General features: G+C 36.3%; 1 protein-coding gene across 1 annotated transcript; it reads left to right on the top strand.

Moving 5' to 3' along the window:
* Window positions 1-12946: 12946 nt before the first annotated feature.
* LOC106064253 (cerebral peptide 1-like) lies at window positions 12947-100659 on the top strand. The gene is made up of 3 exons (XM_056045008.1): window positions 12947-13719; window positions 50603-50711; window positions 100500-100659. Exons 1-2 carry the CDS (start codon window positions 13144-13146, stop codon window positions 50666-50668), a joined length of 642 nt encoding a protein of 213 aa, XP_055900983.1. The 5' UTR covers window positions 12947-13143; the 3' UTR covers window positions 50669-50711; window positions 100500-100659.
* The last annotated feature ends 659 nt before the right edge of the window (window positions 100660-101318 follow it).

The following is a 101318-nucleotide window of genomic DNA, read 5'->3' as shown; positions in this document are numbered from 1 at the left end:
TCAATTGTTACTCCTGAAAAATTTCGTATGAATTCTAAATTTTCCAAAGCAAAGTCTTTCTTTAAAAAAATTATGATAAATTTATGTGAAATTACATAAACTTTGTCGCCATATTAGGCTATTTTGTTTTAAAACATCATGTTTTCGTCTGGAAAGGGGAGGGGCGGTAGAATGAAAACGATTAATCCTCGCTCCTTTTTATAATTTCTGTTAATGATTTCATTTTGCATTAAAGATTAGGGGTTGTGCGACTCGATATAAGAATTTATTTTATAGCACATATAAAGTATATCAGTGACAGATTTTTCTAATAATTTTGTAATTTCTTAAGTATAATTCAAAAAGAAAAAGCGTTGGATTGTCCTATGGGCGGAAGGCGATCGCATGTATCGCCCCTTCCACCTAGTACAACCCTTTTTCATTTTATATTTACTAATGATAAAATTTGAGATTAGAGTGTGTGTACGACATAATATACAAATGGGTTCACATATCAATACGTAGCTTATATTATATAGATATTCAACTAATTTTGTTTACAAACTATGATTTCCCCATAAACGTAGGACCGCCCCCCCCCCCACTCAAAGGGTTTAGGTGGGAATGGCAGTAGATGTATTCGCCCCCTCCCCACCCAATCGGAAAACAGGGGAACGATATAATATAAAGATCGGTTAAAACACCAATAACACGTTTTAATCATATAGATATTTAATTGATTCTGTTAACAAGCTGTGATTTCTACAAATTTATTGGACCAAAATGCCTGAGGGGGGGGGCGAAATAATCTAAAAATAGGTTGAAATATAAATAATTAGCATATATTATTAACATAAGTAATAAATTCGTATACAAACTGTGTGAATTCTATACTAAAATTCGTCCGCCGAGTGGGGGCGGGGCGATCTATCCTACCGCCCCCCCCTCCTGGATCCGCCAGTGGTTTATTGTGTGTGTTGAAATGGGAACTATGTGTTTGAAATAAGAACTATACTTCTGTTTATTGTGTGTGTTTGAAATAGGAACTATGTGTTTGAAAAAAGAACTATACTTCTGTTTATTGTGTATGTTTGAAATAGGAACTATGTGTTTGAAATAAGAACTATACTTCTGTTTATTGTGTGTGTTTGAAATGGGAACTATGTGTTTGAAATAAGAATTATACTTCTGTTTATTGTGTATGTTTGAAATGGGAACTATGTGTTTGAAATAAGAACTATACTTCTGTTTATTGTGTGTGTTTGAAATGGGAACTATGTGTTTGAAATAAGAACTATACTTCTGTTTATTGTGTGTGTTTGAAATAGGAACTATGTGTTTGAAATAAGAACTATAATTCTGTTTATTGTGTGTGTTTGAAATAGGAACTATGTGTTTGAAATAAGAATTATACTTCTGTTTATTGTGTATGTCTGAAATAGGAACTATGTGTGTGAAATAAGAACTATACTTCTGTTTATTGTGTGTGTTTGAAATGGGAACTATGTGTTTGAAATAAGAACTATACTTCTGTTTATTGTGTGTGTTTGAAATAGGAACTATGTGTTTGAAATAAGAACTATACTTCTGTTTATTGTGTGTGTTTGAAATAGGAACTATGTGTTTGAAATAAGAACTATACTTCTGTTTATTGTATGTGTTTGAAATAAGAACTATACTTCTGTTTATTGTGTGTGTTTGAAATAGGAACTATGTGTTTGAAATGATAACTACACTTCTGATGACTTTCTTTACTGCTTTTGCTTATATCACCAGGCTATCATCGTCTGAATGTTGAAACTTGGATACGAAATGATTACACACAATTTTAGTGTTCATTAATGGTGAAAAGAGAAATAACCAAAACAAAACAAAAAACATGCCCCCCCCCCTGTCTCGAGATGTGTGACAGAAATGTGTTTTCCTGCACGCTATTCCCTGTTAGAAACTATCTCAAAACACTTTGTGCCTGGGATGTCTGAGTCTCTAAGTGAAACAGATGCATAACGAGGTGACAGAATCCTTGCCTAATGTAAGAACGTTAACTCAAGTGAAGGCTACAGTTTTACTGCCAGGCGTGTCATTGCTGATTGAGCAAGGTTTTAAAGAGATCATTAGAACTGGTTTTTATTTTATTAGACGTCGTCGACTGGAAGCTTCCTTGGACAGGATGCAGCTAAAGAAATCTGAATCATTAGAAGGGGAAATACAATCAGCACCTCCATCTTTCGACCTGTCGTCTGCTTGTATGCGACTGTTTGGACAACGATGAGAGACGCAACAAATTCCAGGAGTTATGGTCACGAAATCTTGCATAAACTCTCATGGTGAATCTTTTAAAAAATCTTCTTGGAAATCTAACAAAAAAATACATAAATCGATAAGTTCTAGAATCAATGAGTTAATTTATGTGATCATGAGTGAAAACGATCAACAGCTTACTTATCTTATTTTATTTTATATAATACAGACGTTACTTCAAAAAAGAAGATGATTACGTCCTACGCGTCATGCATTCAGTCATGCATATTAACCAATGACTTAAATTCTGCCAAGTCACTGGTTTTTCTAGCTAGCTCAGGCAACCCATTCCATGCTCTAATAGCACTAGGGAAGAAGGAGCATTTGTACAAATTTGTCCTAGCATATGGAACAGGGAATGTGACTTTATCTTTGTGTCTTTCTGAGTATTTTATTAAATTTTGTTTTTGTATTTGAAGATTATGGTTCAGTGTTTTATGTATAATTGCTACTTTACTTTTGAGTCTTCTATCGTGAAGGCTTTCTAAATTTAGTGATTTTACTAAAGGTGTTACTCTAGTCAAATGTGAATTTTCGTTTGTTATGAATCTTACGGCTCTATTTTGTGTCTGTTCCAGTTTCTTAATGTTTTCTTGAGTTGAGGGGTCCCAAACAGAGGATGCATATTCTATTATTGGCCTAACCAAGGTAAAATAACATTTTAGTTATATGTTCCTATTTGATTTATATAAATTTCTTTTAATAAACCCTAATGCTTGGTTTTAAATTTTTTATAGTTTTATCTATATGTGGATTCCATGACAGTTTTTCATTTATTATAACACCTAGGTATTCTGCGTTTTTAGTCTGTGTTACTGGTTTACCATGAATAAGATAAGTGGAATTAATTTGTTTTAGTTTTTTTGTTACTCTTAATAACTGACATTTTTCTGGGTGGAAAGACATGCTCCAATTTGATTCCCATTTCTGTAATTCATCTTTGGATCTTAATTCTCTTTCTAAAATATCTGTGTCTTGTGTTGTTTTTATTGTTCTATATATTATGCAATCATCTGCGAACAATCTGACTTTTGTTCCTGAACTAATGCAATTTGGTAAATTGTTTATGTAAATTAAAAATAGTAGTGGACCTAAGACTGAGTTTACTGTTATTGGTGTTGATTTAGAGCCATTTATTATTACAGTTTGTTCTCTCCCTATAAGAAAATCTTTAATCCATTGATGCAATGGACCATCAATGACCAATACAGTGAACAATGTCGTTCTATAAAAGTATTTTTTGCAAAAAAAAGCTTATAGCAACTCAATCGCTCTGCCTGTCTGGTAAAAAAGTTTGTACACGTTATTTCTCCGACACCTAATCTCGGATCATGCTGAAATTTTGCACACTTTATTTATTTACCTGACAACACAAGAATCAATAAAAAAAATTACCAATTGGTTAATTAAGTATTGGTTATTAATTATTTTGTTTGGTATCTCAAACACAAAAAAGAAATAATACTTGACTGAAGTAGTGGTATAAGCTGAATTTGTCCCCTTTCTAGAAACAATAGATAACTATACAATCTTCCATGTTCATACACTCTTCGCTAGCAGAGTGGTTACAGTGTTGGCTTGAGAAGTCTGAGAAGGCTTTAGCCCACGAGATCGAATTCAAGTCGTTCACTTTTTTTTTTATAAATACATTTAAAAAGCGATCACCCACATACCCCGTTCTTGCTTAATGTTTCCGGGTTTGAACAGTGCCCGCCACCATACTCCGTCGTCCTGTTGGAGTTTTGGACTGGAATCTAATCATCTTGAAATCTGAAAGAACATCCAAAACCTGCATAGCAAAGAAAGTGATGTATGTATGTGTTGTTTTTTTTTTGTAAATTCAATGTGTTTGTATGTGCTTCTGTTCATGTGGACTATGTGCTGTGTATGTGTGTTGGTGTGTTCGTGTGCACCCGTGTGTGTATATTTGTGTGTTGCTTGTTTTAGGATCTCAAGTAAAACGAGGTCAAAAAAATGTATCTTGAAACTGAAAAAAAAAAAAAGTAATTGAAATCGATTGTATAGAATTATGAGAACATTTTTTTTTGTTTCAAAAATCTACTGTTAATATTTCCATTAACTCCTTCTCTGTCATAAAATAATATGATCTAATTAAACTTTTTTTTCTTCATGTAATCTAAGTGGTGTTGTTTTCTATGGTTTGAATATCTCGTTAAAGTTTGCTTTTTCTGTTTACTTTACAATGCCGCGTCATTTTGTGATCATAATGTTCAGATAATTTAATGTTAACTCTTTTCACTGATATCTATCTATCTATCTATCTATCTATCTATCTATCTATCTATCTATCTATCTATCTATCTATCTATCTATCTATCTATCTATCTATTTATCTATTTATCTATCTATCTATCAAATTTATTTATTTATTAATTCATATCTATATGCAAGATATATGTGGAATGTAATATTATTTTTAAGACGTGTAATATATGAGAAAGAAGTTATTAATTAAATTGGCTAACAGATTAAAAAAAAAAGTTACAAAATTAAAAAAAAAAAAAAAGATCTACATGACTGAAAATAAACAAGTAGCTTTCAAAACAGCATTTTATTTTATAGTGCAATAAGAGCTGTTTTACATTTAACTTTGAGTACAAGCAACATTATTAGCAAACACACTATATACTATGAGATATACGTCTCTATAACTATACATGAGATATACGTCTCTATAACTATACATGAGATATACGTCTCTATAACTATACATGAGATATACGTCAATATAACTATACATGGGATATACGTCTCTATAACTATACATGAAATATACGTCTCTATAACTATACATGAAATATACGTCTATGACTATACATTGAATGTTCTTTAATTACTAAGCATCGGTAGTATATCTATATGTGTGCGTCAAATATACGTCTATAACTAAGCATTGAATATACGTTATTACTGCGTATAGAAAATACATCAAATATACGTCCCTTGTTAGTTGTTATTTATAAACAATGGGTGGCGAGTAACTTTTGTTATCACTAGACAAGAATCGATGTAAATGCCACGATTTATGAATACATTCTGAAATGCTTATCCCCCTTTGCCTTAACGTAAAAAGCTATGGAAATCGTTTCCCTTTTTTTTTTTTAAATTTTCCCAATGCAATGCTCAAGTTATGTCTGCACGAATTGGATGACATTTAGAACAGATTGACTTGCTCTATTCTAAATTTGAGTCTTGTCCTTCGATAGAGTAAAAAAATATCTTCTAATAAACAGATAGACAGATATTGTCAATGTTATTGTGGTTTTTAATAATATAAATAAATAAAAGTGAAAAAGATTAAAAAGAATTATTATTTATTTTATTTTACTATTATTACTTGCATTTAAAAAAAAAAACATTTTAGAGAATGCTAGATTGCCAAGACTACATTTTTTTTTTATTTGGCTAAAATTCATCTGATAATAAATCCAACATTGTCAATGGTGTACATTATACCAATACAAAATCCGATTTAAAAGTCCTAATTGATAGGTTCCTGTACCATATGAACACACATCCAACACACTTCTGTCTTTCTCTGACATGTGACACACGCAAAATTAAACGAATGTCAAGCCGAGTAGAAATAATAATCATAAATTAGAAGTACATTAGAAGTATAATAATTTAGCGGCATTAAATACGTCATCAGTTTTCTTTGTCGTCTGCTAACTGACCTAAATAAACATCAACAACAAATGATCGCACTGATACAGACACTTTATCAACTCTTGCTGCACAGAGTATCAACTCTAGGTGTACACAGTATCAACTCTAGTTTTACACAGTATCAAATCTAGTTGTACACATTATCCACTCTAGTTGTACACAGTGTCAACTCTAGTTGTACACAGTATCAACTCTTGTTATTGTCAAGCGCCGCTGAGAACAGGCCTCCTTGTCGTGCGCCTCTGGGATTGGGGTGTCTGTAATTAAAATCAATTAATTATTAAAATTATTTTGTTTTGCTATCGTTAGTTCTAGGGATTCTAAGGACACCATAGACCAGCGTGCATTACAGGTTGGGAAACAGAACACATAGGTAGCAATCAATCAAGATAAGAACAGAACACATAGGTAGCATACAATCAAGATAAGAACAGAACACATAGGTAGCATACAATCAAGATAAGAACAGAACACATAGGTAGCCATAAAATAAAGATAAGAACAGAACACATAGGTAGCCATACAATAAAGATAAGAACAGAACACATAGGTAGCCATACAATCAAGATAAGAACAGAACACATAGGTAGCATACAATCAAGATAAGAATAGAACACATAGGTAGCATACAATCAAGATAAGAACAGAACACATAGGTAGCATACAATCAAGATAAGAACAGAACACAAAAGGTAGCCATAAAATAAAGATAAGAACAGAACACATAGGTAGCCATACAATAAAGATAAGAACAGAACACATAGGTAGCCATACAATCAAGATAAGAACAGAACACATAGGTAGCATACAATCAAGATAAGAATAGAACACATAGGTAGCATACAATCAAGATAAGAACAGAACACATAGGTAGCATACAATCAAGATAAGAATAGAACACATAGGTAGCATACAATCAAGATAAAAATAGAACACATAGGTAGCATACAATCAAGATAAGAACAGAACACATAGGTAGCCATACAATCAAGATAAGAATTACTTTAGTTTGAAACGACGAAAGGAACATATTTAATGTAATACAATATAAAAAGAGAAGGGGTAACAATGGTGGGAGTACAATGATACAACCTAAAGCAACCTATCTACAAATAAGAAAAGAAGAAAAAATAAATTCATCCTATTGACTGTTGATGGTACAAATATGAGTGTACCTATTGTTTATAAATTAATTAACCTGTGTTCAGGTGTAGTCATCTCAGAAGTTTAGTCCTCTGCCTTGCTGCTGTAGACTGTTCCGGTCCGTTAGCGTGACTATTCCAGTTGAGATGTGCATGTCTCGGCCGTATGTCCTCAAAGTGTGAGGGGCGCAGCGGAGGTGGGGCAAACTAGGCAGGCTGCGGGGGCTGAGAATTGAGATGGTAAAGTTTCCTTCCTCCAGTCACAGCGTTAAGGATGGATTCAGTCGCAGGAATGTGAAAGGATCGCAAACAGGAATAGGAGCAAGGACGCTAACAGGAATTCAGATCCAGTAGCAGACAGGAACCAGTCGGTGTCTCTAGCGCAATCAGGCTGAAATAAAAACACCGAGCTAAATATATTCGTTATATAAAAGGGCATAGCCGTCAATCAGAGAATCACAAATCACAATTTCAATTGACACCTACAAACAATGGTAGATCAGTAAGATCAGATCAATACAAGGGGAATGATCATAATCTATCTATATATATATATAATTCTCTTTATGGCTCAAGAGTTTGAACACCACGTAAGGGAAGGATCACTCTTTTATTTCTGCAAGTCGGACTAGAGTTACCCCACGTTACTTTAGCAACGAAACAAAAAGAGGGGAGTAATCTACTCTGTATTCACCCGGCACTAAATAGTAGGGCCGGACTCAAACGTTGTGGGGCTCTATGTGAAACGGATTTGGCAGGGCCAAGTTTGAGTAGGGATACGGATAATAAGTGAAAATTAAGAATTTGTATTAGAAAATAAATTCGTCTTTGAATTTTAATCATTCTTTACTTCCTACAGAATTACGAGCCTTGCGTGTAGCGAAGCCATACAGTATATCTTAAAAGTTCTATTTCCTACATAGATCACGCTCAATAGCAAGAACAACCAAATGTTTCAATCTATCTTCGAGAAATGTTGACCTCAAGTAATTCTTCATTAGTTTGAGGCGCGAAAAGCTTCTTTCACCAGATTCCACAATTACGGGTATTGCATAATGCCGTTTTTTTTTTCATCGCGCGTAGGATTGTCGTTTTCCATTTCATTTTGAATGACACCCCAAAATGACAATTTTTTTCTATATTTTTCAGGAGATTTTTTTTTAGTTTTCAAAAGATTTTAATAATTTCCGGAGATTTCCAGGAATTTTTCGTATATTTTGTACTTTCAGGAGATTTTAAGGAGCTCCTGGTAAATCAGGAGGCTACGGGAATTCTGTTATAAGCTATAAAATGGTTTAATTTATTATTTTACACCTAGAATTAGCGCGGGTCCTTTGAAAGTGCGGGGCCCACTGCGGTGGCATAGGCTGCATTGGCCTAAGGCCGCCCTGCAAAATAACGGCGTATGCTACGCCGTAGGTCTGTGACACGTCAAAAGCTTGCTGTCAGAGTTACTCATACTTATCACAGCATTAACTATTATTTATCATTATTTACTATTATTTAGTTATTTTATTTTAATTATTTCCCTGTCCTATCCCCACTTTCTTCACCCGCCCCACCTTTACCTCTTCGAGCTAGACATAACATTTATATTCCCTTGACCGGGGTAAAGATAAACACAGTCTCTTTGATCTTACCCGCCGGATGTCTGACAGCCGCAGTTGACACCACCTTGGGAGGAATACAACCAATTTTTCTTCCCCCCCCCTTCTCTCACGTCTCTCCTTGATCTAGGAGATCACTCGAACCAACACGCCTATTGACCTTTCCAAGGTGCGACTCTTGTAGGACTTCACCCACGTGTAAGACAATTCTTAGCCTAGGACATTTCCTGTTTCCGCCCACATTTTCCAGGCCTATATATAAGCTAGATTAAATCAAGCCAGACCCTCTCATTTCTCTATCGCTGTCAATCGAGTCTGGACTATATCATTTATTCTTACTCCTAGAGGAATACCTGGTGGTAAGCCGAACTTAATCACAAGTTCCACTTAATTACTTTGTGCATATTTTTCACTGGATATTATCATGTGTATTTTATTATTTCACTTATGTTTAATTAGTGCATTGTGTATTTCTCACTGTCGTAAGTAGAAAACATAAACATGGCATATGTATATATTTATGTATTGCATTAATCTATTAATGCTACGTTGCTCAATTGATCGTTGGTGCAACCATGTATATCTTATTTTATTTCCTTTATCTCGGCTGACCGCCTTGATAATTTTCCTAGCGCACCAATACTGCGCTTAGAGAAGATATATGAATTATCTCCCCCCTTTACTCATTTTACTTGAACGAGAGTTGCGCCCCTTGAATGGACACCCTCTCCATTCAAGCGCGCTCCATTGTTCTCGGCCGACGGTCGTATGTATACAAACCGTCATGGTCGCTGACCACCGCCCATTCCCCCCCCCCTTTTTCTCTTCCAACTTGTGTTGTTAATTTGAGATTATTATTTCCCCTTTTTATGGACATTTTTATATTGCTACTATCAGCCTTCTGTTTTCCAAATCCCATTGGTCATCATCTCCCCTTTGTGCTCTAAAGCAATTTTACCAATCTGACGAATGCACCTCAGTCGAGAGCATCGATAAGATGCATGAGAGACATGTCCTAACTTGTCTTTATTTATCCGCAGCCTCCCTCAGGTGTCTGCCTATTCATTTGGCATTATCTGCCTATTCATCGGATCACTTGCCACTTGCTATTGAGTATCATCTACTGCCTACGTGCATCTACTCAACTCTACTACTTGGCGCTATCGGATCTATTTGCCCGCCTATTCGACAGCCCACCTGTCAACTTATTAGGTGCGACGTCCCTATAGACCCAGATCTGTGCGAGACGTCATAGCTACGCCAAACCCTCTGCGACTCACTGGACTTATCCTGTCAACTACGCTGCTCACGGCAGATCAGCTCTGCCCGCCCTACTGTGCCCACTACAGATATCAGAACTTTGGGTTGAGACTCCACAAGAACTATATCACCGGCGTCCCTCTACCCGCTAGAGCGCCACCTCCAGCTGCAGAACCTCAAGCCAGGATCACAGCCAGCTGCGACATCAACAGGAAAACCAGCTAAGTTCAGAAGACAAAGTGACATACTCTCTTATTCAGTGCAAGAGTGATGATTATTCATAGTATTCACTAGAGATAGATGCAAACCCTCCCCCTTTTTATTCTTATATGTAAATATTTATGTAAATAAATATTCAATCATTTTTAACTTTGTATCTTTCTTTCACTGCTTGTTTCGTTGCGTGCCTGCTCCCGATTTATATGCTGACGGGTTGGTGTGTGATAGTTTCAAAAATAATCATCCCCTAGACATTAAACACGTCACTTCCCCCAACCTGTCACCGAGTCGACTAGTGCATTATATCAACTCTTGTTGTACACAGCATCTTATTGTCATAGAATAAATACTTTTAACAGTTTAAATCATAGATATTATTTCTTTGGTGAAATTCGCTCACGTCCTGTTTTTGTTTATATTAAATTGTTTCGCCTCTGTTTTATAGTCCATGTTTTTGAAATGAATATTTTCATTATGGTACAACTTCTCATGAAAATGGATCTCGAACAAAAGAAAATATATTTCCGATTTTTTTAAAAATAGTTATTCAGAAATTGAAAAACCCAGAAAGTCATTTGTAACGAATTTCTATAAGCCGAATCTATGAAACTGAAATATCCGTAACTTTATTGTGACAGAAGCATCCAAGCTTTACCGAAAATGATACACTCACTTTTAGACGGTTTCAACGAGGCGTTTCTCTATTGCAAACCTCTGGAAACGATGACTACAACATGAGATATATGCGTCTGAGATAAAGTTGGTCCATTTTTGGAAAAGGTTAAAAGTTTCTCGTTCTCATTAACAGTGAGGCAGCACACACACAATAAAAAAAGATTTCTCTTCAATGTCAGTGTCACAATTTTTGATCTATTTCAGTCTGAATTGTGCCTTTTTCTTCCAATTCCAATAACATATTTTTGCTAAACAAAGTGTTCCAGTCTGTTAGTTTTCAAGTCTAAATACAGAAGTCGAATTGATGAAGAAGAAGACATTCGTTTTGAAACGGAAAAGAAACGTTGTCTTGTATACACTGGACCATCGCATTGTAGCAATGTAGTTTACTATCTTTCTGCCATGCTTTTCAAATAGTTACACAAGTATTATTATTATTATAGCTTTTATATAGCGCTACTTTCATGTATTATAGCATGCTTAGAGCGCTTTGGTCCAATCTCATTTGTGGACCAGTGGGGGGGGGGGGGTATCTAGAAGTTGGTTTTCCGTGCTGCCCGAGTCGGGTGTCGAACCTCGAGCCCCCTTCTAGGTAGCCAAGTTCAAGCGCACTTAGCCTCTCGACCACGCTTCCCGTGTACTACATGACTGTGGGGTAAGCGCAATAGAAAATAAAAAAAAATGTAATTAAATTTTGTAAAAAAAAATAATTTTTTAAAATTAAATTATAAAGCAGAAATTTATTTTAGACAAATTATAATTTCGTATTATTTCCTAATGAAACACAACTATTGGGCAATGCTTTTCATTATGATCACTGTATTTATAACATTATCCAAAGCGCAGTTACTTTAGAATATTATTTTACGGTTTGGGTCGCTGCATGGTGGAAAATAGTGAAAAGGGGTCGCCGAGCTAAAATGTTTGAGAACGGTTGATATATAGCCTGGGCAGGGCCGGTCTTAGGGCACTGCAACCTATGCGGCCGGAGTGGGTCCCGCACTTTCATAGGCCCCGCGCTAACTCTAGTTGTAAAATATTAAATTAAACCATTTTAACTTATAACAAGGTTTTCGCGGTCTCCTGATTTTCCAGGAGCTCCTGGAAATCTCCTGAAATTGCAAAGTATACGAAAAAAGTCATGAAAATCTCCTGAAATTAATAAAATATCCTGAAAACTCAAAACGTGTTCTGAAAAATAGACAAAACTGTAATTTTGGTGTGTCATTCAATATGAAAAACACCAATCCTACTCGCAATTAAAAAAAACGGCATTGTCAGCTTTCATTTAATAAAAATACACAGGAAGCAATTAACCAAAGAAGTAGGTTCCAATACTTAATTTACTGTAATAGTCAATGTCATTCAAATATAGATCTAAATCTATCTCGACCTCTTAAAAAAATCAAAAGCAATATTTTGCTAGTCGATAGTAAAAATCTAAAAGGCAGATCTGAATGTTTATCGGCTTTATGTTGGAAATCTACCTTCTATTGTAGATGGCTTGTAAAGTCAATTTGATCTTGATTTTGCACTTAGTAAAGAAGGAATAAAATGCAAAGATGAATTTATTTTCTAGCAAAAAATCTTAATTTTCACTTATTATATTTATCCCTACCCACATTAGGCCTCGCGCAATCTGTTTCGCATAGGGCCCCGCAATCTGTAGGACCGGCCCTGAGCCTGGGAACATATCAACGTGTATACCAGTATACTTATGTGGCTACATTAAACAAGGATAGAACTTCTGAACAATATGCGGCATTTAAACTAGATTATATTGAATTTTTTTTTAAGACAATGAAGTTTTTTAAAAATATTTTTTCATTATATTTTGATCAAACTGTTCAATTCGACTAGAATTGCATGGACGGCCATCCAATCAAACTCGCGCGCGACTGCGTCCAAGTTCTCCGCGTGGCCTCTCACACGCCGCTACCAGCCAGCGCGCTTTTGCAGACCAAAACCACGTGTCAATGGTTATCCCTATTCTTTTTTTTTAAGACGAGGTGACGATAAAATTTGAGGGGGGGGGGAGGGAAACTATAAAGCCAGTTAATATATAAAGTAATTCGCGCAGGTCCTGAGTTCAGTGTTTGATTGAGGGAACAGTTGCTAGGTTACATGTCGAGCAAGCATTATCTCCCGTGCTAAGAGTTTTATTTTTATTTTCGTAGTTCCACAAGGGAGAGAGTAATAAGTCTTTTCGCATTTTAACTTTATAATTAAAATAAACAGCCTAGCTACCAAGACATAAAAACATTAGCAACATGCGTGCCCACAGTGTGTCATTTTCTTCTGTTCTGCTTGCGCAGATAGTACTATTAGCGGCATCGTTACTGGTCGAATTGGTCAATTCAGCAGAGTCCAGTATAGACACAGCCGCACAAACATCGTCTTCCTCAGAAAGTGTACACACACCAGCCAGTAGGTATAAACGCGCCCCAGGTTGGGGCAAGAGAAACGGCTTTAGCGAAGAACTGTTGGAAGACAATGAAAACACACAAGAGCTCATGGCGAGACTCGCCGAGTACAAAAGGGCGCCCGGATGGGGCAAGCGCACCTCAAGCTTGGATATAGAAAACGCCTTGTCGGCTGATAAAAAGGCCCCAGGCTGGGGCAAACGAAACGCGGAGTCTGCATTTGAGGACGACGCCGTCGATCTGGACAAAAGAGCACCAGGATGGGGCAAAAGAGCGCCTGGATGGGGCAAAAGAGCGCCAGGATGGGGCAAAAGAGCACCAGGATGGGGCAAAAGAGCACCAGGATGGGGCAAGCGATCAGTAGACGACTATTGCCAAACGTTAGATCAAATAATGGATGAGTACATACATAAAGCCTTAGAGGTAAGATGGTTTTCTAATATTTTTACACTGACTCAAATGTTTATTTATGCAAGTCTTGTGTTTATTTGTTTTGATTTCACATTGGCATTTCGAATTCCCGACACATGGAAAAATAAATTTGTTGTTGATATTATTGTTGAGAAAATAAACAAATATTAATTTCCTAACACTGCTAGGATTGAGAATCGTAAGAGGTCTTTCATTTTGGCGAAGTCCTATTGAAGTACTTAATAAGCGCTATCATTTCTGTGGATCAGTTTGGGAAAATGATCAGTAATTGAGTTGAACTGATCGACTTTCTTTCGTTTCGGCACAAAATGTACAAGTTTGTTTTTCAAGAGTGTCCCACTTTAGCTGTCCATGTCTCTTTCATGTGCTATTTGAATTTGATTCTTATAGTACTTCATGCTATAATGAATCGTTGCCTGCCAAAGGCTAAGTGAAACAAATAGGAAACAAAAATTCCCTTGCGGCTATTTGAAAGAAACAACTGTTATATGAATTGGCCGAAGCATTTGAAGGTAGATATGAAGTATTCATTTCAGTCAAACTATTTATAGCAGTAAATTTATAAGGAAATTGTATTTTTAAAATTTTGTATATAATGACTTTTTATTTCTTTTATTTAAAAGATTAGTCTTAAATTAAAGTTGGTCATTTTGAATAGAAGTTATGAAGCCATGTATTTATAAATTAGGGACACCTTAAAAAAACACTTGAAGCATGTGTAATTTTTTATTGCTAAAAAAGGTGACCGGTCATTTCATCCCCGGTCACTTCATCCCGGGTCATTTAGTCCCCTGGTCACTTCATCCCCCGGTCACTTCATCCCCGGTCATTTCATCCCCAATTAAATATTTTATATATAAATATGATTATGTAGAACGCTTTTTGACATTTCATGACATGTTACTAATACGTTTATAGTGTTTCCTCTTCCACTTTGTATTCTTAATGAGAAATCTAATATTATATTGTAAATCTGGGTGTGTACTTAGCTCTAGCGCTTCTATTGGATGTGGGGGATGTAGTATTATAATATTATCCTGATCAAAGTGCGATTAGAATAATTATAATCATGCCGCTGATAACTTATCATCAAAGGCCATGGTTTGGTGAAAGTATGACCATGTTTCACTTTATTTTATTTTTCAATCGCTCTTTCTTGAAAATGCGCGCGTCATTTTTAGCCTTGATATAAGGTTTTTTTTTTTTTTCTAATAAAGGCGGAGTTCACCCATCCTCGTGATATCATGTCGCCTGTATAAGTTTTGCTTTAATTCCTTTTAAACATTAATGTGTTACTATTTTGTCATTGAAATAAAAAATGAATACATTAAATATTGCTCATTTCATGATTTTTAAAATTACAATTTGTTAGATAAAAATGATCAGATGATGAAAATATCAGGGGATGAAATGACCGAGGATGAAGTGACCAGGGATGAAGTGATCGGGGATGAAATGACCGGGGATGAAGTGATCGGGGATGAAGTGACCAGGAACCCTAAAAAACTATCGTTGGACACAAAGAATAAGGTTTAAACAGTCGATTACACAGCTACTACACTATTTCATACAGGTTGTGTCTTGAACTAGGAAACGAGTTGTTTCGTTTTGGAGTCTCCGAATTTTCTTTTAGAAGTTTTATTTCCTATTGAGTTGTAGGTGTGTAGTGTAGTGTCTCTTTCAAATAACGCTTAGAAATGTTATTACATCTTATAGCATCATCCGATTAAGACTGCCGTGTAAATATGGGTTTAAAAAATTGGAAATCCGAGGGCGTGTAGCTGCATTGGGTAAGAATGGCAGAGGTGGGGTAAAGGTTGTTTCGCCACGTTAACGAGTGGCGGCGTCAGAAGTGGGGGCAACCGCCCCAGTCCCAGTGTCTCGGGGGAGGGGGCGCGATAAAGAGACTTTTTTGTCACTGTCATCACATCGAACAAATATTCGTGACCCTGATATGACCCCATCCCGAGGAGCGGCGCTCTGCCGCCTGTGACGTTTACAGCAATATTCAAAAGTAGACGCAGATAAATCTGAAACTACTTAATTTCTAGAGTGCACTTACCATACAAGAAAGGCAAACTTAGAAACAAGAGACATATGGTTTTGATTTGTTAAATTGTTATAGAAAATTAAGGAGCCGCTTTTTCTATTCGTATTATTTTAGAATGTAGACAGTAGTTCCTAGTATTATAGGCCTACTATAAACATTCACAGTTCTACACTTTAAAACAAGTATGTACTGAAACAATAACTTACTGTGGAACTTTGTCGTGTTTTTTTTTTGACAGGTGAATAAATCAAGTCAATAATGAAAAAAAACAAAAAAAAACAACAATAAACCTAAAAGAAAGAACCGCACGATTACTGTCATATCTAAACACTGCAAGATTCATTACCACTATAATTATTTAAATATTTTGTTTTATAGATACATGTGTTATCAAAGAAAAGAAATAACTGTGCAAAGTTTCAACTTGATCCAAGAATTGGGAGTGGGAGAAATAACGTGCTCAATGTTTGCGAAGCTTTGTAAAAAATTGGGAAGCGTAACCTTTATCTTTCGTTTAACAATCGTACATGTGTGGATATTAGAAGTTAGGAAGTACTAAATAGCAGTTAGAAAAATCCTGTCTTGATTATAGAAAGAAAGTGTTCTTTTAAAACATGATTGCTAGCTATCACACATTCACAATGTTTTGATTGTTGCCTGTCTTTAATAACACACAGCAATGCCTACTAAATCTTTTTCATGTGGTCGACTGGTAGGCGCATTGGACTGTCGTCCCGGTGGCCCGTCGCCGTCCCGAGAGTCCTTCGGGAGTCCTCGGCGAGGGTGTGAACACTTCAATTCTGAAGTTACACCCGAAACCTGTTCAACTAAAGCTCTAATCATTCACACAGTGCTGGCTTGACACAGAAACAAAACGACAATGGCGTCTAGGTGGATTTTATTTTTATTACGGACTAAAGACACAAAGTGATACAAATGACATTTTGAAGTGGTGAAACATTGATCTGGTCACGTGCAGCGAAGAGGGATTCTGGGAAACGGCGATAATTACGTTTTATACCTTTTATGTCCCGTCATTCTAAGGTCATTTTGGGGTAAAGGTCGAACGAAACTTTCTATTTAGCCTACATATTAATTAGTTACTTTAAAAAGCAGACATAATAATTATTTTACCCCTCACTTTTAATGTACAGAAATACACCTTACAATCTATGGGGCAGGCGGTGTGTGTAAAAGTCATCTGTTTCTGTGGCCCACGGTTAACGAGAGTGTCACGTGGTCAGCACAAATGCCATCCTTCTTTACTTTCTCCAATTAATCTCAGGTGTCAGAGTTAAGTGGACTCTGGGGCGTTCTAAAAATCCCGAAATTTGAAATCCTAGTTTTTACCGGAATTAAATCCGAAAAACCGTCGGTTTGGAAATCAGCCCACGATTAAATTATTGGCACATAGATAATTATTACATGACAAAACTGCTTCTATAATTAATTTGAATCCTAACCCCCTTTACTTTTCCCAACTAATGTCAGGTACTAATAGAAGACTCCTCGGTTTGGAAGCCAAGCGCTTTACCACTCAGCTAAAAAACCCATGATTAAATTCTTAGCACATATAAGTATTATAGGAAAAAAAATGTTTTTAATTGAACACAAAAGTTCGTTGTCAGAAGACCAAAAGTAGCCTTTGTACATATGTATAGGCTGCCACAAAATATGGAGAGCTATAGATCTAGAATTTTCTAGATGTATGAGAGAAACGGAAGGACGGACATAAAACTAAAAGCGGCTATTCACTTTCGTTCCCACAAATATAATATTTTTAAAAGTGTTAGTTAATATTGCGTGGTGTTAGTTTCATTTTGAAACATAAATATGCTTAAAACACAGAAATCATGTGTTAAATTAAGTTTGCTTAAAGCAATATGAAATAATTCCATTTATCGTCATAGTAACTTTTTAAATCTAAGTAACATCCATTCGATTTAAGGGCCCCGTAGCACACATTCTATTAATCAAATTATCCAGTAAGACAGAATTTGGGTCAGTTCTGTGGACATAAAGTTAGCGACGATCTTCTTTCTTGTTTAGTGCGTGTCAGGACGTTTTACGTGGATGATCCCTTAAGTGGCTTTTAGAGCAGTAGATATGGTTGCTAGAACACATCGCCTACCCTTTTCTCTCTCCCTTCATATCGTCTGTTGTAACACTTGATTTCCATTGGGAAATATCCCCCCTCCCTCCCAGCATTAAAGAATGACAGTAACCAAAGCACGCGGTTAAATAATAGTCACAATGGTTTCCCAAGCTAATTAGTCATAAATAGGTATAAATAAATAATGAACTTATGATACTGGAGGCCACTTAAATGTCAGTTGACCCTTCCCTTCTGGGGCTTTGAGATAGGTTATTGTGTTTGCTTTGAAATGGAAATTATGCCAGCTTGGATTTTAGTATGGGTTTCTTCTTTTGTTTTTACGTATCAATGTTTTTGAATGTCTCCAATCACTATCTGGACGGCTGGAATGAAAGGCGTTTAGTTTACTCAATCAGTTACAGTTATTATCGCGAGAACTCGCACAATTTACTATTTAATACATTAAGGTCAGATGTGTAAAATTAGTTATTCGAAATGATTCAAAACTGCTCTACACTATTGACCTCCGTAAAGTTGTCCATGCCGGAAGTGGTAATGGAATAAGTACTATCTGAACAGCGCCTAATTAATTCTTCCGAAAGGAAGCATCTGAAATAGTCTCGGACAAATAGTTTAACTCCTGGCCTTCACGTGTGGCTCAGATATTGAGTACGGCGGAACTGTTATCACTAACCAGAGAAGGGTAAAGGTGAGTAACTGACACCTAAACCAGTTAGCTTTGAGCAGGAGGGACTTGTTAGTTTTAGTTGGCTATCCACCTAGAAGAAAGAAAAACTCAATTTAAACCTCTGCTGTCTTGCTGCTATACCCAAACATGGAAAGGCTTTTGGAGTCAACCCTTAGGAAAAATCAGGAGCAAGCGACTCGTAGGCAGTTTTCAGCACACAGTGCTACAATGACGCTGACCCCAAACTGTAGTGGCACTTGCTGTTCCTTCGGATAGATCAGCTGCACGACCATAGCTAATGCCCAGGTATTCGTCTCATTTCCTTGAGATGATTCATAGTCGTTAGAGTCCATCGAGTTTTTGACGAAGCATTGTTTTCATTCAAGTTACCACACAATGCTAGGAGAGATCTTACAAGAGCTTTTTTCTGTATTGTTGCCAATAGACTTAAAGTTTCAAGTTTAAACACAGAAACACAAAGTCGATGTCAAAATATACTTCCAACTCCGTAAACATTTCACGCCGTGATTTGGATAAACTCTTTTTGGCAGCAATAATTTGGAAATATTTATGTAAGAGATTTTAGCGGATACAGCTTCTCTATTGTTCAAGTGAGTTGCCAGAAAGAGACCTGCTTTCCAGGATTTCTTAGAATTTTTAAAATAGAACTTTTAAAGAATTAGATCCTCCCGCGCTGTTCGGAGCATTGGGCTACAAGCTTTCTCCCTAATGATTTGTCACTGGCAATGAAGGCTCTTCCTACCTGGAGTCCACTGCTCTGGGGTCCTCCACAAAAATGTGACGCTTTCCTCGTACTGACCTCGATGTCAACGCAACTCTTCGTTTTGCGTAATTCATTCAGTCGGAGGACATGTCCCGCAAACCTATTACGACGCTCGGTCACAACCTCTTTAAGTTGTCGATTTCCAGTTCGGCATAATATTTCTTTGTTAGAGAGTCCATCTTTGTAAATGACTCGAAAAATCCGTCTTAGTCATTTTTGCTGAGCCACATTTAGTCTTTTCTCGATTTCGGTAGATGACTTTCATTTCTCGCATTCATACGTTGCTATTGGGATGACGATTGCGTTAAGTAGGTCCATGTTTGTCTCAAGTACAAAAGCTTGTCTTGTCCAAATAGGCCGCAGCCTTTGAAAAATGGTCCCTGCCTTTCCCACTTGGCATGCTACGTAATGGTAGGCATCCCCATCCCTTTGCTTTGAGTAAACGTATCCAGATCTTCAAGCTCTGACTTGCCAAGTTGGACAGGACACCCTTTGCTTTGAGTAAACGTATCCAGATCTTCAAGCTCTGACTTGCCAAGTTGGACAGGACACCCTTTGCTTTGAGTAAACGTATCCAGATATTCAAGCTCTGACTTGCCAAGTTGGACAGGACACCCTTTGCTTTGAGTAAACGTATCCAGATCTTCAAGCTCTGACTTGCCAAGTTGGACAGGACACCCTTTGCTTTGAGTAAACGTATCCAGATCTTCAAGCTCTGACTTGCCAAGTTGGACAGGACACCCTTTGCTTTGAGTAAACGTATCCAGATCTTCAAGCTCTGACTTGCCAAGTTGGACAGGACACCCTTTGCTTTGAGTAAACGTATCCAGATCTTCAAGCTCTGACTTGCCAAGTTGGACGGGGCACCATTTGCTTTGAGTAAACGTATCCAGATCTTCAAGCTCTGACTTGCCAAGTTGGACGGGGCACCATTTGCTTTGAGTAAACGTATCCAGATCTTCAAGCTCTGACTTGCCAAGTTGGACGGGGCACCATTTGCTTTGAGTAAACGTATCCAGATCTTCAAGCTCTGACTTGCCAAGTTGGACGGGGCACCATTTGCTTTGAGTAAACGTATCCAGATCTTCAAGCTCTGACTTGCCAAGTTGGACGGGGCACCATTTGCTTTGAGTAAACGTATCCAGATCTTCAAGCTCTGACTTGCCAAGTTGGACAGGACACCCTTTGCTTTGAGTAAACGTATCCGGATCTTCAAGCTCTGACTTGCCAAGTTGGACAGGACACCCTTTGCTTTGAGTAAACGTATCCAGATCTTCAAGCTCTGACTTGCCAAGTTGGACAGGACACCCTTTGCTTTGAGTAAACGTATCCAGATCTTCAAGCTCTGACTTGCCAAGTTGGACAGGACACCCTTTGCTTTATATTTTACTCGCACAGTTTCAATTGTATTCAAGTTTATGCGGAGGCCAATTTTGGTCATTTCTTGTATACATTTACTTGTAGACCCGAGTAGTGCAACGTCGTCAGCGAAGTCCGTCATTCGACTCAGTTCACGCCATGGAATACCGAAGGCAGTCTGATTCATTGCTCTCCTCTCTTTATGTATTTGATGGCTAGGAGGAAGAGGAAGGGAGATAACAAAACAATATTCAAAACAAATTTAATTAAAATTGTTGGAGATTTATGACTAGATTTTATTTTCATCATTGATAATTATGTTGATGAACTTTTCGACTTCTTAAAATGACATCTGCCATTGCTTAATATAAACCATCGCCAACTGAAATGTGGTTTGTTGCAAGAGAAACAGAAAAATTAATTTTTAAATTAATGTGTTTGTCAAAATTTAGTTTAAACTTTCTTCGAATGTTAACCATGTATTTAATTTTTCTTTATTATTGCAAGACCAAATCTTTCAATAATGGACGGAAATAATTTTTGCCCTTCTGTAAGAAAGAGTTATCAATTTTAGTAAAACAGTTTGGAAGGAATATTGATGATTTCCCTTGTCACGCTCCACAACACATAAGAAAAAGTTATTTCCAAAACATGCTTTGTTTTCTGTCTGGATACACACGGAACTAGTCAGTTTACTTTCTGTTTTGTTGTTTTCTGTCTAGGACAGGGCCGGCCTTAGGCCAATTTTACTGATTGCTCATAATTGGGCCTCGCTCCTGACAGGCGCCCCTCAATTTACATATATCATATCACTATCAGTTATGGCTCTTTTCACAGGCTTTTAAAGATGTAGGTTTAACATATTTAGTGTATCGTATGATTGACGTAACTTAATAAACCCACTGACGCCTATTGCATGAGTTGCTTCCCATGCTTGCTGTATAAGAAATGTTGATATAATCATCTAATATATAGTAATAGTTGTTATTCTAAAAAAAATATAAGAAGAGGGGGCTTGCATGAATATATAACATTGGGCCACGCAGTTTGTAAGGCCGGCCCTGGTCACGGAACACACAGAACTAGTTGATTTGATTTATATTTTGTTGTCTTGTCTGGGAACACACAGAACTAGTTGATTTGCTTTACATTTTGTTGTTTTGTCTGGGAACACACAGAACTAGTTGATTTGCTTTACATTTTGTTGTTTTGTCTGGGAACACACAGAACTAGTATATATTTTTCACAGTGATAACAAAGTCATTGCCAGGTTTTTGTGAAATCTCAGTCCATCTCTATGGTAATGAATGAATTTTTCTTTCGGCTCTATCTAGACTGATTTTTTAAAATCCTTTGCTTATTTTGAATATATTTGCACCCCGATGGGTTGAATCACGAGTTTCTTGTGCAATTCCAATGGCCTGTGGCGCTTCCGTATATAATTGTTCTATCTGTATTGCTTCAGTGTCTTTAGTTTTTCACTATTTATTTCAAATAGAAGCTACAGCATAAATTTTCCTGATATCCAGACGTTTAATAACAGAGTGATGATTATATGGTAAAAAATGATAAGAACAATATCAATGTGGAACATGAGAAATAGAGTTCAATCGTACACTTCCGTGAAAGCTTCAACTCAGTGTCTAATATCAACATGGACACGCTGACTTTTCACAGCCTATTGTTGTTCTGTTATTTTCCCTCTAAGTTTGTTTTCAAATGGTCAATATATCTTGCATGTACGTACTGTAGTAGACACTCTATAACCTTCAAGAAGTGATAACAATAGAAAAAAAAACTGAACACGCGTAACGTTAGGCCATGTCACCGTATAGTATAGGTCAGCTATTCGTGAGTTTAGTTCTTATTGAATCAAATAGAAAGACTTCGAACTTGGCTGAGAACTTAGCAAGGACAAGTTTGGCTTCTACAGTTGGTCACGTTCAGAACTTACACGTTAGAGTGTTCACTGTATGGAAGATTAGGCTAATACAATGAGCGGTGGGGCGTGGTTGGGCGTGGTGGCTGCGAGGTAAGGCACTTGGCATCCAAACTGAGGGCTCTCGGATTCGAATCCGGGTGAAGACTAGTATTTTGAACTTTAAGACTAATAGGGTGTCCTCTCTAATGGGTACTTGTTTGGTTGGTCGTTGTGCTTGCCATATCACACTCTCGTTAACCTTGGGCCGCAGAAACAAATCTCTACATCATCGCCCTATAGTATAGATGAAAGCAAGGTTGAAAAGGGCTATTACCTTCTATGAAACGAATCCTTCGTCTCACTCACTGTTCAGTCTTTGTTGAAATAAGAAAATCTGGAAGTGGAAATATGAACAGCTTTGAAGTGGCTAGACGTAAATGTAGTTAGTTCTTTAGCACTGTAATAAATGTCATTGCTCACTCCTCTCTTGCTGTTTTGGGTAGTGCATGCATGGCATACAGGTCCTGAATTTTTGGTTTCCCAGACCTGTCGAGATGGAGATCAGCAAATCTGGGGCAGCCAAAAAGAATATTAGACACGGTTCTTCAAAATTTGGTCATAGCCGTGAGAAATATGAGTCAGCAGGACAGTGGCCTGTCCAGCACTGTGCTATCATAGTTTGCTTAGGCCTGGACAGTCTTCACCATGGGGAAGTGCGGTCAAAGCGCCTCATGCGCCCCCAGATCAAAGGGCATTTTGAGATTTGTCCCAGCACTCAGACGACTTTTCCATTTCTATTTGTTTAATTATAGCCAGAGCACAAACTATGGTATAGACCTGAACAGTAACAATAATCATTTTATAGTAGATTCCTAGTTTGTTTACGATTGTGTGCCATATATTTTTCACTTTTTATATTTAGAGACAAAGATTATGATTCTTTTTTTTTCTGGTCGGAAAGTGACTGAAGCTACACATCATATTTCTTAATGTTTGCATTTAGTTTGCCAACACCCTCATTTAACCTGCTTAACACGCTATTTTTGACCTGTGATTTAGATATCTGCTTCATCATGCAATGTAGGGGTAGAGTTATTTTCCAGGGTCGACTACTTTAAAAAAATCAATATCAATTATTGTGTTATTGCATTAAATAATTAAATAGAAGGATGTAGAGTACATTCACAAGTCTGATTCGAAAAGACGCATTTCTGTTCAACAATTAGGTGTTTGCATCTTTAAATATTTTTAAACGTGATCAAAAAAAAATGCTTATGCTCCTCTGTTCTTTAAGAATACCACAAACATGTAAACACAAGAATTAATTTACATTACCTGTATATCAAACAATAGTGCTTTGAACTAAAGGGAGTATCCACATGCTTAAGATGTGCAGGAAAAAGTATATCATGACACACAGTTTTCTGTAATACAGTTTTGATCTAATCGGCCGCATGACCAAGATCAAGAAGGGCAGAGGCGGACTGGGTATTAAAATCGGCCAGGGCATTACCATATAACCCGGTCCACAAATAACCTATCATATTATATGTGTATAATATATGTAGATAAAGTTTGATAATGCATCAGATACTGGGTGTATGCTTGCGTAGGATTACATACTGTATTTTATTTATACATGTATGTAGTCTGAAAACTATTAACAGTACAATAGCAGTCTTAATAAGTTTGAAATGACTATATTGTTATATCTCTGCTCCTACATTGAAGCGTATGATGCGCACCAGGGCACTGTTAAAGACGAGTGAGTGGGTAGAAACAAGATGGTGGACTGTTGATTCCAGCCAAGTAGATAGAGAGACAGAATAGAGATAGGTTAGAAGCTTAGAACCGCCTGAGTTGTAGAAGGGATCATTGCCAGTGTGGTCAGCGGGTCAGAAGCAGTGTAGTTTGTCTGGTCAGGAAGAAGTGTTGTGAGGAAACTGGAAAGGGTCATTCCTGTTAGTGTATGTATACTATTGTTCCTGAGACACGTAATGTAACCTATGTTAGTGTTGGAACGTTAAGACAGGCGGCAGCAGTGAACGGTGTATGTTAGTGGAAGGCATAGGCGGAGACAGTGAACCCTGCAGGCCAGAGCAGCTAAATGAACTCCCTAAGACTTTTATGTTGTGATCGTTTAATATCTTGTAAAAAAAATATCTCTTCACCTTTATCTTTCGTGGAGTGTTTGCCCTCGGTTACCATGTAACTTACAATAGTATTAAACGTTACGTTATGATATTACTTATAGATGACAGATGTTACTTTAAAAAAAAGAAGATAATTGCGTCCTAGGCATTTCATGTGTCATGCCACTACGTGTCTGATAAGTCGTTGGTTTTCCTGGTTGACTCAAACAACCTATTCCATTTAAAGATTAGAGTAAGCAGAACGGTTAGAGGGGAACTTAATGTAAAAAATCTCTTGCTTCGTCTTAGTACATTCTCAAAAAACGCGAATTTTATAAGAATGTACCATGACCCATTATTTATAGGGCCTGATTTAAGTATGTGGGGACCCCGGGGCAGGGTTTTTGTAGAGGCCCCCTACAGTTTTTCAAAAGGTTTCATGAAATTCCACAAGTTTTAAAGTCTTAGCGTTAAAAATGAAAAAAAAAATTGATAATTAAAAGTTTTAGAGACGTCGAAATACCGATATATATATTTCCTCGTGGATGTAGCCCCGCCTGCCCTCCCTCAAATCCGGCCCTGATTATTTAAACTATAAATCTCCTTTCATTAAATATTGGATGTAACAGCGCTATATAAAACCAGTTCATTACTATAAGAATTTACGTCTTTAATGACTTCAAACTAAGCAGAAGTCTGTACATGCCAACCAGCAAAATGATCAGGCCAAACACAACCTCGAAGACATCAAAGCAGTGCTGAAGTCCATGGCCCTAGTACATAACAAAACATTACGGTCTGACGTTTTGCAAATGATAATAAGTATAGTGAAAAGTTTTTGATATTCTGGTTGAATTTTAAACAAAATTAATTGTCCAAAAAAAAAACTTGAACATCTCTTTGTTGCTGCTGTCACTTTTTTAAAAAGTTGTCTTAATTGAAAAAAAAAAAATATCTACAGCTCATTATTTATTAGTGGGGTTCGGGGCGCAGCCCCGACGCCAAAAGCGTTTTCCTGCATTTTTCACTGCAGAAACGCATATGCCTGACATCTACAGCTCATTATTTATTAGTAGGGTTCGTTGCGAAGCCCCGACGCCAAAAGCGTTTTCTTGCATTTTTCACAGCTGAAACGCATTCTCCTGACATCTACAGCTTATTATTCATCAGTGAGGTTCGGGGCGAAGCCTCGACGCTAAAAGCGTATTCTGGCATTCTTCACTGCAGTAAGGCATTCTCCTGACCTACAGCTCATTATTCATTCTATTATAAAGGACCTTTTGAATAATGTGGAAAAATATTCTAATATGAATTTATAGTCCCTTAATACATTGCAAATACAACCGATTTGTTCTTTGAAAAGATAAGATACCGCACATATTTAGATTAAGGCTTTGAGGATCGCAGCCGAAAAAAAAATTCGATTAATAATATTCAATAAAATTCAAGCATAAATTTATTTAAAGAAAAATATGAGATAGAGTAAAGGTTGGGAAAAGGCGACTAGGAAAAGATTATCTGGCTTGTGAACTCATCTCAACCGTGACTGTTATATTGAAAAATTTCGTTTGAATTATAACTTTTCCAAAGCAAAGTCTTTCTTAAAATAGTTATGATAAATTCATGTCAAATTACATAAACTCTGTCTAGAAAGGGGAAGGGCGGTAAAATGAAAACGATTAATCCTCGCTCCTTTTTATAATTTCTGCTAATGATTGCATTTTGCATTAAAGAATAGAGGTTGGGCGACTCGATATAAGAATTTACTTTATAGCATATATAAATTATATTAATGATGTCTATTTTTAATTTTGTAATTTCTTACTATAATACAAAAAGAAAAAGTATTGGTTTTTCAGATGGGGGGGGGGGGGGAAGGTGATTGCATGTATCGCACTTCCACCTGTTTATATTATATAGATATTCGACTAATTTTGTTCACATACTATGATTTCTCCATAAAAGTAGGACCCCCCCACACTCAAAGGGTTTAGATGGGAAGGGCAGTAGAGGTATTCGCTCCTCCCCTTCCAATCGGCCAACAGGTGAACGACATAATATAAAGACCGGTTAAAATACCAATAACAAGTTTTAATCATATAGATATTTAATTGATTCTGTTAGCAAGTTGTGATTTCTACGAATTAATAGGACCACCCCACCCTCGAAAGTTTATGGTGGGGGGGGGGGCGGATTGATGCCATCGCCCCCTCCCGACCCTACCAAATCGGCCAAACTACTAGAAGGGGGGGGGGCGAAATAATCTAAAAATAGGTTGAAATATAAATAATTAGTATATATTATTAACATAAGTAATAAATTCGTATACAAATTGTGTGAATTCTATACTAAAATTCATCCGCACCCCCCCCTTCGGGGGGGGGGGCGGCCGAGTGGGGGGGGGATCCGCCAGTGCCCTGAAGTTGAGTACTGTAAATGGTATTATCGAGAGGATAGTCTGAGCACCACACGACCAGCTAACCATTCTTAAAAATATATTTCTTTTTAACAAACTTTGAGTCGAGGCACTAATATTCGATTTTTTTTTATATATGTTATTTTTAAAAATATTTGTATAGAGTGAATAGTGAACTCGGGGTTTCTGTTTTATCAGTAAAAATAAAATGAAAATGACAGAACCAACCACGATGACTCGATATCTCTTTACTTATTTAAATCCAAACTCTAAATTTCGACCTACATTTCTCACACCGTATAGTCCTGATAGAAAAATCCCCAAAGTAATTAGGTCACCCTCAGCTTAGGAATACCTCCATTTTCTTGTCATGATATGGCTTTTTCTCCGAATATATCAATATCATCAATCCATTAATCCAACAATCAACTGGTCATCTTTCATACAATCATATCCGGTATTGTGGGCAAGATTTTAACCAACAGAGGTTATTGCTCAAACAGTGATCTTATTTGAAGTATTGATGCATAGATCGTTTCAAGTTGGGGCAGATTTGTGGGAGGGCAGGCCGGGCTACTGTCCAGTGCCTTCACTACAGAGAGGTCCACACAGTTCAGGTTTTTAAAAATATACGAATTTCGAAAAGTCAACAACTTTTACGTCTTCCATGCATGAGATTTGTTTTTCGCATTTTTATCCACACAACTTTAAATCTCACAGTTGGCAATACTGTCGCGGTTAAGATGTGTCTTCTTGTAGCGTGCTCAGAATATACAAATGCAGCCCCGAATCTGCGTCAATCCAGGGCCTTTCCCTCCATAAACTCAAAAATAATATTTTTGTCTTTACTAAAATATACATACATAATATTTTTGTTGAAAAAAAAGGAAAATGACGTTAAATGTACATGTACTCTAGATATTTCCATTATTCATAATATTGCATGTCTATATGCATTATGAGTAGATTTTATTCAAGTTTTCCAAAACCATAAATCATGCCCAGGGCTTCACTGCCCTCCATCTACTTGAATCCGACCCTGATTGTAAGATACCAATATCTTTTCTAGGGGACATAATGTATATACATGCTATCCAGACACAAAGACGGAGATTTACTTTTTTTTTCAAGAATTCTGTTTAGTTTTTGCATTTCAATGAAGAAATGTAAAAATATATGGTCCTTCTTAGTATATTATGGGTTTAATTACCGTTCTTGGCATATTGCGCGTTTTAAGGAGAAACTATTTTTTAGTTAGAGATTTTATAACTTGTTTTTTTTTTTATTTTATTTTAAAGAGAATAGAATTAGCTTTCATTGTACAGGATATGAAGCTGAAAGTAGAGAGAAACATTTTCTTTTCAACATTTAATACTACTTATTATTAAAACCAACCAGCGATGAGACATTTCTATTAGAACATTGTGACATGGCATTGTTCGTTTCGTACAAGTTCATTCCAAAGCTTACATTAACTCACTCCGTCTGTCTGTCTGGTACACATAACATTAACTCTCTCCGTCTGTCTGTCTGGTACACATAACATTAACTCACTCCGTCTGTCTGTCTGGTACACATTGTATACTAGTTAGTTCTCCCAATTTCCATTCTCGGATAAATTTAAAACTTTGCGCAATTACTTCTTGTACCTATGAAAACACGAATCAATCCAAAAGTTTACCAATTAATTAATTAATAAGTGGTAATTAATTATGTTTTTGTTTGATTTAGAAAAGGGGAAATAAATTTTACAGCATTGAGATGTGCGGCTGTAAATGCCCTTGTTCTTTCCCTTATTAATTTTTTTTAAAAAGTATTGTAATGTCTTGTGCTAGTTTTATGTTTTGTAACAACAGTTCTTGTCCTACAGTAGAAAATGTATTCCTGGTGATAAATCAAAACAAGAAACAAAAACTCATGACAATATAAACTAGAACAGACACAAAATAGAGCCGTGGGGTTTATAACAACTGAGAATTCACTTTTTTTAAAATAGGAGTTACACCATTAGAAAAATCACTTAAAGTTAGTGACACGTCAGGACAGTAAAGTATCAATAATACATAAAACCATGAACTGTAACTTCAATAACAAAAGCAAAACCTAATACAGAACTCAACACAAAGACACATTACTTATTCTATATACTTGGACAACTTCGTACAAGTATTCTTTCTTCTCTAGTGCAATTAAAGCATGGAATTGGTTGCCTGATTCAGCCAGTAAAACTAACGAGTTAGCAGAGTTTAAGTCTCTAACGTACACGCACGACTTGATGAACCTATGGATACGTGTAATGCGTTATTAACATCTCTTTTGAAGGAACGTCTGTAGTTTATAGTGGCCAAACATTTGATGTGTCAAACATTAAGTGAAACACAAAACAAATTCAAATCTTCTCATCAGATCGTATTGAGGACATTCGCTTGGGTCATGTTACAGTCAGCGTAGATTAATTCCTGTCTTAGTTTCTCTATTATACGAAACACCCAGAACTCGTGGATGTCCAAATCTTTAGTTTATTTACAGTAAAAAAGGGAAAACATAAAAATACTTTAAAAAAAAACTTATACAAAGGTAATAGGGTTTGTTGGACTAGTCCGTTTCGTTTCTTTGATTACAAAGTATTGGGCTAGAAGTCGCTTTTTTATTTATTTATTTTATGAGTATTTTACCCAAGATCTGTGTTGTTTTTTTAGGACTAGCTTATTTCATGTACCCGGCATTTTCCGATACACAATTTAATACACAAAGTAATTGTTGAAAAAAATTGTAGTGATTTTAAACTTTAAATGATTACTTAAAAGGGTGTTACTCTAATCAATTTGAATATTATTTTGTTATGAATGTCACTGTTTATTTTGTGTCTGTTCTAGTTTCTTAATTTTTTCTTGAGTAAAGGGGTCGTTTTTCTCCTAATGGGTATACCTGATTTCTCCAAGCAGCCTTTGTAAAATATTGGTCCTAAATAATGCTATGTTTATAAACGAAAAATCGCATGGCTGCATTATGATGAATGTACGTGTTAGTTCAATATATTTTATATTACTAGGTAACTATAAATAACCGCATAAATAGATGTAAGTTTAATTTTTTTTTTCTGTTAGATAAAGTCATATGACAAATTTTTGTTTATATCCTAATTCTAAAAAGGAATAATAATAGAATTATACAGTAAAAATAATCACTAAGTTTTTCTTTTAATAGTTTTGAAAGTCTAACTGAGTTTGTGTTTTTGCAGATGTACACAAGCTACACTATGAGTCAGTCCATCTCTTCTGACTATTTAGAAATGAGAGTAAAAATGTAGGCTTCGATATTTTTAGTCTGAATTTAAGAAGTTACAATCTTCAAACAATTAATATATTGCCTCTTCCATAAAACTTTGTACTTAAAAAATAGGCCTATTATTATAAAAAAATAATCAGTCATTATAGACATCATTCGCAATTTTATTCTTAGGTCTAGGCATTGAAAAGTAAATCTATTAATAAACTAAAATCTAAGTCTAAGTACTAACTTTTTAAATAAGTCATTATAAGTAGAAGTATTATAATGAATATTGTATAGATCTAGATTGACTATATTATAGATAGATCTATAGATCTCTAGTTTAGTAGATTAAGTATAGAGTATAGTAAACGTATTACAGTATTATTAGATCTATGTCTTATGTCTATGTCTATATCTAATTAAAAATTCTAATAATCTAATAATTAAAAAACTTTAGTCTTTATTAATATCTAGACTTTTTTCTTATAAAAATTGACTATAGGCATAGCATAGGCTAGACTCGGCAATCTAGTCTCAAGATAGAATCTATACTATTACTAGATCTATTCGATTTTTATATATAGATCTAGACTAGAATTAGATTATAGATCAAAATATACTAATGGATAGATGATATGAGGTGTTAGCTAATAGCGTTGCTCAAGAAACAAACCTGGGTTTTTCTAAACTCTAATACTTGGTATGTAATAGTAAAGCAGCACCTACCTAAATAAATCGTAACTAGCAATTAAAAACCTATATTTATTGTAGTATATATAGGTCTGTGGTTGTATTTTATATAGCCTTCGTAACTTCTTCTATAGAGAAATGACTTTTTGTAATTTCTTTTACTGAAAATTGGGCTATTCGCGTCTGACACATATATAAATTTTATGTTCAGCAACAAACCCCATTGTAGGCCTATTAATTAATTTGGATCTTTCATGCAATTAAATTTGTAATAGATCTAGAACAACACCAATAAATCTGTGCGATTTGATATACTTTTACCCATTGTTTTGTAGTGCTATTTCTTGCGTTTAAGGTAAAAGAAATAATTGTTCAAATTTCAGTTTGATCCAAGATTTGGTGTCGCAGAAATAACTCTTACAGACTTTTTTAACAGAAAGAGTGAGTTGATATAAGCTTTGTAAAATCAACATTTCACTATAGATGTTAGTTTAGACATGCGAGTTTATGTTCCAAAGTGACTTATCGAGTAAAGAGATCACACTAGATTCAAGTCTTGAATAAGAGTTTCACTTCTTGAAGGACATAAGTCAAGTTCCTATTTACTGTAATGAAATCATGTGACCAGGAAGATATGATCAAAGTGAAGTTTTAGGTCTACATCCCCTGCACCTGTCTTTGACTGTGTTCCGTTGATCCGATTATAACTTACTCAATGACTTCTGGTCATGCTAAGAAGTAGTTCAAAGGTTGAGTGTGGGGGAAAGGGCCGAGGAGGGGAGATTAAACAGGAGGAACAAACAAATAGTGCGAAAGTAAAGGAATCAACAATGAAATTGTTTACAGAACAATTAAAGTAAAGGAATCAACAATGAAATTGTTTACAGAACAATTAAAGTAAAGGAATCAACAATGAAATTGTTTACAGAACAAGTAAAGTAAAGGAATCAACAATGAAATTGTTTACAGAACAAGTAAAGTAAAGGAATCAACAATGTAATCAATTTACAGAACAATTAAAGTAAAGGAATCAACAATGAAATTGTTTACAGAACAATTAAAGTAAAGGAATCAACAATGAAATTGTTTACAGAACAAGTAAAGTAAAGGAATCAACAATGAAATTGTTTACAGAACAAGTAAAGTAAAGGAATCAACAATGAAATTGTTTACAGAACAATTAAAGTAAAGGAATCAACAATGAAATTGTTTACAGAACAATTAAAGTAAAGGAATCAACAATGAAATTGTTTACAGAACAAGTAAAGTAAAGGAATTAACAATGAAATTGTTTACAGAACAATTAAAGTAAAGGAATCAACAATGTAATTGTTTACAGAACAAGTAAAGTAAAGGAATCAACAATGAAATTGTTTACAGAACAAGTAAAGTAAAGGAATCAACAATGTAATTGTTTACAGAACAAGTAAAGTAATGGAATCAACAATGTAATCAATTTACAGAACAAGTAAAGTAAAGGAATCAACAATGTAATCAATGAAAGAGTTAACAGAACAAGTAAAGTAAAGGAATCAACAATGTAATCAATGAAAGAGTTAACAGAACAAGTAAAGTAAAGGAATCAACAATGTAATCAATGAAAGAGTGAAAGGAACAAGAACAAAAAAGAGTCAACATTGTAATCAAGGTGAAAGGAACCAAATATAAGTTTTTGAGTTAACAATGTAATCAGTGTAAGAGTGAAAGTGTTTCGATTGATACAAATAAAATGAAACATGATCTTATGCAAGACACACACACACACAATTTTTGAATAAATATTGAATGAATGAAGCAAGCATAACATTTATAATCATAAATATAAATAGTACGTAATAAAGGGACATTTAATAATTGTAAACTGTCTGGCCCGCTCAACACTTGGAACTTCGTATTGCCTTGCTTTCTATTACCCATAAAGTTCATTTTAATTTAGCAACACTTCTTTTTAACTGTGTTAGTGTGCTCATTTCTGTTGTGTAATATGTTACAATTTGACTGTGTTAGTGTGCTCATTTCTGTTGTGTAATATGTTTCATTTTGACTGTGTTTGTGTACTCATTTCTGTTGTGTAATATGTTTCATTTTGTTTCTGTTAGTGTGCTCATTTCTGTTGTGAAATTTGTATCATTTTGACCGTGTTAGTGTGCTCATTTCTGTTGTGTAATATGTTTCATTTTGTTTCTGTTAGTGTGCTCATTTCTGTTGTGAAATTTGTTTCATTTTGACCGTGTTAGTGTGCTCATTTCTGTTGTGTAATTTGTTTCATTTTGACTGTGTTAGTGTGCTCATTTCTGTTGTGAAATATGTTTCATTTTGTCTCTGTTAGTGTGCTCATTTCTGTTGTGTAATTTGTTTCATTTTGACTGTGTTAGTGTGCTCATTTCTGTTGTGTAATTTGTTTCATTTTGACTGTGTTAGTGTGCTCATTTCTGTTGTGTAATATGTTTCATTTTGACTGTGTTAGTGTGCTCATTCCCAATGTTGTTTGGTTTTATTTCTAGTGTACAATGAACCTGACGGAAACATTATTATCAAACAGATAATGCTTGGGAAGGGGGGGGGGGGAGTGAACATGATATTTACCTGGGGAGAAATAAAACTAGCTGGTGATTTGGTTTTCTATCTGTATTCATTTCTCACACCTTTACTCATTTTCACTCATTTCCCTCCACCCCCACCTCTCTCTCTCTCTTCTCTCTCTCTCTCTCTCTTTCTCTCTCTCTCTCTCTCTCTCTCTGTTTTACTATTTGTCCCTTCTCACCCCTTGTCCTGTCTGGTATTGCAGCTGATCTCAAATTGCGGAACACACATCCCATCCATTTTGACAAGACATTCACGGCGTTAAATTATCCCACGTACCCCAAAAAATATAATTTTGGCCTAGTAGTTATAGATCCCTGTTTTAATGTTAACCAAGTCAAAATTGCATTATTACCAATGTTTCAAAACTGTAAATTAATGTATGTAGGTGATTTAGTTTCGACTTCGAAGTCAAAGCGTTTTAGAATGTAGAACGTGTTCACGAGATGTCTTTGCATAAAAAGGAGGGGTCGCAGATACAATTTGTGGAACACCGTTGTTTGTGTGTGTGTGTGTGTGAAACAGTGTATTGCCTATAATTTATAAAACCATGGCCTCCTGTGGGCTACTGCAAGTGGTGGGGGATGGAACAATGTTAGATGAATCTTTAGGACAAATTAACTACAACGATCTCTCTGGAATTTAATGGCAGTTGTTACAAAATCAAAGGCGATACATTGTAGGAATGTTAAGTGATCCTTCGTGATACTCAGCTTACGGCCTCGAGTCTAAAGGTTAAACTAGACGATGCCGAAATAGTCGACTACCCTTAACGTCTGCTTTCAAAGAATTTTCCAAATGAGGGGAGCACACACCTTGACAGTCATAGCTGGTCAGTGGTCTAAGGCTTTCCATTGGTCTACAAGGCTTTCGATTGGTCTATAAGGCTTTCCATTGGTCTATAAGGTTTTCCATTGGTCTATAAGGCTTTCCATTGGTCTATAAGGCTTTCCATTGGTCTAAGTCGAATCATTGCTGGCCAGTGGTCTAAGGCTTTCCATTGGTCTAAGTCGAATCATTGCTGGCCAGTGGTCTAAGTATTTCCATTGGTCTAAGTCGAATCAAGACTTTCTTGGACCCTTTACTGATCACTCTAAAACGGTTACAAAGTCGCCGAGAGCTAGATGTGGCTACAGAAATTAGATACCAGACAGAGGTGGCTTGACTAGGGTGAATGTTGTGTCCAAAGCGAAATGAATTGTTTGTTGATGATTGAAGACTTGACTAGGGTGAATGTTGTGTCCAAAGCGAAATGAATTGTTTGTTGATGATTGAAGACTTGACTAGGGTGAATGTTGTGTCCAAAGCGAAATGAATTGTTTGTTGATGATTGAAGACTTGACTAGGGTGAATGTTGTGTCCAAAGCGAAATGAATTGTTTGTTGATGATTGAAGACTTGACTAGGGTGAATGTTGTGTCCAAAGCGAAATGAATTGTTTGTTGATGATTGAAGACTTGACTAGGGTGAATGTTGTGTCCAAAGCGAAATGAATTGTTTGTTGATGATTGAAGACTTGACTAGGGTGAATGTTGTGTCCAAAGCGAAATGAATTGTTTGTTGATGATTGAAGACTTGACTAGGGTGAATGTTGTGTCCAAAGCGAAATGAATTGTTTGTTGATGATTGAAGACTTGACTAGGGTGAATGTTGTGTCCAAAGCGAAATGAATTGTTTGTTGATGATTGAAGACTTGACTAGGGTGAATGTTGTGTCCAAAGCGAAATGAATTGTTTGTTGATGATTGAAGACTTGACTAGGGTGAATGTTGTGTCCAAAGCGAAATGAATTGTTTGTTGATGATTGAAGACTTGACTAGGGTGAATGTTGTGTCCAAAGCGAAATGAATTGTTTGTTGATGATTGAAGACTTGACTAGGGTGAATGTTGTGTCCAAAGCGAAATGAATTGTTTGTTGATGATTGAAGACTTGACTAGGGTGAATGTTGTGTCCAAAGCGAAATGAATTGTTTGTTGATGATTGAAGACTTGACTAGGGTGAATGTTGTGTCCAAAGCGAAATGAATTGTTTGTTGATGATTGAAGACTTGACTAGGGTGAATGTTGTGTCCAAAGCGAAATGAATTGTTTGTTGATGATTGAAGACTTGACTAGGGTGAATGTTGTGTCCAAAGCGAAATGAATTGTTTGTTGATGATTGAAGACTTGACTAGGGTGAATGTTGTGTCCAAAGCGAAATGAATTGTTTGTTGATGATTGAAGACTTGACTAGGGTGAATGTTGTGTCCAAAGCGAAATGAATTGTTTGTTGATGATTGAAGACTTGACTAGGGTGAATGTTGTGTCCAAAGCGAAATGAATTGTTTGTTGATGATTGAAGACTTGACTAGGGTGAATGTTGTGTCCAAAGCGAAATGAATTGTTTGTTGATGATTGAAGACTTGACTAGGGTGAATGTTGTGTCCAAAGCGAAATGAATTGTTTGTTGATGATTGAAGACTTGACTAGGGTGAATGTTGTGTCCAAAGCGAAATGAATTGTTTGTTGATGATTGAAGACTTGACTAGGGTGAATGTTGTGTCCAAAGCGAAATGAATTGTTTGTTGATGATTGAAGACTTGACTAGGGTGAATGTTGTGTCCAAAGCGAAATGAATTGTTTGTTGATGATTGAAGACTTGACTAGGGTGAATGTTGTGTCCAAAGCGAAATGAATTGTTTGTTGATGATTGAAGACTTGACTAGGGTGAATGTTGTGTCCAAAGCTAAATGAATTGTTTGTTGATGATTGAAGACTTGACTAGGGTGAATGTTGTGTCCAAAGCGAAATGAATTGTTTGTTGATGATTGAAGACTTGACTAGGGTGAATGTTGTGTCCAAAGCGAAATGAATTGTTTGTTGATGATTGAAGACTTGACTAGGGTGAATGTTGTGTCCAAAGCGAAATGAATTGTTTGTTGATGATTGAAGACTTGACTAGGGTGAATGTTGTGTCCAAAGCGAAATGAATTGTTTGTTGATGATTGAAGACTTGACTAGGGTGAATGTTGTGTCCAAAGCGAAATGAATTGTTTGTTGATGATTGAAGACTTGACTAGGGTGAATGTTGTGTCCAAAGCGAAATGAATTGTTTGTTGATGATTGAAGACTTGACTAGGGTGAATGTTGTGTCCAAAGCGAAATGAATTGTTTGTTGATGATTGAAGACTTGACTAGGGTGAATGTTGTGTCCAAAGCGAAATGAATTGTTTGTTGATGATTGAAGACTTGACTAGGGTGAATGTTGTGTCCAAAGCGAAATGAATTGTTTGTTGATGATTGAAGACTTGACTAGGGTGAATGTTGTGTCCAAAGCGAAATGAATTGTTTGTTGATGATTGAAGACTTGACTAGGGTGAATGTTGTGTCCAAAGCGAAATGAATTGTTTGTTGATGATTGAAGACTTGACTAGGGTGAATGTTGTGTCCAAAGCGAAATGAATTGTTTGTTGATGATTGAAGACTTGACTAGGGTGAATGTTGTGTCCAAAGCGAAATGAATTGTTTGTTGATGATTGAAGACTTGACTAGGGTGAATGTTGTGTCCAAAGCGAAATGAATTGTTTGTTGATGATTGAAGACTTGACTAGGGTGAATGTTGTGTCCAAAGCGAAATGAATTGTTTGTTGATGATTGAAGACTTGACTAGGGTGAATGTTGTGTCCAAAGCGAAATGAATTGTTTGTTGATGATTGAAGACTTGACTAGGGTGAATGTTGTGTCCAAAGCGAAATGAATTGTTTGTTGATGATTGAAGACTTGACTAGGGTGAATGTTGTGTCCAAAGCGAAATGAATTGTTTGTTGATGATTGAAGACTTGACTAGGGTGAATGTTGTGTCCAAAGCGAAATGAATTGTTTGTTGATGATTGAAGACTTGACTAGGGTGAATGTTGTGTCCAAAGCGAAATGAATTGTTTGTTGATGATTGAAGACTTGACTAGGGTGAATGTTGTGTCCAAAGCGAAATGAATTGTTTGTTGATGATTGAAGACTTGACTAGGGTGAATGTTGTGTCCAAAGCTAAATGAATTGTTTGTTGATGATTGAAGACATTTGTTTCTGTAAATGGAACTAGTCGGAACATTAGATGATTTCAAACGCCAATGTCCAGGCAGACAAGGAAATAATTAAATTGGAATGAAATGGTACCAATTAGTGAAAGATTATAGGCACGAGTAATGATTCTTTAAAATGGAGATTTTTTTTTTTTTACGAACTCATTCACACACACTCACTCACATACACACACACACAAAGAAATAATAATGAATAAGACTATCAAGAATTTGTTTTATAGCAAAAAAAAAACCATTTAAAAAAAGACAACACCTTCTTTCTACAACTTGTAGAGCGATTGTTTTTCTCTTAATAACTCATGAATGTTAGATTTAAACAACAAATGATGGAGCATTTTGGAAGATCGGGGTGAACAGACAGACGAAAACTACAAATGAATAGTGATTGTTTCTCTTCTAGTATCTGTAACATAATAAAATCATTTTGTGTTATATTCCCTCTAACCATTTATGGAAAAAAAAATTTATTTTGTTTCATTTCTGGTGCGAGTCCTATTTGGCGTAACATGATAAGGTAGAGAAAGCGAGGCTTATTGCCAAGCTGGTGTTAGCCAGATTTCATTAAATGTTAAAACCAAACGGATGTAGTTCTACCTTCTCAGCCCCCACCTCTCACTTCCGCTAATACCCCAAAATATATATATAAATATAAAGTTCCCACCAGATCAGCTGTTAATCAATACTAATCTTATCTACAATATAGGGTGTGTGTTGTGCCTCTCTGTTGGGTGATGGTGTGTGCAGTTCAATGACTCAAAGAGAGTCAAGGGGGCTATCATTAAAGTTATAGTTGTCAAGCCATACCATACTTATAGATCTAGAAACTAGTTGCAATACATATCAAATGTACGTAAAAAAGTATTAATAAAGCTTTGATATTATTTCAATAAACGTGAAGCAGCTTTACATTTATTCAGTTGTCGCATAATTTCGGTACACTACGGCTGACTACGCCATGTTCTTATTTTGTTATTATTGAATAATTCCAATGATAGGCCTTTAAATCTCATAAGACGGTGTGCACAATTTTCCTGAACATTCATTTATTAAACTCTTGAATCTATAAAGCCTTACATTCAGAAATGCCCGAACGCGATCGTCCTTTCAAAATCGATGTTGGATCTAGACCTTAGTTTCTAGCCAAATTTACATTAATTTATTTTTTGAAAATTTATAACTGTCAAACTAGAGTTTTCCCTATCTGGCCAACGAGTACTTCTTTTCTCAGCAAAATACATCAATGGTTAAATTTCTATGAAAATCGTTAGAGCCATTTTTGAGATCAGCGTCCACCCACCCAGGTTTCTCCATGAAGGAGTGATTTGAATAGAGGTATCGTAGAAATGGAAATATAGTTAAATATAATTAAAATGTTTGGTTTTTATAATCACACCTGGCTATTTTATCGAGGGCCGTATCTTGATGTGATGTGATATACAGGCCATCACTGGTATATCTGGCCATCACTGGTATATCTGGCCATCACTGGTATATCTGACCATCACTGGTATATCAGTTCAATTACGAGATGAAAACAAAACTTTTGGTTAGCTGATATCATCCGAGAGGGCTTGAACACTGAAGTTCGACGTCGCAATCTTTGAGCAGTTTAGACCGATAGCTCGTTGCCACGTAACATCTCGTGTCGTGTCGTGTCGTCAGCCCTTTGAGCGGTAGCGGATCCAGAACTTTGGAGTGAGGGGGCGATTTTTTTTCCAAGGGAGGAGTAGGGAGGGCAGTAGAAGCAATCGCCCCCCCCCTCACCGATACCAGAAGTGTAGCGATATAATATAAAAATCGCCCCCCCCCCCCCATCGGCTAACAGGAGAACGACATAATATAAAGAAATATATCTTTACCTTTATCTCTGACTAGAGATACGAAGTGTAAATAACTTTTAATCTACTTGTTATTTTAACTACACCATCTATAAATATTGGTCTTGATAGGAGTGATACTAAAAGTAGGAACCAATAGTTACATTGAAATGTTGTTGTAAAGACGAAACTACAGGAGAGCAAATAGATAAGAAGAAACGAAATCAAGAACAAACAACTAAAGGATATTGTTCAGATTTGTGTAATTGCAGAGACACTGTTGTCTCTCTTTGGTCTTTCCCCTTTCTCTCTCAATCATCTCTCTCCAGGTACACACACTATATCAAGAGCTCTACTTACAAACAGTACACTCCATACAAAACTAACGAACAGTACACTCCATACAAAACTAAAGTAGTGTTTATATTAATCATTGATTGAAATAGTAACTTAGAAAACTAGAAATTATTTGAATATGTTCGTCTCCTATCACCGCGTACACAATTACAGAGTATGGAGTTGCACACTAAGTCCATACAGCCCACAACCTATGCATTATTTATAGTTCACAATCAAAATGAAGAAAATAAAAGCACAATAAAATGCTTAAAAGAGTTCACGCACAAATGCGTAGGCGGCCCCAGCGGGTCTCTAGTATCCACACAATAAAGTGTTAACAAAACTCACATCTACTTGGTATAAACGATAGTAAGCTTGAAGTAAGCGTTATCTCGACAGACATCTCAGTATCAAAATGATGTCCTTATAACTCTTTTTATAAATTTGTTGGAGTTGCGGATAATCCAGACTTCTTTAAAGATGGTTTATGCGTAAGTTTATAAAGTATGCTTACCTAATTTATTTATTTTTTTATAAAAGGGCAGGCTTTCGAAAAACAATAGGTGAACATTGCAGCTAGAGCATATTTTACACACAATGAAGGCGAAGTGAAATCAAATCTTTAAATATGACGTCTGCAAGAGAGATCAGACCTTGCATAACACGCACAGCTTTTTTTCTATCGAGTTTTAAATTTGGTTTATATGTAGGTGTATAAAAATAAACACATATAATTTTACAAACAAAAGTGTACGAGTTAAGAGAACGCAACTTTCAAATGCATAACAAAGAGGATTAAACGGCAGTGGCGTAGCAACCATGGCACGAATGGGTGGATTATTCCGGGCACACGACCAATAAGGGCCGAAATGGGCTATTGTGCGATTAGAAATATCTTTATCAATTGTTTTTGTTTAGCGCAGTTTCTTGCTTTTAGCTTTCTCAATTCGCTATGACTATATCAACAATCGGGCAAGGGATGGGAGGAGAAAGCGGCTGTTATCTTGTTAATGTTACCGTGATCGCTTTCTAAATGCATTTATTTAAAAAAGAAAGTTAAAGGACCTGAATTTAAACTGAAGGACTCAAGTCTCCTCAAGCCAACACACCAACTACTAAGTCAGCGAAGTGCTAATGAAAATTGAAGGTTTTATAGTTATATATTGTTAAAGCGGCGACCTTTTTTGTATCTACAACGTATAAAGGAGACATTAATTATTTTGAACCAATCATTAATTTATGGTCCAATCACTTTTGTGGACCAGTTGTTGGGGAGGGGATGGGTGTGGAAGGAGGATGTATTTTTGGAGCAGGTTTCCCTGCTGCCTTTTCAAAAGCTCTTTTTATTTAAAGTTGCTTATGTCTGACTTTGAACTAGAGGTCTCGATACTCTATGATGGAAGTCAGGCGCGTTAGCCACTGAGCTATTAAAGTACTTACTATTATAGACATTTTTATAGTCTAAAAAGTTTATAGCTTAAATTTTGTAGCGAACGACCTAATTCTCTACTTAAGACTTATTTCTTCATAGCTTAGCACATTTCTATATAAAACAAAATAAATCAAGTACAACTCATTGATTAATTAATTGGTTCATATTTTGAATGGTTCATGTTTTGTTAGTGACAATAAATTATTGTTCAAAGTTTCAACTTGATTTGAGAATGGGAACTGGGAGACATAACATGTACAAGATTCCACACAGACTGAAAATTTGATTTGATATAAGCTTTGTAAAAAAAAAATCGAGTTACTTTTTCCTACTAGGGCTGCTAAAAAAGACCAACCGGATTATTTTGTTGTGCTATATTTATAAGCAACAAAGGACAAATAAATATTTGTCAAAGCAGCGAGACAAAAAAATGAGCTTACTTATTGACAACTATTTTACCAGAAAGTCGAATTCAGTTTGGAAACGGTAGAAAAGTTTGATGTCAAGGACAAAATGCTCATTTCAATTTCACAACCCAACGAAACAGCGATATGGGGGGAAAAAGATTTTCTTTCTTTCAAGATGATTGCACAATTTTTTTTTCTGCTTTCTGCATTAGAGATATTTTTGTGTGTGTATGACGTTTGATGATGTAAATAGATAAATGATTCAAGTTAGTAGATCATATATATGTAGATAGATAGATAGATAGATAGATAGATAGATAGATAGATAGATAGATAGATAGATAGATAGATAGAAAGATATATATATAGATAGATAGATAGATAGATAGATAGATAGATAGATAGATAGATAGATAGATAGATAGATAGATTGATTGATTGATTGATTGATTGATTGATTGATTGAGATATACAGAGAGAGAGAGAGAGAGAGAGAGAGGAGAGAGAGACAATGTTAATAATTATAAGGATAATACTTTAAAATATTTCAACTCAACTCTCACTAGTTTCTCTAAGCTCACAAACATTTTTGTCAATTTCAAACGCCAGGAAACACAAAAATGTAAAGCGCGCGGATAATTTTGAAAAACAAAATTTCATACCCGCAAACCACGCACTTCCGGTCAACACATATTTTTTTAATGTATCCGCCATATTTTTTCTGGAAGTTTAAGGACGATGTTAATGACCCTTTCTTTTAATTCTAGTTGCGATAGTTGTTGTTGTAGTTGTAATCCGTTTGTGTTACAGCTCTACTGCCTGTTGTTATATTGTAGGAGAAGTTGTTGTTTTTGTTGTAGTCTTTCTTGTTTATTTGCAGTTATTGTTTTATTGTAGTTGGATTTGTGTCGAATCAGTTGCTGTATTTTTAAATTTGTTGTAAACGTAGTTACTGTTGTAGTTGTTAAATTGCTGCTGAGGTTGTTAAATTGTTGTAGCTGTTGAGTTGTTCTTGTGGTTGTTTTGCTGTGGTTGTTGGGTTGTTGTTGTAGTTGTTAAGTTGTTGTAGCTGTTAAGTTGTTGTTCTAGTTGTTAGGTTGTTGTTCTAGTTGCATTAGTAGTAGTCGTTGTTGTTGTAATTGCGACTTTTGTTGTATTGTTTTTGTTATTGCAACTTGTGTTGTAGTTATAATTACACTTGCTCTAACCCAAAAGATAGTCCTCCAATGTTCCCTTCATTAGCTCCTTATAGTATGGAAAGTCAAAGACTGGAGATATGATAGTTCAATGCTCAACAGGCTCCAACTTACTACTGGAGTTTTAAGTACATACAAAGGTAGAGAGACGTATGTTTTTGATTAAAGATTGGACTTATGGAAGTTAGAGACTGATTTGTTACCAGATCAGATGAGTTTTGTATACATGTCAATCAACATTTCCTACTTAGACTAATTGCGACAGGTGCTTTTTAAAATGCCGAATTTCGAACTTTGCCATCAACATATATAGACAGGAACATTCTGAAATGTTTGATTCCATCATTAACAAGAAACACGAAAGGTCTCTAAAACTTATGAGTAAGTATGATGAAACAACCAACTGAAGGAGGAAGGAGGGGGCGGTGGAATATAATCGAGGGGATGCAGACACGTTGAGACCACCGAGCAGTATACCTGGGTGACGACTCTGTCCCTGCTAAAGCAGACGCCAAGTTTACTTAACGTCTGCCCAGTGTTTGCTATCAGTCAGGTTGTCCTAATCCTCGACACGGAAATAGAATTAGAGTTCTAATTAGCTTGAATTTGTAGGAACAAACTGATTGATTCCACATTTTTTATTTTCCTCTCTTCATTTTGGTTCGTTAAAACTCAACTCTGGAATCTACACGCCTTCAGAGTGGATAGGGCGGGATAGGGCAAGGTGGTTACTTAAAATAGCTCATTCCAATGTGCCCTTTGCCTTTGACCTCATTATAGTCAAGGGTTATTCTACAATATTAGCCTCTTAGGTTTGCACCCTTTATGCTTTGTCATATGTGACTGAACAACTTGCAATTACATTTTTTTGTCATGCTCATATTTCATCATGTAATATCTTCTTATAACCCCAGACAAAAATAAAATGGACATAATTATCAATTAGCCCATTCCTTTCCTTTTAGCTCATGTCCACTTAAGGGCATTCTTAATTAAAGTTTTTACCCTCTATTTCTCCATCTCATTTTTAAAGAAAAAATCTTTGTTTCTGGAATGATCTTTGTGTTGGCGCTTTGTTAAAGTTATGGTTCATGAGCACACGTAGACATCCACCAGGAGACACACAAACACTCACACTCACACATTGACATTCATCAACATACACACACATACATATTTTGATTTAAAAAAAAAAAGATGTAAGGTTAGGTTGATCTTATGGACTAGACAAAACTGGTGTGTGTGTGTGGGGGGGGGGGGGAATGGAAGGGGGGTAGGGATACATCAGGACAAAGGGAAGTAAAACGCTACGATTATTGGAATATTTTTTTTTTGTTTGGAGAGCGGAGCCTTGTAAAAACTCAGCCAAAGATACAATTAGCACGGACCAAATCCAATGATTGTCCTCTCCACACGCATGCTCAGAACTGCTGGAAAGTTGAGATGTGAACGGGAAAAAATACAATCCACCTCCCCCCCCGCCCCCATCCCAAAAAAAGAAAAAAAAAACAGCTTTGTTTCAACAAGACAATAAGAATATTAATCCAATTGAGAAGTTTTTTTTTGTTTCAATCCAGGAGAGTCATTTTTTTTTCTAAAATCTAGACAGTTCCAAACAAATGATTATTTTTGTACATTAAAAGTTGTTTCTATAGTAGTTTTGTTTTTGTTTGGGTAGCGAGTCTACTCCTGTCCGAAACGTTAGGGTAAAGGTTTGGGTATGTATAAGATGGGGCAAAGGTTAAGGCTAGAGTTAAGGGGGTTAAGGGTTAAGGGGTTAAGGGCTAGGGGTTAAGGGCTAGAGTTACTAGAATGGTAACTTTAATTCACTAGGTACATCAACTTCCCTGATTCAAACATTTCTTTTCTAACCAATGTTTAATTTTTTTATGTTTTATCATTCTGGATTTCATTCAAAACTAAGGAGACTTTTTAAAAAAAAAAATAAAGCTTGTACAACTATTCACTAAGTGAAGTCCTAGCAGAGAGGATATAAACACTTCACGTATATGGGAGAAAACAAGCTCAATATGTTTCCATTAGTCATTGCGATTCCGTTAAGCGTATCTCAAATATTTTGCAATGTGTCATTTGAACCTCACATTTAATCATTACACTAACAGAAACTCCAGAAAGTTTAATTAACTTAATTTACACATTTAAAAAATCATTTAATTATATATTTATACCACTAAAACATAGCTATATTACAAAATCATTTAATTATATTTTATATCACTAAAACAGCTACATTACAAGATTATCTAGAGTATCCTCTCTTAATTATTATTAACGATAGAAAACAGATAATTACTATACTACAGTTTTCTCTATACAGTAAGTTTTCTAATGAAACTAATCAGATTGGATTCGTTGATACCATTATTACAATCAGACTATTCAGTAATTATTCAGACTTTCTTGTTTAACTTTTCAATATCTAAACGTACAGCCAGACTCTGTGTGAATGCAGAGTTTTACTTGTGGTTTTGACACAATAGATGACATGTCAGAGAGCTGCTGAAAATAAACGACCTGTTGTATGACAGAGAATCGTGTCTACATCTCAAATAAAATATTAACACAAAAGTCTTTCATCGTCTATTCTGTCCCGAGTCTTAAACAAATCAAAAATATAGAGAGCATACATATACAACAGCTAGTTAGATTTTGTTCAATGATTTCATTGCCAAAGGAACAAAAGTCTTCATGTGTCCATTTGTTTTCGGTGTCTTGTTTCTCCTTTTTGATGGCGACATGTTGAAATCATGAACCATAATGTGTTTTTTAATGTTTAAGATCTTGGCAATGTTTTTTTCTTATATAGAAATACAAGTTGCGTTTATTTGGTTGATCTCACCAGCGGTATTCGGGATTCTATAAAATTGAGTAAATATATCAGGACAAAACTAAAGCCCAAAAGAGCTGTTTTTTTGTATGAATTTTAAAAGTTAGTAAGATGTGAATGAGTCAGTGGTACAATGGTTGTCGTGATCTGGTCCGGGAATATCTAATGACAAAGGCATGACCCAAGCCTTGTTTGCAAAGTCAACGAAAGGACAGAACCAGCGCGTTGTTGGTGTGGGTGAGGCTTTAGGGTTAGACTGGGAACATCATTTTAAAGATGGCCTCCTATTTTGGACAATAAATACCACGATAAAAATATTTTTAAGCTTACAAAAATCAGGGAATTTTTACCTACTGTACATTCAACTGCTAGTTAGCTTGGTGGTCGAGTAGAAAACTGCTTCCGAATCTAAGGGTCTTGACTTTGAATCCCGGTATGGACTGGGATTTCGGTTTTCTTAGGACGTCCATCCAACTGTAATTGGGATCTAGCAAACGTTTGGGAAATCAATGGGTGGTCGTTGTGCTGGCCACATGGGCCAAAGAAACAGATTAGCTGTATCTCGTCTGACTCTACCTTATCTTACCCTCGGCTCCATTAAAAATGCTGAATTCTGAAGACTTTCTTTTGATTGCGTTGTGGAGAAATGAACATACCATTTGACTCGATGAGAGTTTACAAAATTAAGTCTTTGTCTAGAATAAATCAGGACCAGCACTCCTTCTCCATAGCTCTACCATACATTCTATATGATTCTGAAGTCTTGGTTCTATATGGAACGCACTGAACTAGAAAGACTCCACCAAAAGTGCTTGCGATCCAATAAGAGACTAAAATGTAAGCCTAACACAACAATGGTTTTGATCACATGACAGTAAAAGGGGCAATGCTTATCCTACGTTATGTGGGGCAACTATTTCCTAAGAGATTTTTGGAAGTGGGATGATCACATGACAGTAGAGGGGCAATGCTTATCCTACGTTATGTGGGGGCAACTATTTCCTAAGAGATTCGGGAAGTGGGATGATCACATGCCAACGGCAATCAAATATGAGGAATGGACCACATGGGCGTTCCCCAGACTCACTTCAAAAACCAGATCAGGCATTAGCTTGCTTCTGCTGACATAGCTGATTTAAGAAAGAGAAAAAGAAAGGGATTGAGATTGATAGGAAGAGAGAGAGACATTACCAAGTGGTTTAGAAGTTACACACTCAAAGTTGGCAACTCTGTAATGATTCCTAGTGACCAGGTCACTGTTTTTTTTCAATCCTGTTTCTGTACTTTAAGATTGTACTACTGTCCTACATATTTTTTTTTAGTTTACACTCAATCAAAGCATTAGTCCAGTGATGCTCAACCTAATTCGACCTGCGGGCCATTTTATTGCAGACACTCGTATCGCGGGCAATATCGAGAAGATAGAGAAACAAATAAAATTGATTTAAAACTAATTTTATGAGAAACGCGTGTATCTAGTACTTTTATTAATTATTGGGATATTTGAAGCTTATCTTATTTTTTCACTCGTAGTAAAAGGGCTTCATTCCTTTACTTAAAATGTGCAACATGTAACTAGATTTACCTCAGGACTCATTTTCTTATCTCATTTTGCTAGATTCTAAATATTCCTATCAATGCTGTCATATTTGGTTCATAATGCCGTGTTTTTATTTTCAAACAGCTACACTTTCTTTACAAAACCAATATGTAGGCTTATTATCATCTTCCACACAAAGTAAAAGATCCGTTCACTTTTCCTGGTAGATTTTATACTTAAGTGTTAAAGGTCATGGTACCAATCCGCCAAAGTATTGATCCGTTTACTTTTCCTGGTAGATTTTACATTTAAGTGTTAAAGGTCATGGTACCAATCCGCCAAAGTATTGATCCGTTTACTTTTCCTGGTAGATTTTACATTTAAGTGTTAAAGGTCATGGTACCAATCCGCCAAAGTATTGATCCGTTTACTTTTCCTGGTAGATTTTACATTTAAGTGTTAAAGGTCATGGTACCAATCCGCCAAAGTATTGATCCGTTTACTTTTCCTGGTAGATTTTACATTTAAGTGTTAAAGGTCATGGTACCAATCCGCCAAAGTATTGATCCGTTTACTTTTCCTGGTAGATTTTACATTTAAGTGTTAAAGGTCATGGTACCTATCCGCCAAAGTATTGATCCGTTTACTTTTCCTGGTAGATTTTACATTTAAGTGTTAAAGGTCATGGTACCAATCCGCCAAAGTATTGATCCGTTTACTTTTCCTGGTAGATTTTACATTTAAGTGTTAAAGGTCATGGTACCAATCCGCCAAAGTATTGATCCGTTTACTTTTCCTGGTAGATTTTACATTTAAGTGTTAAAGGTCATGGTACCAATCCGCCAAAGTATTGATCCGTTTACTTTTCCTGGTAGATTTTACATTTAAGTGTTAAAGGTCATGGTACCAATCCTCCAAAGTATTGATCCGTTTACTTTTCCTGGTAGATTTTACATTTAAGTGTTAAAGGTCATGGTACCAATCCGCCAAAGTATTGATCCGTTTACTTTTCCTGGTAGATTTTACATTTAAGTGTTAAAGGTCATGGTACCAATCCGCCAAAGTATTGATCCGTTTACTTTTCCTGGTAGATTTTACATTTAAGTGTTAAAGGTCATGGTACCAATCCGCCAAAGTATTGATCCGTTTACTTTTCCTGGTAGATTTTACATTTAAGTGTTAAAGGTCATGGTACCAATCCGCCAAAGTATTGATCCGTTTACTTTTCCTGGTAGATTTTACATTTAAGTGTTAAAGGTCATGGTACCAATCCGCCAAAGTATTGATCCGTTTACTTTTCCTGGTAGATTTTACATTTAAGTGTTAAAGGTCATGGTACCAATCCGCCAAAGTATTGATCCGTTTACTTTTCCTGGTAGATTTTACATTTAAGTGTTAAAGGTCATGGTACCAATCCGCCAAAGTATTGATCCGTTTACTTTTCCTGGTAGATTTTACATTTAAGTGTTAAAGGTCATGGTACCAATCCGCCAAAGTATTGATCCGTTTACTTTTCCTGGTAGATTTTACATTTAAGTGTTAAAGGTCATGGTACCAATCCGCCAAAGTATTGATCCGTTTACTTTTCCTGGTAGATTTTACATTTAAGTGTTAAAGGTCATGGTACCAATCCGCCAAAGTATTGATCCGTTTACTTTTCCTGGTAGATTTTACATTTAAGTGTTAAAGGTCATGGTACCAATCCGCCAAAGAAAAACGTAAATAATAATATACAAATAAATTTCTAAACCTTTTTATTTGGGGGTGGGGGGATTTTCTACACTTTGTGCCAACATATCGGCGGGCCTGATGAAACCACGCAGCGGTCCATATGTGGACTGCGGGCCGTAATTTGGGCATCGCTGCTTTAGTCTATTAGTCTACTGGACTTTTGATGGAGTGAAATTGAAAACAACATTTAGAGAAAAAAAAAAGATAATTATTTCAACAGTGACAGATAAATAACAAAAGGTTTATGTTGTAATATATAATGACATGCTATTTAGAAACTTATTTTCTTTGATGATTTTATTGACTTCAAATTGTCGATTTTAAGTTGAAACAATAAAAATAAAAGATTTTCTTTTTTTTTAAAAAGTATTTCATTATAACTTCAATTTGGCTTTTTTTCCCCAATAATTGACAGAATGAATAGAATGGCAACAATATTTGGTTCTTTGGAAATTAAAAAAAACTATTCATCGTCTATTTTTTTTTTTCAATTTTGTCGGCGACTTTTGCTGCTTAGAGTTACATGATAAGACTTGCGGTAACAGTAAGCCATGACCCATTATAGTGCGCTTTAATTAGAGGTGGACTTTTTGACTCTCACTTTTAGCCCATATTGACACAAGTAATGTCTAAAACATATCTATGTCAGTGCTGCGTTTCTTTATTTTAATTAAGATTTTGATCATATTAATGTGAAGAGTGGCAGACATCTTTTAAAACATACAAAATTAGATAATGACAATGTAAAATTGAAATGTTTAAAACCTCTGGAAAGTATGTATCTAGATCTAGACCTGGCTTTAATGTAATTAGGTCTGGCTCTGATGCTACTAGGTCTGCCTCTAATATAGCTAGGCCTTTTTCGAGAGTGTAACTAGGCCTGGTTCAAAAGTAATTAAGCCTAGTTCGAACCTACTTATCTCAGGGTTTAAGAATCAAGGCTTGATACCAGTGTATTATTTTTTTATTTATGATTGAAGACTAAAGTCTTTTCTTTAACTCAAGCAAAGTGATTGAACTTAGTTCACATCATTCATTTCATATTATACATATAATATATATATATATATATATATATATATATATATATATATATATATATATATATATATATATATATATATATATATATATATATATATATATATATATATTATTTATATTATACATACAAAAAATAGCATGACACCGTGGAGTGTAGCATTTGTTTTTACTGAGGCCCTATGTTCCATGAGGAACGCAAAGGAAAGATGGTGATGATGATATTATGTTATATTTAAATGTGATCATTTGACTTAAATTAGTCTACATAAAAAGTTATATGTTAAATCTAATATGCTTGATTTAACATCGCATTTCGTGTAGATCTACGAGGTATTAGGCTACTTAGAGTTGGTCATTGCATATTTTCTTGACTGTAGTATGATGTCTCTGTAAGTTTCGTATTCAAACATACATTTGGTCAAAGATGGTCATTCCATGCATTCTGCCCGCAGGTGAAAGGCAAAAAAATGGCTGAGTGCGGAAGCACAGATGAAACTAATGAGCCACTCCGGAAGTGAGAGCAAGCGGTCAGTCCATCCCCTGGTGGAGAAACCATTGGAGGTAAGAGCAGCAATGACAACTGGCTATCCCCTTTTAATTGGTGGACACAACTAACTACACTGACAAGCAGTCTCGCAAAAGACCGCAATCCTGGTGTGAGCGTGTATGTGTGTGTTTGTGTGTGATATTTTAGAAATGTCCTCGGTAGTGTGTCTGTGTGTATGATATTTTAGAAAAGTCCACCACAAAAAGACCTAGATAAAACTAAAATCTCGTATAAACTCAGACGAGACGAGAGTTAGAGCAGAATTAGCCAATAGGATTCAGTTTAATAAGTTGGGTAAAAAAAAGTAGTTCAACCTTTTTTTGTTGTTGCTTCTCGTTCGATTTAAAGTTGGCAACAGTGAATTTCTAATTCCTATATTGAAATATATACTTATTATGTAATGTTGCAATCATTTTGCTCAATATTACAATTATAATGATTATAATACTCAGATGACACTCAGAATATTTCGCAACCAATAGTGCAAATATCGTGATGGCAAGATAAGGTTAAAACATACCGCTGAGATTTTCGCAATGAATAGTTCTGGATTCATATGGTGAAAGTCTCATGGCCGTATTTTTTTTTTGTGTGATCTAGATGGCCATTTAGATGGACTGACAATTGTAAAGGCGATATTATTGATTCGCTTTTAATGCTTTACACAACACTTGGTGTTTTATCTTTTCATTTCATTCTTTAAAAAAAATATCAATAGTCAAGGCCAGTTCTAGGAAAATTTCAAAAGCCTTTGTTGCATTTTTATTATGGGTTACACTTTTCCAATAACATCCTGTCATTTCCAAATATGTCTATAGAAAATGTGAATAGCGTCTAAATGTTCACATAGTGTGTCTTCCATCTTCTTTAGTATGTTTGTATGTTTTACATGTTTCCGACGTGTCTTCAGAGTTGAAGATAATCTACTTCCTAGTCCAAACCTCCCGCAGGGGGATGGCAGCGGGCAGGGTTTGAACCCGGGACCATCGAGAAGACCGATCGACAGTGCAGCGCGCATACAGCACAACCAGGCAGCCATCCTTTAGTAGTAGAAGTAGAGAAAGTCAATGCCCCTTTCCAGACCTTGCGATCTATAAGGCAGATGATATTAAGGTCATCTGTTTCCTTGGCCAACAGTTTACGAGCAGGTTGTCATGCGGCCAACACAACGACCAACCGCGTTTACTTTCCGAAATAAGTCAGGTACCCATTAAAGGTGGGTGAGCTCAGAGACGCCCTAAAAATTCAGAAATTCAAAACCCCGGTCTTCACCGAAATTCGAACCCAGGACCCTTAATTCAGAAGCCAAGCCATTAACCACTCAGCCACCGCGCCCCCAAAGAAAGTTTCACTTTAATTTAAAAAAAAAAGAATGAAAGAAAGCATTGTACGTACACTATGTGCTAGTTATTTTATTGAGTTTCATCTGACTTTGAATGCCATTGACTCCATCATTAAACCCAGATAAAAAAAATAAAACACTAGACGAATGTTTTGTCAAGACAAACGTTCTAACGTTGACAAAGATATCCCCTAATTCCTTGAACTCATCGCGCCTCTTGTGTTTGTGGGTGCCGCCTTCACTAGTCCTGCACAAACGTTCAAGTGATCCTCCAATCTACTCAGCCATCAGAAAAGTTGGAACTGCTGGATCATTCCTAGCGCCCCCACTGTTTACATTTCAGAGGGTAATGGAATCATTGCCGCTACTTGAGTTTCTTAATGAAATATTCATGTTTCTTTATCGTCTGCCCAGTCTCAATGACCATTTGAACTGTTTTGTCTGGACATTTGGAAAAGTCCATCTTCTTATTACAATGAAGATCAAACAAAATTTAGTTTAAAACAAAAGTAACCATGCATCTTCGTGTTGACCATACATAAAGTTAATTCTCATAGTTTAAGTTTAGTTTTTTTTTATTCCTGTTTCGTTTCACACGGAAGGACAATGAATCATAAGATGAAGAAAGAGTGCAATGTTTCACGTGAAGTCAAAGACCCATCTGCGACCTGCATATTTCTTAATAGGTCACGCAGATGAAGACGTTGTACTCCATAATGACTATTTGACCTAGGAACACGAGTAGGACGTAATCATCTTTATTTTTAAATAACGTCTGTAGTTCATAAGATTTGAGTGGAACACACTTTAAAATAATGTTTCTCGGTTTAAACACATACTATTACTATTCAATCAAACCTTGGATTGACTTACCAATTGTGTGAAGCAAATAACTTAGAAAACTGGGGGCCTCGCACGGGACTCAAAAACTAATTTTAGATAAAAAATTGCGAAACTCGGATCAAATCTCAAACCTAGCAGAACTCTATGACTCGTCTTCTAGACTAGTTCTAAGTCTCTAATTTGATTCATGATACCATACGGAACGCTACGGGAATAGCCCTATATCATTTAATTTTATTTGTTGATTTAGATGTAGATGCAAGCAGGTTTTAATTCATTGGGTCATTATATATTTTGTCTTTTTATTTTCTATTTCATTTGTTGCCACTGCCTGGGGCCTTCAATTACCTTAGGCCGGCCCTTGTCAGAGGTTCATTAACGAAGTAACTATTTGTATATACACTAAAATATGCCAATAAGTCACTATACGAAGCGGATTTCTGTGACCCACCCTCTTAAAAAGAACACAATTGGGGCTGAGCTATTTACACTATGGAAACGTATATAAGACATAAAGAAATAAAGACAAAAAATAGTGAACACTGAGAGATGGAGAGGGTCAGAAGAATTTGGAGAAAGGATGCTGAACAAACGTTAGAGAGGAAATGTATTTATTCTTCCTGGTTCAGATTGATTGAACCAATCAAACGAATGTAGCAAAATGTTTTCTGTTCATGTAAGCATGCACGCAACCTTAAATGTGGGAGTTTAATTTAACAAAGGATATGCATAGATCAGACGTAGTGAGACTTTAAAGTAGACAAATTGTATTTGTTTCTAATTGTATTACTTGTTTCAAAGAGTCGATGTGATATTTGCCTAAGCGCATAGTCAAAGTTGGACTTGACCAATGCTTTAACTATTTCAGTCTTGTAAGAATTTAAATGTAAATGTATATTTACAAAGCTTTCATCAACTCACTCTGTCGATCTGTGGTACAATTATTGTACACATTATTTCTCCCACACCCATTTTCGGATCAAGTTGAAACTTTACACAATTATTTGCTGCATCTAACAAAACATGAATCCATAAGAAAAGTAAACAATTGCTTAATTAATTATTAGAAATTAAATATTTTGTTTAGTAAAGATACATTTTTCAAAGTCGATGACACTGACATTACACGAATCAATACAGAAATTAACCGGTTAGTAAGTTTATTAGTGACATTTAATTATTTTTGTTTTATTTAGAAAAAGGGCGCTTATTCCTATAGTATTGAGATATATCGAAGTGATTTAGATAAGCTTTGTTAAAAAATATTTTGTTTATTTTGCTTGTTTACTTTATTTTACAAATATTAGTAGAAGAGAGAACCTATAACATTTTATATTGATGATATAACATCTGTCAGATCGTGACATTTTCTTAATTTATATATATTTTGTTTTGTTAAACGTTCACGGTACTTTAGATCTTAGATGTCTATATTACTTTAGATTTTAGACGTCACCCGCAGAACTTTAGATCTTAGATGTCCACGTCCCACAATGTATTACAGGAATACATTCACTGCCTGCTTTTAGAATCTTCAAAAATATATTTAAAAAACACACACACACTAGTTTTAGTTTTCTGACCTGCCGGTTTTGTAAAGCAATGAGAAGCCACCACCCACTCTGTCCAATGGGATTTACTCTTGATCCTGTTGCTCTGTCCTTGTATTGCCAGGAAAGCGCATTACCGCTCTTCTCGTGTAGAGATTGTGTTGGTTTAAAAATCACACAACACGTGACTTACAAATATATGTGAATGAGTTTGCGTCCATGACATCATATTGACACCAATACACAATGGCGTGTATACATGGCATTCTTCAGTTTCATAAATACAGATTTAGTTACCTGACATTACCTTGGAGTCGTTTAATATTTAGCCTTGGTGTAGAGAAATCCAATCTCATTTTTGTTCATCCGTTTTAAAAAAATTCCATGTTTCAAATATACCATTCATTAGTTAATAAGAGCAAAATAATTGCTCTTACAAAGGTTAGTCAGCTGTTTAAAGGAGGAATAGTCCTTTTAATTTGATAATTTATACTTTTTTCTTTACGTAGCATTAATGACGTTTTAGGTTTGTATACAGATCTGTAGTTTTGTTCACACTAGTTTATAAAACTGTCAGCATGACGCAGGCCCGTTGAAACAGTAATTGATTTTAAGGGTCCTTCTGGGGAAACTATCTCAACAGAAGACGTGTTTGTAATGTGTGTAGTCTCTAGTCGCACTGTCTGAACTTATTTCTTGCAAGTGATCTAATCTAACTAAGATATAGGATCAAAGAGTAGCTAAAAGTCAGATATAAGATCAAAGCGTTTACTTAAAATTAGATATAGGATCAAAGAATTTAGCATTGGTCAGTTATGTGGATACACAGTAATAATGTAGAATGATAAGGTACATGTAGATGAATGATGTTAGGCGTATTAATCTCTAAAAGCAGAACTTGTCACAACACTTGAAGAAACTTCATTCACAAAGATGAACATAACGTTTTGGACAATGTATTTATATTCAGCTTGTAAGTGAAAAAAAAGTGAAATATTCTCTTGAACAATTTCAACTAAATATAAACTCACTCTAAAAAAAAAAAGAAAAATAACTCGTCTATCTGTCGCTGGTCTCTCTCTTGTCTCCCTTATTCCACTTTCACTACCCCATGGGCGTAGCCAGAATTTTTTTTCCTGCCCCCCTTCCCCGGCCACGTTTATTGTACCCTAGAATAGGTTCTTCCTGGAGTTAGTGAAAAGACTGTAGATACCCCACCCCTTGTCAGCTAGGGTGTCTGGGGGAGCGCTGAGAGCTCCCCTAGCGGGGTTCGGGGCGGAGCCAATCACTATTTCCGGTATTTAAAACCAAAAAAAAATATGCATATTCTGAGGTATATATGGTGCATTATCCTACTATTAAAAAATTTAAACACAAAAACTAAATCTGCTATTTGCTGCAATTTTTTAATGGAGCCCAGCGACTGGTATAAATTTATAACCCCTCTTGGCTACGCTCATAGAATTAGAATACTATAGTTTGCTTTAGATTTTATATCGAAAAGGGCAGTTTTATCGTCAATACGATCTTTTTTCAACTAAAAAAACAGAATGTCTAGGGATTTGAAAAAAAAAATCAAAACCTTAGCTACGCTCTTAGAATTACGTGATTATAGTTTGCTTAAAAATAATATTGAAAATAGGGGTTTTAAACCCCAAAGCTATCTGTAGGGGGGTTTAAACCCCAAAGCTATCTGTAGGGGGTTTTGACCTCAAAACCACCTGGAGGGGGTTCTAAACTTAAAGCCTTCTGGGAGGGGGGTAAACACTTGGCTAAGCTCATAGAATTTTGTGTGTATAATTTGCTTTAATTTTATATCTAAGAGGTGATTTTTAGCTTCAAACCCCGCTGAAGGAGGTTTTAAATTCAAAACTATCTGGAGGGGGTTTTAACTTAAGGCTCTCTGGTGGATGGGGGTTTTTAAACACAAAACTGTTGTATGATTTTTTTTTCTATTGAAGAGGGGGTTTTATCATTTACAAAAATTCGGAGGGGGTTTAAAACTCAAAATCCCCCTTGGCTACCTCTCCCCGGCTACTAACCTAACTAACCTATTTATAACCTATATCAGACTTTCTCGTGGTTACATCAGAATCTTTTGAGTGGAGAGAAAAAAATTATCCGCCATCTTGGTTCCAAAACATTCATACTAAATAATAAGGTATATGGCCAAATATTTTAACTTATGCTAGATATATGTGATTAAAGTATTTAGCACGAGTCAGGTTTATGGCCAATGTATTTAGCATAAGTCTTGTTTCTGACCAAAGTATTTAGCATTAGTCAGGTATATGGCCAAAGCATTTAAAAAAAGCCAGGTATATGGCCAAAGTATTTAGCATAAGCCAGGTATATGGCCAAAGTAATTAGCATAAGCCAGATGTATGGTCAAAGAGTTTAACTTATGCTAGATATATGTGATCAAAGTATTTAGCATAAGTCAGGTTTATGGCCAAAGAGTTTGACTTATGCTAAATATATGTGATCAAAGTATTTAGCATAAGCCAGGTATAAGGCCAAAGAGTTTAACTTATACTAAATATATGTGATCAAAGTATTTAGCATAAGCCAGGTATAAGGCCAAAGAGTTTAACTTATACTAAATATATGTGATCAAAGTATTTAGCATAAGCCAGGTATAAGGCCAAAGAGTTTAACTTATACTAAATATATGTGATCAAAGTATTTAGCATAAGCCAGGTATAAGGCCAAAGAGTTTAACTTATGCTAAATATATGTGATCAAAGTATTTAGCATAAGCCAGGTATATGGCAAAAAAAGTTTGACTTATGCTAAATATATGTGATCAAAGTATTTAGCATAAATCGGGTGTATGGCCAAAAGTTTGGTATTTCTTGTACTGGTGTATGTACATCCGGTCTACTAAAATGTCAATGAAAAAAAAAAGAAGACTTGTAGTATTTCAAAGTGCACTTGGTATGAATATATTATGAACCATTGTCCAAGGTACAAGTGCACATTCCTGGCAATACGGTGATACGTAGTGGTGATAGTGAACTGATTAGGGAACATCCAGACTCTGGGTGAATACATGCGATCGATGTACAGACGGCGGGGAGCGACATGGAATCCTGATAATTAAATGTAATAACTAGATGTCTGCCAGGCAAATTCCACATTTCTTTTGGGTGTGTTTTTGTTGTTAGCTTTTTTTCCCTTCTGTTTAATTCTGTTTTTGTTTCTTGGTATTCGTTATTAATTTCCATGATTGTGATACAAGTTATAACTGGTTAGTTTTCTTAGACTTGGATGGTAGGGTGCCCACGGATCCAAAGAGGCAATAGCTATTTGAACAAGGGCTCCTTCTTCCCTAGTGCCTTAAGAGTATGAAACGGGTTGCCTAAATGAGCAAGGAATTACAATGACTTAGCAAAGTTTAAATCTGTAATTAATATGCACAACTAGATTAAGACATAAATACGTGTAGGACGTAATAATCATATATAATTTATAAGATAAGATAGTCTCTCTTTCATTTGGAGGGATTACCTTCTTTTTTTTTTTTTGTATGTGTGTTTGTTTTATAAGTTGTTCGTGCGGAATTAATTAAATCAAACTCCTCGTCGTGGGTGGACGACGCGCAGGGTTCAAATCTTAACGATAACGACAGCCCATGCAACTCGTCCAGGCAGTCATCGCGCGCTTGTAAGAGCAGACGTGAACAGGAATCTTTCTTCTCATTACGGACGATTATTTACGATCGGATAAAACGTAGATATTCAGCACGAGAGCGTTGGTTCATAAAGTCTGTTCAAACGTTGTCATGAGACGGTGTCGAAAACGCCCAGAGAATCTCAATTTATTGAAGTTTGCCGCTCGGTTAATGTGCAAATGCATTAGACTTCAAGATGATTTTAAATAAGATGTTAGAATAATATATAAACGACAGTGTATCATCTTGGACATAAAGAAGTCGTTTAAACATCATTTAAGAAATGTGTCTCTAAGGCCTAGAGTTATCAATCTGTGGCAGTTCTTCTGGAATTTATGTGTTGTTGTTTATGGAATCCGATAACAGATTTTTTAAAGGTGACAACAAAATGTATATTTATAACTTGATCCTCACCACCGGTCCTTAACAAAAACAATAAATACGCCTACAAAATGTTGGCTTATTTCTTTTGGGCTAAAACAAATCTAACAAAGGTTCTATATAAGATTAATTATCTTGAGCTATAGTAGAATTGTAGTGACGTTATCGATCCCCCTCAAAAGGACGTTTTATCTACAATCAAACAATGACCTCACCATTTAGACATTTTAAAATCTCATAGCACTTTTTTTTTCTGGTCCCTAAACTTCTTGGATTATTTTTCATTTGAGCAAAAAGTTCTAACTAGCAACTACAACTGGCAACTAGCTCTTCGATGGTGTCCTGCCCTTTTTATTATATTTTCCAATTTAATTTGTCAATATTCTGCAGTTATGAACATCTACAGTTAGAACTGATAGGTCTTCGTTGTCCACCTAATATTTTTCTTACTATTTAATAGGTCTACCTGCTAATAAGTCTACTTGTTGATAGGTCTACTTGCTGATAGGTCTACTTGCTGATAGTGTCTACTTGCTGATAGGTCAACTTACTGATAGGTCACGGTACGGCGTACCGGCACCTTTTTGAAAAACAAATATTACTTTTCTTGTATTTTAACGTATATTATTAATTTTCAGTAGTTAAAAGCTAGACACTCAACTACGGAGTACCGGCACCTAATCACTGAGTACCGGCATCTAATCACTGAGTACAGGCACGGTGCACCTATTTATTTTTTACAAAAGAGCACTGGTTCTACATATAAATAGGTCTACCTCGTGATAGGTCTACATACTTATTATTTGAACGATTAGAAAGTCTATTTAAACCTCTCAAATTGTGTGTGTGTTTTTTAATTGTGTAGTTCTGACCGACTTACTGTGTGTCTATGTGTCACCTAAAAATACAGCATATTCTGTTGTGTCAGCGGAAATCTTGTTGTGTCACAGACGTTCATCTCATCACTGTGCCCGGAGCCTTAACAAACAGAACACCAGGCGAGAGCCGGCACTGTTCCATTCATTGGACTTGGCCGCTCCGTAGGGAACGGTTTATGATGACTCTGGTGTGGTGATGGTGTGGTGATTGTTGTGGTTGTGGCGAAGCATGTCTTTTATTTTATAAATTTCTCCTCTTTTTTCAATCTTCATTTGTATGCCCGTGTTTCTTCTCTACATGTTTTTTTATTCTGTTGTCTTTCTTGCTACCTCATTTAAATACTACCTCTCTATTTGTGAGGATCTGATAAGGTTTAATGATAAAAGTTAGATTAAATACCATGTGTAAGTTGTGTTTACAGCATGGTCTAACTGGAGTCAATTTTCTTTCATTTAAGTCAAACTTGGTGTGTGTGTCTACGGAGGTCATGATTACGTGAAAATGTGTGTGTATGAATGCATGTGTGTGTTTACGTGTAAATTGTTTTAAAAGTTCAATCGTTTATACATGTTCATGTCAAATTTGGAGTTGAAAAATTTGAACCCTCCCCCCCCCAAAAAAAAAAAACACACCTAAAATAGAAAAAGCAAGGTTACAAAGACAGTTTGTGTGGAAACACAAACTTAAAATCGGCCCCCAAAGTGGTCCACCCAGGCAAGTAAAAAGGCAGGTATCAATACTTTCAGAAAGAACATCAGAATTAAATTCTATCAAATCAAAGACAAATGACAGAGAAGAATGGAAACAGAAGATTGAGTAATCTTGTGTGGTGCCCCAGCGGTCCAGCAAACCAGAGGATAGGTGAAAGTGAATGTGAAGTTAAATGTGAACCTGGCCTAACTGATGTCTTATAATGAATATCTAATTGATCTGATTGTTTTGTAAAGGGTAAATCTCTTATTCAAATTCTCAAAAACAGAAAAAAAAATTTCCATTAAAAAAAAATTCCTTTAGTTAGGTTTTTCGGGAGCTTAGTGCGGCACTGCAGTTCACGTGATAATATGAAAAACTACTTATTAATTGTTGTTTTAAATTATGTCCAACTTATATGCATACTAAATAGATTTTTTCTCTTAAAAAAAAGTAAACATTATTTTTGAGTAAATGTAGTAGTTAGCAGGGCAGAACTTACATAACGTAGCAATACAAATGTAAAAATAAAAAAATCTAAAATCATTTGCATAAATGTGTTAAAAATATATCAAATGGTTATCTCCCCTACTAATGAGCCTTCAGGCCTTCACGTGTGGCTCAGATATTGAGTCCGGCGGAACTGTTCTCACTAACAGGAGAAGGGGCAAAGGCGAGTAACAGGCGCATTAAGGGGAGGATTACCTTTGAAAATAGTCATTTTGGACCCAAAAATGGATTTTTAGATTTAAACGTATTTAGATAGCTTATCCATTTATTTACTAGAATAGAATGTTCAATTTTCTGAAATATTGCTTTAAATTATACTTTTTTTCATTTTTAGGGTGCTTATTAATCAAGATTTGATTGAAAAACGTAAAAATCCCCCATAGTTACGCCTATAATAACTCTTTTGCATAGCAAATACTCTGGTCATATTTGGTATCAAATTGTTCGGCTTCAAAAGCACTTTTAAAATTTGGCAACACTTCCTAATCTATTATAAGAAGTTTTTAGCTAAATTTAGAAACTTGCGTACTCTATTTGGTAAGTTTTTCGTATAATTATAGCCCACTCATAAATACTGAACGCTGATTGGTTGCTTACCGGAATACCCCTAGTGACTGTGTATACGTCAGCTTATCGAAAATAGAAAAACAAACATGCTGCCGTTTTCTCGTTGCAAACAAAACAGTTTCAGTATCATAAAATAAACGTTTTTGTATGTTTTATTCTTGCTATTCGGAAATCTTCATCATGTGAGTATAATAAATAGGATTTCGTGATTCTAGATCTACGAGTCTTGTCTACATTACTCTAGATCTACACTAACTAGTGGTCATATATTGAATCCAGCCAGGTCTAGATCTAGATCCACTACTAAATATAGATCTAGATCATTATCTAGGACTAGATCTACTAGATGCATAGATTATTCTGTGCCAAGATGAAGATAAAAGAAAGGAACAGCGTATTGAAGCTCATATAAACACTAGATCTAATTCTAGATTAGTAGATCTAGACGTCTAGAAGATATAATTCAAATCATGTCAATGTAAATAGTAATAGTAAATAGACTCCTCCTACTCAAACACTTCAATTTTAAACAGCTTTCAATGTTAGATGTAGATGTATGTATTGAATAGATAGTGTCTGAGTGTGCAACCTAGTTTTGACATGGACTTTATACTATTATAAGATTCAAATCTATATTAATGATAATCCAACTGACTGTAAGTAGACATGACATTTTGCTTTTTTATTAACATGGAACCTAGATCTAGACATCAGAAGCTACTAATTAATGACAATATTTGTTACCTGTGCCCTATATATTCTATAAAATTGATTATCACCTAATATCAATCTTTTGTCAGGTTTGAAGTACTACTGGTAGCAGAATGAAATCCCTGCCTCCAACATAATACAAAGATTGGTTTGAATCTCACCAAGTTAATTGTGATATCAACTAGATCTATTCTATAAAGGTTAGTTTTTTTGTTTCTTGTTTTAAAACCTTATTTATTTAGAATAATTATGTTGTTGCCACTTGATGTTTACTTAATTATTTTTCTTATACTTTTTTGTTCTCTATTTTTTAGGATTCAAGCAATGGTGGCGACGCATTCCGCTGAAATATTCTGGAAGATATTCATCAACGAGTTTAACTGCAATACACCACAGTGTTATCCAAATCTTTTAACAGAGTGTGTGGGATTTAACCTTTTGAAGATATAAAAGTAACTTAAGAACAGTGCTACTCAATTTACCAAAGGCTATCAGAACAAGCAAATTATACAACGATGTAAATTTGGGGAAACTCAAAATACGATTACGTCGATTCGCTCATGAACTAGAAACTTTTGGACCAAAATCTAGATTTACTAATCCAGAAAAAGAAAACTGTTCTATTTTAGCTGCTGTGGGACAACTTAATGTAAATTTTTCTTTTGTCAGTGTAATTAAAACTTTTTTTCAATTATTAGGCCAGCAAGAAAAACCATCCACTTAGATTATCAAGCTTTCAGAAAATCTTAAGAAATGCAATTTTAAAAAGTTATAAAAAGATTACTGTTGTTGAGAAAAGATGCTAAAGCACACATAGAATTTCAGTTGATAGAAGCAAAAGGAGTTTGTTAATATTCTGGAAAGTTTTAAATCCATTGTTTACATTTTGAATTTTTAGCTATTTTTCTCATATTGCTATCGACTTATATGATCATCTTAAAAGTACTATAACTTAAAAACTTATTGATGAAATGATGTCAAATTTTTTACATTATAAGACTATATTTAGTTATCAAAGTGTGCAGTGTTATTTATTCAAATATAGTGATTTTACATAGTTTGACAAATAAATTTTAGTTTTAAATCAATTTTTCTTAGATTCTTATTTTTCCAAAAATACCAAAACTAAAATTGCTATTACTTTGCAACCATTTAAGATATTTGCATAAAATTTGAAACACTTAAAGATATATGTTAGTACTTTAACGTGACATCCAGCGTTTTTTTTTTAAATTCATGATGTTCATTTTATTATCTTTGACATCTCTAAAAAAAAGTTTTTTTTGTAAAAAACTATACCACTTATTTTACTTCTAAATCTTGTGAAAACAAATAGAATTGTAATAAAAATTGAGATGTCACATTATAGAGTCATGTTTCCTTCTTCAAAATAAAAAAGTTTGAGTCTTTTTTATTGATTATTAAGAAAGGAAAAGCATTTTAAAAATCATATACAAAAAACAAGATGGCGGCCGTTACCATGGCAACCACAAAAGTGACACACAATTTTCTAAGGTTTTTTTTATCAGGGTGAGTTACTGTACCAACCAACCAGTTTTGATAAGTTTCTGATCAATATTAAAGAAAATAATTTTTTTAGGTGTACCTCCCCTTAACCTGAAATGAACTCCAATTGGTGACAAGGCAGGGAGACCTAGGTCTCCCGTAGTGCCCTGGTAAGGAACTCTGCTGTTTGGCGTAGTGCCTCGCAGCTTCCATACAAACATAGTGAACCACTAGATACGTCTTCCCGCAGCTCGCGGAGCTGCGGACACTCTTGAAAGACGTGCGCCACCGTCTCTTCTGATTCCCCACAGTGTCGGTAACTGGCATCAAAATTTGGCCGGAACAGGGCGAAGTACGCACCTATGGGGCAGTGTCCCGTACGCCACTGCGCTATTGTTGTTTGTTCCGACCTTTTTAGCCTCCACCACGGGTCCTCTCGATTTGGGCGACGCATGTGCTGCCAGACTCCCCTGGCAGTGTTGGAGTCATCCCAGGATTTCAACCACTTTTCATGTACCCACTCTCGTATTGCTGTCGTAGCCTGTTGGAACATACTTGGTGACTCGAAAGTGGGCACGGCCAGCGCTCCTTCTCGTGCTAGAGCATCAGCCACGGCATTGCCCCTCACGCCGCAGTGCGAGGGCACCCACTGCATAACGATGACAGCTCCAATAAGTAGGCGGATGTTATTTGCGGCGCCTAATGCCTCTTCCACCAATTTGGACTTTCCCCCTAAGCCAGCCATGGCTTGGAGGCAGGACTGGGAATCGGTAACCATTACAACGGTAGTCGCAACAGTTATCTTTTCGCGCAGTTTTTGGAGCAGTGCATAAATGATGTCCATTTTATCCTATGTTTTTCTCTCCAATGGCTGACTAGTGTATGGGTCGGGAGCCCTGGTTCGCCCCTTTTGTAGCGTACCAGGGCTGTTAGCACGGCGCGCTCTCTCCTCAGGCTGAGAGGAGCCACGTTGGACATAATTTCTGCAGCGAAAGTTGGGCTCGTTCTATAGGTGCCGCAAATGAATCGGAGAGCCTGGGCCTGTACACGGTCGAGTGATTCGAGAGCCGTGTTGCTTGCGTACACCTGCACGGTTTGGGATTTGACAGCCCCTGTGTACAGTGTGCGGAGCGTGTCAGCTCGGGCGCCCCACTTGGTACTGGCTAGCTTTCTGAGTAATCCTAACTTCTCCGAGGCCTTTTGTTCAACATCCTGGATGTGCAAGTGCATTGAGAGCTTCCTATCTAGGGTGACTCCTAGATATTTTGGCGTGTTTTCACGTTGGAGTCGCAGCCCACCGAATGGGGCCCCAAGAATATCGATTCCCAGGCTGAACAGGCTCCAGGTCGTTTTGGCAACGTTTATCTGAATCTGCCATTTTGAACAATACGAGGAGATGGTTTGGAGGTCGGCTTGTAATGCTGCCTGAAGTAGGTCAGCTTTCTTCCCGGTTGACCAGAGGACAATGTCATCAGCATATAGCAGTTTGCGACACCGGAGTGAGCTGGGCAAATCATTAAGATAGGCCATGAAAAGATACATGAGAGGGCGGATCCCTGGGGTAACCCTCTTATAGGGGTGTTTTCCCCACTTAGAGAGTACTGGAACTGTGTTCGTGTTTTCCTCTCCGTTAGGAACTGTTTTATCCAGTTGTAGGTCCGCCCGCGTACGCCCATGGCTCTAAGCTTAAGATAGAGGCCTTGCTTCCACACCCGGTCATAAGCCTGTTTTAGGTCAATAAAAACTGTATATGTGCTCTCGGATCTCTGGAACCCATCGGCCACCTCCTGCATGAATACTGTGACCTTGTCGATCGGGCTCAAGCCTGCCCTAAAGCCAGCCTGCTCTGGCGCTAGGATACCGGGACTCTCAAAGCTCCACACGAGTCGCTCGCTGACCATCCGTTCTACTATCTTGCCGATAGTAGAGGTCAAGGATATGGGTCTGTAGGACTCCACCGTTAGTCGCGTCTTTGCCCTTTTTTAGTATTGGAACAATGGTAGCACAGCGCCAGGCCCTGGGTAGTCTGAACTCGCAAACACAAGGAGCTTGTCTTTCGCAATACCCCCGAGGTGTTTTACCATCTCAGGAGTAACCTTGTCTGGCCCCGGAGCCTTTCTGTTTTTGCACTTAGCTATCGCTCTGTCTAGCTCAGCACGTCAGAAGGGCACATTGCACGTGTCCAGGTCTTCCGACCCATCCGACTCCCTCTCGAGTCTTTTACGCTCCTTGTTGAGGGCTATAGACGTGGCTGACTTCTTTTCGGACTTGCTTATCGAAGCGAAATATTTGTTAAGCAAGTCGGCCATTTTTTTATCTTTTGCCACTCGATCTCCACTGGGTGACAATAATGGGGTGGCTGTACGCGCCGAATCTTTGGCCTCAAGATTACGAAGAAGACGCCAGGCTTTGGAAGTATCCCGAAAATCCAGCTCGGCACAGGCATCCCTCCAGTGGTCCGCCCGTACACGTTGGACCACCTCGCTGGCCTTCCGGCATTATGCGTTGAACTCCCTGCGGCATTCAGGAGTCCCCTTTTTTGTGCTCTGCGCCTCGCCCGTTCCTGGCCCTGACTATTCGATCTAATTCTCGGGACCAGGCGGGTCTATGCCGTATGCCGAGATAGGTCCACGGGATATACTTCCTAGCCGCACCCAAAATCGCTGCAGTGATTTCGCCGTATTTAGTGTCGACTGTCCCCTCCTCCATCGCGATACTCGACAGGGTGGAATCGACAGCCGCCCGTATGCTGGCCAGTCAGCCTTAGTGTAGCTCCATTTCTTGGGCCGTCTAGTGGCTACACCCCTGGCCTCTGAGAGGACAATAGTGATTTCTATGGGTCTATGATCGCTTCCAACATCCTCAAGCACTTTAATTGTGATTTTCCCCTCTAGATCGGCGGAGATCAGAGTTAAATCGGGTCTCGAGAGAGACCCGTTGCCAATGTGTAGGAGGGTTGGCGGGCTGTCTTTATTCTGCATGCAGAATAGATTTGTAGTGTTGAGAATTTCTTGGACTTTTTGGCCCGAGGAGTCGGTTGCGTCATAGCCCCATGCAGGAGACTGGCATTTAGGTCCCCAGCTAATAGAGTTTTAGTGAGGATATTCTTATTGCCGAGGTAAATGGCAAGTTCGTGTTTTGGCGGATTATAACAGTTAATAACCGTAAGTTTTCTACCAGCTTTGAATATATCAAGCGAGATGTCGTCGGTTCGCCCGCTTTGAGGGCCAGGATTTTGAGAAGCTATCATGCCATTTCTTACATAGGTGATAACTCCACGGCACTCATCGCATTTACATTTATAAGCCGTATAGCCACTGATGTGGCTAATTCGTTTCTTGCCTACCAGAGTCTCCTGCAATAGCGCGATGTCTATTGCCCTCTCATGGAGGAGTTTTGTGAGCTCTAATATCTTGGGTATTAGGCCACAGATATTAAGCTGAAGTACTTTGATCTGGCTAAGTCTGTCGCTCCCTAAGGGTCTTGGACTGGAAGCGACGGACCGTTGTAATGGTTGGTGATTTGGAGGACCGATGGTCCTCGCTTCGTTGGTCGTGTTTGGTTGGGCCTTTTGGATGGTAATGGTTGGTTGGGCCTGGTGCAGGACATGATCACCAGGTTGGTGTGGTTGGCTAGCCACACCTTGGCTACCGTTCTTCCGAGGGAAGAACGAATGCAGTGTAGCCTGGGAAGAGGGCTTTGTCCTGGGAAGGGGAACCTTCGCTGATTTTTCGTGGTTCGACAGGTTCCGCCTGATCGGAACCACGGGGCGAGTAGTAGAGGATTTTTCGTTGCCGGGCCTGCCGCCCGCTACCCGCGCGACGGAGCCTGTTTGGGTCTGCTCGTACCCGGGTTTTCTGGTTTGATGTGTATTATTCATGTTTGTATAGAAGTCGAAGACCGTTGGCGGCCTTAGTAATTGCCGATTAGAAAGTAGTGTACCCAGGGCCTGCAAGAGGGTCCGGGGTCTTAGGGTGCGGGAAGTCCGCACCACTGGTCACCACCTCCGTATGGCAAGAGCTCACCTACAGGAGGAGTGGTTGTGTAAGGATTGTTCGATATCCCCAGTATCGAAACTGCTTATTGGGAAACGCGTTCCTCTTCTACCTCACAGGAGACGGGCTAGTTAGAGCCTAGATCGTGGACGCCGACCGGTCAGCCCGACACAGCCCGCTAAGGCCGCGCCAGTCGGTTCAGTCTTTATCCAAAGGGAGACCCGCGAATCAGCCGAGTCCCAGGAGAACCCGACCAACCCTCGAGTTGGTGTCCAGCGCTATCCGCTTTTCGGAGAACCCGTGGGTCTCTTACTAACCGTTGCCCCAGGGCCCCACAGGGGGGGGGGGGCTGGACATAACCCCTTTTACACTTGCCGGCTGCTCATTCATCAGCGGCAAGCAACCAGTACCCTTGGCCACTCCTTTAAGAGCAGGAGTGTTCACCCGGCGACCACGATGAGGTGGTACTGGAACGCCGAGGGCGCATCAACCAGTAAGCTTCGGGCAGGAGGGGCTCGTTAGCCATGGCTGGCTACCCACCTAAGAGAAGGAAAACTCTGAATTCAAACCTCTGTTGCATTGCAGCTTTACCCAATCATGGGAAGGGCTTCGGGAGTCAACCCTGCGGAAAAATTAGAGGCTGGCGACCCTGGCAGAACCTGCAACGCCGCTGACTCCAAACTGTATAGGCACTGCCGTTCCTTTGGATACATCAGCTGCGTGGAGAGGGGGGAACTGATTCTCTGATGTGTGAGCGACATCGTTCCGACCACAGCTAATGCCCAGGCATTCATCTCATTTCCATGAGAGGATCCATAGTCCTTTGCGACTGGAGGAGGCCATAGAATGAGCCTCCAGTGTTTATTACTATAAATAGTGAATAGTTGTAAAAGTGGTGTATTTTTATGAAAAAACTGATTGCATAAGTGATTTAAAAAATTAGATTTTTCGCTTTTAGAAAAGAATAAAGTAGCCGTTGCATCAGAACTTTGAATGGACTAAAATATTATGTTGTCGGATATTCAATATCTTTTCTATCATTTCAACGAAAGAAGCGGAGTCACTGTACATAACATAGTAACATTATATCTGTCCTAAAGTAGATCCAGAAGTGACACGTGACAGCACACTTTCGTATATTTTTAGAACCTTGTTCTAGAAATGCAAATCCTAATAGTAATAAACTGAATGTTGTTTTCAAGTTTGAAGATTGAGCTAAACACATAGACCTATTTATGTATTGCATCTCTGTCTGACTTATTGCTCGATTGTCAGATACCAAAAAAGTTAATGAAACTGAGGAGTGGTCAAAGTGTAATATGATGATAGAAAAACAACTCTAAACGTTACACCAATCAGTGATTACATTAAATAGATCATGTATATTAATATAATTTAATGTAATTTAATATACCAAAACATAATATACAACAGTGTATCTCAAACTGGGATCCGTGGACCCCAGGGTTTGTGAGACGATCAAAAGAGGTTAGCAGAAAGATGAAAATTGTATACAATTAAAATTAAAAGACAGTTAATCCGATTGTATAACTTGAATAATAATCAACTCGTCCATCACTACTGTTAAATGTCTTTTAGACTACGTACAACCGCCAAATCTGCGACAACCACAGATGAATATCTCTTTTCTCTATTGCTGGGAAAATCCTTGCACGCATCCTACTAAATCGGCTCATGCAACACATAGAATATGGTCTACTACCAGAAAGCCAGTGCGGCTTCAGAAAAGAGCGCGGAACCATTGACATGATCTTTGCAGCAAGACAGCTCCAGGAAAAATGCCAAGAACAAAATGCTGACCTGTTCTCAATATATGTCGACATAACAAAGGCATTCGACACTGTTTGGCTGTCCACGAAAATTCATAACCATGGTGAGACTATTTCATGATGGCATGAAGGCTCGTGTCCAAGAAAGTGCAGAACCATCAGAGCCCTTCGAAGTATCAAACGGGGTAAAACAAGGCTGTGTTCTAGCACCTACATCTACAGTATCATGTTCTCCACTATGCTGACAGATGCATTCACAAATAGAGAAAACAACGGGATAAATATATCATACAGAATTAATGTTGGCCTATTCAACCCGAGGCGGCTTAAAGCAAAATCAAAAACCAATTCAGCAGTAATCAGAGACTTGCTATTTGCTGACGACTGTGCCCTAAATGCCTGCTCTGAAAATGATCTGCAGAGCATCGTCAGTGACTTCTCAAGAGCATGCTCAGACTTTGGCCTTACCATTTACACAAACAAGACTAAAGTCTTATATTACCTGCTCCTGGGAAAGCCTACTCGGATCCAAGCATCACTTTATATGGACATGATATAAATGCAGTGGACAAATTCACATATCTTGGCAGCAAACTCTCCAGAAACGGAAAAATTGATAGTGAAATCGACCTGCGTATCGCCAAGGCCAGTGCACCCTATGGCAGACTGTCTAAAAATGTCTGGAACAGACGTGGTATCACCACAAATACAAAGCTAGGGGTCTATAGAGCCGTCATCCTCCCTACATTGCTCTATGCCTCAGAAACATAGACTGTACAGAAAACATGCAAAGAAACTGAACCACTTCCACATGACATGTCTGAGAAAAATACTGAATGTCAAATGGCAAGACAAAATACCAGATACTGAAGTCCTTCGAAGAGCGTGTCTGCAAAGTATCAACACAATCTTGATGCAATCCCATCTGCGATGGGCAGGACACATCTGCAGAATGGAAGACCACCGCATCTCTAAACGACTATTGTATGGCCAACTAAGCGAAGGGAAGCGCTCGCAAGGTGGTCAAAGAAAGCGATTCAGGGACACCCTCAAAACTTCTCTGAAGGCGTTCAGCATAGACCCAGACACCTGGGAAACAGAGGCATATGACAGAGCATCATGGCGTCGCGCTGTGAAAACTGGCGCACAGGTTGATGAGGAAAAGAGAACAACGCTGGCAGAAGAAAAACCCCAGAGAAGAAAAGCAAGGCTCACGACTAGGGGTGCACCGGATAGTACTTTTTGATATCCGGCCGGGGCCGGATATGACCGGATAGTAAAATTTGATATTCGGCCTGGGCCGGAGCCGGATACCTAAGTGTCTTGTAAATATCTTGTATTGCTGAACATTTTACGAAACTGTTAAATAACATACCTATATTGTTTTTTTTCCTTTTATATACCTTATTGTTTTAAACTCTGTTACTGATTGATTTATTCAAACTTAATAGTATATCTAAAAATCTGTATAGCATGAGTGTGTCTGTGTGTATGTACGATGCCACCAACTGTAAAGGATGTGTGTAGGAAGGTCAATGTAAATAATGTTAGTATATATTTAACTAGTTACTAAAGTAAATCTCATAAGTAAAGTGCAATCTGCCTTGTATAGTGGTCGGATGTATGTGTTCATGAATTTCAGACCAACAACTTGGTCAGATATACCTAGTGAGCCTACACATGTAGTCCTAGTGTAGTGTGTATAGTTGTTTGTGTTAACCATCAAGCATTGTTTTTTTCCTTGAGCATACGCACGCAATAGAGTTGGGTGTCAGTCAAAAAAGATAACACATTGGCATGGTCAGTCGAGCGTATAGATAAATTATACCCGTCCACTAGTTAGAGGTCAAGGGTTGTTGTTTTTTTTTACGCTCCAGCATATTGTTTCTTTGTTTGCTAGATCTAACTGCGGTATTATTATTCAATTTATTTTATGCGATTTTAAAATGTACTGTAAGGTTTTCCGTTATTTATTAAGTCAAAAGAATTCAACAATGAAATTAGCTTTCTTTCTAAAGGTTTTAATACAAGGCAAATAAATACACACACGAAAACATGCACATCTTTGTTTTATTTTATTGTACAAAGAACGTACGTAAGAAACATTAAATGCAAAGAACGTATGTTAGAAATATCTTCCTTAATTATTACTTATTAATTATTTTATTCGTGGTTTCAGTAACTGTTACAATAGGGAACGATAGTAAGCCTATGGATGTCAGGTGTGTAAAAGTCGTCCTGGCCTGATACACATTGCTAAGTACGCATCTTAAGTAAAAAAAAAAATTAGTAATAACAAGGAGTTAATTGACTGTCACTAATTATTAAAAATATTGTTATCAAATCAAGACACTTAACTGCAGGAGTAATATTCAAGTTAACACGTTAGAAAAAATATTTAAACGTAATATTTATTGACAGTGTAATATCCTTTGTTAGCACGTTGTGTTTTTTCATTCTGGCTTAAAAAATGGTCAATGTCTATCAATAAATTGGGTGTCAGGGACCAAAGAAATAATATAAAGAGTAGGGGGTGTTTAGCTCTCCATTTTAAGATAGCCCTGGTCGTGTCTTCTACAAAATAATTAATTACTGGCTTACTGGGCTATATAATCTCGAGGTTTGTGTTCTGTGTAGCTAAAGGTCACTCGTTTAGATGCGTTTGATCTTTAGTCCAGCTTACTAATTGAGATTTATGTTCAAGTAACTCGGTACACTTGAAAAGTTGTGGCCTCTAGCCCAACCACGTGATTAAGATTTTTCTCCAAATAAGCAAACTCTTTGTCGGGATACCCGTGTAGATGTTTGCTTGAAGTCCAGTCCACCCCACCCCCCAATTAAGATTAACTACTAAGTAAACAAACCTAGTTCCCTCGTGTGACCTCTAGAGAGTGCTTACGTCCATCGTATCTGACTTGGGGTCACCTGCCAATCAATGAACTCATTGTGATGAACAAAACAAATAAAAGGGGGAGGGAGTTGTTCATCTGGAAATATGCCTAGTTACCTTAGAGGTGTGGCTCTTGTAGTCCAGCCCCCCTAATAAAGATTAACTACTAAGTAAACAAACTTAGTTCCCACGAAAGGTGTGACCTCTAGAGAGTGTCAGTACGCTGACATTAAACCTACGTCCATCGTATTGAACTTGTGGTCGCCTACCTATAAAAAAAACTCAATGTTATGGACTAAACAAATAAAAGGGGTGGGAGTTGTTCATCTCTACCTCTGGAGATATACCCGCACAGCTAGACAGACGTCTGGTCAGCATGACGTAGTCAAGGAATGTAGTATTTTAACATGTTAACTAACCTACTCAAAGGTCAAGACAAATTGAAAAAAGTGCCAGCCATTGCTGCTCTGTATGTAAAGCGCATTTATAATGTTAAGTTTCATTTCTATTTATATTAAGTTATTAACACGCCTTGTCTTTATAATAAACGATGTTTGGTGCATATTCATAATGGCTCTATTTTTAAGCACATTATTTTGTTTTAATATAAACATTAATACATTCTACAACAGACATTAATGGAACGAGGTCCACTTTATGCATATTAAATTGGTGTATTTTTTACTATCCGGTTTACTATCCGGTAGTGATATCCGACCGGAGCCGAATAGCACCGTATAGTAAAAAACGCCGGATATTCGGCAGAAGCCGGAGCAACTATCCGGTGCACCCCTACTCACGACACTAGCTCCAGCTGGAATAACCTGCCCAGTGTGCGGCCGAACATTCCGGGCTCACATAGGTCTCACCAGCCACATTAGGAGGCATAAAACCCCAGTGCAAAGCCCTCAGCCCCCTGGATGACAAAGTGGTCATCATTGAACCACGATGGACGAACTATATATATATATATATATATATATATATATATATATATATATATATATATATATATATATATATATATATATATATATATATATATATATATATATATATATATATATATATATATATTCTATGACCACCTAAATCGAAGATTGGAAGATATTATTCACTTAAATATACCAGACTGCATCTTGAACCCTTTTCGCGTAAACAAAATCATTTGAAATATCTACATACGAGGAACGAATGTTACATCAAGGATACCTCAAATACTACATTACGGGCCATTGTAAAGGACTTCCTGTCTTACTTGTTTGGTACAACGTGGATTCATTGCCCTAATGAGCCTCAACACAAATAAATGAAACCGACTCAAAATGTGTGCACTTTGAGCGGGGCACTAATAAATTCCCTTTAATCTCATCCAAGTCATTAATTATTTTATTTATCACAATAAACACTCCTTCAACAAAAGTTTGTTTTGTTTTATAGATTTTATACTTATATAATATACATTTATGGAGATTTCCACTTAGAGGTCCGTTGACTTTATAAGGGATCCCCGGGTCAGAGAAAGTTTGGGAACCTCAGATACAGAACATTTAGCAATCTGTCGTTCAAATAAAAAAAATGTTGGAAATACAGACACATGCTGACTTCCTACAATGTACTTACTCACTTTATTGACAACATCTTTAATTACTTAAAGATCTGAAATAGATTTCAAGATTAAAATCTCTAGCGTTGAATAATAATAATAATCAGTGTCTCAATGGAACAGGGCAACGTTGGATCTCAAATTTTAATCTGTAGACACAAAGTCCACTGAATTTCCGGGGGGGGGGGGGGGGTATTTGTTTAAATGAAAAAATACAAGAATTTACAATGGTAAACTGTATCAAAATAACATATTCAAATTTACTACTAGATTTAATAGAACTACAAGATTGATCTCTACAAATTCTAACTCAAAACTTATATACGTTTTATCTCTACAAGATTTATCTCCAGACTGACTTTTTCTTTATTCTCGCTCCCGCGTATTTATTTTACCTTTAGTATGACACTTTGGCTTAACCAATGAAATCACTTCCTACAACCAATCAAATAATTTTCTATCAAGTATCAAGTATTCGAGTGATAGGCAGGTGTGTGCTTACGTCATAGGAAATTCCGAGGTTGACCTTAACCTAAACTTTGGTTTATTTTCAATTATTTAATATTTTAAATTAATACTTGACTATTTCAAATTGATACATGACACTCAATAAACAGCGGTATTATTCATTTAAAAAGTCGTAATGATTATTTTTTGTTAATTTTACTTATATACTGTACCGATTAGAATTTAGACTTACATTATTATTAAGTACATTATCTATGTCATAATGTCAAATATCAAAATGCAAGGGCCCGTAACCCAACCATGCCCCCCTATCCCTAGCTACACCACTGCTATAAAAGCACAGACACAACAGCGTTTCGAAAATAGATTCACACAATTAAAATGACATAAGCTTGTCTTTCTTTGTTATAGGGTTTTTATACCGAAAGTTCTCGTACCGGAAATGACACACACACACACACACACACACATACATACATATATATAATATATATTATTTATTTATAATTGTATACTTAGATCAGACTCTTGGACACGTAGTAAATATTCATGTAGACAATTATTGATAATTTCTACAATAGCCCAAAACAAAATAAGCCTTTAAACCCTCTCGTCAGCTTGAGAAAATTAACGATCTCCAATCAACAACCAACACAAGTGAGGTGGGTGAGGTCCTGCAGTCTTACCTACTGTGTTATATAATATATCCAGACACTTCACACTAGTACATAGGTCAGAAACACAAGTGAGGTGGGTGAGGTCCTGCAATCTTACCTACTGTGTTATATAATATATCCAGACACTTCACACTAGTACATAGGTCAGAAACACAAGTGAGGTGGGTGAGGTCCTGCAGTCTTACCTACTGTGTTATATAATATATCCAGACACTTCACACTAGTACATAGGTCAGAAACACAAGTGAGGTGGGTGAGGGCCTGCAGTCTTACCTACTGTGTTATATAATATATCCAGACACTTCACACTAGTACATAGGTCAGAAACACAAGTGAGGTGGGTGAGGGCCTGCAGTCTTACCTACTGTGTTATATAATATATCCAGACACTTCACACTAGTACATAGGTCAGAAACACAAGTGAGGTGGGTGAGGGCCTGCAGTCTTACCTACTGTGTTATATAATATATCCAGACACTTCACACTAGTACATAGGTCAGAAACACAAGTGAGGTGGGTGAGTGCCTACAGTCTTACCTACTTTGTTATATAATATATCCAGACACTTCACACTAGTACATAGGTCAGAAACACAAGTGAGGTGGGTGAGTGCCTGCAGTCTTATCAACTGTGTTATATAATATATCCAGACACTTCACACTAGTACATAGGTCAGAAACACAAGTGAGGTGGGTGAGTGCCTGCAGTCTTATCAACTGTGTTATATAATATATCCAGACACTTCACACTAGTACATACGTCAGAAACACAAGAACGATTGATCGAAAAAATGTGATCAATCTGATTGGACTCTCTCACTAAGTAATGCAATCAAATGAATGTCTTAGTAAATTCTGAATGAATTTATTTACATATAAAGAGGAGTGACTCCAAAGAGAATTTTTTAGTCACTTATTCAATTACTCTTTTTTCTATCTAACTAAATCTCACTGGTATTCTTTTAGTCATTTCACTAATAAGTCAGCGTCGGGTGGTTCTCTTGGATGTCAACTAAAATGTTCACCTTGTATGTATGTTCTTTATAAATATGAACACCGTTTGAACAATCTTTATGACATTAATGTTCTTTTGATCATTGGGGAGACCGTTGTATGTGTTAGACCCCCCCCCACACACACACATACACCTCTCCACCACGACAGCCAACAACCTGTGTTTCTGATTGTTTATTGATAATTATTTTTGAGTCATCCCAAGTTTCAAAACATCCGGTTTTTCTGTTATTTTTACTCCAGAACCCACCATATGAATAAACTGAGCCAGTTCTAACCGTTTACCATTCAGTAGTGGGTAACTCCGGTCTCCGGATAATGTGCATAGTCAGTGGCAGGGCAGTCCATTTGTTTTGAGGTTAAATTCTGAGCTCTTTATCTTAGTGAATAGAACATTTCAAAGTGACTCAAATTTGGAATTCATTCGTTTAAATAGACTTTTTTTTTTAACAAAGCTATATTCACGTCAGTTTATATTTCTGAATTTTGTACTAAATACTGCATTGTCTCCCTGACTGTTTTTCAAAGACTTAAAGCAAAAGTTTAGTTACAATTTATTGAAGTAATACTTTCATAACAAGCGCAAGTTAAAAAAAAAGAAAGTGAACAATTGGGAAATGTTTAGCGCTATTTACCAAGCTCATCTTTTAAGGTCACTTAAATAGTAAGTTTTAGTGTCACAAACACAAGAAATTCAGACTACTGAATGAACCCTTGGGCAACTGGACCAAATCTCAGGGCAATAGGATCAAATCTTAGAGCAACTGGACCAAATCTCAGGGCAATAGGATCAAATCTTAGGGCAACTGGACCAAATCTCAGGGCAATGGGATCAAATCTTAGGGCAACTGGACCAAATCTCAGGGCAATAGGATCAAATCTTAGGGCAACTGGACCAAATCTCAGGGCAATAGGATCAAATCTTAGGGCAACTGGACCAAATCTCAGGGCAATGGGATCAAATCTTAGGGCAACTGGACCAAATCTCAGGGCAATGGGATCAAATCTTAGGGCAACTGGACCAAATCTCAGGGCAATAGGATCAAATCTTAGGGCAACTGGACCAAATCTCAGGGCAATAGGATCAAATCTTAGGGCAACTGGACCAAATCTCAGGGCAATGGGATCAAATCTTAGGGCAACTGGACCAAATCTCAGGGCAATGGGATCAAATCTTAGGGCAACTGGACCAAATCTCAGGGCAATGGGATCAAATCTTAGGGCAACTGGACCAAATCTCAGGGCAATGGGATCAAATCTTAGGGCAACTGGACCAAATCTCAGGGCAATAGGATCAAATCTTAGGGCAACTGGACCAAATCTCAGGGCAATAGGATCAAATCTTAGGGCAACTGGACCAAATCTCAGGGCAATGGGATCAAATCTTAGGGCAACTGGACCAAATCTCAGGGCAATGGGATCAAATCTTAGGGCAACTGGACCAAATCTCAGGGCAATGGGATCAAATCTTAGGGCAACTGGACCAAATCTCAGGGCAATAGGATCAAATCTTAGGGCAACTGGACCAAATCTCAGGGCAATAGGATCAAATCTTAGGGCAACTGGACCAAATCTCAGGGCAATAGGATCAAATCTTAGGGCAACTGGACCAAATCTCAGGGCAATGGGATCAAATCTCATGAAACTCTATTTTTGACTGGTAGTATTTTCCCCCTTAAATTTAGATATGAAATCTACAGTTCCGATTGGATAATTTGAATTTTATTTCACTATCTCGAACATTCACGTCACGTGCTATGTCAACTGATTCTGTTTCCTGGTCTTTGAGAGTCCTTCCCAACACTCGATCTGCGGTGCAGCCATTTTTGGTTGAGCAGCTGCTCCCTAAAAATATGAGCAATTGTCGAGTAGCCGGACAAGAGAGTTGAGAGCTGTAGTGGCTGTGGTGGCTGTGGCATTCCTTTGTAGTCCACGATAATTAAGTTAAATGTCAAGTCTTTGGGGATCGTTAGATTTGATTTGAGTTTGTGTGGGTCTGTCCATAGTACGGTGTGTAGTCCTACTTTATTGTTAGGCCTTTCTTTTCTAATTCTAAATATGTTTTTGTTTTAAAACAGCTCTGAATGTATTCTTTATAAATTACTTTCATTCTCTCCCCTTTTTTTTCTTGCTCTTTTAATTCACATTTCCCTTGTCTGTCTTTACATTCCCCTCCCCTGTATCATACAACCATCTTTCTTCTTGTTTGCTTTTGTAATGTATTTGTAGCTTACTTTACTATACTATAACTATACTATACTATACTATACTATACTATACTATACTATACTATACTATACTATACTATACTATACTATACTATACTATACTATACCAGTAGTGGCCTTAGGCCTAGGGGGTGGCAAGTGGGGCAACCGCCATAGGCCCAGCGCCTGGGGGGTGGGGTCCGATTGGAGATTTTATTGTCACCAACTTCGAAAACCAAATCAGTTCTCATAAACTAGAACTTCTGACTGAATATTTTCCCAGTATTTGTGTGATACCAATTAGCATGTCAGCTCTTAACATACATTCTTTGTTTCGAAATACCGTTCAGTTTCGGTTAAGTCAGCGTCTAATGACCTGCCGATTCTACGAGGCTATCATCGTTTAACAGTTCACAATAAAGACAAAAGTAGATCGAAGCAACATCCCCAAACACCTCTAGATAACCATTTCCCATTTCATTCATAACTTTCACATGTTGTTCCTTTTAAAAACTCAGTTAATTTTTTTTAAGTGTCATACAACATTGTTCTGTTGCATTACAGTAAAAAATAATTTTGTTTTTAAAGTAATTTTTGAAAACCCGTGGTATAGCCCTTACGCAAAAGTCGGGTATGTGTTATTTACACAAACTCAGAGGCGGCCCCCATCGGAGTCACCAATGGACCAGGATAATTTAAGCCATAGTCTTGTCTCCCGCTATATATGTATATATTTGTGTGTGTGTATGTAGTTAATCATTTTTATATTCTTACCCTTCATTCTTTTGGAAGACGTTTATTGTACCATTGATTAACTTTTTCCTGGAGTTAGTGGAAAGATTGTAGACGCCCTGCCCTTGCCAGCTAGGGGGTCTGGGGGAGCGCTCTGGCAAGGCCGTCTACAATCTTTCCACTTAAGCACTCTCAGCACTCATGACCCATATTATTGTGTACAAAGCTTCTATCAGCTCACTCTGTCAGTCTGGTACAAATTGTGTACAAAGCTTCTGTCAGCTCACTCTGTCAGTCTGGTACAAATTGTGTACAAAGCTTCTGTCAGCTCACTCTGTCAGTCTGGTACAAATTGTGTACAAAGCTTCTATCAGCTCAATCTGTCAGTCTGGTACAAATTGTGTACAAAGCTTCTATCAGCTCAATCTGTCAGTCTGGTACAAATTGTGTACACGTTTTTTCTCCCACTTCCCAAGTTAGGATCAAGTTGAAATTTTTCACAATTATTCATAGTCGATGACAATACATGACTCAAAAAATAAAAGTAACCAATTTATTAATTAATTTGTGGTAATTTAATAATTTTCTTTTATATAGAAAAAGGGAGATTTTTCCTGCAGTAGTGAGATTTATGGCAGTAACTCAGTTTCTTCCCTTTACTTAAGCTTTGTTGGTTTTGTTTTAGATTTTTTAAAATTTGCTTGTTAATGGAACAGATAATTAGCTGTATACTCCAGAAGAATGTGTTTTTAACAGCTGAGTATGCATGAGAACTCCAACCCAGACCCCCTAGCAGTTTAACGGAAGCACGAACTTTACATCCTCTGTCGTATGTAGGGCCGTCAAACCAATGGTTATAATAAAGACTCTAGTTCTGCACATTAGTTTTGATCCTAGTGAATTTTCTTATACAAAGCAAATGTGATAGACAAATATCGCACCTACCTTAACAATCGCCCCCCCCCCCCAAAAAAAAGGCTTAATGCAACATATCGTCATGGAAGTTAACTCTGTCTGTCACATTACTAGCAGTAAAATAGAGTTCTGGTTAACAGTAATAAGAATAGATAATGAAAGCCAAGTCGAAAATACAACAACAACAACAATATGTCGGTTACAGCTTTTTACAGAGCTTATAGTAACTCACTCTGTTACTCTGTCTGCCTATCTGTCTGTCTGCTACAAAGTTGTGTAGAGGTTATTTCCCCCCCCCCCCCCCACACCTAAAACTTGGATCCAATTGAAATATAGAACAATTGTTTCTTTCACCTGACAAAACAAACACAAAATCAATTTCAAAAAAGTTAAACAATTAGTTGATTAATTATTTGTAATTAATCATTTGTTTGGTATTGAACAAGAGAAAGAAATTTTACTTGACAGATGTGGCGGTGTAAGTTAAATTAGTCTCCTTTATACTTATTTTTCTAAGAGAATTAGGTAGTGGATTAAAAGTTTGAAATTTACAATATATAGCTATGAAACCTTCTATTTTCATAAGTACTTCGCAGGCACAGTGGTTAGTGTATTGGTTGAGGAGGCTTGAGCCCTCTAGTTCGAAGTCAGGACGGTTAACTTTTATTTTTGTCTTTTTATAAACTACATTTAAAAGGCTGTCATGGCAACCCAGATACACCCTTCTTTCTCCCCCCTTGGTAAAAATATTTCTGATTGCACAGATTTATTATTGTTACTATAGAACTCTAGAACTATTACAAATTTAATTACATGAATGATCCAAAATAATTTATACAATTACGCGTAATTAGCTTTGGATTTTTTTTAAAGAAGTATTTTCATATTTTTCTTTTCATTTAATCGAGCTCATGAATGGCCAACACTTGTATAGATTAATTTTCCCGTACACAATTTCGCTTACATTCTAAAGTTCAACAGCAATATAACAAAACAAAATCTACTTCTTTTCGCTCCAACTTTTGATGTTTAATTTTACTTCCTTTCTCCTTTTCTAAATCATGAAGATGTAAATCACTGGCCTATATATACTTTATCTAGACTGGACATGGAGGTCTTTTAGCACTACAAGAAATAATCTGAGACTTTGAATAGAAGAGTTAAAAAGTTATTAAGAGTGTTATGAAAACAAAACCAACTAGATCAATCTCCTGTTGCTAGAATTCAAATGTATGTGTTGACTTGAGCAGCCCTCTAGTGTCATCAGAACTAATCAATAAAGTAATCAGATAAGGAATGTGCTCCTCGCATTCGCTGCTAGTAGATCTTCAACTGATGATAGCTTCCCTTACATCTAGGAGTAGTTTGGGCCTTTGTTTACACTAGGGGTGCACCGGATAGTCCCTCCGGCTCCGGCTTCTGCCGAATATCCGGCATTTTTTACTATCCGGTGCTATTCGGCTCCGGTCGGATATCACTACCGGATAGTAAACCGGATAGTAAAAAATACACCTATTTAATATGCATAAAGTGGACCTCGTTCCATTACTGTCTGTTATAGAATGTATTAATGCTTATATGAAAACAAAATAATGTGCTTAAAAATAGAGCCATTATGAATATGCACCAAACCTCGTTTATTATAAAGACAAGGCATGTGAATAACTTAATATAAATAGAGATGAAACTTTACATCATAAATGCGCTTTACATACAGAGCAGCAATGGCTGGCACTTTTTTAAATTTGTCTTGACCTTTGAGTAAGTTAGTTAACATGTTAAAATGCTACATTCCTTGACTACGTCATGCTGACCAGACGTCTGTCTAGCTGTGCGGGTATATCTCCAGAGGTAGAGATAAACAACTCCCACCCCTTTAGTCCATCACATTGAGGTTTTTTTTTATAGGCAGGCGACCACAAGTTAAATACGATGGACGTAGGTTTAATGTCAGCGTATTGACACTTTCTAGTGGTCACACCTTTCGAGGGAACTGAGTTTGTTTACTTAGTAGTTAATCTTTATTGGGGGGGGGGGGGGGGGCTGGACTACAAGAGCCACACCTCTAAGGTGACCAGGTATATTTCTAGATGAACATCTCCCTCCCCCTTTTATTTGTTTAGCCCATCACATTGAGTTCTTTGATTGACAGGTGACCCCAAGTCAGATACGATGGACGTAAGCACTCTCTAGAGGTCACACGAGGGAACTAGGTTTGATATTGGGGGGTGGACTAGACTTTACATTATAAATTCGTATTACATACGTAGCAGCGATGTCTGGCACACTTTAAAAGCTTGTCTTGACCTTTGAGTGGTCTAGTAACCATGTAATATTTCTTAACTATGTCAAGCTGATTGTCTAGATGTGCGGGTATATCTCCAGAGGTAGAGATGAGCAACCCCCACCTCCTTTTGTTTGTTTAGTCCATAACATTGAGTTCACAGATAGGCAGCTGACCACATTAAGCCAGATGTCAACGTGTTGACACTTTCTAGAGGTCACATCTTATGAGGGAACTGAGTTTGTTTACTTGGAGAAGAATTTTTATTAGGGGCGGGAATACAAGCCAAATCTCTATAAGGTTAATCTGGTATGAGTTTGTTTATTATGAGATAGGTTGTCAATCAAGGGTCTGGACCACAAGCCACACCATTTATACTATTGGCCGGGACAATAAGTTTGTTTACTTTAAGTCTCAATTAGGAAGCTGGACTACAAGCCAAACAGACACTGACCAGGGGTATCTTTAAAGGGAGGGCTCAAGAGACTCAACACCCCCAACTTCTTATTTGTTTAATCCATGACAATGTATTGATAGACATTGACCATTCTTAAGCCAGAATGGATTAACGCAGATTGTTGAGAAATATTGATACTGTCTAGAGGTCACTAGATGATGAGACTAAGTTTGTTTACTTGGAGAGAAATGTCATTTAGGGCGCTGAACACATGTTCGTTGCACAATAAAATAAAACAAATATGTGCATGTGTGCGTGTATGTATTTTTTCCCCTTGTATTAAAACTTTTAGAAAGAAAACTAATATCATTGTTTTAATCTATTGACTTAATATATTAAGGAAAACCTTACAGTAACATTTAACATCGCAGAAAATAAATTGATCTAAAGCACCACAATTAGATCTAGCGAACAAAGAAAAAATATGCTGGAATGTTAAGAAACACTTGACCTCTGTAACTAAGGTACAGATATAATTTATCTATATGCTTGACTGACCATGCCAATGTGTTATCTTTTTTCGCCTGCACACTAAACACTGTTGCGTATGCCCAAGAACAAAAACGCTTGATGGTCAACACCATCATCTATACACACTACACTAGGACTACATGTGTAGGCTCACTAAGTCTATCTGACCAGATTGTTACTATCAGTCGAACACAGAGTCTATTTATGTTTTTTTTGGTACGGAGGGTGTGAATGAGTTTTTTTTCCTTCTATAGTTGATTTTCCAGATTTTCTTAGATCTATATAACAGTAGATCTAAACATAGATACCAATAATAGGCCTACAGACTACAATTAAATCTATGCTTCGCAACATTTAAGGCTCAGGCTATAAGTAGGTATAATGGATGTTCCTGCTGTTAATAAAATATCGTTTGCCGCAAATGGATTAATAAATATATGAACTACTACGCTTCAGATTCCAACTATTAACTAACAGCTGTCAGTATTAATCCCTTGAAGCCAGAACCAGAAGCAGTCTTTGGACTTAAAATTACAAGTCTGATGACCAGTTGTTGGTCAGAAATTCTTGAACACATACATCCAACCACCATACAAGCCAGATGAGAGATTTACATTAGTAACTAGTTAAATATATACTAACATATTTTACATTGACCCTCCAACACACAGCCTTTATGGTTGGTGGCCTCGTACATGCTACACAGATTAATTTTTGTTTATAAATACTGTTAAGCTTGAATAAATCAATCAGTAACAGAGTTTAAAACAATAAGGTATATAAAAGGAAAAAAAATAATACCAACAAATATAGGTATGTTATTTAACAGTTTCGTAAAATGCTCAGCAATACAAGCTATTTACAAGACACTTAGGTATTCGGCTCCGGCTCCGGCCCCGGCCGAATATCAAATTTTACTATCCGGTCATATCCGGCTCCGGCCGGATATCAAAAAGTACTATCCGGTGCACCCCTAGTTTACACATACACACACATACATACACACAGAAGCATACGTACATACATACATACATACATATACACATAAATACAAACATATACATATATATATATAGGTGGACTGGTGGACTATTAAATATGAAATTTCATCATGTCGTTATTATGAAATTGGAACTTCTAAAACAATCAATAAAATATTCAATTTTCCGAACACTGCTATATTTTTTTTTCGCAGTTTCTTCAAATTCGTGTTCAGAATCCCAAATAGAAATGTTTAATAGCACAAAATGATACTTCTGTCCCATTTTTAAAGAGCGATATGTAACTGGCGATTGTAAACACTTTATAAAAAGAAAGTAATATTTCCTTTTTAATCTTTGCTCAATACTAAATAGCTGCATGAACGCAAGTGTTGTTGTGTGCTCAGCTGTCAATGTATGGAAAGGAATCTATAAATACTAGAGATTATCATCTAGATTGAGGGTTGAGGTCTAGTCATCTTGTGTGTAGGATTTTGTTTTGTGTGGCTGGGGCGATGGTGCGTGATACAAGAGTTTGTGGACAAAAGTATGTCTGGTTGAGAGTAAAAAGACGAGCAATTTAAAAATATATATATATATATATCAAATATTTCAACTATGGAATACTAGAATTCATGGGACTAATGTTTGAGTGAAGATGTGCATGCAGGCGTTTCATTGGAGTCAGCACACACACACACAAAAAAGGTGGAGATGAGGTTTAGTCAAACAAACAACATATAGTCTATAAATAAACAACACCTAGTCTATAAATAAACAACATATAGTCTATAAATAAACAACATATAGTCTATAAATAAACAACATATAGTCTATAAATAAACAACATATAGTATATAAATAAACAACATATAGTCTATAAATAAACAACATCTAGTCTATAAAAAAACAACATCTAGTCTATCAACTATTGAATGTTGGAAAGGACGAGTATTACAGTTGGAGACTTGGGAGAGTAATAAAAACGAAGCTTACATTAAACTAATCTTTTTCTACGAATCATTTTTAGAACTAAATTTTCCAATCTTTATTGAAATTAGTTTTGGAACATTTATCTCTATTAACACAACTCATCTAATTTTTGTGAACACATTTGATCAGATATTTCTATAGTATTGTAACCAATATATTTTTTTATCAAAAATGTCATTCTAAATATCAGATGGAAGTGGCAAATGATTCAATGAAACCAACTATATTGGGCTGTTTTAAAATGATGTAAATCAAAAAAGTCTACAGCTTTCTTTAGAAATATTTTTTTTAAAACATACTAATATGAAATGAAGACAGAAATGTGAACTAAAAAGATGGGTTACAAACAATGAAGTGGATACAAATGTAAGAATGAATATATGTAGGCAAATGAGGGGGAGGAGGGGGGAGAGAGAATTGTAAGTAGGCTACTAGTGTTTACAACAGTCATAAGTCTACTCATTCTTTCCCAGGAAATACACTCAGGTCAATCAGTTAGACAACCAAACTCTTGTACCATTTTGTCAGATTCAGATTCAGAGAGAGAGTTTTTACCGAAATCCTAGATTTATAGTCTAGCATTCATTTTACAACAAAATTACGATGACATTGCAAATAGATTTTTATTCTTCTCACAAGAGAAGAGTTACGTTGAAGGAATCGGTGATGTGTGATCGCATGTGAAACGTTCTAAGCTGGTATGCTAAACCATCGCCGATGTTTAAATTCGTTTGGACAATCATTCGGGACAGATTGGGATAATGACATTCCAGTGTCAAGATCATCGCGAGTCTATGACTCACTGGAGGAACTCTTCTGTTGTTTTTTTGGTCGTTGTTCTTGTTGTCCATCTGTTCTTGTTGTCCATCTGTTCTTGGTGTGTTGGTAGACTAGATCCAGCTTTCAGATATTGAATGAGTTAGGACTGATCTTAGAAATTAAAGTTTTGCTACTGCGCACAGAGTTATACACATCCAGTAGGTGTTGCAGTCATCGATAATCCCTTATAGTTTAAATTTATGAATAAGTTTATGATGAAAGAAATGATGATAATCATGATATTTTTTCTATGGTAACTCTAAATGAAAAGTGGATACAAATCTAGCTTACTTTCTTTCTAACCTTTAAATCTTTTTTTTTAACAAACTAAATCTAAAAGATTTTGATAACCTTAAGTTTTACAAAAAGATTCCAAACAGATTCCAAATTTATTGTATTTTTTTAACTGAATATAAAAGATGGCGTCTGCGGTTCACCCATTCATACACACACACATACACAAAAACACACAATGTCGACAATCCAGACTACCGAAGTAACATTACGCTATTGCATCACTATCACATTTAAATGCACAATCTAGTGGATAGATCCATTACACAATTACATGACTGGTCGAAACTTATTGATACAATTACACTTCGTAAAAGCTTTGTATGTTTTTTGAATAGTATTTTGTAAGTTTTCTTGTTTTAAAGTGTTGTTTAAAAAAATTTGGCTTTGAATTGATAAAAGTGCATTGAAAATTATAATATACATTAAAAAAAAGACACAGTTGAACAACACAACCTTTATTTGGAACAACAACACTACCTTTATTTGGAACAACAACACTACCTTTATTTGGAACAACAACACAACCTTTATTTGGAACAACAACACAACCTTTATTTGGAACAACAACACTACCTTTATTTGGAACAACAACACTACCTTTATTTGGAACAACAACACTACCTTTATTTGGAACAACAACACTACCTTTATTTGGAACAACAACACTACCTTTATTTGGAACAACAACACAACCTTTATTTGGAACAACAACACTACCTTTATTTGGAACAACAACACTACCTTTATTTGGAACAACAACACAACCTTTATTTGGAACAACACAACCTTTATTTGGAACAACAACACTACCTTTATTTGGAACAACAACACTACCTTTATTTGGAACAACAACACTACCTTTATTTGGAACAACAACACTACCTTTATTTGGAACAACAACACTACCTTTTTTTGGAACAACAACACTACCTTTATTTGGAACAACAACACTACCTTTATTTGGAACAACAACACAACCTTTATTTGGAACAACAACACAACCTTTATTTGGAACAACAACACTACCTTTATTTGGAACAACAACACTACCTTTATTTGGAACAACAACACTACCTTTACTTTGGAACAACAACACTACCTTTATTTGGAACAACAACACAACCTTTATTTGGAACAACAACACTACCTTTATTTTGGAACAACAACACTACCTTTACTTTGGAACAACAACACTACCTTTATTTGGAACAACAACACAACCTTTATTTGGAACAACAACACTACCTTTATTTGGAACAACAACACAACCTTTATTTGGAACAACAACACAACCTTTATTTGGAACAACAACACAACCTTTATTTGGAACAACAACACTACCTTTATTTGGAACAACAACACTACCTTTATTTGGAACAACAACACTACCTTTATTTGGAACAACAACACTACCTTTATTTGGAACAACAACACTACCTTTATTTGGAACAACAACACAACCTTTATTTGGAACAACAACACTACCTTTATTTGGAACAACAACACTACCTTTATTTGGAACAACAACACAACCTTTATTTGGAACAACAACACTACCTTTATTTGGAACAACACACTACCTTTATTTGGAACAACAACACTACCTTTATTTGGAACAACAACACAACCTTTATTTGGAACAACAACACTACCTTTATTTGGAACAACACTACCTTTATTTGGAACAACAACACTACCTTTATTTGGAACAACAACACTACCTTTATTTGGAACAACACTACCTTTATTTGGAACAACAACACAACCTTTATTTGGAACAACAACACAACCTTTATTTGGAACAACAACACAACCTTTATTTGGAACAACAACACAACCTTTATTTGGAACAACAACACTACCTTTATTTGGAACAACAACACAACCTTTATTTGGAACAACAACACAACCTTTATTTGGAACAACAACACTACCTTTATTTGGAACAACAACACAACCTTTATTTGGAACAACAACACTACCTTTATTTGGAACAACAACACTACCTTTATTTGGAACAACAACACAACCTTTATTTGGAACAACAACACTACCTTTATTTGGAACAACAACACTACCTTTATTTGGAACAACAACACTACCTTTATTTGGAACAACAACACTACCTTTATTTGGAACAACAACACTACCTTTATTTGGAACAACAACACTACCTTTATTTGGAACAACAACACTACCTTTATTTGGAACAACAACACTACCTTTATTTGGAACAACAACACTACCTTTACTTTGGAACAACAACACAACCTTTATTTGGAACAACAACACTACCTTTATTTGGAACAACAACACAACCTTTATTTGGAACAACAACACTACCTTTATTTTGGAACAACAACACTACCTTTATTTGGAAAAACACTACCTTTATTTGGAACAACAACACAACCTTTATTTGGAACAACAACACAACCTTTATTTGGAACAACAACACTACCTTTATTTGGAACAACAACACTACCTTTATTTGGAACAACAACACTACCTTTATTTGGAACAACAACACTACCTTTATTTGGAACAACAACACTACCTTTATTTGGAACAACAACACTACCTTTATTTGGAACAACAACACTACCTTTATTTGGAACAACAACACAACCTTTATTTGGAACAACACTACCTTTATTTGGAACAACAACACTACCTTTATTTGGAACAACAACACTACCTTTATTTGGAACAACAACACAACCTTTATTTGGAACAACAACACTACCTTTATTTGGAACAACAACACAACCTTTATTTGGAACAACAACACTACCTTTATTTGGAACAACAACACAACCTTTATTTGGAACAACAACACAACCTTTATTTGGAACAACAACACTACCTTTATTTGGAACAACAACACAACCTTTATTTGGAACAACAACACTACCTTTATTTGGAACAACAACACTACCTTTATTTGGAACAACAACACAACCTTTATTTGGAACAACAACACAACCTTTATTTGGAACAACACTACCTTTATTTGGAACAACAACACTACCTTTATTTGGAACAACAACACTACCTTTATTTGGAACAACAACACTACCTTTATTTGGAACAACAACACTACCTTTATTTGGAACAACAACACTACCTTTATTTGGAACAACAACACTACCTTTATTTGGAACAACAACACTACCTTTATTTGGAACAACAACACTACCTTTATTTGGAACAACAACACTACCTTTATTTGGAACAACAACACAACCTTTATTTGGAACAACAACACAACCTTTATTTGGAACAACACTACCTTTATTTGGAACAACAACACTACCTTTATTTGGAACAACAACACTACCTTTATTTGGAACAACAACACTACCTTTATTTGGAACAACAACACTACCTTTATTTGGAACAACAACACTACCTTTATTTGGAACAACAACACAACCTTTATTTGGAACAACAACACAACCTTTATTTGGAACAACACTACCTTTATTTGGAACAACAACACTACCTTTATTTGGAACAACAACACTACCTTTATTTGGAACAACAACACTACCTTTATTTGGAACAACAACACTACCTTTATTTGGAACAACAACACTACCTTTATTTGGAACAACAACACTACCTTTATTTGGAACAACAACACTACCTTTATTTGGAACAACAACACAACCTTTATTTGGAACAACAACACAACCTTTATTTGGAACAACACTACCTTTATTTGGAACAACAACACTACCTTTATTTGGAACAACAACACTACCTTTATTTGGAACAACAACACTACCTTTATTTGGAACAACAACACAACCTTTATTTGGAACAACACTACCTTTATTTGGAACAACAACACTACCTTTATTTGGAACAACAACACTACCTTTATTTGGAACAACAACACAACCTTTATTTGGAACAACAACACTACCTTTATTTGGAACAACAACACTACCTTTATTTGGAACAACAACACTACCTTTATTTGGAACAACAACACTACCTTTATTTGGAACAACAACACTACCTTTATTTGGAACAACAACACTACCTTTATTTGGAACAACAACACTACCTTTATTTGGAACAACAACACTACCTTTATTTGGAACAACAACACTACCTTTATTTGGAACAACAACACTACCTTTATTTGGAACAACAACACTACCTTTATTTGGAACAACAACACTACCTTTATTTGGAACAACAACACTACCTTTATTTGGAACAACAACACTACCTTTATTTGGAACAACAACACTACCTTTATTTGGAACAACAACACTACCTTTATTTGGAACAACACTACCTTTATTTGGAACAACAACACTACCTTTATTTGGAACAACAACACTACCTTTATTTGGAACAACAACACAACCTTTATTTGGAACAACACTACCTTTATTTGGAACAACAACACTACCTTTATTTGGAACAACAACACTACCTTTATTTGGAACAACAACACAACCTTTATTTGGAACAACACTACCTTTATTTGGAACAACAACACTACCTTTATTTGGAACAACAACACTACCTTTATTTGGAACAACAACACTACCTTTATTTGGAACAACAACACTACCTTTATTTGGAACAACAACACTACCTTTATTTGGAACAACAACACAACCTTTATTTGGAACAACAACACAACCTTTATTTGGAACAACAACACAACCTTTATTTGGAACAACAACACAACCTTTATTTGGAACAACACTACCTTTATTTGGAACAACAACACTACCTTTATTTGGAACAACAACACTACCTTTATTTGGAACAACAACACAACCTTTATTTGGAACAACACTACCTTTATTTGGAACAACAACACTACCTTTATTTGGAACAACAACACTACCTTTATTTGGAACAACAACACTACCTTTATTTGGAACAACAACACTACCTTTATTTGGAACAACAACACAACCTTTATTTGGAACAACAACACTACCTTTATTTGGAACAACAACACTACCTTTATTTGGAACAACAACACTACCTTTATTTGGAACAACAACACAACCTTTATTTGGAACAACGGATACACCAATAAAGCTAGCTATTTATAGTATTTTTACAAAGCTTATATCAACATACTCTGTCTGTCTGTCTGTATGTCTGTCTGGCCAAAAGTTTGTACACATTATTTCTCCGGCACCCAATCTCGGATCAAGCAGACATTTTGCTCAATTATTTCTTCTACCTGACAACACAAGAATCAATTTTAAAAAATTAACCAATTAGTTACTTATCAATTGGTAATACATTTTTGCGTTTGGTATCTCAAACAAAGGAAAGAAATTGTATTTGACTGAAGTGGTGGTATAAGCTGAATTAGTCCCCATTTTATTGGGTTGTCTCAGAGACTTAGTGAACAAAAACATGAAATAGAAACAATAGACAACTTTACAATCTTACGTTTTCATAAACTCTTTGCTAGCAGAGTGGTTACCGCGTTGGATTGAGAAGAGCCCACAAGTGCGAATTCAGGTCGTTCCCTTTTTAAAAAAATAAAAACATTTAAAAAGCGATCACCGAGATACCCCGGTCTTCTCCCCCATTCCAACTGGTCCAGACAAGTGATAGAATCATAACGTATTGAGTACGCTAAAAAGCATGAAATTGCGCGAAACAAAAACAGTTGGTAAAAAATATTTCTAATCGCACAGATTTATTATTGTTAATTTAGATCTATTACAAATTTAATTATATGACTGATCCAAACTCATTGATACACTTAATAAAAGCTTTGTTGTTTTTTTTTTTAAGTTTTTCTTTTTTTTGCTTGTTTAATTATCCTTTAAAAACAAAATTTCATGTATAAATATAATTCCAGAAAATTACTCTGTGGTAAGGTCCTTCATCAGTGTTTTAGAAAAAAACAAATAATTGTCTTATTAATTCAAACTTTTCAAGAGTTATCCAAACGTTGCAGGACGTAATGTATTCTTTTAGTTTTCAATTACCCTTTGACCTTCAAACTATGCCTTAATATTGACTCCTTTCATTGGAGACTGGAATGTATTGTATAGGCTCGGGAAATATACATTTAAACAAAGGTAAAGTAACCTTTTCAAACCTAGTGATATTTAGGGTACATGATGTAAAGACCATTTTGTTTTTATGGACTACAGTTAACGTGGGTTTTATGTGCCCAGAACAACGAACAACCCTTCTACTTTCCCTAACTAATGTCAGGTACTCATTGTATTGAGAGGACTCAGGTGTGTCCTAAAAATCCAGAAATCATAATTCCAGCCTTCACTAAGATTTGAACCCGTGACCCATCGGTTCGGAAGCCAAGGGCTTTACAATTAAACCGCACACCCCCCCCCCTCCGAAACGAACTTTCTGTAGGGGAAATATTATTTATACATCGTAATCTATATTTAGAAAGAGGAAGTGGATTTTCGGGAAGGAAAGAATCTGAAAATAGCAATTCGTTTTGAAAAGAAACGGAACAAGACAATGTTGACTTAATGCTACCAGCTTTTAAACAAACCTGGATGTGACGTATCTTTTGTCCAAGTGTGAGTCCTCTATATGTCGTGGTCAATCTATCAATAACGGATGTCCACAGGACCAAGTGCTGCCCTTAATGGGGGGGGGGGCGGGACCACGCTTGATGTGCGTGGCTCAACTTTTAATTAAGTGTAACTCTTGAGGAAACTCCCTCCCTTCTTTGAGACTTAACAAACCCACTCGTAGGTAGAGGCGCCTACTAAATAAAGACTCCAAGGGTGAGGGGGTGGCTTCATTTCACATACACAACGTGGGGGAGGAGGGGGTTCAGTGAGTATCAATGGAGATGGCGCTGAGAATAAAACTAGATTGAAGAAAAAAAGAGAGAAAGAACGACAGAAAAGATAGAAATAAAGATAGTAAGATAAAAAAAAAAAAGAAAGAGAGAAAGATGGGAAGAAAAGCAGTTAGAAAGTTAGAAGAAAAAATTGAAAGAAAAACAGAAAGAAATATAGAAAGAAGTATGTATAGAGAGAAAGACATAGAATGAAAAAGAAAGAAATGCAGAAAGTAAAAAAGAAAGAAAGATAGGTAGATAGATAGATAGATAGATAGATAGATAGATAGATAGATAGATAGATAGTCCATTGAAACTAATATATACAAAAAATACTTGACGCTAGATTTACATTGTACATAACGATTAGCTAACTTTGGATGTAACATAGAAGGGGATACTACAAACTTTGTTTTTATAATGTGTCTAGAGATCTAGCAACACTGCTGTCTCTTAATTCAGCTACATTTGTCGATTTCAAAGCTGCATCAATGACAGAGTACTATGCTATTAGAGCATGGAATAGGTTGCCTGAGCTAGCCAAGAAAACCAGTGACTTGGCAGAATTTAAGTCCCTCCCCCCTAACCTGAACAGTTTAAACCAAGCTAAAGAATACTAGCATATGAACCACGAGATAAATTGAATACGAATAAATGTCATCGAAGATAAGATTGAACAAAATGGTATTGATACCATCGCCCCCTCCCGACCCCACCAAATCGGCCAACATACTAGAGGGGGGGGGCGAAATAATCTAAAAATAGGTTGAAATATAAATAATTAGTATATATTATTAACATAAGTAATGAATTCGTATACAAATTGTGTGAATGCTATACTAAAATTCGTCCGAAGGGGGCGGGGGGGCGGGTCAGCCGAGTGGGGGGGGGGCGATCGCCCCTACCGCCCCCCCCCCTGGATCCGCCAGTGGCCCCAAGCCTAGCACCCTGAAACGAAAAGATAAGCTAGATCTAGCGATACCGCTACATTAAAGAACTTTACAATGGTGAAACCCGTACCGAGAGATCAGCCTACTTAAATAGACTATAACCTAACCCAAAAGCTGTCTCTCCTACGGGAACTAAGGATTACGTAAACACACACATACACAATATTCTAGACAACAAAACGCACCAAAAACAAACGACTTCCTTTACACTAAAACACAACTATTAAACACAAATACAAAACTTCACGCGCGCACGACAGTAGCCAAGTATTAATGTCTCAGGAATTACTATATTCTAGTTCTGGAATCACATAGATTAAAGAGAACACTTCATATTATTATTATCACTAATTTTTTTTTTTTTACGTATTAGAGGTCCTACTGTCGTTCGAAACGTTTGCTAACTTGATATATTAATAAACATAAACTTACTTCTTTTAAAATATTTTCAATGTTGTTGGTTAACGCCTAGTTCTATATCAATATATCAATTTCAAATACAAATTTGTGTCCGGGGTGTGAGATAATATTTTATATAATTATTTATTGTGTTTCTTGACTTTATCGTCATCTCTGATATTAGCTTTGTACATTATATTAGTCCAAGTAGTGAGAACCTTTCAAGCCATCAAGAGCTGGTATCAAGTTCTTGACAGAAAACACACACTCACTTTTGTACTCTTGTAGGTTAGACTTTCAAGCCATCAAGAGCTGGTATCAAGTTCTTGACAGAAAACACGAACTCACTTTTGTACTCTTGTAGGTTAGACTTTCAAGCCGATAAGAAACAAAACTTCGAATGGATGGTTTTGAGGTCATACGATGAGAATCTGTGGCATTGGCATCGTATTGGTTTCAAAATCAACCACTGCAGGAATCCGCTGTCGGAATAATTTAAATCGGCACTCGCTGAACCTCCAAGAAAACATTTAACACATCTGTATTTCATTTGTCCTTGATAAAATTTGTTTAGTATAAGGATCGAACCCAGGACTTGTGTGTCATTAGCGAGACGCTCAACAACCAGTTTTTCAAATATATGCAGCATTTTATTTTGAAATAAATGATTCAGTCTTTAGTCTTTTATAAAACCTAGATCTGCATGTGTCTAAAATGTTGGTTGTAGAATCTATTTTATTTCTTTTCTCTTCTGAAACATATTGTCAAATCTGAGTTAGTGATTTTGCAGATTTCACCTTATGGCGTCATGACCAATCTACCCGCTGTCACGCGCCCCCAGCCCCATCCCACCCCCGAAGTGCTGTCGGTGATAACGTTTAGGAGCTTAACGTGTAGGACAAAAGATTGGTTTCCACCTAGAGCCAACGAGTTCCTCCTGCCCGAGGGAGAAAGAAAACTCAAAAATAAAACCTCTGCTGTCTCCACATAAGTATGATTTTTAAATCAAGGCATATTTGATATGAGATACATTCGCATTTTTTTTTATCGGTGCTATTTTAAAGACACCATTTTGTCAGCGCTAATCTGTCGTACGAAATTTCGGTATGTAACCTAATTTTAGTTATGTGTGCTTCTTATAAAACAAGATTAATTCTAGGCAGTGCTATGTATTATACAAGTCTATCTTTGTTCGTCCATCCTCGGTATGAGCATGAAAAGAAACACGTAATGTTGCTATCTTTTTGTTTAAAGTCTAAAACTATAAAATCATAATGTTCACGTCGGATCTATTCAGACAAAGGTTAGCAGGCAGGACCTTTTACTTTGATTGTAAACTATCGCAGAAGGCGCGGATTTAAGGGAGGGCAGAATAGAGACGCTTTGAGTAGAAGACTCGACGACCATTTTCCCTGTTAATAAACGTTTTAACAGATTACTAAAGCGATATCCAGTTCTTTCAAATGCGTCCGAAAAGCTGTGCGGACTCGCATATGTGTTATAACTCTTTATTGGAGCATAACAATTTATCAAATGTGAAAGCAGTCTGGGTGATCAAAGTTAGAGAATGAATTAGACAAAGCGGGACCATAAAGACAGACTCGGGCTAAATGGGAGATTGCATAAATACGGCTTGGGGTTGGACCGAATTGATGTTGGAAATCAAGTGCCAGTGATTCTTGTGGCTGAATTAGAGATAGTATCATAAGCGCACATTCTAAAAGCACGGGCTAAAACGATATTATTAATTAATATCTTTTCGTTTTAAGACATATTAGGAAGTAATATGTAAGCATGTAGTTTAAATATATTTAGTTGACGGCCAGAGACGGTAGATCTGTACTGCGTAACGACTGCCTGCTACACAAGTAAATATCGGTATTACACTAGTAGTGGCGTAGTAAGGTACCCGTGGGCCCGGGTTCAAGAACATCTTGGTGGGCCCCCTCCAGCCAATAACACAAAATTAGTGTGTGACAAAAAATTAGTAATCTAAATGTAAAAACATTCCAATGTAAAGATCGTACTTTTTTTAAAAAATAAGTAATTATGTCATAACGTTTGATTCAGTCAGGACTGCATATAAGTAGTACTGTCTTAAAAGTCAATGTTTGTACAACTTCTTAACAGAGTTAAACGACGTTAAAGTGTTTCAAATCAACAAACAAATGTTCTTCCTAAGTTCTAATGTGGGCCCTAACTGGCCATGAGTCATAGGCTAAAGCGTTAGACAGAACCTGACATGTTTACTGTAATAACATAGACAGAACCTCACATGTTTACTGTAATAACATAGACAGAACCTGACATTTTTACTGTAGTAACATAGACAGAACCTGACATGTTTACTGTAATAACATAGACAGAACCTCACATGTTTACTGTAATAACATAGACAGAACCTGACATGTTTACTGTAATAACATAGACATAACCTGTCATGTTTACTGTAATAACATAGACAGAACATGTTTCATAACAGTCAGTCAAAGCTAGTTCACACAAATCTTGTTGCTTTTAATCCACAGCAGACAAACGTTTTTTCCTTATTTTCGTATATTTGTTTTCTTTTCGTTATGGACACAGACGGTCACTAATTGGTATAAAGTTAAACTGGACAAATTGGAACGTAGTTAAAGAGTTAAAAAAGAGTTGGGTTACCTTTGACTAAAATTCTACTCGGAGAATAAGTCATAGTAAATGCTAAAATAGAATGGAAACATCATTTCCGGGAATCAGACCTACACAAATGATGCTTCATGTTTAAAGAAAAAAGGGTTCACAAAATATGTGACAGCAACTAATCCATTGTGCACATCAGGTTCATTAGTTTGTGACAGTGTTAAGATAAAATATCAATTGACTTATTTAAAAACGTTACAATTAGTAGGCGAGCTCATAGGGGCACGGCGTAAAAAGAGCTGCCCCCCCCCCCGAAGCACTATAACGATGAACTCAGGCGCCATCTTGCCCTCACTGGCTTAGAGGAAAGCACCAGATGGCCTCTGAAGAGAGGCCCAACTAAAAGCCCATTTCGAAGACAGGTGCAGAAGGCAAAAAGGAAACTTAATACACATAAATGCACGCAGCAAACAAAGGCTTTGCATCAGATAAAGCAACAATTGCAAGTCTTAACTGGGTCATATGAATTAATTCACGCATCATTCATCTTTGGAACCGAAGACTATGTCTGAACATAGATATATATATATATATATATATATATATATATATATATATATATATTTCTCTCCTAGTAAGAAGCCTGAGTATAATTCTATAAGATAAGAATTCGAACTAAAAATTGTATCACGAACATAAAATCACAATGCCCCTCACTATTGATTTGTTTAAACTTTCGGACCATTTTTTTTTTTTTTTGGATACGATCTTCGCTCCGTTCAGGACGGTTTATATCGGACATACATCACAGTGTGGGTAATGAGCACAGTGCGGTCCAGATGGACTCTACTGTCCACTATCTATGTCAAGACTGTATGTTTTAGTCATCATTCTGGTTCCACACTTACACTTGTAGTACAAGAGTTAAATTGTTCCTACATCTGGTGCTGGTGTCAGAATTATTCTTTTTTTTTGGTACTTCTAGTTGTTGGGACAACGGTTCTCAAAGAATGTTAAAATTATTTTACGATACGTTTAAGCCTTGGATACTCTTTGGTATTATGAAGATAACGTGCTTTCGCTTTGCTCTGATCACCGTTCCCTGGCAACCAACCCACCGAGAACTCTTTTTTTTTTCTTTCGCGCTATCCTCCAAGAGTTATCGCATTACCAGCTCTGCACTTCGCCGGTGTCTGATATCAGACAGTAATGTCTTCTCCTAGGCACCGCATTTTCTCATTTTTAGAACCACTGATAAAGGCTAACGTATTGCTCTATTTGCAAATGCTCTGGTCCTTCTCACCAAAACACATCTTACTAAAGACTCGCTTAATTCTGTTTCTAGCTGCTGTTATGGTTTAGCTCAGAAACATTATTTTAAAAGATAATTCTTCAAAGAAAAGCATTTAATAAAAGTTTATCTAAAAATTAGATTTAGTTGTTTTTTAATCATTCAAGGCTCTCCGGATGTGCAAGGGTAACTTGAGATGTCCTAAGACCTCCGCATTAGTGTAAGAGCCAAGTTTTATAAGGACTGGTTCAACGGTGTTCATTTGTATGAGAGATATTCGTCTAGATCTATTATCTATTAAATAGGGATAGGATACTGCTGTCCCCTTATCGTAATAATGTTTCTAAGACTTTCTCTGAATCAAAGTGTATGTTCACCCCCTTGAGATCTGGTGTCTTAGATGTATGTATGTCCTCGCTCGAAGGTATTACATTAGGGTCCGTTGAGTCATTGTGCTAGCGACACACTAATATTAGTCAGTGGAGTCGTTCTGTACCAATTTCAAAAAAATCTTTAAAGACAAAGGCATAACCCTCAACACTAAAATCAGAGGCGCTTCCTGGTCACGGCCACATTCTTAATTGCTTGCTAATGTTGGACGCTGTCCGCAGATCTTGAAAGGAGGATCCCAACAATAGAATTGAGATGCTACAGAAAGATCCTAGGTATCGCTTACAAAGACCGAATCACAAGAGATTAGAAACAAGATGGATACATTAGGTAGACAGAGGAAGTGATGGGACGACACGATAAAAGAATGGACAGGCCTGTCATTGAAAGATACTATCCTAGGCAAAATACAGAGAGTAATGGGGGAAGACGGTCAACAGATCTTGTGTGGTGCCCCAATGGTTCAACAGATTAAGGGATAGGTGAAGGTGAAGGTATCATATGATACAAAATGAAGTGTAGTGTAGAATGAAGTGTAGTGTAGAAAGAAGTGTAGTGTAGAATGAAGTGTAGTGTAGAAAGAAGTGTAGTGTAGAAAGAAGTGTAGTGTAGAATGAAGTGTAGTGTAGAATGCACTAAATTCAACCAAAGGAAAATGTTTCTTCATTGGGGCGGGTCTGAGAGATTAGCTCTCTACAAAACAATTCAATCAATCAGATAAGCATTCAATACCATCAGTTAGGCTAGGTTCACATTGAACTATATCTTCATAACAGCTCTTTATTGAATACATATGAATATTAACAATGTAAAAATACTAACATTAATAAATCTCCTTATTCTGATTTCTGAGGTATCATGTCGTCAGTCCAACTAACAATACAATAGTATCGGCAACACTTTCGGAACACACACGCCTCTACTTTTTGTAGTGGTTGAGATAGGGTTGTACTGTTGATAGTTGGTAGTTCATAGTCTCTGATATTCATGCTAAGATATTGAAACCTGCTTGAGTGGACCACTTCGGGAGCAGATTTAGATTCAAGTTTATTAGAATATAAAAGTTTAGACTATGATGACCTTTTATGAGTTTAGTATGCATATTTTTAAAAAAGTTTTTAACAATTACTGCAAAGTTTATATCAACTCACTCTGTCTGTCTGTCCGTCTGGTAAAAATGTCAACACATTATTTCTTCTACACCCATTCTCGGATTAAGTGGAAACCTTGCATAATTATTCATTTGCAAGGACAATACATAAATCAATTAAAAAATTAACCTATTAGTCGATTAATTACTGGTAATTTATTATTTTATTTGATGCCTACAAAGGAAATTAATCCTTCAGTATTTACATATATCGCTAAATATATAGGGTTTTGTCCCCTTAGATAAGTGTACACATTTCTTTCTCACACACCCATTTGGATCAAGTTGAAACACTTGCTACTATATATCTCAATAATGTAGAAGTTATTTCCTTTTTCAATATCTAATAAAATAATGAATTACCAATAATTAATTGATTAAGTTACATGAATCAATTAAAAACTTAATACATTATTGGTAATTCATTATTTTATTTGATATTGAAAAAGGAAATAACTTCTACATTATTGAGATATATAGTAGTAAGTGTCGAGTTCTTTGCCTTGGATTAGCTTTGTGTTGTTGTTTTTTTTTTAAGTATTTTTATATTTTGCTTTTTTTTTTATTGTGGAGATTGATTCCCTGAGCAGCTGTTGTGTTTGCACTGCTTGATGGAACCATGAAATGTTGTTAATCTTATCTATAACTTATAACAATAAAGAGTGCAATTCACTTTTGAACGAAAAGTCTTAGTACACAGAAATATAGACAAACCAGCCCGTCTAGACTAATAGTCAGTAAAATTAATGTGTGTGTGTGTGAGCGTGTGAAAGGAAGTAGGTGCATGTGTGTTTCGGTGTGGATATTGTTAACTCTGGTATATCATTACTATAAAATGTGTGTGTGTGTGTGTGAGACACTGCTAGTTAGGTGAATCATTAATATAAATCCATTTCTAGGTGGCTAGTTTAAAACTTGTGTATTTCTTCAACAGAGTGAAGTGTCTAAGCAGATTCATCCAAAGCTCCACAGAACTCAGAAAGCACGTCTTTTAGATGGACAAGTTTTATTTAACCAAGAATTATTTTATTTTAAAAACCCAAAAAATCAATCTATTTCATCTGTGTCAGATAATAAAGACATCAGTTAAATTATTCCTTAATCTTGGTTGTTTTTATTTTATTTGTTTTTGTGTTGTCAATCTGAAAAGGAAGTTCACTAAAGAAATGATGAACTAAATCAGTTTAATTCCTTTTTAATTTTTTTAAAATTATGATCAAGGCCAACATCAAATAATTTATTTAACTCTACATTATAATAATTAGTGATCTAGATCTCGGTCTGAATAATAACCAGCGGTTTGTGTCTACTAAATAATTAGTGGACAAGGCCGACATTTCGCAAGTCTCTTATGTTAAAGATAAAGTTGTTGTTTTTTTTTTGTTTTTAAATTTAATTCTAATCAGATCATAAATAATTATGAATGTTATTTAACAAAGAAATAGTCTGAGTTTCAGCATATAGATCTATTTTCCGATGTCGTAATTAAAAATTAACAGATCAATGTTAGAGTGCGTTTTACTTTTTAATAATATACAAACCTAAAAAAAAACTCATTTACAAGGATTGTATGTGTATGTGTTTCCTATTTATTAATATATACCTATATAGCCTATATTAAATAAATAGCGTATATACACACACACACATATATATATATAGTTTATATTTTATATATTATATTACATTTATATATTATATTGATATAATTGTGGAAACTTTTAATTAATTTGTAGTAATTTTTCGTCCTTTC

This window comes from Biomphalaria glabrata, chromosome 1 (genome assembly GCF_947242115.1).
Source record: "Biomphalaria glabrata chromosome 1, xgBioGlab47.1, whole genome shotgun sequence".
In the NCBI taxonomy this organism is placed as follows: domain Eukaryota; kingdom Metazoa; phylum Mollusca; class Gastropoda; family Planorbidae; genus Biomphalaria; species Biomphalaria glabrata.
The sequence above is the reverse complement of the archived record's forward strand: the minus strand, read 5'-3'. Positions and strand labels throughout refer to the sequence as shown.

Bases quoted from the DNA above. Each gene is read 5' to 3' on its own strand.
- LOC106064253 (XM_056045008.1), top strand. From the start codon at position 13,144: ATGCGTGCCCACAGTGTGTCATTTTCTTCTGTTCTGCTTGCGCAGATA. The intron at 13,720-50,602 runs GTAAGATGGTTT...TTCTGCCCGCAG, and splicing joins ACATACATAAAGCCTTAGAG to GTGAAAGGCAAAAAAATGGC.